This window comes from Tinamus guttatus, unplaced genomic scaffold (genome assembly GCF_059628265.1).
Source record: "Tinamus guttatus ecotype Peru unplaced genomic scaffold, ASM5962826v1 Tinamus_guttatus_pri_ptg000716l, whole genome shotgun sequence".
Taxonomy (NCBI): Eukaryota; Metazoa; Chordata; class Aves; order Tinamiformes; family Tinamidae; genus Tinamus; species Tinamus guttatus.
The window spans coordinates 53,570-184,531 of NW_028289250.1; the positions used below are offsets into that span (position 1 = coordinate 53,570).

Genomic DNA, 130,962 nt, shown 5'->3' on the forward strand with positions numbered 1-130,962 from the left:
AAACAGTCTGTAGGTTTTGTGAGAAAACATCAGAAGTCTACTACCTCTGAGTAGTAGAAGCAGCACTTCCTTTGAGAGGCACCTCAGAGAAGCACTTCCTCTGAGAAAGGACAAGTGCTGCTAGCACAGTAATGTCGCCCATTGCACAAGCTGGTGCAGAGGGACATCTGCCTGTTCAAGTTCTACACATAAAACAAGGTAATATCTGATCATGCACAAATGTGTTTAGACCACTCTGGTTGCAACAGGAATTTGAATTAACTCTTTTCCTTTCAATAATGCTTATTCTCAGGTGTTGGCTCCTTGATTTTCCATGACTCAAACAGTGTAGTAATTGTTAGTAGTATCTAGAAAGACAAATTATTATTTTCTCTATAACAGTTAAAATCCCTACACTATAATGATTTCCAGAACCACTGAGGTAGGTACAGTATTTATTCAATAAACATGTATTCAATAAATATTTATGTACATACAATATCTCCTTGATATTTATTCAACAGAAAAATAGATTTAAAATACTTGAGTAAAAATAGGGGAAAAAAGAATATGGAAATTAACAGGAATAGAAAACTGCACATGATCAGGCAATGGTAATTAATTAGTCCTTCTTTCAACAACAGTAGTTTTCTGCCTGTGATAATAAAGACTCAATCTCTGTCATTCAAACTGAAATGAAAAGAATGTACAACCACAAACTCTTAAATAATTTATGCTGAGAAAGACCCCATATAGAAAAACTCTTTAGGATTAACTATATTTCTTTAATTTCAGTTATTACTCAAAACCTGAACAATGCTCATCTATCTGACATAGCTGATATTTCTGTTAGGTCCCATGTCATTTACACGTGCCAACCTTATGATCTAGAGAAGCCATCTGTACATAGGCTTCCTTTATGCTGGAGTTAAATCATTTTCTGGATAGCTTCTTAATTTCTCGGCTAATAATAGCCAATTGCCCTAACTCATGTTACAGTATCATTTTAAAGGTTTTGTTTTTTTGTTTTTGTTGTTGTTTGAGCACTAACCTTCTTAAGTCTTCTTGGATAGCGGGGGCATAAATAACTGGTCCTGCCCCTATTCCCAGGATTTCTGGAGCTTACAGACAGTGTAGGCAGCTGCCTGCAGAAGCCACATTCCATGTGAGGCAAAGACCAGAGCAGTGACAACTAAATATGAAGGACAATACAACCTGAGCAATGGTAGCTGTCAAGAAGAGCAGAAATATTCAAGCTGTTGTAGAGCAGACAGGAATCATTTTACTCGTGCACACACGATGTAGTGTTTTTTTGTTGTTGTTTCCTGAGTCCTTCTGTCAGAGGAAGTGTAGGAGCTCTGAAGCATCCGGCTTCTTGCTGCATTTGCCACCTTTTCACTGAACAAATTTCTTTTTAATAATACATGCTGTTAATTAGACCTGTGAAAGAAAGAGCGTCCATGAAATTAATACCTATTTTTATTACTGCTTATTTTGACCACCATCACCACATGTCTGGCTCAGAAATAATGAAGATCAAATTGTGCATCATCTGTGAATATAGTTCAAGTGGAATAAAGGTCATGTTTTCAAACAGTTAAAGCAGTGTATTGTATGCTCCAAACTTTCAGTTTGAAAACTGAACCAGCTGCTGAAGCCAGAGCTTTAAAGGTCAAAATAATTGTGAAAGGTACATGCAATAGTGAACTTTTTAGACAATGTAGCTCTAAATCAGTATTAAGGAATGATGAACAAATGGATGACTTGTCAGTGCTGTTCTGACCTAACACAGATAGTAGCTAAGGCACTCAGTAGATGGGGTACTTTCAGAAGTAGACTCTATTTCTGTCTAGTCCTAAGTGCCTTAATGGGATTCTGGTGCACAGCTATCTAAAGATGAAAATAATTAATACAGCTGCCTGTTCCAAAAACCAAGTCAGATCTGTCAAAGCACTAAATTCATCCACTGAAGATAAAGTTAATTAATGCTTCTGAAAAGAATTCTAGGGACTCCAAGAGGCCTTTCTTCCATCAACCTTTGAACACAAAATGTCCAATCTGTTTATTTCAATAGAAAAGAGAGAGGGAAGATCTTGAACAGCTCCTTCTTGAAGCTCCTTCACAAAATGATTTTTTTAGAAAAGCTTACTAAGCAGAATAACCGTTTTAACCATGCCTCTCTCCCTTAGGAGAAAGAGAAATGCTGTATTGAATAAAATATTTCACTCTACCTCAAAGATGTCATGGAAATAAATCCTAATTGCTTTTCAGTTGAGTTATCAAGCTCCACTAGGGATCACAAACCAATAAAACTTCCTGTAAAATTTTGTATGAATTGGATGATTTCCACATGAAATGCATTTTTACCAGGCTAGCCAGATGAAATACATGATCATTCTTTATTCTTTTCTATCTTCTAGCCTAAGAAATAAAAATTCCTAAGGGATTACTGTTGATTTAGATGGAATCAGGCTAGCATGTTACTTGTGAACAAGAAGATTTCAGTGTGAGTTACAAGGAAAGCTTTGATATTCTTTGTATATGCTTATGCTTATGATAGTTACAAAGATGTAACTAGTAAGTCCCTACAATAAATTTCCATTTGACTGAAAAGAGGATATTTACAAGTTTTTATAGTTGCAAATACTGATTCAGGAGCCTAGTAGGTGATGTGTATTTGTTGAACTAAGCTAACGTTTTCCTGGTCCTATCTTTTAAGAGGGTCTTCTGTTTGAACAAACAAAATTCCTTCTAATATGTAAGAGGAACATGGTGAGACTTAGTAAAGAGCAGTTAGCAGTCTCTGTGGGTCCTTACAAGGCAACGTAAGTTTTATGCCAAGATTGTCTTCACCATGCATATGGTTCTACAGTTAACTATCTTGATGTTAACTATATATAGTTATAGTATACTTAGTTACCTAGCTTGCTTCAGAGAATTACAATCTCTATGAAGTAGCTTATAATTGATGCATTCTATTATTCAATCATATTTGGTAGTAGATGGTTGAATGTGACACATTTGCACTGGATATGTTCTAACTTGCCTAAGTTTTTCACTTTGTTAACAATGCAATATCTTTGATCCTCTATATCTACCTCAGATTTGTCTACAGAAATTCTAACTTTAGTGTTCAGTCACTGATAATTGAAGCAGTGCTGTTAAGCTGCCTAGTGTGGCAGTTTAATAGTACTGCTTCTATTGTTAGTGACTGTTAATATGTTGTGTTATACAGCTCAGGGTTAAATTCTGCATGTGTTTTGTTATATACTTGCTTACTTTGCTAAATACTTTTCTAGTTTTGGTCTTGCTCTCATCATAAACGTGCTGTCATTTTCATAAATTTTGGTGGTATTAACCTGCCTTTTTGTAAGAATTGATTTCAGAAAGAAACTTGCTATTTTTACTGATTTTTCTTATTAGGTAGCTTTATGTATCTGTTTATGGTGAGTTTTCCCTCTGCTAGGAAATGGAAAGGGATGGCTTTCCTCCTAACAGTAATTTTGCCAACTTTCCAAAATAAGCGTATCGTAAGAATGTCATTGATAGTCTATTAACAGAAATTACATTAGTATGAGTCACATAAGAAAAAAATAGTTCCTAAATGTCTAGAATAATTCCTGAAATTCTTCAATAAGACTATTTCTCTCTTATGAGTGTATTTACATTTATAATTTTTTTGAATTAGTAGGCTTAAAAAGTTTTTTTAAAAAGCTAATCCAGGATCTTGGTGCTTGTTAATGCTGTTAATGCTGCTTTTTCAATAAGACATCAGAAACAAGCAAAGTTTCAGAGATTTGGAAGAAAGACACTATTATGCAAATGTTTAAAAAGTGTAAATAGAAATTATCTACTTATTGCTAGGTCTGTCAGCCTGATTTTTTTTTCTAAAGAAAAGCAATGGAATGAACAGTTTAAGCTGGACTCAGTGCATGAAAAATTAAAGGTCAGCAGTTAGGTAATGCTAAACAATACAGCCATAAAAAAAAAAAAAAGGAAAATCACAAGTTTTAATATACTGATGTATCAATACATACTTATACTGCCGGTGGCAGTTTAATATAATTCAGTTCTGGTGAGTTATTTGGTTAGACTATATTAGAATACTAAAAAGTCAACAGAGAAAACATTAATTAAAATTGACTGACTTACTGTTATATTCTTGAGGTCTGTTGCTGGAAAGAGGTATTTAACAATCTCATACAGAGTCTGGATCTTGGTCTTAAAATTAACAAGTATCTGTGAATTGGTATAAAACATATTATCATAAACATATCAATGTATTATCATAAGTTATGCAAATGAAATGAATGGTGCAGTGAATCACCAATTATGAGTGAGCTAGACTCTATCTGAAAACTTGCTTGCAAGTTTAAAACATTTATTTAGTGAAGTCAAATGAAATTTCATCTATCTGAGAATAAAGTATATAACCCATACTAATAGACATGGTAATTCTAAGAAATGATTTGGGATTTATAGAGGATAATCAGCTTAATATGAAATTTCAAAACAACACTGTCACCAGCAGAGCTGCCATGCTGTGTTAGAGTAATTAACAACTGCAAGGTTGGTCTTATGGTGACTTCTGCTGTTAAAAATACATGAAAGCTCAGCTAATATGAGGATAATCTGTTAACAGTAAATAATCAGAAAAGAGGCAAAGAAAGGAGATGATAGGCTTGACTTGCCCAAACAAACAAACAAAAAACCAGGCTGTTTGTGCTAGTCAAGAGTTGTGTTAAAGTTGTAGTGGATTAACTGAATGAGACCAGCAACGCTGAAAACTAGCCCTAGTTGGACAAGATGTCATGCTGTAGGTATAGCCCTTTCCTTGGTCATCTTCAGGAAGCTCTAAAAATATTTGGTGATGGGCATGGTGAAAGAGAAAGCCAACATTTCTCTAGGGGGATCTCAAAAGACTATCCTTTACTTCAGCAAGTCTGTCCCCTCTTTCTGACCATCCTTCATCCATGTGTCACTCCAGGAAAGTCTGTTACTATCACCTGTGGGTCAATGCAGATCCCAGCCACCACACTTGTGAGGCCTCTTGGCCACCTCCTCTCCCTCTCAGCATGTGGGTACATCCCACTGTCCCTGCTGGCATCACCTGGATGTGGTGGCCTCTTTGGGAAGCTCTGCCTACACTGGCATTGGCCCACACAGGCAGGAACATGATGGATGCAGTCTAGAGCATGCCAGCCTGGAAAGTGAGCCAGTGAGGAGGACAGCTGTGATGGCCACATGCCAACACCTGGCTGGGCCTCTAGAATCTTATAGACAGAAGGCAATTGGCCTTCTCCTTACTGCAGCTTCTCCTATTTCACTTGTGGATTTGTTTAATTCAAAGAAAAGTCAATGGTGCATTCTGAACTATGGTTTACTGAACTATTTCTGAAACTATTTCAAACCTTCTTCGCTTTTGAGTCCATGTTTTCATCAATAATTGCTCCAGAAGCCTCTTTCAGATGGTTCCAAAAGAATGGGATAGAACTAAAATGGTTATATTGTATATCTATTTAGCAATGGTGTGACTGCTGTACAGATGCTGTATCGTTTCAAGGAGTCACTGTTCAAGAATGAATGACTTAGTGCTTCATAGATGAAAACTTACATGCAGATGATTAAAGGACTGGAAAACAAGCATTTTCTTGAAGGCTTAAAAAGAGATGGAATTAAGATGTATAGGGTCATCACAGAACAAATTCACCTGTCTGTGTTTGGTAATAATACTTTACAAGTACTTCTGGCAACAGATTCGGGCAGTAGATCAAGGTATTTCAAAATTGGGTGACTGGGTTGAAGGAGAAGTTAGGCGTATTCAGAAATGTACATGTTTCATCTTATAGAAGTAACATTAGACTGTGGCTTTCTCAACTATGTGTGTATGAAATTCTGAACAAGGCTTTCAGTGTGTCTTAACTTGTGGTGTCCAGTGAGCAAGCATACTGTGTAATGACAGAACCAAACAGAAAGTACTTCAGTGTTTAATTTATGTCCCACAGATTTGTAGCACAAATTTTGTCTTGATGCCTACAGTTGTATGCTAATACCTTGTGCTTATGCAGTACCTCACAGTGAAAGAGTTGATTTATGCCCCGTTTAGACCCCTTAAACCCTCCTCTGAAAGTAGTAGTTGAGTGTTTGGTGTAATCAATTGAATGACTCATTTGGCAAAAACCATCCACTAGCACAATAGTCATCATTCTGAAGTCAAGCAGACTAATTCAGTAAATTATACCTTCATTTTAAGTATACTTGGTAATCGTTCTTGTCATTGCAGGTCACACCAATTTAGATGGCTAAATTCTATTTTCAATAATTCTTTTAACTCAATCCTCAAAAGAATTTAAGCATCTAACAATCATTAATGTAACAGGGATATAATATGGTAATTATTGACATGTTAGTAAAAGAATTACATATCTATTACATATTATATCACTGCTAAAAATGGGTCTTAGTTATCTAAATCATTTAGACAACACCAAGTGATACAAATCTTGATCTTCAATTCTGTTCTGTTGCAGGCTGAATCCAGTGGATTACCCATGGTGTAAAACAGAATTGGATAACATCCCAGACTGAGCCATTCTTCACTTTCTTGGTCATGTATGACATTACAGAGTACTCTGTAAAATGGCTATTTCTACTATTTTTTATTTTTATTTCAAAGATAAGTATACAGACTGTCTTTGCAAAGAGGTTTCTTGATCAAATCCTGCTTAGCCTGAACACTGATAAACATAAGCAGAAGAGTAGTCTTAATAAAATATTCAGAACTGATTGATTTAGTATTAGTAATTCATATTTTACTTTTAATAATTAGAATAGATTGGGATTGTTTTATTTTGTGAAAATCACACCAAAATACACAAACATACTATAAGGAAGAGTTAATTAATTGCAACAAAAATTATCACATATCTTAAGAGGAGCAAATATCCAACACTGTATTCTAATGGAAGATATACTTCTATTTCTGGGGGGGGGGGGGAAGCCAAAATGACATATAAGAGAAAAGGAAATGCAAATTAGAAATATAATTTGTCAATCATATTTGGCTAAGCAAAACTCTGGTAGGTGTCCATGTCAGGAATAATCTATAACCCAAACAATTCGATAATCTCAGTCTGAATTTCCTTTGCTTTGAAAATCCTAGGTCAGGAATACTAAGTAAAGCTGAATCACATTTTTCCATTTTTTTTTTCAACAAAAAAAAAATCACAATCACTGCAGCATAGAAAAAAATATAGGAAAGTTAATAATGTAGGTTTTTTTCTAAGCAAATCATTTTAAATTGGTTCTTTAAAGGATGTCCCGGTTGTAATTTGCTTTTTGCTTTTAACAGATGTATATATAGTAATGCAACATTTTCTACCACTTTTTCCAGCTATCAAACTATATAATAAATCATTTCAGATTTATCTGATTTTGTTCCATTGTTCAGATTTAAATTTGAGTGAGAATTTTTTCTGTTCTTCTTTTTCCTCTTTTTAATATCCTCTAATTTTTCATTCCTTTTTTAAAGAAGAAACTTTTTGCCTAAAAAAGGCAGTTTTTTTTTCTGTTCTCTTTTTCAAAAGCTAAGCATTTTCTTTTTCCTTTCTTTTCTTTTTTAATTTTTTATTTTTTTTATAGAAGACAAAGAAGGGAGCAACTCCTTCACATTTAAATCCAGGTGTGTGAATTTAGAATCTAGTTGCTCGTAGTTATTCCTGCATCTCCAACTAGGGTTTCATAATTGCAGTCATTTTACTATTTTTCATCATGAATCCAAGAGCAAGTAAATTTTTTACATAATAACATTTTTTGCATAAGCATTAACAATTTCTACAATAATGGTAGATTGTCAGTAATCTGTCTGTCAACCTGTAGAAAAGCTTAAAACTCTTTAAGCTTGTCAGCCTTATTTACTGAGACTTGGCATGTTTCAGGACACTATTGCCTAAGAAATGGTTTTGTCTGATGCCATGTAGAGTCATATTTTATAGTTATCTGTAAGAAAGCAATGTTTATAATCAAAGCTTTAGGACATCAGTAAAATATAATTTTCCTTACATATATATATATACTATATATATATGTATATTGTATATTACTATATCTAGGAATTAAAACTCCTTGTAAGTTACTAGTTGGTCTTCTCAGTCCTACTTCTGACTAACAAAACAGCAAAGGGTAAACTGAAGCCCTTATTCAGTAGATTTGCATTATGAGTATACAGTATACTATCACAAAAAAATAAGCAGCAGATGTACACTTTCTACAAATGCTGTCATTGATATCCATCCACATTAGGTTCAACATTTAAAAATATATTGACTCAGGATAATAAACAAAAAGAAATGAGTAAGAAAGTGCTGGCACCATGAATTGAGTTGGTAGAGTGATCACAAACATTTTCAGAGTGAACAGCATTGCCAAAAGAGAAACAATTTAATCAGCTGTCTTAAATCTTCAAGTCTTATATTGTCACTTTGAAGGTGGTATAATGGGTCTATTTCACTGATAGCCCTTCACCAGAGGGCTCTGATAAGGCAATTATTCACACACCAGAGATAATAAATTGTTATTCAGGCAAAGCTCCATATAATCACGCTGCATGCAGGAACTCGTCATGTTCAGATAACTTGACAATATCTCTTCCATAGATTCTCTGAGTTTCAAATAGAATTTAGGAATCATAATTTATAGGGAGACCCTTCAACTCATTAAACCCATTTTGGCATATGTGATATGGTTAATAACTAAAAGAGGACTGAGACTGACAGTTCCTTTACTACATAATTTTTAAGGCTTCAGAAATGTCTTGCATTCTACTCCAGCATGATACCAAAGTTGTACAAAAAAAAGAGTATTGGTGATGATTCAGTTTATCATCAAAAAGTCATTTTGTTTCATTGATAAATTTATGTTATCATTTATAATAAAACACTTTTTATTCAAAGTGTTTTGACCTACTTGATGAAGCAGACAGGGTCTGTACAACACTTTGATAGAACAGAGTTCTACATATGTCAGGACTATAATTACTGAAATCATGGTAATATTTGTGAAATTTGACTGCAATGTTATTATTTGTAAGGAATTCACAGGTAAAACTGTATGAAATACATATCCCTTCTTAGACTACAGGCTGTGTATGATTCTTTTTCAGAATGCTTGAAGTGAATAACCTCAAATGGGAGCCCTCAAACACACAGCTTGGAGATATCTTTAATCACATGAAGAGATTTTGCTATGATCATTAGATATGCTATGTCTTTCTTTTTTCTCATTCCCTTTCTCTTTACACATAACCTGCTTTGACTGGAAGTTGCTGAAAAATACTCATGAATTGGATTTATAGTCTGGCAAGCTCCAATGCAGCATCAGTATTAAGTCTACATAAGTCTACATATTAAGTCTGAAAGCATGTTGCTGGATCCATCTTTTTTTCCCTTGCCTAAAGAACATTAAGGCAAAGTCAGTATCGTCAATGAGATTTACTGTAACATTTTTGTTGGTTTATTGACTTCAGAAAGTCGACAGTTCAGTTTATGATATATGAATTATAAACCTTATTCAGAGACGCGCAAGTGCTAAGATATGATCTTTTATAAATGGTTTTCTACAAATAAAATATTCTTACACAGTAACTTTGAGGGATGTGAGAGAGCTCTTTTGAGCTTATATTAAGGGCCAGAAAAAGACTTCAGCTGAATGACCCTTTCCTATAGCCCTATTACCATGCACAAATTGTTTTGAAAATGATTTAAAAGTGAAATGGTGGACTGGGAACGTGAATTAATAATATCTTGAAAGCTTAATGCTCAGTAAGAAACCAGACTCTATGGTGAAATAGAAAAAGCTAACAGCGCAGTGAATGTAAGTATAACACACAGTCTTCCAAATGCAAAAAAACTGCCAAACCGTCGTAATCTATACCACATTTATCCGTACCACTAAAATTAGGAAATTTGAGACATTACCAAGCTTAGCCTGAATACACATTCAAACTGAATTGTACTAGGTTAAAATTCCTATACAGTTTTACACACCTTACAATATACAATACAGTTTGCAAGAATAATTTGGTAAATTAATAAATTTCAATGTAAATGGAAGAAAGCTGCAAATATACTCACATTGCTTATGTCAATTTACACGTGTCAGTGTACAGAAAAGATTGATCCTTCAGCAAGTGAAAAACAGCTATTCCGAAATGTTTGCTTTTACAGAAACAAAATTTATACTGTTGACTAGAAATTTCTTGTTACACACAAAATTGCATTTATCTTTCTCATCTTCATTGTTGTCCGTATGCAATGTCACTAGCCCTACATTTTCTGTTGTATTTGTAAATCTTAATAATAAATTGACATTTTTTCCATGCTATTCTGAACAATTGTAAAAGAATGTGTACTCAAAATTTGTACTTAATTGATCAAAATTCATAATATAAATAATTAAATTTTAATTGGTTCTTTCAATAGTCCATTTCTGAAATTTGTTACAGATAATCAGTCGCTATACTAATGTAGCTCTGTAATAATTAACATTCAAATTTCTGGCACTAATCACCGGAATCATGGCTCACTTCCTAGTATTTAGGGCAACCCTTGGAAATAATGTGATAAAGCACTCAAGAGTATTCAACCAATTAGAGTGCTCGGATGAGTGATCTTTCTAAGCCATCTGATTTTAAAGTAGGTGCCACACACTGTGGAATATTGTCTCTGCAAAATTTCCTAAAAGACTGTTCTCTTAAATGATTGGGGTAGAAAAGAAAACTGCAATCAGAACATATAGTTCTGAAATGAAATTCTGCTGATCAGTTAAAGAAAATAGATGCAATATTAAAAAAAATAGGAAAAGATATAGAAATGTGTGGGAGGGAAGGTGTAGTTCTAGCTGTGCATTTTTCTTTTCATTCTAATTGCCTGTTTGGCTAAATGCTTACAACCATGTAATGTGTAGATACTATGATCAGCTTTTGATTGCTAAGAGTTTTTTGTAGAAGCATTAAAGAGATTCAGAATTTTCTGAATTTCACATTCTTCAGAAAATATGTTATGAAAGGTTCACATTTCACTAAAAAAATCACAAAGGATTAGGAAAAAAATATCAGCATGCTCACAAAATATAAACATAGCTGAAATTTCCTGTTAGTTCACAAATTTCATAAAACGCATTGGGGTGTTTTTAGAGTATTTACTGCTTTTTTTTTTTTTCCAAAATTCTGCTATTTAGAAGCCTTGCGATTAAGTAGAATCTGAAAATAATGACTTGTTTATTCATGGAAAGATTTTTCCAAATGTGGCTACATGAGTGTCTATACCGATTTATAGATTTGCTCTTTCTGAAGCATTAACTGTCCTGGCCCAGGAGTCAGATAGTAAGATATCTCACCGTTTCACCTATCTTATAATCTATTAATCAAACAGAATTTGCTGGAAACACTAGAGAAAAAATGTTATTTTAGATTTTTATTTTATTTTATGTACTTGGAAATCATTAACCTGCAGTTGAGTAGAGGAAAATTATACCTGTGCTACAGAGTAGAGGAAAATTATACCTATGCTACACAGTAGCAGGAACTCTCTTAATCTAGATGTCAAAACCCATTTATTTATGCCTATGCTTTCTAGTTTTACTTAAAAAGCGTGATTCGTATGTAATTATGAACAGTTCTTTTTTTAATCATAAAAAGTCAAAAGTGCTTTTTAATGGGAACATTTTATGTGTGCAAAAATAATGATTCCTAAGTGATTTGCTAATTTGTTCTAATACTTCCTATTTCTTCCTGATAAGGTTTAAGATTTTTGAAACTTTATTCCCTTTTTCTTTTAAAGGATTTGGATATCTTAGGGTAAAAAGTAGAAATGCACCAAGGCAGGGGTGATTTTTCTTTATATTTACATGGTCCTGAGCTTCTAAACTACATCCCAGTTATAACATGAATTGATGGCTAAATTCATCTTACTGCTTCCACAATCATTCCATTTTTCCAGAATCAGATGCATTTCCAGGCTTCATCCAGGGTTGGAGCAAGATGTGGATATCATCAAGTCCTGCCATCACTCACAACCACTGTTTCCATACAAAGCAAACACAACTGGTGACACCAGAGAGGGGAACCCCTGCAGCACATATTGAAAACTAAACATATCGTATACATCTGCCTGTGAAGGGTTTCCTATTCCTCTGTGTTGAGTAGAAATCTAATTCTTGGAAGGCAGAAAAGAAGTCTGAACTGTCTCAACACATGCTGAGGAAACTTTGTAATGAACTTTGTAATACTGCAGTGTATAGAAAGCCTTCAATTTACTTAATTTTCAACAATCAGTATGTGGGTTTGTTTGTTTTGAATCTTTTAATTCTAGGGGGTGGCATCTCCTCTGACCAACAGTGTTCCTCTCAGTCTTTCTGTCCCTTCTTAGTCCCCTTTTTTCTGTCTGAATGTCAGAGATGCTCTGTGGGTCACACAAACACTATTGTAGACAGAGTGTTAATATATTAAATTTTAAAACTCATACATTATCAAAAGCAATTTCAGGCACAAATCTAAGTACTGGTAGCATTCACCATGATTATTTTGCTCACATTTAAATTAAAATCACTTTCTTCTGTAAACGAATGGATAAGAGAAGACGGATTGTAGGAAATGATTGTAAGGAGCTATGATGTGAGCTGTCTGCATGATGTATTATGTGGCTGTTTCTATAGATCCTGCCCTTTCAAAGATAAACTTAGTGATATGTTCGCAAATGACAGTGATATGTTTGCTTTCCTGAGCTTACCATATTCTTTCTATGCTTCTATCCAGTTCTTCAGACCGAAGCAGTTTATATGAAGTTATATGAGTCTTCCTCAGTTTCTAACAGTATTTTGATTAATTTTTGTCCCTGGTGTGTGCTTGTGCAAAAGAGAAACATATGGATCCGTGTTCCTATTTTAATCATCCCAATCAATTCATCTCTTTGATCAACATCACAAATCACAGTAAATTGCATTTTCTACACCAAATAAGTGGAGGAGGTGCTGTAGATCGATATCCAAATGGCAGATAAGGGATCCAGAGCAAAGATCAAAGAGGAGAATGTTGCTTCTGACTTGTCAATAGTCTTGTGCTGCTCCTACTCTTTTATGTCTTTGGCTAATGAGGCTCCTGAAAACAGGCTGGCTCAGTGAGCTCCTATAGGAAAATTCATATCTTTTTGATCTACATCAGGCTGATCTGCTGGCCATTGAGAAAGCCATCTTGTAACGCTTTTACTGGTCCTGTTTTCTGATTCAGTCACAAAATAGCAAAAAATGCATCTGTGCAGGAAGCATCTGGAAACATTATCATCATTGTGCTTTGGACCACAGAACTTCATTTCTCCTCCCATTAAGTGCTCACACAACTTCCTTTATCACCATGCCAAAGGACTTAGTATAGACATCCTCCCAATCTAACGCTAGCCCCTCTAGTGAGGCAGGAAAGTGACAGTATCAACTTCATAGATGAGAAAGTGAGTATATAAAGCTTAAGATCAGCACTGACCTGCTTTTTGCTTGTTTGTCTCACTGAAGAATGCTCTGCCATGCAGGGATCCCACATCAGCACTCTAACCATTCACATATCAGCTTCCTACCACAAGACTGTCAAATAGTAAGTAGGCCTTTTTTGGGCTGCTTTTGAAAACTAAATACAAGGCTTTCTTTTTCAGATCATTTGCTTCGAAAGCACTGGAAGCTTCTTTTTTTTTCCTGGTGAGTTTTTATTATTATTCCATGATTTTATTGCTTTGGCATTATGTTTTTTTCCTCAGTAATTCTGTGCCTTCTTTCTCTTTTGCACATTTTAAAATTTACAGACACAGATAGTCCACTCATACATGTAAAGTTAAGCATATGAAAGAGCCTACCTATATAAAATAAAGCATAGGCATAACTGTTTCCAGAATCATGACTTCAGGTTTCTTGAAATACAGCCCTTCAAATACAGAGAGGGCATGGCTGTGGATCCTGCTCACCAGCTATACAAGTCAGTGCATTAGAGTCACTGGATGCTCCTTTTTTCCCCTTTAAAATGGCTCCACAATCTCTTTGGATGACTTATACCTCTCTTTGGTAAAAGAGAAAAGCAGACATTTCTTACCCTGTGTTTCTCAAATTGAGATTGGACAGCAGGTACCCTGGGAGAACTAGGATCCAGATGGTTATTTTTGTTGTAGTCATCAAGGTACAAGGTAAGATTTGTTGGTGACTCTCAGAGTTATTCTCCTTTTCTTGGGGTACTCAGCTGAAAATGAATGGCAAAGTAGTAGCTTGGCTCGGTGTTGTATGGTTCATGCAACAATTTTTCATTTTATGAAGTTAGAAGGAATTAAGCTAAAAGGAAGACAGGAAAAAAAAAAGTGTGATATGTTTTTTATTATCCCATTTCTATCCCTTGAGCTCTGGTCTTACATGGGATCTGCTGACCCATGAGAATGCCCTTGCCTGGTTAGCACTGATGGAGGGAGGGACACTTTTACTAGGATTTGTAGTGACATCTCGTACTTGCAGTACAATATATCCCATTGGGTTTTATATTTGCTAATGACTAAGGAGCAAATACTTGTGAAGATGAAATACAATCACTCTCATCACCCTTTACTGAGCCTATTTCCATTTTTCAACAAGCGCTTCATAAGCCCTTGGTACAGAAACAGCTCTGTTTGTCGGAGGTGCTTGTTCCCCAAGCTCCTGGGACAGTGCCCAGTAGCAATCACAGCAATGTTATTGCAGTTCCTTCCTGTCCCTTTGATGTTGCATTTGTTTTTTAAATTCCTGCTGCTTTCACTCATTTTCCTCAGTCTGCTTTTTGGCTTTCTTTCTGAAAGTATTAGAGCTCTCTTAGGCACCAGGAGGGCAGCATGTTTCTCCCACCTCACTGTTTCATTAATTCGTACTGTTAAAGCCTCATAGATTTATTACCATCAACAACAACCAGATGCACAGCAAAGACTACATCAAATGGAGCATAGCAAATATAACACTTAGAAAAATTCAGCTTGAATAGTGAAGAAAGTGAATATTGTTTATTTTCCAGCTGCTCTCTCCTTACTGGTCAAATTGCTGTAGGAGTTGAAGGAACGTAGCCCCCAAGAGGACATAGCACCATCCAGGACCAAGCCATTCTGTGATTAAATGTCTAATACGTTGCAGCAAATAGTCAAGGAATTTAACTATTAGGAGAACTGAGGAGACTATATTCAGTTTCATGGTCCAAGAAGATCCAGATTCAGATGGTAAAACTTATATCACTAAATTTAGATGGGTTGTCTAAAGTGGTATTTTGTGTTAGAAGAGTTAGAAGGTATTTTGTGTTAGAAGGTATTTTTGTGTCTGAAGAGCTCTATGTAGTCACAAAGACTTGTTTTTTTACCTTTTTTTTTTTCTGTAAAGTTGGCAGAGCCCCTACAGCTCTGTGCAGAGTTATTAATAGCATTATCACATCAGGCAGGAATTGACATTCACTCTGTGTATGAAGAGAGGACAACCTACCACAAGAAAATATTGAATTTAATACTTTTCTCCTAAAGATAGCATGGCTAAAAAGTAGCAAAGCACATATTTGCAGCATGCCTGGAGGACTTATTCTGAACATTTAAGGATCATTATTTTGCCTTTTCCTTTTTTTTTTTTTTTGCCTTATCCATAACTTCTATGAGTCCTGTTTTTTTTTCATAACCTGGCATAGGAGAGCTCAGTATTCACAATCAAATAGAAATTCTTTGCAAACTGATCATGAGATTACAGGAGAACTGTAGATGATGTGGATTAATGGGCCAAACACAGCTCTCGATCTTGATCTTAGGAGTATTTGGTGAATAGCTTCCCTTTCTTGTTTGTAGAATGGAAACAGCAATCTTTTCCCAACATCACATCCTGGGAAGGATTAAGGTCACTAGTCTACTTCAATGAGGTCTAGTAGGAGGAAGATTAAAGTTCATTTTAGGAAAGATGGGACAAAATTTGCTCTTACTTAGGCCCTATGTGTGTATGTGGAAATGCGAGGGTGAAGCAGATTTCTCTGCTGTCCCTTTCTATTCAGGCTGTGCCAGTCATCACAGCAACGGAGCACTTTCCCAACTTAAGACTAAGCAAAGAGGAATATCAGCTGTTATGTGAAATTTCCTCTCTATTCCTTTTCCACAGAGAAAAGTTTTGTGAATACTCTGGGAGAGAGTTGATGTGAATGCTCTGGGAGAGAGTTGTGATATTCACATAAACAAAGGTAAATGCATATGTAAAAAAAAATAAAATCAGACATGCTTATTTACTGTTGGGAAAGAAAAGGACAAAGAAATGTGCTTTATAATTGGACTAGAAAGGCTTTTGCTTTGTTGACATTCTGTTCTTTCTGACAGATTTTCAAACTCCCATCTCCAGTTCTTATTCACTACAAACTTTCAGAAATTAATACTGAGGTCTAGATGAAGCAAGGCTGACAATATGGACTTGTAAGTGGAAAGTATCACTAGTATGTACTGAAGAGAAAAAAATTAATGGGAAGGACACCTTCCAACCAAAATTTACAATGAAATTGTCTATATTGTTTTTGGTAAAGTACAAACTGTAAACAATAGTCCATGGGATGGGAGCACTCTGAAGGATCATTTCTTTTTGGGGGCCATTCACAGTAAAACAGATATGAACCCAGATAGCTGCATTACTAGCTCTTCATTCCAGTATTCAGACTTGCATATCCTCAGGTCCCAACCTTCAGCTGATGCAAAATACCACAGCGTGCTCTGTTTAAATGGCCCTGTGAATCCATTAGCAGGCACGTGGCCTCTTGGGCACTAGCAGAAACTTTGTGAGTGCAAAAGCTGACATTGAACTGTAAGAAGGTGACACACAAGCCTGGCAAATGCCCACTGGTACATCAAACCTACGTGGACTCCCTAAACTAAGTGACAGATCTCTACCAGGAGTCCTAGATATTCAAATGGGATCTAGGCTATCATCTAATTATATTGAAATTGCATCATCTTTACCAGTCAGAAAGTAGGGATGCTGCAGAAGCAAAATGGTTTCTGAAATAGACCTTTCTCCAGTTATATGCTCTGCGGCCTGTCTGGTTTCAGTAAACATACTAACCTCAGACTTGGTAAGTGGTGAGTACCAGACTTAGTAATTGCAGCTCTTTTTCAGTAAGCCAAGTATAAATGTGCACAGCTGTCTGCCCTGGCTGTTCCTCTACACTGAATTTTCAAGCTTTCTGTCAGCAGCGAAGCTTGGTTCCAGCTTCATGCGAGGAAAAAAAAATCAAGTAATACAATGCATTTATTTGCAAGTGTGATCAAGAAATATCTCAAGTTTGTATAACTTAAGTCATTTTATACATTTCCCTCTCATTTTTCCTTCTCATTAGCAAAATTGTACTTATTGTATGTAGATCATGTTATTCTCTTAAACTGAATTTTCCCAATTCTTTCCTCCGTATTTACTTATTTGCAAACTCCATTTCTGATTCCAACATGATAATTCTATAGCAAATCCCAGCTGAGCTTTGAGTGGATAAGAAATGGCCTACTTAACAAGCCCTAACAGGGCCTACTTAACAGTAAAATCATTCCAAGCCACAGTTTTACTTTCTATACATGTTTTATAAAGGAACCATATCCAATAGCCCTTGGCTTCACTACCAGCATTTTCCAATATTCCCTTACATCTGGGCTTACCTTCAGCTCACAGCAAATTGATAGATGGGGCAGAGCCTAAGAGCTTTGGTAATTGAAAGCTTCCCTGCCATTTTCTGTGCACACAAGCGGAGTATCTTGTGCTGCAGAGATTCTCACAGATGACATTCTAGCTGCCAGCAGCACAGGAAAAGTCAGACACATTTCCTTGCAATAAGTTCCAAAATAGCAGGCAGTCTAAAAAACTCTAAAAGATGCTGTTGAGGAGGACTGTCACTGACAAGGTCAACCTTGGTCATACTCCCGGGAAAGGGAGTACATCAGTAAAACAGAAATGGTCTAAAATGCAGCACATCTTGTAACATGCAGAGATCTCGCTGTGCTTTCAGACACGGAAGTATATTGACTGAGTGCCTTGTCGAGCCCCAAATAACTAAATTTCATCTTCATTTACCCTACTGAAAAGCAGAAGGGCATTTCATGAGTGACTTCTAGACTGAACTTGTGTAACAACTTAATCCAAGATGCTTATTTACCAAAGACTGTTAAAAGAAATGGCCTACCTGGTTGCTTGACTCAATTTTTCATCAAGATATTTCCTCAGAAAGCCTGAAGGCATTGAGTATCCATGCATGCACAGTATCATTGGTATTACCTTCTCCCACAGCCAGTGATCCTGTGTGCCTCTTAGAGATTCCTTCTTTGTGTACTACTATGACAAACAGAACAGAAATCATATTCGTAGTTCTCTTCCTATTGAAAATATCACAAATACCGTGCTAACAGAGAAAAGACTTTATTGTATTTTCTTAAAAGTTTATAATCTAGAAGAGCCTTTATTGGGTCATGTCCTTCTCCACCTGGTGATTTATATGAAAAAGTCATGTTTTCATACTGCTACCTTTACATTCTAAAATGTCCTGTGAATCCTATCCCAAATTGCCAGAGTGTAAGTGCTGGGTAAATTCTATTAAACTGTCTTCTTTTATTTATTTATTTAATTAATTTCTATTATTACAATTCAGATCAAACCGTGACTAGGATTTTTTTTAAAAATGAGCAATTTAGAGTAACCAATTTAAGATGTTTTTAAAAGGGCTACTTCCAGAAAGTCAAGAGCTGATCATTTTTCTGCCCTGCCTTTCTCTAAAAATCAAGAGGCTTTCGAATGTCTTGGGTAGTTATACAAAAACAACAAATCATTTCTGAAAAGTGATTTTTTTAATGTTGAAAACCTTGTCTACCTGCCTCTGATAACATACAAGTCATGAGAACAGTCTGGATCTTGTAAATAACAGTTGGTCAGTGTAAAAGAGGCCCTATGGTTTAAGATGCTTTGATGTTATTTCATTTTACACCCTTTGATTTGATTCAGAGAGTAATGCTTAGGAATTCTTTGTAGTGTTCCTTAGCATGATTAAATTTCCAGATGCTTTTCCTCCAGTATAATTCTGATTTTATGTAGAGAACAGACCTTTTTGGTTAAAGGGTGCCATTTTTAAACATTCATTTTTTAAACATTCATTTTTTAAATGCAGTTGCTTTTCAAGTTGTGGTATGTTGCCTTCTGAATTATGACAGGCATTAAAATGCTCTTAAAAACAATTCTACCATTCTTCTCAAAAAGATTCAGTTTCCTTTTGTTTATTGTATCTAAGGTAGTTTTCAGGATAATATTGGCTGCATAACATTTATTCAATTATTAGGCTTCAAACAGGTTTCACAAAGAAGTAGCTGATCTTAAAAAGCTAGCTTTAGATATGCCAACTGTAGTGTTGTCCACTGCTTGTTTACTGTGCTGTCTCTCTTACTTTTTAGACAAACGTTCATTGACTAGACATTGTGATCTATGGAATGGAAGAAAAATCAGCCGTTGGTCAGATATTGATTTCATATAGATATGAATTTCCTAGTAATGAATAATTATCTTTTAGTTTATAAAATGTGTTCACACCTAGATGACCATTTTATGACTACAGATTGCATTAAATGAAATGGATTTTCTCAGGATTTACACTAGGATACCTGAGATTAGATTCTAGCAATTACTCCAAAAAGAGACAGAGAAATTTGGTTCATTACATTTTAGGCCCTCGTAGTGGTGTTTCCTGAACAACGAGTGTGTGTGCACAATTCTCTAGATAGTATTATTGTAGTCAATAGTAGTATCAACTGCAGTATTGTATTCTGTCTGTTAGACAGTGCAATATTCAATAACTGACACAATGGCAAGCTCTTTGCGGTTATTATGTAGTGCTGTAGATGTCTGTTGTGCCTTAGAAATAAAGTCCAATTCTTGTTTAAAAGGAATGACAGGTTAATTTAAACGAAGAGTAACAGAAGAAGATAAAAAATACAGGAAGATACTGGAGGAGATGGGGGACTAAAAATGAAATAACGTGGCTGCCTGGCTGCAACTTCAAAAATACTTTATCTTGTTTAAATAAATACGTTTGACTAAAATCTTTAAAATATTAAAGACTAGTCCAGAAGTCTATTCAAGGAAGCAGGTCTTGAGAGGTACGTAAGAGGTACTGTTCCTACAGAAATAGTACTTGCTAATGCTCAGCTAATCAAATCATTGTGCCTGGCTGAGTAACAAATTTACAGGTCTTCTTATAATTTGAATTGATATACTCAAATGGTTATGTTATCAACTGCACAAATAGGGAAACCATGTTATTTTATTCCCCTCTAGATGAACTATAAATTTAGAATGAGGACTAGAACATTGGAGCCAGCCCCATGCTGGTGTGCTTAGCACTGCTGTTCCGGCTGTCACTGCTTGGCAGCAGCCCTTGAACACGACTGCTGTTACACTCTCACTTCAGGAATTTGGCTGCATTTAAAAATGACAGGTAGCTGAAGTAAAGTACCATTGCTTTTTCTTGTCATCTAAGCAGATTGCATTTTCCAGTCTTTCCAAAGGAGTCATTAAGTTGGAGGTCTGTAAGATTAGAAGAGGCAAGAACACAAACAAAAGGCTGAGTAAGTCCAAATGGAGCCATACTGTGAACAAAAAAAAATATATTTTTAGCCTAGTGTTTGTAAATTACCTGCCCTACACCTGCTGTCTGGTTTTTGGCCTGCTGCAACCTCTCAAAGCAGCAGTGATGCTGTTGGACTAGAGTGTGGCATACGCCGCTGTTTCTCACTTTGGCATTTCCTCACAAAATGGCTGGGGAAAAGTAAATGGAAACAATGCACATCTTGCATACTCCAACAACAGCACTCAAGAAAACGAATTAAATTGGGAAAATGCAAGTTATATAACAACAGTGAAATTTTGTGCTAATTTTACTAATTTACTGGATATAGTAACCTACACAGTCACAGAGTTTTCAAAAGAAATTTAAACGGTCCCTGACTAGGAAAATTTGAGAAGCACTGTTAAGTGATCAGCTGCATATATTACTAATAAGTCAATATATTATACTGTTTTTTGAGGGAAAAAAAAAATTACAGACCTGATCTCCAAGTGTTTAGATCAGGATTTTTTTTTCATTTCTTAAAGACTAACAGCTCAACTGTTATAGGAAAATCTGCCAGAGAAACTGTCTTTTCATTTCATGAGAATATTTTAGAAGTCATAAAATTGCCACTAAGCTTCCACTCTCCTACAGAAAAATTAAATTGAAGAAAATGATAATTTTATTGCAGCTTTGACAAAAGCTTGCTTCACATTGGTTTCCTGGCAATTATTCTCAGTCAAAGCAAAAAGCCAGGAAAAAAAAAGTTATCTTTGTTGAAGACTAGTGAATATAAAACACCACTGGCCTAAGATTAGATGGAGGATAATCGCCATTAAAGTATATGCTATACATCTGATAATGTCGTCTCCTTCTACCTTTCTTGATCCATTTCTGTGAGGTTTCAAGGGATTAAATTTGCTGAAAATATTATCTCCCAAGTAGCTAGATAATACATTTCTGTTACACATACAAGCTTCTCACAAGGACAGATCTGTGCCCATTTACAGAATTTACTGTTGGCTTGCCAGCCCGGGAATTTGACAGTTGTTAAACATGATCTGGATGGACTGATGGATTTTGTTTCCATAACTTTCACCAGAAGGATATTTTCAAATAGAAAGCACTACTATTAAACTATGCAAATTTATGGTGTCCAAGAAGGACACTAACCAGCTCAGTGTGTTTATATCATATACAAATGATAATACAACATCTTTTTTTCAACTATACAGACAAGTTCATCACATACTGCCAAAAGCAATCAGTTAAGAAAATTATCCAGGAAGTGCCTGAAAAGCCCTTCTGGAATAGACTGAAGAATCCCTTGTAATCTTTTTCTAGACCATTTGTTGTAATTTTATGATATGCTCCAATCATTTTTTTGGTAAGTTCTTTAAACACATTAAGTTATTTCAAAGTATTACTAGAAAGTTTACCAGGTTAAGAGTAAAGTTCAGGTTTCTGTTTACTACTGGTTTGAAAAGGAATACCACAAAAGGATATGTTACAAAATACTGGGGGCATCATTCACAAGCCACATTTAAACATTTCTGAACTCTTTATCTTTGGTATTCTTTGATACATTTGCTATGTTATTACTTACCTAACTATCCTCTCTGACTGTGCACAACTTTCACAATAAAAAGCTTCAGTTTACAAACAGCGAAGAGGAAACAGCTAGTACCAAGCAGAAAATGCTGTTGCCTGTGTACAGATACAAGCATCAGTAGACAGATGTTCTCCAAACGTTTGCATTTTTTGTAAGCAATGAATAATCAACAGTGTTGAACCGAATCATCAGATTATTTGCTCTATGTCTGATCTGTTCCAAGTAGTCCTGGTGGAGCTCAGTGCCTAGAGACGGAGTGCTCTGCTTCCATCTCTTGGTGAACAGGAGGAAGAGCAGCCAGTTGGGATTTTTTGCCTCTGAATACTTTGCTTACCCAAATGTTAAGTGAACACATGCTTCGAAGGGAGGGGAGAGCTGTTCTATGATAATCAAGAGAGTCAGGATATAGAGATTCATTCACCCAAGCTTTTCTCCCAGACTGTTCACACTGCTGCTCTGAGACTCGCCATAACCACAGGCACATGTGAAGAGGGGAGGTTGTGAAGCCAATCCTCCCCTAGTTAAAAAAAAAAAAAAAAAAAAAAAAAAAAAAGAGGAAAAAGACTTCCTTTGCAAAGGATTCTGTTCCAAGTTACTATCAGAGACTGCTTTCTAGCTATTAAAATACATATGACTTTGGGAGGATTCTGCAATATGAAATGACAAAGAGGAAAACAAGGACATAGAAATTCTTTTTCCAGGGCATGGCATTGGCTGCTGGAGTCAGCAAGAGTGGTAGCTGAGAAAGGTACAGAGCTGAATCACTGCTGTTGGGCTGAGGGTTGCAACTTCAAGTCATGACTACACAACATTTCCCTGCTGTCCAGAAACAAGACTAGGGACTGTATCTCAGGACTGAGGTAATATACTAACTATTGACACCAGACTTTACTGACAAATTGCCTATCAGATGTTCAGACTGGTAGGTTCTAAGCTGAATTAATAAACTACTGCAAAATTTTGTGAGGATGGAGGAGAAAGTCACGTCAGCCATAGCACAAGAAGCCATTCACCCGACTCCTTGAGTTGTACAGTAAAATCTCTGAGGCTGAGGCCTAAAAAAAGTGTGTCATGTAACACAGAGCACAGAAGATAGAGAGGGTATGATCTGTTGATCAGAGGAAGTAAATGTCAGCACCTCCTGCTGAGTCCAGTTATTCCACTGCCTCATGAGGCCAAGAGGGGTATGAGAGACTGTTTCCTTGCACAATCTGGCAATGCTGGCCTCAGCACATCTTTCTTTCTCCCTCAAGTAGTTATTAACATATCTTAGGAGTTCTCCCACACTTTCACCACTTTGCTGCCATTTAAGTTTCATAGACCCGACATAACAGGTACTGCATTACAACTACGTGAGTTTCAAAAGCTACAAGTTGAGCAACTTTGTAAAATATGTTACCCTTTATTTCCTACACTTTATTTCCAGATATAATTGCTATAGCATTTCATTTTTTTTCCATTGAAAACATTCTCCTTGACTATCTCAGAACCTAGGTGAGCACTCACGTACTTTTCTGACCCCAGTTCTGCCTGCTGCTGACAACTCCAGCTTAAGGAATATCTATATTATAAACATTTTGTAACACGAAATGGGAGTAGTCCAGAGGTGTCACAAAACCTAGAGAGTGTAGGACTCATATTTCTATCCTATGAATAAAGAGATCGATTTGAAAATGAAAAAGAGAAAAAAAAATAGTTATGTTTCCTGAAACCTTTCTTGAAAAGCCAGACACTGTAGGAAGGTAGAGTGATTCTAGCTGTTTTTTTTTTGTCCAAAGTCACTACCATAGGAGAATTAAAGGTTATATAGGTGAGCAAGCTAAGTGAAAATCAGTATTTCATGAGTTGCACCTAAAATTTGATCTTGATTGTCTGTTAACTTATTAAGCTCTTCACGTCCTGACTATCATCCAATACAAGCAGACATATTCAAAATATCACATATTTCCCACCATTCAAATGTCTTAGTCTTTTTTGCCTACCAGCCTTAAAAACCTACTGACTTCTCTGCCAGTTCTTCCTGTTCACTGTTAGTTATAGCCCAGAAGTGTTTCAGTGCAGGGTGCTCAAACCACTAAGTTACTCGGACAAACCACCATCTCACCCTGAGGTGCAATTAAACCTTTCAAAATCCCACCACTCTAGCTGTTATAGTGGAAGAAAAGTTTGCAATAACTTGATAAAATATATTTACCTCTAGGAATAATGCTAGCAGTCTTTGTCTAGCTTTTTACAGAACATATTTGGTGAAATGGTAAAACGAAAATACCAGTTTAGTACCGAGCTGCAGGGTAACTCAAGTTAAGAGGAAGCCATATTAAACACCAGAGCTATGGTTCAGAGTCTGGTGCCTTCAGTTTAATGCTAGAGACATTTTTCTTCACATCTCAGTAAATAGACTTTTGTTTTTTGGTGGCTGTGGTACATAATACCAGCCTTTGAAATGCTGATTGCTCAGCCAAAGTTAACAGAAACAGCTGCAAAACAAGATGTCATTATCTCTGGGTCTTGCTCTGAGTGAGCTACAAGTGTGCTACCATCTGCAAAGAGCAGTTCTTTAATAAGGGGACTTCTGAAACCTTTGTTTCTGCATATAAACAAGACAAATTACAAATGTTGCCTGGGGAAATCTGAAACCTGACTCTCAGACTGTGAATTTACTTGACCTATTGCTACTGCAAATATAAAATCTCAGTAATAATGAGATTCTGTGGTTCTACTCACCTTTTGCAAGCCCAAAAGATGGTCCATGTTTTCATCCAAATAGCAAACTCAAGAGGATCACTTCTTCAACTTACTCGTGCCAAAAAGGATCAGTTAGCGTAAAAAAAAAAAGAAAAAAAAAAGAAAAGAATCTTTTAGGTAGCAGCATAAAAAGGTATATTTCATTCTTTAAACTCTTCCTAATAGTGTCAAATAGCCCTAGATCCTATTATAATTAAAAATACTGTCATGGTTTTATAAGAACCACAGTATTGCACAGGCATTAACAAGAAAAACTCAAACCAGTGTTTTCCTTGAAGCAGATATAAATATACAGTCACATCTGTAATTATAGCAGACTTTCCTAATCCATTGCTTAGTTGATGGTACAAATGTTGCTGTACATGGTACGTTTGGTACATTTTGTTGCTACATGGCTGCTTTCAGAGAAAAAAAGAATTATATAATCAATATTTCAGTCCCATTTTAAATAATTACTTCTGTACTACATTAAAACAATGTTGTAGAAACAGCAGATCATGACTTTCTGATCAACTGCATGACATTGACTACTGATTTGTTATAATAATAGCCTTTTTTAAAATAAGTATGGGCAAAAACTACTATTAATAGAGTGTAATCGCAAAGGCATACTGACAATAATAAATTCTAAATATCTTTCTTTCTACAGAAAGAAAGGTAAAATGGGAAACAGGTTATCCAGTCAACTTCACTCCAATCATTTAGACTAAATATTGGAAAATAAGGAACCTAGCTGAATGCTCATTAAAGTCAATGGGAATCCTGACTTTAGGAGCATTAAATGGTAGATAAGACAATTTTATTAGATTTATATGGAATCTCTGCAACAAAAAAGTTTCTCAGTTCCATTGTGTTCTGTTTTTTTTTTGTAAATTGTTTCATAATACTCTGTCCCATCCACTCCTTTTTTCCCCAAGTCTCAATGATAATTCATTGGAGAAAAAAAAAAAAAAGACGGATTATGAATTTAGGTCTTAAAAAAAAGCAAAAGATTAAAGACTAATGGGAAATTGTTTGCGATAAGATATGCAAAGAAGTATGGAACAAGAGAATGAATAGAAAAAAAAATATTGGACACAAATGCAGAGGTCTAAAGTAGGCAGAAGGATTAGGAACAGTGGTCTGAGCAGAATAATTGAACAGTTATTGAAAGAAACTGAATTTATAATCAAGAGCTCAAAGAACAATGAGGAGTGGTTTAAGTGCAGGAAACTAGTAAATATGAATGGCTGGGTTTGTTCAGAGCTGTGGTAAACATTAAGAAAGTCATAGAAAGCTGAAGGCCTTTACTCATTTCAACATATTACACACAATGTTTTCTAGCTTATAAAAGCATTTACTATGATTTTTTTTCTTCTGAAATGTAGATAAAGAAAAAATCTTTTCATTTTGACCCATTATCCCTTCTAGGCAGAATATCCATATATACTATCTATGGATTTACTAAAGCTTTAGGAGAGGAGAATTGCATAAACGGTTTTCACAGCTTTTCTCAGTGCAAAACTCTCTTCCTAATTTTATACATGTACTGCAGACTTAATGGTCTGAGGGTAAGCTCAAAAAAGAGCTTAATTCTAATGGGGTTTTAGAATATTTCCTAAACAAGGAGGCCTTTGAATAGAACTGACACTCCTTAAAGCTGTAGGAAGGTAACTAGACAGTTTTTACTGTTTATAAACTGATAACCTAAAGAATAATAAGATATTTGCTTTATTAAAACATCACCACTTTGCACACTCTGTTAGAAACTCAAAATGGATAAAGCATGCAATTCTGCCTTGTTGTCCTTCATCATTCACTTTTAATCCTTCTGTCGCACAGTATCTAATTAAAGATTTTTTTTATCCATTTAAAATTTGCAAAAATACATACAAAGCTCAAAACCCTGCTTTGGCAGACTACAAAATTACCTTTCACTAGTCAAGGAATTCCCCAGAAACAGGAAAGAACAAAGAACATAAAAACATTATCTGCTGTTCATTGTATCCAGCGCACAGCCTGTCAAATGGCCATCAGCATGGGAGTAGCAGGAAAATAGCACGTATTTCTCTGCTCTAGGTAACACATTCATCAATGAATTCTCGGATTGCCTTTACTATTTACTTTTATTTACATTTGGTTTGGACTTTTTTGATAGCAAAGCATGATCTTTTCAGAGTGTCTCTTATGGGTCTATACTCCTAGAGGACAAAAAAATCTAATACCCACATTTGTCACATTCTTAAAAGAAGGGATATCCTACTTCAGTCCAGGGTATGGACTGCATAAAGGTAAAACTTTTTGTGAACAACGAAGCTGAGTCTGAGGCATATTCAATACTGCTATCACTTGCAAAAATATTTTTTATCATTTTAATATTCTTCCGAACTCTCCTTTCAAAGGAAAATGGGAGCCAAATTTCAATAGGCTTTCACGTTGACATCCACTCAGAAAGATGTGTAACTCTGAATTACACTTACCTTTTTATTTGGGTATGTAACTAAAAATGGCCCGATTTTCTGAGGGCAAGACTGTGCGTGTAGGTAGTATTTTTTATTAGAAGATATTTGGAATAAACAACTTTTCAAGGCCCTCAAGCTTTTCAAGTCCTGAACAGAAGGCTAAGCATCAAGTTAAACAGCAGTTGCTCTTAGTTTAATTATATTAATTAGTTGGACAATTCAAGAGAAGAGGCCCATGGAGCAGGGGTGAGGTGGGTGTCAGGGAAGAGATATGGGAAGACAAAGAGTCCAAGTTAAATTTTTGTGTGTGTAAAATTTAAGGGTTACCTTGGATAGGGATGTGCTATAAGTGTATTTGTTTAGCCTGTAACTTTCAGTATCAAGCAGAGTTATGACTTTCAGTTCTCCGTGAACTGATCTCTCCTCCATGAATATCAAGCCTGAAGAAAACAGAAACTGTGGTTTTGTGAAGAGTGCCTTTCAGGGAGGTTAACATTGACCTTGGTTCTTATGGCTAGAAGTTAGAAGCATTTCTCTCAGACGCAATAAATAAATAAATAAATAAGTTATACAGTTGCTTACCACCATACAGTTAAATTGTGTGCCTTGAAGATAGATTCATGGGAGCTGAGATCTTTCAGATGTTGCTATGCTTTTACAGGTGTCCTGCGGGGTAGGGTAGCCCTTCTAGGAATCTTTTAATACCTACTAACTTCTGTGTATTTTTGGTCTCAAATTTTGCAGCACTTTTGGGTCTATATGAGGACCAGGATATACAGAAGTCTGGATCAACTTTGTGAACAGGATGAATATGGAGTTCCGGCAGGGCACAGTACCATCCTTTATCCTGCCCTCTGCCTTTTTGTACCATCTTGCCAGACTGTTTTGGCTGAGTGATAAATGCAGCAATGTGTTCTCTCTTGAGTTATTAACATTTCTGGATTTGTGGCATGATTTGACAGGATCCAGATGCCAAATACGTATTTTTCCAGTGCTGCTGCCTTGAGGCGTATCAGGCTCCAGACATTTTTAGGTGCAGTAGGCAAGCTAAGCAAAGTTTCCTCTTGAGCCAACATTTGGAAACTGGAATTCGGAAAGCTGGGAGAAAGACAGCTGACAAGATCTGGCAGGATTCAGGATTCAAAGAGAGATTTTTCAGAGCACGCTGCTCTCGATTTTTGAGGTCATGACTGGCAGATCCGTGACGGTTTTTTATTTAGACATGGAGCTTCAGGTGCCAGCCACCAAAAAAAAGTTTCTTGGGCTCTAAATCCTTGGATGCCGGTCACGTGCAGCGAGGAAAAGGAAGAACTGGGTGGTGTTGTATATACTTATCCCTTATTCTGCGTGGACACAGCTATGCGGGGCGTTGTGAAACCCCCACCGCGCGAGGGGGCCCCGGGGGGGGTCTCCCCCTCCCGAGGACCCCGCGGGGCCCGCGCGCGTCCCCGGCGGCCCGAGCCCCGCGGAGCATCCGCGGGCGCGGGAGCCGCTGCCGGGCGCTCCGCGGGCGGCCGCGCCGCTCCGTGACTCACCCGGCGGGCCGAGCGCGGGAACTCCCGCAGCCGCCGGGCGCCGGAGCCAGAGCGCATGTGCGCTCCGTGCCTCGCCTCTGCTCCGCTCGCCTCGCCTCTGCTCTCCTCGCCTCTCCACGCCTCGCATCCCTCCCTCGCTCCCTCCCTCGCTGCCTCCCTCGCTGCCTCCCTCTCCCCGCCGCCTGGGTGCTGAAGTTGGGCGGATGGCAGCCGAGCAGCTCGGCTAGGGACGAGCCGCACGAGCCTTGCCGCGGGATCGCGCCGCGCACGAGCACACGCAGACGGGCGGTGGTGGGTAAGGCAGCCCGCTTTTATTTTAAGCCCGAACCTCGCTGAACGGCATCAAAATGTCTGCTTTACACCGATGCATGGAGTAGGGGGGGGAAAAAAAAACGGGAGGGGATGAGGGGAGGAAGAGGAAGAGGAGGGAGAATGGATGGAGGGTGGCGGAGAGTGCGGATGAAGATGCACTCGCCGGAGAGGCTGCGCGTGTGTGTGTCGGTGTGTCAGTGTGTGTGTCAGTGTGTCAGTGTGTGTGTGTCAGTGTGTGTGTCAGTGTGTCTGCGTGTGCAACAACGGGCGGCCGCGGCGGCCCCGACTGCGGCGCCGAGGCTGCAAGGTGGAGCGTGTGCGAATCGGTGTGCGCGCGTGTGTGTGCGCGCGTGTGTGTGCGCGCGTGTGTGTGCGCGCGTGTGTGTGCGCGCGTGTGTGTGCGCGCCCCGCGCTCCTCGCTGCGCGCCCGCGGAGCACAAAGGGCTGGCAGAGGTGCCCGGCCCCGCTGCGGGCGCTGGGCGCTGCCCAGCCCGGGGGCCGCGGGAGGCCCGGCCGCCCCCGGGGGAGCCGAGGGGCGCGGGCTGGCGGGGGGACAGTCGCCTGCTTGCCGGCAGGGCAGGGCTCCTCCTGCCGCTCCTGTCGACCGTCCTCCTCTTTGCCCCCTCATAACGCCGGGCCACTGGCGGCGGGTGTTGTTATTATTGTTATAATGCTTTTAGGCGGAAGGTGAGGGCGGGCAAGCGAGTCCTTGCTCGCAGATGAAGAGTTGCCTTCCCTTCTGCCTTCCCCCTTGTCCAGGCGCCCGGGCCGGGCCCCTCTGCGGCAGCATCCTCCGCTCCCCTGCCAGCTTCCCGTCGCTTCCCTGGAAATGTCGGCGGGATGCGGGCGGGGAGGAGGGCGGCGGCGGGAGCAGGTGCCGGCGGGCGGCGGCTGCTCCCGGCCCGGCCCGGCCCGGCGCGACCCGCTTCCCTCGGCGCCAGCAGCCGGGGGCTTCCCCGGGGGCTCCCTGGGAAACCCCGGCTCCTGCCGCGTGGGAGCCGCAGCCCTTCCCGGCCCCTGCCGCCCGCGGCACTTTGCCAGTGGGTCTTCACCTCTCCACGGGATAAAATCCACTGGCAGCCAGGGGAGGCAGCGGCTGCCTGGATTGCTTAGCTGTCAACTTATTTTCAATCCCATATTGCACCATTTGCTCTGTGCTGCACTACATCTTCTGGTTTATTTATAAGGAAGCCTTCCCTGCAGCATCAGGCTTAGAGCTGGCAGAGGTGACAGCTCAGATTTTCAGGATTTGGTTTCCAGTATTTGGTTCTCGTATCTGGGTTTTCACCAACATGTGTCACAGGTTTGCAGCCAGATGCTTTTGCAAAATGGATGAAATCTCAGATAGGCTGCTAGGTAATTGTAAATTACATGTCATCTGGCAACAGTATTGTGGGTAACAGGTGATAAATAGTTTTCTACAAATGTAATATACATGCAGCACAAATCTGTGGAGTATTATAAAGATAGTTAATTCTTATTCACATCACTGAATGTTAGTGTCATCATCCTTACATAAATCACTTGGGACTTTGCTATGGCAAAAGCCATTTAGGCAAGCAAATTATTTAACCTTTATAAAGAAACAGTGTTATACACTGTTATCACTGTCAGATTGTTTTTAATTTAATTCCAAATTCAAAATAAGCAAAGGCCTCCTAAAAAGATTCACCTGCCCCATCCCTAAAAGTTTACAGCTTTGGAAGTGAAGGCCACGATAAACACAAATATTTAGCTCTCTAAAATCTGTGAGTTAGGTATTTAAATGCCTTTATCAATCAGGGCCTAAGATCTTTCTAAGTAGACAAAATAGAAATGTAATTTGATTTAAAACGTAAGATCAAAAGAATTGTTCAGTTCAATATCCCGTCTCTGGCCATAGTCGTTAACAGATGCTGAGGGGTAAAAATACATAAGAAATGGTATTTGTATACAGTGACCTTTCCTGGCATATACTTTCAAGTTCCAACAATCAGGAGTACAGGGATTCCTTAAACTGGGGGTTGCCTCCAGACCATCATATTTAATAAGCTACTGTATTTCTTTACTCCCTTTTCTTACATCGATTAATACTTTGATCTCAACATCATTTGGTGGCAGTGAGTGCCAAAATTTAATTATGAGTGGTGTGAAAAAGTATTTCCTTTTGTTTGCTATGAACCTACTGCCTCATAATTTCATTCAGTGCTCCTCAGCTTTTGTATGCGACAAGGAGTGCATACTGTGTTTGCACAAGGTGCTAGCCTGGCAGCACCATCCTCTCACACCAGGGCAGGCAGTTCAAGTTTATTATATCTAACATTGTGCTGGAAGGTCTGTAGAAGCCAATGCCCTCAGTCTATATGTTGAAAATTCTAGATACTAATAGTGGGTAGGAGAGCTATTATACAACATGGACCCTTGTTCACAAATAATTGCTCTGAACCCATGAACTCATTTCACAAAGGCTACTGAAGAGCTATCTGGTGAAAATTAACTCCCTGCACTATTGATCTGAATCAATCTGACTGACAGCCTAGTGAAAAATTCCCTATCCTAATCCACTTCTCTACTATTCTGAAAAGAAGATGAAAGGTCTTATTCTTGAACTGCAGATTTTCATTTTAAAGAACCATATTAAATATACTGCAAGTATAGAAAAGTTAGAAGTATATTAGAAGTATATTAAAAAATAGAAGGGTATTATAAAAATAGAGGTATACAAAATATAAGCATCTATCTATGAACATTACACATCTAGCGTCAGTTCTAGTTGCTCTGTGTTAGGGTTCATTTCAAGGAACATGCATGCTCACATGCATGTGCATAGTTTTGAAAGCCAAGTGTAAATCTCCCACAAAATCTAAACTATTTTGAAGGACTTGTGATTCAAATTCTCCCCAACAGTAGTGTTGAGATGGAATCATGCTTGAGGAGCACAAGTACAGGCTGAGATCGCAGAAGTCTTCCCTCTCTCATCATTAGCCCTGCTTTAACTTCCTCATAAGAATAGTAAAGGGAAAAGAGACAGAGATGTATAAACACATGGTCGGGACCCCAAAATGCAGAAGTTCTCATAGCTGAAAACCGTCAGCAGACACAGCTTGGAAGAACACAGGCATCTGCAGCAAAAAGTCAACAAATGGAGAATGGTAGAAACTCAACAGAGTTTCACAAAAAAAAAAATCCTTAGAAAATAAACAGATTACATTAAAAAAACCCTCAAATGCTGCAGTTTTCATGCCCAAAAAGATGAAAAGGAGATTGAGTGGCATCATTTTTAAGACAGGAGAGAAAGGATGTTAGTTAGTTTCAGAATTAAGCCTCTCAAAGTAAACATGAGAATGGCTTACCACCTACAAATGACATTATATATATATATAAATATGTATAAACATTTTTTAAATGAAAATACATTAGCTTGAATACATTCTATAAATCTAGCACCTTTTAAAACAATTTGGACTTTTTCTCCTCCTCCAATGAGTGAATGAAACTGCTTTTTCCCTTGTTTGCTTCATCTCTTCCTTTAAATATGAAATATATGGACATTCTTGGGAATATTCTGAAAGTGTGCTAAATGAAACAATATTAGCTCTTTTGACTTATGTTCACTAAAGTTATGTTACAACTTTCTCGATGATGAGTTCATAGGTAAGGTAGGGACATATTTTGCCCTCGTACCAAGGAACTCAACCTCAACCATTTTTAATGAAGAATATATCCTCTCCTTACTTGCAGTACTTATTATGTGAATACAAAATGAGTTTTCTATGAACTTACAAGTTCATATGCTAATTAGGTTGTGTTCAAAATGGTTAAAAACTAAATCTTTCAAGAAATTTAGCATTTCTATTGACTCTTGTTTGACTTGAATAGTCTTAAAAATGAAATAGCACAGTCGATCTTTCCATATTTTTAATTAATTAAAAGCCTGTGCACAGGGTATATAAAAAAAGAATTTATTAAATTGTAATTAAACTCATCTATGCATGGTTATAGCTAATGGCTCTAACAGCACAGGCTGTAAATAGATTTGTGCCGGTAAGTTTGATGACTCTTGGGAGGGGTCCTGAAGCCTCCAAGGGAACTCAGCCCGTATCAGCTCTGGGAGAGCTGGCTGCAGCAAGTCTGCGATATGGGGGGCTGGATGCCTGTGTCACCCTGCTTCAGTGGCTGGTTAACTGGTTCAGAAATCTTCTTTCTGCAGATATTTTATGCCTCTACCTTAAGCAAGACAGTTTCCCCTGGCACTGCTGCTGTCTCTAATGTGCACAAAGAAAGCATCCATGCGGTGTGAGTGAGGCAGAAACTGACGGGAGTATTTAAAGCACAAAAACACATGAACTATTCTGCCTGCCCAGGCACCATGTAGTGTGGGTTTCGGGTATATAAGTCCTCTAAACCAAAGCAGGGGCTAGATTCACTAGTGTGCTTTAGCTGCTTTGTGCTGTTCTGGTGTTGCAGACCAGATGCAAACCCAATTTAAATGGCTGCGTGCTTTGAACAATTTGTGCTGTTCTGACATCCTGATAAAACTGTGCTTAAAATAAATTTTAAAAAAGAGTAAAACAATGTAGTGCAAACCGATTTAAGACTGATTGTATCAAATCTTCATTTAAGTTTTGAGTGACATCCTTGTCTTTGGGTTCCTTGTTTGTAAAACATGAATTAAATGCTTCATATCCTTCATACAGTCAGAATTTTCATATATTGCTTTGTAATCAAATGTCAGTAAGCTGATAGAAATCAGTGAATTTCTAGACAACATGAACACTGGGAATTACAGATAGGGATGTGGAATAGAAATAAATAAGTAATGAATTTTTATGGGGCTCCTCCTTAAGCCAGGTGTTACAAGTTACAGATTGCAGTTAAAGACACTCAGACATCTTAAACACTATGTCTGCACTGGGTAATCCAGCTCCATGCAGAAATACCCAAATATCTAGCCTAATTCTGTTAGTGAGAAAGAGAGTAAATTAGTGAGTACTGCAAGCCAAACAGCTTCTGCTACTGAAGCAGCTTCATGTAAAGCTAGCTTGGATATTTTCTGCAGCGATGACAGCCCTGTGCCTACTGAAAGATGAGACAGAAATCACAAGCTGGACCACTCTGTAGTCCTAACTCACAGAATCACAGAATGGTTGAGGTTGGAAGGGACCTCTAGAGATCATCTAGTCCAACCCCTCTGCTTAAGCAGTTCACCTCAAGCACGTTGCATAAGGTTGCATCCAAGCAGGTTTTGAAAACCGCCAGAGAAGGAGACTCCACAACCTCTCTGGGGAAATATTTGTACTGCCCAGTAGAGAATATATTAGAGAAACAGCTGCCTTTAAAGTGATACTGTTACTCTATGTTTGCTCACTGTTATAAAATTCAACCGAATACGCCAACTTTCTCTGTAATTTAAGTGCAAATTAAGCAAGACTTGCTCTTACAAGACTTACTTGGTTTTAGGAAGGTTGAATATGGTTTAAACTGTTTTGTTGTGTTATACTTTTCTATTCTGTGGTATGCTATTATATTATGAAATCATTGTCTTTGGTGGAAATAATGATAATAATAAAAATGAAGTACAGGACAGAAGGAGTTTGGTCAGTCCCACCCTGTAAATAGCTCTAGAAAAGATTATGTCTTCTTTCTTTATCATCAACTCATGTCAGTTACAGTAAAATAATACTATAAGTTCAAAGATAAAGCAATTAACCCACAGGAATCATGAAGACTGTCACACTGTCCTTAGCACTTTTATACCTAACACTTAACACTTTCATACCTATTGCAGTTCAGAGAGCTTTCAAATGAAATATTTCAAAACCCAAGGCACCCAAAGGCGCTATCTGTTCTACAATACCCAGACACACAGCACCTCAAGTCAAGGACCTGAAGAGAGTTCTTATGTTTCTTGCAGTATCATTGGCTAGTATCATCATACACATAGTGATCTCCTAAAAGCCTAAGAAATTGTTCCTAGCATGGTTACTACTTATCATTTATGTGATGAAAGGAACTTTCTAAAATCAGGAATTTCTTATCTGATCCACATTATTACAAAAGCATTGCAGGCAGGATGCAAGATCTGATAGCCACATTACACGAGACCTTCAAGTGGTGTAGATGTTGCTTTGTCAGTTGTTTGAGTCAGATGAAAATCAAGAACAGTGAGTAATAACTTCCTTTACAAGTAGCCCTACTTTAATTAATGTAGGTGGGAGGTGTGCTCCTAATTACTCTGTGTCCGAAAGGTGTCTGTATTTAATACTAAAATGTTAGTCAGATACTTTCAAAGCTTTCACAATGGGCTTGAGAACAGAGGAGTGAGATGTGCAATCTACTTTGTATCATTCAAATAAAATGGTTTAAACATAAAACCACAAACGATTTTCATGCTTAACTCTAAGCTAGTTTGTTGGAATTCAGTTGTCATAATGATCTGATAGTCTAACTGATACAGTTTGATGTGTCTGATAATCTGGTAACAGAAATCTAATTTTTACATTTTTTCATGTGTTCAAAAATTTTACAAGTACTCACAATGTAAAAACCAAATCAAACCAAATAAGATAGAGTCTTAGCTCCTTGATAAACATCATGTGGACCAGAATACACAAAAATGTTTTCAAATGTTTGATCATCTTATGTGTAAACCGAGTCACAGAGACACTATAAAAAGACAAGGATGTGTTCTGTGTGCTGAGGATCTTGATAAGGGTAGGGGAAACACCTGCACCTGCAGAAATTTCTGAAATGCAGCTATGAAATAAGCTATGAAAATGACAGCTTAGAACTGACAACTAATGTACAACTGGGCATTGGTCAGTGATTCAGTATACAACAATTTACTGTACAGAAATCTATTTATAGGATTTTTCCTGAAGACTGTCTCAAAACATATACCTGCACTGCAAGTAACAGTGTACTGGAGGGATGTCTGACCTGGGCTGAGTACTGGAAGCAATCTAGTTAAAGCAGCACTGAACCGTGTGCAAGGGGGTGACCCTATTTTACCTCTGCTGTCTGTATGACATCTTGCATCCTATATGGAATTCCCAGGAAATCAAGTCACTCCTCAGCTTTTTTTTTTTTTTTTTTTTTAAGTTATATGACTTCTGAGAGCATTTACAATGAGATATATTTCATACACCTTCCACCATTGTCTTAGGTTTTCTTAAGGCCTTTTCAATTTATCAATATCCTTCTTATCTGAAGACATCAGAACTGCATTTCAACAACAGTCATTAAAAATACAAAAGTAGCATAACTTTTATATTTCTGCTTTAAAATTTCTGTTTTATATACCCAAGGCAGCACACTTCTTTTGACTGCAAGATTGCACTGAGGGCTTTTATTTGCCATGACTCTTAGGTCTTTTTAGATTCTCAGGTTGTGTTCCTGAAAATGCTAACAAAATGCTGGCCTACATATCGAATTGTTAGAATAGTCCCCGGCCTGGCTGGGAATTTAGCCTAGTCCAGGGACTATTACCAATAACCTGTTTCTATGAGTTTGCCCTGTTATGCAGATCAGATGAAACTAATTATATTAAATATATATATTAAATATAGCTAAACTGGCTAGTTGGCCTCAGAGCCAAGCCACAGAATTCCCTGGTTTACATATACACATACATCTTTTCCAAAGATACAGCTTCCAGCTTTTGGCTTTGGCTTGCATTCTTTCTTCCTAGACATATGATTTTAGATTTAACCAAATTCATGTAAAACCAAATCCAAAGCAAATCCATATTTCCCGTGCCTTATTTTATAGTGGATCCACATCACCTTAAGTAAGTCAGTGATTTTTTCCATTTAGCTTATATTATTCCCTCCATATTTTCCTTCTTCAAACATTAGTATTTGAAACATTAGTGCAAACAACCTGCATTTAGTGATTTTTATAGTTTTTTTCTGTGTAGTTTCTTTATTCACCCATAGTAGAGCAGAACGTTACCAAATTGTCTAGAAGACAATTCCTGCACACATTCCTGTACAACTCAATTAGAAACCTGCTTAATAATTAGTTCCCACTTGTATGCTGACAGCCCAAGCAAATACATGGTAGTTTACTCCTTAGTGAAAAGACAATTACTTCACATCTCTTTAATGATGGAGGGGAAAGGTCTTTTTGAATGCAAGCAAATACGATTTGAAAAACTTTAATGTAAGAAAACTAAATTTATCCAGAAGTGTACTGTATTACAGACTCATCTATAGCAGGAATTCAGTTGGTTTAAGGTTCATAATGGTTCATAAGAGTCCAAATAATTCAATTGATATTAAAGTATATAGTATTTTTCCATTAACTCTAAAGGACCTTTATGGCAGAAACTATTCTTACATGCAATATTAGTCATCATTTATATTTCAAACATGTAGACTATCAAGATCTCTATTTACATTCTGATAAGCAAAAACTGTATTTCTGGACAGCAGCAAAGTAGCTGGATGCCAGAGGCACCCTAAACTCATTTAACTGCACCCAGCTCTGTGAGATACTAATGGCAACACCTAAAGACAGGATTTTATATTTTAAAACCAAGCTCAGTAACATTCATACAGCAGGCTTGCTTGCTTTCTATGTTTAACCCCAAGCTATCTAGGTGAGAGACTGTTTTAAATTGCACTACAGTATTATCCTCTAAGGTACAGAGTGTATTCAGCAGGGTGCCAAGCAAATCAGCTGCTATCGAAGCAGTCTGGCAGAATGCCCTCAGCAGCCCTCTGCTCTGGGCTGCTTTTCATTATTATGGCCAATTCCAGCAGGGGGTCTAGGAGTAGTTTTAGGAACATGGGAAAATAAGAACGTGCATGGGTAGGAACATCATGGCTAATTGAATCCCAATCCCCTGCTGCTTCTAGCAGCCAGGTCTTACCTTTTCTTCCTTTTCTGTACCAAGTTAATATTAAAAGCAAGTAACTTTTTTGCCTCTGTTCTTATTCAAAGGCTGTTCCATAGCTCCTGTTCTTTCTTCCAGGCACATTTATTCAAAGAAAGCTTCTTCTCAGTTTGTTCCTGTGCAATCATCCATCTTAAATCAGTCTTTTCCTCTTCCATTTGTCCACCTGACACACTCACCTCCCTCGCCTTTAAATATTCATCATAATATGCACCTCAGATCAAACAGAACTCGGAAGATGGAGGTAACCCTCAGAAAGCAAAATCTTCGTCTCTTGTGAAGAAAGAGGGCCTAAACGCCATGGCAACAGCACTCCTCCTGATCATGAAAACCCTCCTCAAACCCTTTCTCTTCCTAACGTAGGTCGCGCAGCTCTCTATAGTGGGAATGTAATAGGTTGTGTGGCTATTGCATGAATGTTTTGCTCACTCCTACTTATGTAAGGGGAATCCCATTCTAAGGAGTTTTCAAAGGCGAGCGAACACCTAAAGAAATCTCAAGAGTGTGCTGCCTGATTTTCAGTGCTATGACTCAGTGCAATTTGTACTGTGAAGAGTGGCACCAAACCACGTGAACAAGTGCCTAGTTGCCAGGAGAAGGTCGAGATCACCAGTTACTTTTTCTGTCCCATGTTAAACAATCTGAAACAAAAAGAAAGATGTCACAAAAAACATTAGAAAAGACACAAAATAACATTAACTTCTTTATGCAATTTCCCTACCTTGAACTAAAAATAAGAATTTTCTAAATATTAAAATGAAAATATGCAAAATATAAAAGAAAAAAGTGAGAGAATGTAGATAAAATACAGGAAAATGCATTTTCAATCAGACTAATCGTCATTAATAGCAGAAGTTCTGGTATAATGGAATTCTCTATTACACTCAGATAAAATGTCTCCTTCAGCAAACTCTTCTCCCTCATGCACATCTCAATCTTGACCTCTTGTAGAACTAGATAAATAAACAAAACATGAAGCTGGACACATAGATATTGGCCTAGAAGAATAGAGTTTCAACAATTCTGTGGTGTAAATGCTTTGGTTCACCTTCATGGGATTGCACAGGACAAAAAGAAATGTTTTCCATTTTGATTTGCTGCTACATGAGTCTCCTTCAAAGGGAAAGTCAAATCACAAGAGAAAATAAAACACTTGTCAAGCAAATTAAAAATGTGGTCCATCTGCATGAATTGGCAGATGACTATCCTTAGAGTTCAGTTCTGCTTTGGTATTGCTGACCTACTTGCAGACGTGAACATGAACAGATTATGCTGCTCTTTGAGGGCTTCATTCTCATCTCTTAAAAAGTGTTCTTTACATCCATGTAAAGAAGACATTCCAACTGACAATAATTACCACATAGCTGTTATTCTGCTTGCCATTCTGCTTTTTCTAGCCATGACTATGCACAGCCCTATCTCAGGGCAGGGAGCACAGCAGGAAATAAAATTTGACTGGGCCCAAACTTACAGTTTATGAACAATGATGAAACATCTGATATGATTAGCAGGCAGCAACTCTCCTAGAAAATGCAATTATAGTGTGACCTCAATTTATTTTTTATATTTAAAAGAGCATATGCTACAAATACACATAAAACCATATTTAGAAACTATATAAATTTAACTTTCAAAGTGTTTCAGATTTCATATGCTTTGTCACTGCTTCTAAGTGATGTGTAATGGAAATACAAAGGTCAGCACTATTAGCACATTCAAAACACTTCCATCCACATCTCTGTCCTAATATTTGCATGGATGATTTATGAGAGGGCAAGATGTGTCCTAAGTGTTGTCTACGAGCACCAGAAAAGAATTTCCTGAACAAAAAAAGCAGCTCCACCAAGAATCAATTCAGCTGTGCATATACCCTGTTTGTTAAGGCTGCTCTGGAGCTCACCTTTCCCAGACTTTCACATTACAAACCTGTGGGGACAATACTGCATTGGTCTGGATGCCGGTGGAGGAGCACTTCTGTGTGTCCAGTGGTTGTTTAATCCCCATCCCACCCAATCCTGAGCACCTGAACCTACCTGGCTCTCATGCTATGATGCTGCCACGCAGAGACATCCCTGTGTTGTTCACAAGACAGCAAGGTGGACCATGAAATGTGTGGGAGCCAGACACACTTACAGCCCTCTGGAACCTGGGCTTCTTTTCTCTTGTAAGCAAAACTTCTTAAGGGCAGAATCAAGGTTTCTGCAATGCATATTTGTTCCTGCTAAGACTCTAAACAAATCTGCAGCTCCCCAGAATTGAATTTTAAGACTCGGATTTAGACAGAATACTGTTGGCAAGAATATCTAATCTTTGTCAGTTTGTCTCCAGAAATCGCTAGAAAATACCAGGAATTGGTCATAGCACATTTATAGTGATGATGCTGCAAGTTAGAGGGAAGCCAGAGAAACAGATTCGAGGAGTTTTGAGAATTTAGAATACCTCAGAGAAGTGCCCATAAATTGTTTCCAAAATATTAATGAGAAATGGATGGTTAGAAGTAGATCCATAGTGGTATAGAGATTCAGTGTCCAGAGATGGTTTCTGACAATAGGAGCAGACATGTACTTTCTTAAAGTGCTTGGCACTGCTGCCTTCTGAAAGGCAGAATTGAGAATATTCCCTACAAAAAAACCATAGTACTTGTTCACAAGTTTTGCCAGTGAGGAAAAGTGTCAGTCCAAATTAATTTGGATTGACATTTAATTAATTTAATTTAATTAATTGAAAGGCAAAATATTTTCCAATATTCCAACGAGATGGAACAATGAGCATGAACACAGACCTCCACCCAAGCACAAAAATTTGCAAAATCTTACTTTATGAACAAGCATGCAGTCAGTCTGACCAGTTCTTTCCACAACACTATCAAAACTTTCCTTGCAGGAGGAAATGTTTGAGTCAGCTCTGCAAAGAAAATAAGTTTATCTCATTCATTAAGAGGGCTGAATCTTCTGTTAAATAGCAAAATATTCTTTCTTTGCCTTCCACACAGCCATTCCACATGATCTTAAGAACTTTCTATGGCACAGTCATTTATACTCAGTGTAAGACTTTTGTCTCTGTCTCTCTGACTGTTTCTCTGCTTTCACCACAAGGCAAGAACTGCTGAACTTGGGGAGCAAGAAAACTACAGGGAAGTCTACAGGGAACTGCAAAAGCTGTATGCACCTCAGAACTGAATATCCCCATTTTCCAATAAAAGAAACAACTCTGTAAGGGCAGGAAGAGTAACAATCACAGACTGAGAGAACACTGAAATTTTAAGGGGGCATTCAAAGTCCAGGAAGGACTAATATAGCAGGTATTGAGACTACAATGGTAGACAACAATGAAGGGTAAGTGAAAATATGAGTTTGAATGTTAATATGTTAGTTAGTGAAGAAAAAACCAATTAAATAGCCAAAGTAATAAAATTTGGAGGTATGGAATAGGAAGAACCCCGAGAGCAAGAAACTAAAATGTAAATGTGTGAGAGAGCTGGGCAGAGGGAGGCTTTTTGCAATGGAAATGCAAAGGAGAAATGGATATTAGAGCTGAGAAAAATGAATAACAGTATTGTGCAACAGACTATGATAAGTAAAAAACAGTGGAATTGTTGATGGCTGAAGCCTAAGAGGTTGAGAATGAAGCGATTGGAAAAATTATGATATATAAATATCATGTCATATAGATATATAAATACCAGCATAGCTATTACTATCACTGGTAAACACAAAGTGATTGGCCATTTCAGCAACATTTAAATACATGTTTGGGGGTGAAATCTATTTCTCCAGATTTTTTAGGATGGATGAATGACTAATCTTTTTTTTTGGAGGAAAACATGGGTTTTTTTAGAAAAAAAAAGAAGCAAAATCTTTTAATTAAAAATTTCACTTAATTGAAAAATTTCTCACAACTCCAGTTTACATGCAGCCTTCCAGAATTAGATATTTGTGCATAGGGTCAATTAGTCTAGCAAAGAAATAATCAAGGGAGTGTTTATCTACTCCCGCTGGGATGGCTGTAGCCGCTGGCTACACTTAGATCCTGATGTGCCACAGGGATTAGGCATCCAAACTAGTGCTTAGTTAGATCTTTGTCCTCTCTATCCAAGAACACAAATATCCCGCTCCCCACTCATTTTTTAGGTACCTAAATGTCTTCAGTAAGTCTCCCAAGTGCCTGTTATTCTTGTGGATGTGCCTGGAACTGCTTCCAACTAAGTCACCACGAGCTCTCATCAGGACATTTTCTTCTGCCTGAGATCCCTGAGGATCTCCATCCAGGAGACATGCTAAGAGTGCGCGTCTCGTTTCCTGAAATAGCTGAGCTCATCACAAAGCACAAAAGCCAAATGAACTGTCACAGGAAAAGAAGGAGGCAGGTCATAAATTAAATTCTGTGGTTATTTAATCTCTCCTTATCTCACCAAAGCTGCTGCCATTTTTCTCCACTTTTCTTTCACAAAACGATGGAAGAGCTACAGCTCTGACCCAGCTGTGTGAAACCTGGGTTCCATGCTGCATTAATCTTAGTGAGTTCAGAACTACTTCTTCCACTCACAGGAAGCCTGCCCTAATCATCAGTCTTGAGTTCAAAAGATATTGAAGGGGAGAAATGCCCTCCACTCTTCCTCCTGATGTTATGCTGCTTTGCAGAATCCCTACCAAATACATAAATAGCCATTAGCCAGAGAGGCAGCAAACTGCCCAACATTACACCTGGGAACATCAACCTCTTGGTTTCTGCCCCAGTCTAAGCACTGAAGCCAGAATGGACACCATATTATTTAATCATGGGGATATCAAATAAAAACAAGAAAGCCCATCCACCACTTCTTTTTTCAAAGAATATCCTAGTGCTTTAAGTGCTTTCAAAGGAGTGATTCAGAATCTCTCCTGAATCCAGGAAAGGGGTCATGGCTGAAAATCTCAGTTATTCTGCAGTTCAGGTTGAGTTATTCTGCAGCTCAGGTTGAGTTCCTCAGTCCCCAAAAGCAGGAGAGCATAAGGCACTCCCTGTGGACACCACTCTACTCCTAGCATGGTTGTAAAGCGGCTTAAGCCAATCTAAGTCAGAACTGCTGCACCTCTCCATGCTCCATGTGTAAGCACTGGCAGTGAATCAGTTCAGAGAGCTAACCAGCCCTCCAAATTAGCTGGCTAGGTAATCTTTTTTTTTTTTTTTTTCAGAGTGACTGGTCCTGCCAAATCAGCTACTTGATTTGGGTTTCCATGTGGTTGAAACTCATCACCATGAATCAGAAGTGTCAGGAGACCAGCAGTTCAGATCTAAGTTGACCTAAACTTAGCTAAACTAAACTCTCTGGCCTCCCGGGGTTCATTCTGAGGTGTCTAATGCTGCCTAGATACTTTACACATGGCTGTGCCTTTCTGGGAGGCGGTCACCAGCAACAAAGTGCTCGTCGTATCTTTGCAGCCTGAATTCTCAGGCTTTATATTTGCCGTCCAGCTGAGCTACGCCAGCTGTTGGGAACCTAGTACTCCCCATAATGCACGAAAAGCAAATGGTATTGGCTTGACTTTCTCATTTCCTCATCTTGTAAATAATGTCCATGTAAACTGCATGATTTTTTTTCCTCCTGGAGCTTTAGTTTTATTTGGCCCCAGTTCTAACTTTCAGGGCTCTGCTTCTGCTAAATTTCTTTAGTTATCTCAGAAAAAATACATAATAATGTGCAATATAGCTAACACATAACAAATAACTGAATCAAAATATCCATAGAAATTTTAGAGCTAAAAAGGAGTTGTTCGGCTTATGAACTGCTGTTCAAATAAATAAAAATGGTACTTACAGAGCAGATTAAAAACAACAATTTTATGTCCTGAGAAAAAAACCTAAACTTTATAATACATATAACTTACATAAAATATATATGTATATATAGTACATATAACTTTATCTTTGATTAGAAGTTCTGCAGTGAGATGGTTAACCTAAATCTTTAAGTAGAAAATTCATTTCTCTCTATCCCTCATTTCTTCCTTTTTTTTTAAAAAAAAATTCTATTTACCGTTGTCTTTTGATACTTCATCTCAGTAAAGGTTTTCCCAAATCTGGATAGAAAGGACACTGAAGGCAAAGCATCCAATCTGGACATAGACAAGTTCTTCCAAGATTTGTCAGATAATTTCTAAGTTCTTGCTCTCTGAAGAGTCCATTTGTTTTTAGCCTTTTGAATGACATAGAGACACCAGGCAAAACTGAGTTTATTTCCTAGGGCTGAATGCAGAAACTCCACTTAACATTTCAGAAATCTCTGTCTGCCCCTGCTCTACGCACATGTGGAAGAAGCAAGTGGCTCTATATTGTCCTACTTGGAAAAAAATATTAATGAGACATTAATTACATATGGGAGCTCAAAACTATTGTTTAAAAGTGACCATACAGATTAAACAAATAATGTACAACAACATTTGTATTTTCAGCAAGGTCTTCCTTAATACAGACAGGTCTACTTTACCTATTATAGCCCTGCTTAGTAGCTTAGAGAAATAGAAGATTTTTAAAGCTCAAGTTTTTCTCTGGATATCCACATTTCTTATATATCCCTAATTAGCATCTTGCTTCAATGTCTCACAATCTTATAATTCTATATACTTAACAATAATATAGGGCTGGAAATTAAATTTGAGTAAGATTTTTTTTAATCAGAAAACATAGTTCCATCTTAAGCTAGTTTTTGTGCAAATTATTTAGCGGTCATCAAAAAACTCTTAAATCCTAGCTGGACCGTCTGATCAAAAAGAAAACTCTCCTTTTTTTCACCTAACCACATGCTTTTCTGTCTGGATTTAGAAAGCAAGGGCTAAACCCAAGCAGACAGAAAAGAAACTCAAACCTGAGTCTCTAGCATCCCCTACCTTTATATCCACTAACAGTGAGACTACTGATTGCAGGATAGAAAGTACCTTTCACGTTGATGGGACCTACACATGAATGAGAAGCCTAGAGAAGCCTTGATTCAAAACTGGAGAGACATTAAAATCATCAATATGCTTGATGAAATGGGAAAATAACTTTTTGCATGAAAAAGTGAAATGCAACAATTCACACCCTACAGTGTTTTAACTCTTATTAAGTTAACTCTGTGACTTTAGACAGTAACCCGCAAATGAGGACACTGAGCCAGGCTTCTTCAATTTTAGGGTGGCCCTCAGCTGTGGGACCATCTTTCCTCTCTAGTTTGTTGAATATCTCTGATCAGTTATGTATGGTAGCTGACATGCTCTAAAGGAATTTCCTTTATTAATTATTTCTTAAAGCAATTGCAGAAAGCTTAATGGCAATGGTCTTTTGTACAATATAAACTCTTACTTTTAAAAGGTCCCTGGTTCATCTACAGACACACCACTGTCAGATGTGAATCATGCCAGGATTTAGTGCTGCTTTCTATGCAAAGTTGAACACACTGAAAAAGTGTCCTCGTCTCCATCAACATACTTTCTAAGGAAAACAGTAAGTTTGTGTTGCTTTTTTCTTGAAAGGAGCATCTTGCTTGTGCACTGTTAGGTTAAAGATATGAGAAAGCAGTGATGAACACTGAAAGAGAGACGAAATAAAAATACAGTGTGGTCTCTTAGAGAAAGACTAACAAATGTTGAGTAACTTTTTATAGTGTCCGATGAAGGTGACACAAATGCACAAAAACTATAATAAATGAATAAATGGGGAAGGTGCATTCCTATCCATTGCTTCAGTATCTTTTATGTTAAATGAAATACCATTAAATTGGGAGCCATGATAAAAGCATATCACCAGAACACAAAGTTTGCCTGTTCTTTAAATCATATAAGCTAGGAATAATCAGGCCAAGTGCTATGAAAGCTCCTTGATCCAGCAAGATACAGAAAACAATTCATATATTTTATTATGAGCCAAGCCCCCAGGATCTTTTCAATCAGGCTTGATTTTGGAAATATCATAATGTAATTTGTGGCAAAATTAGAGCAAATAATAGCATGTTTTGAACATAGCCAGTTCAACCCCATCATACCATAGCAATACCATTAGAAGCAAACCAACTTTCTTGTGCTGTCTCTCTATTAAATTATATTCCAGAGTGATAGCATTCTTACCAGAAAAAAAGAAAAAAAAAATCCAAGCACATTTTAAAATGATTAACTGTTTACATATTATTTCGTTTTCTTAATCTATTGCAGATTCTGATTTCCTTTGGTCTGTGTCTTGGATGCCACAACTAAAAAGCAATATATTGGCCAAATATGAGAAAAACAGCCTCTGTATCTGAAGGAAGTTCAGCCTATTCCTGGATTAGCATAATGGTCATTTGTAGCTGTAAAACTGCTACATGTTAGCATGAAATGGAAGACCTTGAATCTCTCATATAATTCTGGTGACAGAATCTGACTTGATGCTAAGAAACAGTGTTATTCTCTTGATTAGCCTCCATAAATTCACTTGAGCTAATGGACTTTCAAGAGCTAAACTACTAGAAAAAAATAGATTATTCCTAACATCTCTGGTCAGTCAATTAAAAACTACATGGCTTCTGAACATCACTGATTCAAATAGTCTTCTGACATGATGCTAAAGCATGAGCTATCTTTCTGGAGAAAAGAAGGCTGAGAGGGGATTTGATTAACATGTTCAAGTATCTGAGGGGTGATTGTAGGGAGGATGGGGCCAGGCTCTTCTCTGTGGTGGCCCGTGACAGAACAAGGCGTAATGGATATAAGATGAAACACAGGAAGTTCCACCTCCATGTGAGGAAGAACTTCTTTCCTGTGAGGGTGACAGAGCCCTGGAACAGGCTGCCCAGAGAGGTTGTGGAGGCTCCTTCTCTGGAGATCTTCCACACCCACCTGGATGCCACCCTGTGCCACGTGCTCTGGGTGTCCCTGCTGGAGCAGGGGGTTGGACTAGATGGTCTCTAGAGGTCCCTTCCAACCTCTAGATATTCTGTGATTCTGTGGTCTTTCTTTGTGCCAGGTAGAATCAAGATGCCACTAGAGCCCCACAGAAGATCTCTCTGTGTTTGAAGCATAAACACTAAATAGCAGTGAAGAATTGTGAGGAAGCATGGAGTACAGGGAAAAGGAAGCAGAAAAAAGCTGAGACTAATCTGCCTTTGAGAAGGAAAACAGTGTGAACCCCTGAAAACATGTGCATAATAGCATGTGTCACCCATTTCAACAAGGAATTAGCTGTAAACTGTCCTCTTCATCTGACCCAGAAGTAATCATAAATCATTTTGGAAACACCATGTATCCAAACTATTGCTTGGCTTTTGATAGAAGCAGTCACTTTGCTTCTGCGTGTTCTAGAACAATTTGACATCTCAACTATCAATATCAAGCTTCTTTTCTATCAAGCAAATAAAGCACAAATCTGAGTCCTATATCATTCCCTCATTTACTCATAATGAGTAAAAAAGCAAGGATGTCCATTCCAAGCTAAAAACTTTGTACTGCCTCACATTCCTCCTACTTTCAAAAAAATAAAATAAATCTAAATACCTATATTTAATATCAAGTGCATAAGATTTTAACTAGGGGAAATCTTGAAATCCAAGAACCTTGTTCCAAGAATCCTTCTTTCCTTTGTCATAGACTTCCTGTATGACTCTGAAAACTAGTCCTGCCACCCCTTAAAAAAAAACCTTTCATACTCACACTTACATGAATATGACCAATATTAGGAAACCAAAACTCTTCTTGCTTTCTGTGTTATTAGGAAAGTTGATTCTTATCTCAGGTGTTTTGAAGCTGATTAAACTTCTGTGCAGGTGCAAATGACAAGATGTAGTGCAGGAATGTGCTTTCTTACAAAATAAACAGTGGTTTTACAATAGCTTAAATGGAGCTAATTCAGAATTGTACTTAGGCAGCTTTATTGTTTCACTGGTTAAAGTGACGACTCTTTGAGATACACTACAGCTTCTCTTTAAATTATTCCTCTGCTCCATCGGCTCATGTAAAGCTCTCCACTAACTTACTTTCTCATTTTAAGGCACAATTTTATATAGCTTTCCCAGTGTAACATTAACGGAATGAATATTGATGTAGATATATCTATGATTCAACACTCATAGAAGGCAGCTATACAAATAGCAGGTATCTGTCTCATGAAATAAGTACTACTGAAATCTTTTAAACTTGGAGGCAGAGCTTTTCAGGAAGCAGTCACTGTGTATCACTCAGTTTTGCCATCCTCACCCATTCAGTGATCCAAAGATAATCCTTCTAGACAGATCGTGCACTGCAATGTAATCGGGACTAATAATCTTCAGCATACTTGATCATGGTCTCTCCTCTGGCCTCTGTTGGCATGGACATGAGTGACTATGTGACATTTTATTATTCCTGAATAGGACAACTTGGTTTACGCAGATTTATCCTTACTTGGGAGGAAAAAAAAAAAAAAAAAAAGCACAATCTTATAGTCCATTTGCCAAGATCACTGGAAAATGATTCTCATCATAATCTTAGCATGTAAAGCAATGCTAGTAATAACCCTTTATGCCAGTTTTGGAATAATTTAAATTTATTTTCTCTGATAAATAAACATAAGCACATAAACAGTCCAGCTAGTTCTAAATAACTGTTGATTTATTGTCAACCACTAAATATTGTGCCTTTCAGCCTCTCTTATCAGTAAAGACTAAGTAAACTTCTTGAGTAAGTCTGATCTTATGCAAGAGCAAGTAGCAATATGCTAGTCAAATATATTTTTCCCGTTCATATGTGATTTATCTCTTTAAAAATTAAAGTAGAAATCAGCACTAATGTCTGCACTTGCTAGTCTGTTGTGGACAGGCTCCACAAGACACGCAGACTCCACAAGACAGTCTGGTCAGAAAGAAATGATGATCTTGTTTCTTCCGGTTTTCCGAGTCGTCTGACAGATTTTAAGTCAAATTTGTCATTGTAAAAAACAAACAACTGTGCCACTCTAGGCAGTATCTAATACCTAGGTAATACCTAGAGTGTAAATGCTCTGGCTCCTCTTCCACATTGTGTCCACAAGATTCTACTCCTCTAGGCTAAATAATCTTCTTGTCTACTTGTGTATCCAAAAGGGGATGAACTAAAGAGTATACTTATGCTAGACATCTGCAATGGAGAAAGTTAAATAATCATGATGTCTAAATATTCTTTTTTTCTTGTCATTGTCAGACACTTAGAGTAAAGCTGCCTTGTTTCCTAGCTACTATGTTTTTGCTTTAGAGAAAGAGTACAATGCAGTGCCTTTTTATGTTCTGCTTGCCAGGCATATATAAGTGTTTTATTATGTAGAAAAGCTTTGGTAACCTAAAAACCTTTTGTTTGTAATATTTATTTTAAGTTAAATGCCTAACTTGCTATGAGACAACACTGATTTCTGCTGTAAAATAACCAGGTATACCTCACCGAATAAGTAGCGATCAGTTAGAACCAAATTTATGGTACTTGTTCATAAGCCAACATGGTTTGAGCACAAAATGCACTCTGAATGCATTCTCTAAATATTGGTTTGCTTTTTTGCAACCAACTATTTACAAATTCTATAACTTGAGCTCTGATTCCTCCTCTCAATTGTTTTCCCTTTTTTTAATCATGCCACAGCAGTTTTCCCTATTCATGTGGAAATACTCAGGGTTTTTTTTCAGCAAAACTGCTTGAAAACAAGATAAATTGGATTCCAGAGGAGAATACAACTTTTAAATCTAGAAAATTAGTTGTTTATAGGCAAATGGAAAATTGATACTATCGTAAAAGTATTGCATTCTGCTTTTAATTTACTTTCCAGGAAATTTAATTTCTAGGAATTGATTCACGTGAAGTCCTGAACAGCTCCAATTTAAAAATGAAAACAGAGACACTTTTCCTATGCCATGACCATCTTTAACATTTTTAAAAATGTTTCTGTCTTAGACTAGTAGAAAAAGTATCTAAAACATGAAAGTCTGTCTTGTAAAAAAAGATGAGATTATTTGATCATTAACTGAAACAATAATTTTTAGAATCCTTTTCCAGTATAAGCTGATTAATTTCAAACCAAAGGTTTCTTTAAATGAAAAAGGGGCTTCCATTTAAAAGTAAACAGGAAAAAACAGAAAGAAAGAAAAGAAAAAAAAAAGCAAGATGAGTTGGCAAGTTCCAGACTTTCTTTAAAAGAGAAAAAATTAAGAGGATATCCGTCAAAAACAATCCTTTCACAAGTCAATATTGGTTTTGACGAACATAGACGTTTCTAAATTTTAATTGAAAAATCCATGAGCAATCCTACTCTAGACTGACATAAGAACTGGCTAGTAGTTGAACACTTTGCAAAAGAAATATGATATGATATTTGCACAACCCAAGGAAGCAAAGCAAGTTGAGAAGTGACAGCATAAAATTAAGGTGATGTTATATAAGTCAGCTTCGTTCTCAGAAAAATCTCTTAGTGTGTATAAAGTGTTACTGATTCTGTTTGCTGTGACAGCAAGGGGAACTAGCATGGCCAAACTGGGATTGCTTCATGCTCTGACTGTTGAAAGCATCTGCACTTATTAATTACTTTTCGACACGTAGCAGTAGTATCTCAACTTGATCAATACCAGTGGTTAAAAAGTTGAAATTTCACAGGGAAATGGGATTCGCCATTTTTCTCATTTTAATGAGGAAAAAAATCCATTCAAGATTTCCCTTTCCTCCATGGAATAGTCTTAATGAAGAAGGTGAATGCTTACTAAACAGTTTATTTTATGCTACTTGCAAGGCTATAGAAAAGTGTCTAGTTACACACATAGAGCTTCACATTCCTATTGTAATATCCTAACAGAATAACTGCTTTGTCAATTAAAAGCTAACCCCGCTTTTAAAGAATACCACATTCTAGGCCAAATTTTCAGGAAAAAAAAAAGAAATGTGTGCGGCGAGTTTTCTTTGGTGTTGCAGCACCTCCCATCAATTGCTGCTGCTGCTAGGGCAGCTGTCTCCCTAGAAGAAGAGAAAGCAAAGTGCACAGGGACAGCAACACGTTTTGCAGCAGGAACTGTACCAGGAGAGGTGGAAAATGTGCAGCCGTAAGAGCAGTAGCAAAGGTACAAGTAAGGAACACGTGGGAAATTTTGTACTCCCAGAGAGGAGATGAGATGCTGGAGATATTTCAAAAGCTTTTTACTCCATCAAATCAAAATTTATTTTTCTAGCTAAGCACAACAGGACCATAGTCATTACAATCTTCCTGTGCAATTTGCAATTCCAGCTTTCTACTCACAGACTTTTTGGGGGTAGGGATAATTAATCTTTTCCTCATGCACTTGAGAATGCATTGGGATATTCTCCAAGTCTCTTTTTTAGCAGACACCTTTGGTCCCCAGGAGGGATTTATTCACTACTACAAATCATTCAGTTTTAGCATGCAAATCAATATGTTTCAAGAGAGCCTGAATAAATTACTTTGGGAACCTCAGTGAATAATTCTTCTTTAAAAAGAAACCAAATTCTCCTTAGGAAGGAATGAATTACATAAAATTCTGAAGCAAAATTGGCAGAATGTACAGAGCCCCCACTAAAACAGATCTCGTTCCAATGTGAATTTTAGGGGCCTATTAAAAAGATGGAGAATTCTCAGGGTTTTTTTTATGGTGGCAGATTTTCTTCTTTCTTCTGTAATAGCAAAAATGTCTCCTCTGCACAGGTCTCGCTGACATTATAGATCTGGATTTACCAAGAGGACAATAGATCACTGTGTCAGCTTTAGCAGGTAAATGAGTCCACTGGATGTTACTATATCCCTTTCCTGACTTGAGGACAGAAAGGGGACATGAATGTCAGCATTACAGAAATACTCATAACACCCATATAATGACTAAATCTCCTTGTCTTATCTTATTTCTAAGAATGCCAGTGAGAAAGGGGAGAAGAGGAAGAAAGAATACAGGGGAATGTAATAACTATAAATGGCTTGACCCATTTTGATATATTTCAAGTATACCAATGCCTATTAAAAGGCTATATGAAACAGAGACTTCAGAATTAAAACTACTGAATGAGAAGTAGATAGGCACAGAGGAAAAGTCTTTAGAACTGCACGAGTGCCATTTCTGAGTAGCTGACATTACTGATCTATGCAAGAAAATCCATCAGTGATGTGAGTAGGAAAGGATTCATTCCAACAGAATTTTTCTTCTGTATTAACTTGAACTTGCAGAAATTAAAAGCTGATACAATTGCCAGTAGAGTTTTTCAGACCCCTTTTTCATCTCTAAGACAGAAATTAACTTGAGTCAAAAGGATATTCTCCACCCAAAGAAAGTCTTTGTTCATAAAATATTTTTGTTCATCTCAAATTGTTGAAAGCACTCTGCAAAGTTTCTGAATTTTGATACAGAAACACCGAAACGTTATTTGTACAACTCTGATCAGAATAGTTCAGGCATGCTTTGCTGAATAGCACCTTTCTATTGCATCAAGATCCTCTCTTCCCAGACAATATTTCTGACGATGCACTTGCAGTAATGGGACTTGTATTATCTGATTTAGGCAGTGGCGAAAATGGTGCATCACAGGAGATAAGTCTAGCAAACGCTCCCCAGGATTTAGGAAATTTGTGAATCATGGCATTAGTGACAAAAACAATCTCATATTGAATTTAACAAAACTAAGAAGGGGATAGGATTCCCCCAAACAAAAACTGAGAATGCAGCCAGCAAAGTCTTTCCTTCAGCACCACCATACCCTTAATGGAAACCTTTAATGATCCAAAACACCGTTTTCCAGCAGTCACAAGGAAATTCTGACTAGTTCATGGCAGAATCAGATTGAATATTGCTCAGCAAATTTTCAGCAAGACACAACTCTATTTCTGCAGAATCCTTTCAGATGCAATTTTTAAACTATATAACTTGAAAATACCTCTAAAAAGGTTTTTACTACATACTATCAACATCAGTGTTTAATACATATTTATTTTGCTTGGCGTTATTATGTTTATCTGTCCGTGAAGATATATAGTGGTCGTTGTGAATATTATTAAGCAATTCCTAGGTGTTTCAGGATAGTGCAGATTATTTGGAAGTCTTGTGCATAAGATTATAGGATACCTGAAAAATTCATGAGAGACTGAAGAATTAGTACAGAACAGACAGCTACATCACCTACACAATTTCTCATAAGTCATTTTTTGTTCAGCTGAAATAGTTTTCATATTGGTATACAGAGTACCAGAGGAGTACTCAATTTCTGAGTTGAATTACTTTCATTGACTACATTCGAATTATCTGGAAGGAATAATTAACTTGAATAAATTGCCTGGAAACATTTCTTTAACCACTCCCTGTTTGTGTCTCATTAAAAATAGTCTTTACATGATAGGGAAGGATGGCAGATGTATTTACATACAAATACAAAAAAAAAAAAAAATTCTCTCCCTCATGTTGCCATGTTCCTACTGCAGTAACAATTGTTTATGGAGTTATCTCCGTTATTAGACCGTACTGGAGGAGCCAGACTGCATCTTTACGGGGACTAAAGAGGGAGCTCTCTGGAGCAGGGACCATTCAACAAGCTTGGCAGAGGTTGTGCAATGAAGAACGGGTGAGGCAGACCACAGCGGGGAAGCCAGCCTGGTCCTAGGGCAGCCAGGGTAGTAATGGAAACTCTTACCGTAAATGCAGTGGAAAAAAAGTGAATCATCCTGCAATGAGAGCTGAAATTCTGGGAATGTGGAAGGCTAATGGAGAATTTTCAGACCTTCTTTTGTGCCATCAGGAATTGGTGCTACCTGAAAATAGCACCCCACTAAAGGATGGCTAAAAATAAATGGAAAAGATATCACTTGTGCCCCCACAATACCCTGTGTGGAAAAAGAGATAGGTCTAATATCTGCATATCTTTTCTACTTGTGAAAAATAGGGAGATGTCCTCCCTCCAAAAGAGACTTTAAGTGGAATACTCCAAAGATCTCTGCCCCACGTCCTCTGAGGGTTTTGCATCTTCCTTCCACACTAGCCTACAGCTGCTTCCACATATGTGAGCTCTTCTCTGCAGCACATGGCAGTTATTTCAGCCAGTTGTCTCCTAATGAAATTGCATAACTCCTGCAAGCTTTTATATTCTCATTGTCTGTATTATGGAAGGAAGTCTCTTCAAGAGATGTTTATTATAAGTAGCAAAGAATGGCAGACTGGCATTAGGCATGCTGACTTGTGTCAAAATTGCTGGGAATAAATGCTGAGTTTTGCTTTTTCAGTCTTGCGTTCACTGAATATGCCAGAACTTTGCAAGAGTCATGAGTCAAATATAAAACATAACATGAAAGCATCACTTAGCTCAAGCACTCTTGAAACAAAGCAGTGGCCTCTTTTATAGAGAAATATTGTGTTTAATGTCCCTCTGTGAAGCCTCCATTATTACTTAGTGCAGCACTTAGTAGCACAGTATTCGGGTATCAACAAGGGGAGGAGCACAGCAGATCTCTGAGGCTGCACAGATATGAAACTTATCATTTGCCTCAAAGAATCGACTTATTTATTTAGCTGTAGAAAGTGTAATGTTGTATTTTTCTCAGTGAGAGTTACAATGTCCGAAGAATCACTGATCCACATTACGCAACCCCAAAATCATCCATAGCATCCATGTAAGCTTAAGTCTAATACTTAAAACAAGGATATGTTTGCAATGAATAAAATTAAATCCTTGAAGTTTTCTGTGTTTATGTGTTTTTAAAATATGTGTCCCCAAAATCTTTTTTACCCAAGCAGGTTTTAAAAGTAAGAATGTTTTAGAGATGCTTCCCTTCTCCAAAGTGAGAGCTTTATTCTCACTTTGCTTCAAATGGGAGAGGTTTTTATGACTTGGTTCAATGGTCAAAGCATAATACAACCACTGAATGCTTTTGAAAGTCCTACCATACAGAACATGCTGTATTTTTCAGGAAAAAAAAAAAAAAAAAAACATGTCCTGGTCTATAACAAGCTTTGTTTGCTACTATCATTGGCCCTAATTTCTATCTCAGAAATGGTTTCATTATTCTTTTATTGTAAAGGATTTTGGAAGGAAAGGTACTATAAATAGCTCATATAGAGATGTTAAAGTAGTATGACATTTCTAATAACATATAAGTGCTATAGAAAGCCATATTCTGGAGGCAAATCTATACCCATCTCAACAGAATCAAGTGAGCCCATCAAAAACAGGCATAGAAAGTTTGAGCTGAAATGAGAGTTGAATAAGACCCTTCAGCCTCCTTTTTGAAAGGATATTTTACTTCTGTGAGACTGAAAGCAAAAAGTCTAAAAACATCCTATTTCTAGCAGTCATTGCCTTTTTCAAAATAAGACCAAAGTAGTTTCTAATACTTCCTGCTTAGCCTTCTGTCAAGTTTTGTGGCTTTAATCACATTTTCCAGTTTTACTCTAGAACTTTTTCCTTTCCATCAAGCATGAGATGAAGCTGCATAAATAGTGGGACTGCTGGCTATGTAAAATTAAACCATGGTGACCTCAGACCATTCTTTGCTCCATAAAGATGAGCTGGACAATAAGGACAGTTCTCCTTCCACACACTTCCTCAACACAAACAGCACCTCACAATGGCTCTGTACCTTTAACTTGAAGGCTGAAGATAACTACAAGAAAAACTTGCATGGACCCTAGCTATGGTTGGAGAACAGGAATTGATCATTCAGTTTTGAGACTGTTGTGGACTATTCTAAGCTACACTGCTCAAAGCTTTTCATATTCATCTGGTTTATGACGTTTTGTTTTCAATTCTTAAGCAGATGATGCTTGTGAGACCATAGTGTGTCAGCCTGCCTGTCTGCCCTTCTCCACTAAGTTTGTGCATGTCAGTTGTTTTCAACTAAATGACAAGTTTTAAGGACTATCTCAAAAACAGTTCATAAAAAGTAAATGAAAGAAAGGAAGAAAGAGCAGCCAAGTGAAGGAGAGAGGTCCTCTTCTGGAGAGAAGATTGGTCTATAAGCTTAGCTCTTACTTAGCAACACAGAATACCTACAAATCCCCCAGCTGCTGGAAAAGATGCCATGATGGCTCTCTGAGGAGATTCATAGATATCACAAGACAAAAACCCTCAGGAAATCAGAATTTTTTAGTTCAGGTGGTCACATAGTTGTTTAACTTGTGTAAATACAGAATATCACAGTTACTCAGAGAGAACCTAGGTGGGGAGTATCAGTAAAATTTGGCCCTCATACATGCAGAGTTTGCTTTCAGGCTTCCCTCATTTGCCGTCCTCTTACGGGTGCCATGGTAAGGTCTTCCTTTTGAAAAGGGTTGGTGATGAAAATTAATGCACAAGTCGCTACACTGCTTAATGGCTAGGAGAGGAGAGGTTGGCAGAAAAGTGAACCTGCGGATAGTTGGCTGGACCAGCTGTGCTGAATCTATAGTGCTTTGTAATCTACTTAATGCTATTGTTTAATACATGGTTGACAGGCTGCCCAAAGCTCTTGTACATGTCTTTTAGAATATTAAAACACTATTTTGTTTTCTTATCAATATAAACATATTTTTCTAAAATTCAGCAATTCAACTACCTAATCATATTTCACTATCAAGAAGGAAATATACCTCTTTATACAAAGCTTTGTGATTTCTTTAATGCTATGAAGTACTAGATAAAAGGATGCTGATGAACTGCCCTTATGAAAACAATATTGTGTGAGGTGGTAAATAAGAACATTAAACAGACTGCACAGTTTTTATAGGGAGAGGGGTGATATACCAGACATTCATGTCAAGATTCATTTAGTAGTGTGTGAAGATGCCAAGAAGTTTCATTTACTGATCTTTAGGACTCTATTTATCAAAGTTAAATCACTTCACCCTATATCACTGCATACTCAAATGGAAGAATTACTTTACCACCTTGCTGTACAGTAATGTAGCTCATGATTGTAAATTTGTGCTAATACTCAAGATACGATTAGCAAGCTGGTAAACATACATATCTAACTAGATGCGGCACATTCACATTAAAGTTTGCATGTATTCAGAGATTGCAAAGGTTTCAAGTTTTCCTAGCATCTTTCTAGTCTTTTGACTTTGGGCATTAGATTCTTTGATACTAGTATAATAAATAGATGTGGATTATGATAAGTTATTAAATTTTTATCACAGCTGAGTAGTTTCAAGTTCCACCCTTTAAACTTTAGAAAACAGAGGTGTTAAAAACAGACCTTGTATATAATATTTTTTGTACTTTCCTTATAAGTGGCCTCCAGAAGATTTCTCTGCCTTTGGATACACTTTGCTTTTTCTGATAGCAAATAATTTGCAAATTATTGTTCCTTCTTAAGCTTTGAAAAATATGTAGTAGCACCACAGCCTCCCCTAAGCACGTACTGGTGCAAGTCTAGCATTGTAACACCATATAACTTCTGGAATACTACTTGCTTTTGTTCTATAGCTTCCAAATTCAAATATCCTTTTCTGGAAGGACAAAAGGTTGGATTCTTTCTATTCAGATTTGTATTAAGTATTTACATAAATGTTCAAAGAGTAAACTCACATCCTTGACAGGGGAAATATAGGAAGAAAAACTGTGGGTTGTTTTTTTTTAATTCTGTAAGAAAATAAAAATCTTCCATAGTGCAATAGCTATAAGATTCTGCAGGAAGGCATATTTTATTCTTTTCTGTTAGTGAATATCTTTTTCTGTTAGTAAAAGAAAAAAAAAGCTTTCTTTTTTGCTATGAAAAAATGTATTGACTGTATTTTTTAAGCTGACAGATTAAAAATTGATTGTGGGAAGAGAAAATTTGGGGGAAGAAATCATAATTGTTTTTGTTTTCATTCACCATATTGTCATATATTGCCCCCATCACGTGATATGATAATTATCTTTAGAGATTCGTACTAATTTGAAAATGTCTCAAACTTTATACCTTAGTGTGATATTTTGGCAATCTCTGTGAATTTACAGATATCAGTTTGGTTGTTAGGGTCTGTTAGACATCTACAGCTGACTTTTGTTGTATCCTTGCATCCTACCTCTAGGATGCTCAAGAGAAACAGTTGTGACAGGAATGGCCACCAGCTAATATGATAAAGTACCAGCGACCACATGGATTGTGGAAGTGAACTGTGAGGAAGTCCAGAGAAACCAAAATTTTCAGAAGAGTTAACAAACATCAAGTTAATGAGGACTCAGGCAGCTGAGGCAGATGCTCGAGAGGAGGAGGTAAGCAAAGAAGGCTGCATTTCCCTGCATGGGAAGCCTTCCAACAAGAAAAGAGATAGAGCAAGGTCAAGGAAGAAGAAAAAAAACCTACTTCTTTTTTGCAGAAAGGACTAAGTTCTACAAATCTCCTGAAACGACGAAGGGATTTACCTGGAAATCTGTTTTGGGGTTTCTTTTTTCCCCCCCGCTGCCCCTCATGCCAAACCTCTCTTTATTTCCTATGCTATCTAGTGACTCTGAGGTATGAATTGTAGTGAGCCTTGCTGCAGCAAGGTCAGACTAGCACACACACATCTGTCTGCTGTATCTATTGCTCTGCAGGTTACCAGCTTCACATCGGAGCTGTCAAGACATCTCAGGCAGTGGAAGCCGGTGTCCTTGGGAGTAGAAAGGAAAGGAGGTTGTTAAAAGTTAACTAATACACTGGAGCAATTCAGGAGCAGGCAGATGGTCCAACGAAACTTCTATACTGCTATGTGCAGCCTACATCACTGCACTGGTTTATTACCAGTGAAAGCAACTGAAAGACCGAAAAACATAGTGTCATCATTGTATCATTGTAAAAAAAAAAAAAAAAAAAGTGTTTTTTTTTTTTTTTTTTTTTTTTTGCCTGCTGTCAGGAAATCGTGGAAGAAAATAGGGGCTTGCCTCAAATTTTCATGAGATCTAGGCAGGATTTTTATATTACTGATCAAAGTAAATGTTGCTGCAGAAATGTTTATTTTGTTAAGGTATACCTACATATTCCTTCAAAGTCCCTAGGAACAGAAAGCCTTGTGTCTCTTTTTCTATAACTGACCAGCCTCAAAAGGTCTCCCACTGAAGGCTGTCAGGATACATAACTTGTCATCGCTCAGATATCTGCTCTAATCCTCAGTTCAAAATGAACCTAAACTAAATTTTAGTCAGTGAAAGCCATATCTTCTATCTTCAGTATTTGTTTGCTCTTCTAGTGTCTTCCCAATATTCTCACCTCTCCTTTTTATTTCATCCCTGTTTTTCCTGTAGTGTCTGTTTGCTCATGAATAGCAGAAAGGGAGAAAAGAGCCCTCTGCAGCTACTCCTCATGGTTTTCCTGTGTTTGCAGCTGTGATCAGTAGCTCCTACATCCTCTGCACTGTTGAAGTCCCAGCTAGTGCTCAAAAACAGCAAAGGGTGAGGAGCTTGGGGAGTAGAGGGGGAGTGAACAAATCGCATGGATCTGAAGAAGCCTTGATGCAGCGTGTGGCTACAGCCCTCACTGCATCTTTGCCAGCTTCATAAACCATTCTGTTAATAAATAAAGGAACCATTTTCATTTTATAAGTGTGTAATCCTTTCATGTTACACAGCATGTAGGACATAAAACTTGGTAGCAGCAGATGGTAAAGTGAGAGTCACTACAAGGGAAGTGTGACTAACAGGAAGAAAAAGCGGCATCTAAAACAGAGCAAACAAGCACCTGGAAAGAGTCAGACCAGTGGCAATGTGGGATTTCAAGACAAGAAACCTTCTCCAAGCATGCAAGCAATAGCTGTTTCTGTAAAGAGCTGGTCATGAGAGATGAAGATGAGAAAATGAAGGCAAAGCTTTGTAACTATCTCTGTGAGGAGAATAAAGGGGGAGATGTGAAGAAACTACAGCATCACTGACAAACATAATGCCTGAAACACAGAAATAGGTCATAATGAAAAGCAGAAAAAAAGAGAGGTTTTGTTTTGTTTTATTTATTTATATATTTTTGCCTAGTATGTAGAAGAACAGAGAGAATAGACACACATCTCAAGATCCTCCTGTTGGAGGATACCTCATAAGTCAGTCATAAGCACAGTGAACTTAAAATCAGCAAAATAATCAATTTTCCACTTACTTCAAAGGGCCTTTATAATGGAAGGCTGCTTCTGTCTGAGCAAGGTGCAAATTCAAGAAACATAAAATGTCTCAAAAGTAGAGGATGCATGCCTACATTTTACAGTGAATAATGTAGATTCTGTCACTTCAGAAAGTAGAATTATGTGAAAGGTGCTTTTGGAAAATCCCTTTTTACACCAGAACCATTTTCCTAATGCCTCCTTTGCTTTTCAGTCTGCAATAGCATGTGCACACTAAATAAGAATTGTGTGCATTTCTCTGATTAAATGCTGTAGTCATTTATGCAAATTTGCTGCCATTTCCGAAGCTGGAAATTTGCCAGTGATGTCTTACGTGCAGTGAAAGTACTTCACAAACATTAAAGCTTGTTCGGAAACTTGCATTGTGCATGCAAATATCTTCCCCTTATGTTAACTACAAAGTCTTGTACTGCCCTTATTCCTGTGATTTTCCTTAAATTTCTGCTGAAATTGCCGGGAATCTGCTCAGTTCACAAGATCATAGTTCAAAACAGGATTTGACTTTTCAAGCAGAAAACTGGCTTTGAACACAGAAAAGCTTATTTAGAAGCTACAATACTGACAACTGCAGTAAAGCTTTCTGTGTTGTTCTCAAGAGTTCTAAAGGGTTCCCTCTTTATGAGGAATGTCATGGACTTTAACAAACACTTCTTTGATTTGCCAGCAATATATCAGGTTCAGTATTTCCCGCTTCCCAGAAAAATATTTTTTCAGCTATCATCTCCACTGTAGTGGCATCGTGTATCTAAGTCAGCTTCAACCATGCTAGCTACAACCAATAAACAGATAGCTGTAGCAAAAGATGGGATTTCCAGATGTTTCTCAAAAACATAGAAATAAAAATAGAATGATTGAAAAAGATAAAAGGTTTCCTGATGAGTTTTAAATTTTGCTTTTTATAAAATGTTCCTGAAGGCTGCAGAGTGCTCTTAATCATAATTTTAGTTCAGCTCCTTAAGAATCTCATGCAGAAAACACAAACTTTTCGATAATACATTACTGTCAGGCTTAATGTTTTATTAGTCAACAGTAATGTCTGATTTAGAAGTACGAATTCATATCTATTTGATAATGTAGACTTAAGCAGGGTTTCCTAAGGATGCTCAGTTCACCATAAAATAATTTCCTACATTCTTTATGAGCACAAAGGCCGTTTGGCAAAGTCGAGAAAGGAATATTGTACACAAGGTTTCTGTAATGTTCTGTTACGTTTTCAAGTTACATGAACATTCACAGGGCAGTGTTCTGCTCTAATAAAACACTGTCCGAATGCTTTCTGCTAACTGGTAGTGTTTGTTCTGAAAGGCTTTAGAAAGAGTCAAAAGTGTAGATTAAAAGACTAGACAAAAGAAAGGTATATGTTCAGAAGAGGCTCTTTTCTGAGTTGCAGTAACTAATAGAAGAGCAAGAGGTTTTGCTGTAGATGCTCAAGTCTCCAATTCCCAAAAAGAAAAATTTAGCATGTACAATAACCTCTTCTCTGACCCCAAAAGTATTTGAACGATAAAATTGCAGAGGTTACTACCAATAGGTCTGCCTTCTGTAGAAGAAGAATGATGGAATGGAGGCATTGGGGTGTCTTAAATGCTTCAAGCTATTTAATAGAGAAATAAATTGCTTCCATGGTATGATTCTGCCAACATGCTAATCAGAGCAGGACCATCAGAGTTAAAAGCAATGGCTCAAACAGCTTGATGTATGCATCTAGGCTTTTAAAATTAAAAGCCTTAATATACGCATGCCTTTTTTTTGGCTGAATTCAGAGACTGCCCTGGATTGGACAGTCCATCAATATGAGGTATTCATGCAATATGAAACAGCTTCTGCTTTGATTTTAGTTCAGGTATTCAGAGCATCTTAGTTGTCTTAAAAATCTATTAAAAACTTAATTAAGTAAAACTGTTAAAATTTGGAGTTATAATTCAAATACCAGGATGATTACTATTAACCAGAATGTTTTTTAAAAATGTCTTTTGCACTGATCTTTCCTTCCAAAACTCACATTCTTAACAATGAAAATATTTCAGATTTTAATTGATTAAAATTTTCCATACTATGTTTCCATGCTATATTTAAAGCAATTAAGGCAAATTAAGTTATATTGTTACCAATAGTTTATAATTGTTCTGCAAAAGAACAGATAGTTGAAAAAAAGTAAATGGAGCCATTACGAGAGAAAAGGTTGCTCGCCTAATTACACGTATGGTAGACTCACTCCTCTCTATTTTTTATAGGAATTTATTTTTGAAATACTGAATGACCATCATGACCATCATAAGAGAGAATACCCATGTCAAGGTTTCTCTTGTGCAAACAGACTAGTATGAATGTCACTGAGGCTGCGCCTTGAATACTGTGTTCAGTTTTGGGTCCCTCACTAGAAGAAGGATATGGAGGCACGGGAGCACGTCTAAAGAAGGGCAATGAAGCTGGTGAAGGGGCTGGAGCAGAGACGTTATGGTATGCGCCTGAGGGAGCTGGGATTATTTAGTCTGGAGAAGAGGAGTCTCACGGGAGACCGTATCGCTCTACAACTACCTGAAAGGAGGCTGTAGTGAGGCAGCGGTCTCTTCTCCAGAGTAACTACCTGTAGAATAAGAGGAAATGGTCTCAAGCTGAGCCAGGGGAAGGTTCAGGTTAGACATTAGGAAAAAAATCTGCATGGGAAGAGTGATGATGCATTGGAACAGGCTGCCCAGGGAAGTGGTGGAGTCACCATCCCTCAAAAAACGTGTAGATTAGACACTTAGGGACATGGCTTAACAGGCATGGTGATGAGGACCTTATGGTTGAACTCGATGATCTTGAAGGTATTTTCCAGCCATAATGATTCTATGATTTAATGTATCTAGTGAATGCCAGTTAAGACAGAGAAACATGAAGTAAGGTTATGAGAGACTTGGGGCTGGTATAAATTCATATAAACTTTCAGTTTATGTTAGCTTCCCAATTGTGGCTTTGGTCCTTTATTGGTAATGTTAAGGGAAGCAAAATAATGCAGAAGAGCTGATGTGCTAGGTCACCCAAATAAAGTATTTTAAGAAATGATTTATTGCCTGCAGAGTAAATCACCCTTGATATACTTATGTCTGACTGCTCCTTTCTGATGCAAGGTGATTTTCCCTCCTACTGCAGATGTTTGAAAAAAAGGCAGATTGCTTTAACTGATTCTGCTTCCATTCTGTTCTGAAAGCTAAGCCTTTATGTACTCTAGCTGCAATGAAAGACATAATGCCACTTGCCTTCTGTACCAAAAAAAAAAAAAAAAGAAAAAGGTAAAAGAAAAAGAAAAAAAAAAAGTATATATTTCTCTGCATCCTCTTACATGATAGCTTTCTTTCAAAACAGAGGTTTGGTAGTAACTCCAGAAGATGCAGTAAAAACTTCTGGACCCCTAATGGAGCTTCAAGATGCTTCTCTGATTTCCTAGTGCCTGAGCTGCTCTAGAAAATGCCCTCTCAGTTCTGAGAGGAGAGCAGAAATGCTTACATGAGAGTCTTGGGGAGGGCAAAGTTCCAGAACTAGCAGGGGTCATTACCAAAAGTCCAGATAATCCAGATAGAAGTCCAGTGAGTTATGTAACACCCTTGAGGCCAGTTAAACTATAAAAATAAAAAAAGATCTTGCTTCATCAGAGGAGGCATCAGAAGGTTCCTATCATCTGAAGTATGTTTTGTACCATCTCCAGCAGCCTGGGAAATTCTGGAGTAAAGCTTTTAAAATGGTAGCATAAGTCCTGTTGGGTGCGGAATAACAAGGAGGTGTAACAGCTTAGAAATTACCTTATTTTCTTCTAGAGGCATTGTGTAGATTTTGAGATGTCCATAGTCAGTATTCAGTAGGGCTGCCCAAATATAAGTGACATAAACCAAATGTTACTTCCATCAGTCATCCCTTCCTGCTATCTCTTCCCAATATAATCCTCTGTGCACAAGGGGATTTCTCTGATAATTACTCCTGAGTACCCAGTGGAATAAATGGTAATTACACTGACTAAACATAGAAAGAAAATCCTCTGTAAGTTCCACAACTGATAGTAAGCCTTGCTTCAAATTTCTAAGGGCTTTTCAGTTTTCATACTCCTATAGTATTACAAGATTGAAAATACACACAGAGAAGTATGGACTTTCTTGCTTTCCTGCTTTGCAGCTTCTATGAACTCCTTGTCTCTCAGCAAGTATAATAAACAATTCCTGTATCTACCCAGGGTCTCCTTTCCTTAGCTGCAGAGTGAGACAGCAGATGTTCTGCAAGTTGAAATCCTTTCATGATTACAGGGCTGTGATACCTACCCACCCCCAAGAGAATGAGTCAGTCAAGCAAAATAGAATATTATTATTTCCTACCAGCACAAATGGAAATCATAACATTGTTAATAAACCATGCCACCAGATGAAGGGAAAGAACCAGATGCAAAAGGATCACAAATCTGGGGTGTGATTGTCTGAGACATCATCTGGAATACCAAGGATATTACTTCTGTTGGACTGAGACCCACTCCTTCACCACCCAGTATTACTGCCAACCTAAAGGATCTCAGGAGGAATGAAAACGTGCAAAATGCTAAAGGGCAAACTCAGAACTTGGCAATAGTATATGCAGTTTGTACTATTGTCAATGTCGGTTCACAGTATTCTACTCCACTGTTTATGTACGAACTCCTACACTTAGTTCCAACAAAATATCAGGCTGACTTGCTGAATTAAAGACACTGAATACAAATCCTCTGCTTACAGTTCAGACCCTAAATACAACCAAAAGTTAATATAATGCTGTTCTTGCAACCTAAATAATCCTGTGGAATCAGTAAGAGTTTTGCATGGACAATGTCCAATAACTGCAAATGCAACATGAAACATGATATCCAACAAAAGTAAGCATGGAACTAAATTTACCACCCACCTACCCACTCTTCTTCATCCTCAGGAAACATATTTCCTTATCGTAGAAGCTCTCCAGTAAAATTGTTAGAAAAGAAAAGGGCTAAGAACTTTGACTTCAGCCAGCAGTTGTGAAAAAGCAAATGAGTGAACATTGCTCTTGCATTTACTGAAAACAGCATCTCATTTACTGTATTTTAAGCCTTGCATTTTTTTTGAGTAGGTTACCAGTCATGCCAAACTAGATAAAAGTTTGCATTGTCAGCTACTACTCGATTCAGACTGAACACCAGCTTCAATTGTAAAACACAAATACACAGAATTCGTATAGCCTATAGAGATTATACAGAACTCTGTCCCACTGCGCCAATAAGGTCTTTGTTCACTATTTTGGCAAGATATAGTTTCACTACCAAGCATGTACAGTCTATCCATAATATCAGCTCAATTCAAAGCATAAACACCTATAGAGCTGTTCTAATACCTCCATTAGCCAAAATTAGCATTAGGAGTAGGATACAAAATATCCCTGGAAATAAGTACACAGCTTTATTTTTTTTCTCACAATCAGATATAGCCCAGATAAATATAACTACAACTGCAATTGCTATTTTTTTCCCCTTCTCCAACAAATGTGTTGTCGGTAAAGGGATGGGCAGCAACTGAAAAAGGTTATCCTTGATCTCTCTTCTCCTGCCTGTGTATTTGTGCTACTGTCCTGCTTCCTCTCTCGCTCTGGCCCAAGTGTTCCAGGACGAAGTAGGCTAACACTTGAACCCAGTTAAAATCAATTTATTTTTTTAATCCTCTGGATTCGTTTTAAGTGATGTCGGTTCTCTTATCCAATTTACCAAGTATCTGCACACACAGGAGCAGAGACAGGGCAGTGCAGGTGAGAGAATGAGTGACTGTCCACTCTGGGGGAAGAAAACACGAAGAATTATTTCCTTCAGGTCCAGTGACAGTTTATACTGTCTTATAGCTACTGTGAGACCACGGCATCAATGGTTTTCAATATATCTGTATGTATGGCCATTACTGTGCCACTTGCTTTTACAGTATAACAGATCCTAGCCATTTTTAATAATGCTAATAGTATATTTTAGAGATGTAGCTAATATAGTATATATGAAATGTACGGTTTCAGGTACACTGGTGAAACACATAGGTTGTTTTCATTTTGTAAAATTCAACTGGCAGTATCCTGAAAGACTAGGACTGTGGTTCCACAAAACATGTAAATACGAGCAACCTCTCTGATTTCTGAGATGATTTAATTCTGTGGTTATGTACAAATGTTTCTAGATTCTCTGTGTTATAAGTAGCAACCTTCTCTGTGATGATAGCTGGCTTTGGTTCCTTTATCCATGGTCATTGCTCTTGCTGAAGCAAATCCCATTCACAGCATGACGCAGGTGTCTATGAAAAAACTTAACGGCATCAAGCACAGTCAGCAAAATTCAGGCCTGTAATTCATAGAAAGTGACTCCACACTGTCAACTTTGAGCTGCATATTGTGCTGCAGTGTCTTTCCTTTCCTTCCTATCTCTTGCAAAAATAAGGACACTCCTTCAATTATGTCAAAGTTTCTGTTGTTATGTGTTTATAGTTCATAGAAAAAATAAGATTTTTTATTAAAAAAAATCATTTTTTGATCTTCCAGAGTTCAACAAGTATAAACCATAAAAAGTTATACCAGCATTAGCAGGTGCCCTCATCATCGTTAGTTAACTTCTGAAAGTTAACTCCTGAATCTGAGTGGTAGAAGCGGTGAGGTTTGATTCCACTTAAATCCAGATGATTTCACTTAAAACCACCTTAAAATGGCAGTCTGTTGTTTAACCTGATCAAACACTTCAAAAATTATTTGACTCTGTTCAGTGATTATGTTCACAGAAGAAACCAGAAAAGTCTGCTAGCTACACAAGAAGCTGCAAAGACCACTGACCCTGAGATGTGCAGCATGAGTTGGAGAGCTGAAGCTTATTATTCTTGTTATATGTGGTTGTACGTAAGCTATGTATGAAGATAACGTTACAGGAAAAGAGGTTCAGAAGTTTTAAAGGTCATGCAAATCCAGACTTGCATGGTTGCAGCCTGAGTGCATCCATCATCAAAGCATCTGTGTATTTAGTATCTGAGTTGCAACTGCACCACAGCCTGCCTTTCCCCAGCGCTCCTGGCTGCAACACAGTGCCCAGAAGGGTGCAAAGCAGCATGCATGCTGCTCACTCCAGGCCCTTTTCTACTCACTTCTCCTTAAAACTGGGCTGTTCTCCATAATAAGCCATTGAGACATTTTTTCCAAGGCAAAAGAACTAAATTCACCCTAATTTACATATGCTTGTAATAACCGTTACTCTGGGAAGCTAAAAGTTTTTGCTCAAATGAGAGTGCACCGTTAAAAGAATCCTGACTTCTAAATCCTCCTAAATAATTTAGCAATGAGTGTTTTAACTTCTTTTGGAAACCTTAAGTAATGCATAGAATATTACTTTCAGCTGCATATTTTAAGTTCAAAAAAAAAAAAAAAAAAGAAAAGAAAAGTTGGCCTAATAAAACCTATGAAAGACTGGCAATGAGTAAAAGAAAATTTTCCATGGCCAGAAGATAGTCCTGAAGTTGAAAAAACATTTGGAATTACTTATTTATTGATACATGATTTATGCTATTTATGACATTTATGATAAACTTGGCTCATTATTAGCATACAGCAATTATTGGCCCTCACTGTTATATCACTTATTTTAGGTTCATTGTTCCAGCATTGACCAGTGAAGTCACTACTTACTTAGAGCAAAAAGATTATTTTCCAGCACATACTTAAAGTGAATAACTTGCTATATTTTTAGCACAATTGAAAAGCTGTGATGGTCATATGGTAATCAACAATTCAGCCTCTACCAAGCGCTACACAAGCTGTGTAGCTTGATGTTCAGAAGTGATAAGAATAGCTGTGATTCTAAGGCACTGGGGCATAAAGTCATCACTAAAATGTGGTCTTCCAGAAACTGTTTTGATCACAGTAGAACAAGAACACTTATTTAGGCAGCACAGTCGCTGGTCATGTGCTTTTGTTGCCACAAGCTGGAAGAATCAGTAGCATTAGAGATTACTATAGAACTGTGAATGTACTTTATGACTGTCTGTAGTAATTCGGTGCATCTTTTATGTCTGTGTTCTTAGAGCCGCTTGGGCACTGAAGTAGCTGAAATGAGAAAAAGGCAGCAGTCACAAAACGAAGGAACATCAGCTGTGTCTCAAGCACCTGGAAACCAAAGGCCCAACAACACATGTTGCTTTTGTTGGTGCTGTTGCTGCAGCTGCTCATGGTATGTCATGTAGTCTGTTTGCTTCCATATCCAATGCAGGTACACAATAAAATGGAAAGGGCCAGTGACTCGGGAAATGCAAACTTCAGGGCAAGGATTCCTTGTGAGAGGGACATTTCAGAAAAAATAAAAAGTGATTAAACATTCCATGGTTGAATTTGCCGTGTTGTGAGGTGTAACAAAAAGTAATTGTAAACTCAAGCTATATTTACACTATTCAAATCATAACTAAATTATAAAATCTCATTCATAAAAGCAATACATGTGGGTGACAGACTTGATATTGAATGCTTTATATTTTGCATTCAAAATATTTTTCCTGCCTTTTTTTTTTTCATTGCTGTTCCCCATTCCATCCCCATTCAGGATGGAGTGAGGGAAATGGTCATAAATGTGATTATATGGTCACCTGTTTGATTACTTAGTGGCTAAGTAAGATACATGCTGCAAATCTGAGATCATAAGCATTAAATTCCACATCATTTTTTAACTGAGAAAGCATAATTTTTGTGGGGAAAAAAAAAAGACTAAAGAACTGAGGCTGCTTGTCTCTCCCTAAATGAAGAGTTGACTTGGAATATTTAAATCACTCTCAGTAATGGCTTTAAATTCTCATTGTCCTGAGAGACAGCAGGTCTTTGCTTCTTTTTTTAATGAACACAATTAGTGCTGAAACATAAAGTAGTTGACATGGAGTACTGTTCAAAGCCTCTGAGTCCAGTTACATGGACAGTGTGATCTTTCTGGAGTGACCACTCCTGCATGCACGTGCATTACTTTCACTTGTATCAGCCATTTGGCCCCAGTCTAAAACTGGATGCTGTTTGTCCCCAATATATCTAGAAATACACACCAGCATCAATGCACCAAACACCAGAAGGAATATCTTTTTCCATGATTCTGCCTTGCCACATCCTGGAGGCAGAATCAGTACCAAGGTGGACCTGCCAGCTGTGTTGTTTTCAACTCCACATGAAGGCAGACGGTGTTTGGAATAAGGTTAAGTGAGTTGTCATGATTCCACACAGATACACTGAAAATGGGTGAAAGTGTCTTAAATGGAAAGAAAAGAGTGTTTTTGTTTGTTTGTTTGTTTTCATTTTGTTTTGGTTTCTTTGTTTGCTTGCCACTGCTCTCTTCTGCTTTGTGACAAGGGCATGAAGTAAGAGCACTATCCTGTTACATACCAAAGGTCCTTTTAGCTCTGTATCCTAGCTCTGGATGTGACCTGTAGCAGACACTACAAGGAAAGAGTAAATTAAATAGACATCTATATCCTAGTTCTTCTGCCAGCAATACTTCTCGCAGTTGACAGCCATCTGCAGCTTAGGAATCTCCTCACTCAAAGATTATATCTATGTGCTTCATAGCCCTTGAGGGATTCATATCTTTGACCATTTTTTGATGTGACTTCCTGAACTCCCCTAAACTTTTAGCATCTAGTTTCCTATAGCAATAAATTCTACAACATAATTGCGCACTCTGTGAAATATGACTCCCTTTTATTTGTTTTAAACAACTATCTGATAATTTCATTTGATGCTTTTCAGCTTTTATGATTGTGAGGAACAGCAAATAACTGTTCCAAGAGTGAAAAGGTTTTTATAAAGGTATGCTCCTTTATGGCCCTTACGCCCACTTGAGCATATAAAGGTATGCTCGTATGCCCCTTCAACTATGCTTGCTTCCATAGTCTTATCTACTTAACTACTCTGTTATACATAAACTGATCCACACTACTCTTCTTCTGTCAACTTCCTTGTATTAATCTATTTTCCTTACTTATACTCCAATCTGAGATGTTCAACTAAACTGTTATGGTAGTCAAGAAATGGGTTCAACATGGACTTATACAGTGGCATAGCAATGTTTGCTGTTTGCTGTTGATTTTTTAACAATTTCTAGCATTCTGCTTGCATTTTAACCATATCTCAGATGATATTTTCATATACATCATGACTACAAAATCTCTTTATTGAATGGAAATAAAACCCATTATTGTGCACAAATAGCTAGGGTTGCATCCTGGAACATTAATGCCCATAAGATTTTATTTTTTAAGCATGCCATAGCTCAAGAATACTTATTTGACAATTATACTTTGTTTTGAAACTTTAAAGAACTTCGTGCTCCTTGGAGTGCCTCCACAGTGATATGCAATACTATTTAATACTTGTACTACCTAGACCTAATTTAATATTAGTAATTTGAGCATATATGAGTAATTATTGCTTTAAAATGTAGGATGCCCCTTCAGCTGCTTTAGTAATTGTTTTTCACTGCTTATAGCCTGGTACTGGTGTTTGAGCAGGGTGTGGGTTGTGAGGATCTTTTTTTTTTTGATTAAGTAGATTAGACTGAGCATGGAGAAATTGCATTCATTTAATAGTTTTATCAATTAAGTCAGAAACCTGGGTGAAAGGGGATAGTGACAACACTTGCATTTTCTAAAATCAAAAAATAGATGAACAGATTATTTAATAAGCCTCTGAGCTGTGTCTTTTTTGACAGGATAAAGGAGAGATGGAACAAAACTTTGAAAAAGTCAATATGAAACCTTTCAGAATCTGAATTCATTTATAATTTGTTCTGATGCCAGATTTGTCTGGTAAATTTCAGCTGTCTAGGTAAATACAAATTATTGCTCTTGCCTTAATTGTTCACACTAAAAAAAAAAAAAATTAAATATACATAATAAATTTACCAGGTACTCATTATAGGTGATTCTATTCAGGCAATTCTCTAAGGCAATGTAATAGGAAGGCATAACAGATAACCATACTGACTCCTCTGTCATTAGAATAATTATATTTCTTCCTTAGTTTCATAGGTTTTTGTGATGAAACGGCATAAATTTCCCAGAAGAACCTCTCTGGAAATGTTGCTGACTTCATTATTGTGAGGATAAGGCTTTAACAATCAGTATTAAGATTAGCGGACTTTTTTTTTAACGTTGTTCCACCAGCCTGTGTGATTGCAGACAATTCTTTTGTCACTAACTTCTCAGTGCCCCAGCTTCCTCACTATTCACACAAAAAGAGAATTAAAAACACCCACATCTTGCTTATCTTGGGGGATGGGATTATGTAGCTTTTAATAGAAGATGTCACTCTGTTTGGAGAGTTAGTTCATTTGTTCATACCATCAAACAACACACTACAACTCTAAAAATATCTTTTGTGAATCCTATGATGTTTGTTTTCTTTTGTCCCACCCTTTCTTAAATCAGAATAGGCATTAATTCTTCTGTTTGCATAACAGGCAAATATTCACACCTTTGTTTGTGGAAATAGTACCTTAGAATCATAATGCTTAAGGTTGGAAGGGACCTCTAGAGGTCATCTAGTCCAACCCCCCTGCACACACAGGGTCCCCTAGAAGGTGTGGCACAGGACTGCGTCCAAGCAAGTTTTGAAGATCTCCAGAGAAGGAGACTCCACAACTTCTCTTGGCAATCTGTTCCAGTGCTCTGCCAACCTCACTGTTAAGAAATTTTTCCTTAGGTTCCTTTAATGCTTCAGTTTATGGCCATTTCCTCTAGTTCTATCAGTGACCACCACTGAAAAGAGGCCAGCACTATCCTGCTCACTGCCTCCCTTGAGGTACTTATATACACTGATAAAGTCTCTTCTCAGACTGAACAGGCCGAGCTCTTTCAGTCTTTCCTCATAGGGCAGATGTTCCAGGTCCCTGATCATCCTCGTAGCCTTGGGCTAGACTCTCTTGAGGAGCTCCACATCCCTCTTGTACTGTGTAGCCCAGTAGTCCAGAACTGGACACAATACTCCAGATGTGGCCTCACCAGGGCTGAGTAGAGGGGCAGGATCATCTCCATTGACCTACTGGAGACGCTCTTCTTAATGCACTACAGGATCCCATTGGCCTTCTTGGCTACAAGGGCACACTGCTGCCTCATGGTCAACTTGTCGTCCACCAAGTCCCTCTCTGGAGAACTGCTCTCCAGAAGGTCGGTCCCCAGCCTGCACTGGAGTCTGGGGTTTTTCCTCCCCAGGTGCAGGACCTTGTACTTGTCTTTGTTGAATTTCATAAGATTTCTCTCTGCCCAGTTGCCCAGTGTGTCCAGGTCCCTCTGGATGGCAGCGCAGCCCTCTCAGGTATCAGCTCCTCCTCCCAGTTTGGTATCATCAGCAAACTTGCTGAGGCAGCACTCCATCCTTTCATCTAGGTCATTGATGAATAATTGAAAAGGACTGGACCAAGGACTGACCCCTGGGGGACACCACTAGCTACAGGCCTCCAACTAGACTCTGCGCCACTGATCACCACCCTCTCCAGCCAATTCCTAATCCACCTCACTCTCCATTCATCTATCCTACACTTCCGGAGCTTGCCGAGGAAGATGTTATGAGAGACGATGTCAAAAGCCTTGGTGAAGTCGAGATAGACGACATCCACTGCTCCCCCCTAATCTATCCAGCTAGTCATTCCATCATAGAAGGCTATCAGGTTAGTCAAGCATAATTTCCCCTTGGTGAAATTGGGGGAAATTGGGGATTTCCCCTTGGTGGCTGACTACACTTGAACACCTTCTTGTCCTCCATGTGCCTGGAGACAACAGCCAGTATGAGCCGTTCCATCACTTTTCCGGGGACAGAGGTGAGGCTGACTGGCCTGTAGTTGCCTGGGTCCTCCTTCTTGCCTTTTTTGAAGACCAGCATGACATTGGCTTTCTTCCAGTCCTCTGGCATCTCCCCCATTCTCCAGGATCTTTCAAAGATGATGGAGAGCGGCTTAGCTATGACATCTGCCAGCTCACGCAGCATTCTGGGGTGCATCCCATCAGGGCCCATGGATTTGTGGGTATCGAGTTTCCTTAGGTGCTCTCTGACCCAATCTTCCTCTACCCAGGGCAAGTCTTCTCTCTCCAGGCTTCTTCTCTTGTCGCTAGGGCCTGGGACTCTAAAGGACTGGCCTTGGTAAACACCAAAGCAAAGAAGGCATTCAGCAACTCTGCTTTTCTGTTTTTTTTCATAACCAGGGTACCCACATCATTCAGCAGCGGACCCACATTTTCTCTGATCTTCCTTTTGCTGCTAATGTATTAGAAGAAGTTTTTCTTGTTATTTTTAACATACCTTGCCAGATTGCATTCCAAACGCGCCTTAGCTTTCCTTGTCGCATCTCTGCATTCCCTGACAATGTTCATGTATTTCTCCCAGGGGGCCTGTCCTTTCTTCCACATTCTGTATACTGCCTTCTTCTGCTTGAGCATTGCCACAAGCTCCCTGCTCATCCACGCAGGTCTCTTGCCCCCTCTGCCTGACTTCTTACACACAGGGATGCACTGTTGCTGGGTGTGGAGGAAGCGCCGCTTTAAAACTAACCAGCTCTCTTGGGCCCTCCTATCTTCTAGAGCTCCAGCCCATGGGATTCTTCCGAGGAGGTCTCTGAGGAGGCTTAAGTTGGCCCTCATGAAGTCCATGGTTGCAAGGCTACTTACAGCCCTGCCTCCTCATTGGATCCTGAACACCACCAACTCGTGATCACTGCACATCTCCTACAAGTCCCTCTCTATCTGATAGCACGAGGTCCAGTAGCCCACCTCTCCTTGTCGGCTCCTCCACAACCTGCGTCAAAATGTTATCATCAATGCACTGCAGGAACCTCCAGGACTGTTTGTGCCTGGGTGTGTTGTCCTTCCAGTTGATGTCAGGGTAGTTGAAGTCCCCCGTGAGAACCAGGGCCTGTGACCGTGAGGCAACATCCGTCTGACTATAGAAGGCCTCATCAACCTCCTCATCCTGCTCAGATGGCCTGTAGCAGACACCCACCACAGTGTCTCCCACATTAGCCTGCCCTTTAACCCTTACCCACCAGCTCTCACCTTGCTCATCATCCACCCCCAGGTTGAGCTCCATGCATTCCAGTTGCTCTCTCACGTAAAGAACAACTCCACCACCTCGCCTTCCCAGCCTGTCCTTCCTAAAGAGCACATAGCCTTCTACAGAAGCACTCCAGTCATGTGAGCTGTCCCACCATGTCTCTGTGATTCCAATGAGATCACGACGCTGGGACTGCACACATCTCCAGTTCATCCTGCTTATTCCCCATGATTTGCGCATTGGTGTACAGGTATTTCAGCGAAGTAATCGAGCCTGCAGGTTTCCCAGGCGGCGTAAAAGAGGACCCTCTATAATCATATCCTATCCTCACTTCCCCACTACCATACTCCCGCTGGATGCCATCTGACTTTGGCTGTGTGGTACTGATTGCCCTGTCTGTGTGGCACTCCCTTTCCCCCTTCTTGCTTAGTTTAAAGCCCTCCTAACCAGGTTGGCCAGCCTTTTGGCAGAGACGTGTGCCCCTCTTGCTGAGGTGGTTCCCATCATTCCCCACTAGCTGGTGGTCATAAAACAGAGCCCCATTGTCACAGAAGCCGAAACCCTGTTGCTACGACCAGTGGCGCAGCCAGTTTTTAATGTGCGATATCCACCTTTTCCTCCTTCAATTCATTCCCCTCATTGGTAAGGTAGAGGAGAACACTACCTGGGCTCCCATACCTTTGATGGCCATCCCTAGGACTCTGAAATCTTGCTTGATGTCCCTCGGTTTCCCCATGGCATCATTAGTGAAACAGTAACAGGGGATATTAGTGAGACTCCTGGACAAGCCTTGGGAGCCTCTCTGTAACACCCCTTATTTGAGCCCCTGGCAAGCAGCAGACCTCTCTGGATAAGGGGTCTGGTCTACATATCGATGCCTCCGTGCCCTGCAGCAGGGAGTCACCAATGATGATCACCTGCCGCTTCTTCCAGGTGCTCATTTTCTCCTTAGGGGGAGCAGCCTCAGGGCATGGACCTGACTGCCTCTCTGTAGACAGCCCCCTAGATAGGCCTTGGTTCATGACCTCATCTATCTGATCCCCAAGTTCCAGGGCCTTGTACCTGTTGGATGTGTTCGCTGGTGGAGGTGAGGTGGGCCATGGAAGGGTTCTCCTGCCATCTCGAATAGGGACTTGTTTCCATTGTTGATCGTCCCTTGATACTGTTAATTCTGTCCCCTCTGCCCTATGGCAAGAGGGTACTGGATTTACAGACTGAATTGGGGGGTTCTCTGGGCGGCTTTCCTGGGAAGACTGCAATACACACCAAATGAAACACTGTCTTTTGTCTCTTGCTTCTCCAGGCGGAGAGTAATTCCATGGCACTAAATGCAGCTCTCTTGCCAAGTCCCCTTGACTAATAGAAATTTGTTAACAGCAACAGGTGGGATCTAAAAATTATTCAGTACAACCTAGTAAAAAGATTTTTTTCCTCTAATAGTTCTCCCTGAAAAGTAAAAAAAAAAAAAAAAAAGAAAAGAAAAACCAAACAAAACAAAAAATTGAAACATTTTTCCACTAACATTGATGATTTTAAGGATCATTAACTACTCAACATACAAGAACAAAGCAAAGCTGATTACCAAGGTTTGCTCAAATTGAAAGAAGTGGAGAATAAGGTTCCTCCTTAAGTTGGCCATTTGTTTTGTAATAAGTATGTCCAGGATGTTGTCTATCCAGCTTAGGCCCTGCAATGGTGTCTGAGCCTCAGTAGGCAAGGAAGTGTTTTAGTGGAGAAAAGTGTTTCTGAACACAAGGAAAGCTAATGTGCCCAGGGAAAGCTAATGTGCCTGCTTCAGAGGTGGATAAGCTCTCCTTTCAGAGGTCTTCTCCTTTCTCCCTGTTGACCAGGTATAGACCTTAGGTGCTTACTTCAGGAAGACTGCTTCACTGACTCATCTAGCGCTTAGTCCCAAGGCAGGTGCCTAAGGTGCCAGACTAAATTTCATCCCACATCTTCCATAGAGTACAGAAGAAAGGACCTTCTCACTAGATTTAATTTAGATCATCTGAGTAGCCTGAGAATTGCAAAGCTTTCAGTAGGTTTCCCAGTGTGATAGTCTTTATTTCCCCTCAATGCCTCCAGAGAGCTGCGCTATTAGCATTTAGTGCCGTGGAATTACTCTCTGCCTGGAGAAGCAAGAGACAAAAGACAATGTTTCACAGACTAAGGGGACAAGCCCCACCACCTTATTTAACAATCCATTAGTTCAGTTCCTTTGCAGACATGGATCCAGTCATTCTCTGGCATATTAATGCAAATATTTCTAGATCAGATTTTTTAAAAATATATACATATGTATATGTCCTCAACTCTAACATGGAGAAGTTGGCTATTCTGCTCCTTTTTTTTTTAACTTTTATGTCTCTCACTCAGAGAAGAAATAGGATCTTTTCATCCTCTCTTGCCCTCATAAGATGCCCTGGGACAATCTAATGTCTGTTAATCCCTCTTCTCTTACTACAAACAGCAGGCTCAGAAGACATCAAATAATTATCTATCTGCCCTGTAAGAGATCTTAGCTGCACAAGAATCTGGGAAACTTGAAAAGTCTTCGTGGGATAAGTTAAGCTGAACCTAAAACTTTACTTTGCTCTGCAACTTGGTTCACGTGCCCAAGCTAGAAGGTCTTTTCCTCAAAGGGCACCATTAAATCAGCTGCTGAAGACTCCCCAAGAATTCCTGTACTGCAGAAGAGGTCCAGCAGCTCCAAGCCGTAGCTTGTGCAAAAGCTATGCCTTCCATTTGATTTGACGTGACCCTGCTATGACTAGTTTCCCACACCCAAGAGATCCCAGGGAAGATAGGGTGTTTGCCAGCTTGGCACTAAACAAGAGCTGCTGTTGGCAAGAAACCTCTCCTCTCTAGTTCTTATAACTTGCCTAGGACTGCTGTGAGTGAAGTCTGAAACTTCTTCCTGCTGACCTTGTTACACAAATATTTGTCTTTATTAAAGGGGACATTTTCCTTGCATGGGGTTAGCAGTTGGATGGGGCTATAAAAAGATATTCCTTTCCCTTGTGCCGTTAATAAGAGATGACAGATTTGGGCCTAAAAAGCGATTTAAAATTATGTTAATATTTTTCCTCTTATGGTGCTCAGTGTTTTCCTCATCCCAACATAGCTATAGAGATAGCATCACAAGGGTTAATTTTTTCAAGACAGGAGAGAATGTAAATTTTATGAAGCTGGATTAGCAGCTGGCTGAAATATCTGAATTAGATATAAATTTGAAAATGTGGAGCATGATGCTCTAAATAAATCTTTTGTTTTCTTTTTCTTTTTTTTTTCTCTTTGCTCCTCTCTAATACTTTGAGATAAATTGTTTTCTAACAAATACAGCATTAGTTTGCCATGGAAAAAAAAAGTTTGTCTAATCTTTGCATGTCTCTAGCCAAGGTAACTCCTAGGGGGTTATAGCCACGGCTGCTTTATCTTATTTAACTATGGTAGAAAGTTTGGAGAAGGGGGTAATAAGGGATGGAAACAAAGAACAACTTAATGTAATAAATTACAGCCACATGTTCTGAAATATGTGGAAAACAAAATCCATATTCTGTTTCCCATGTCTGTCCACAGCAAAGTATTTACACAAGGACTAGAGGTAGTCTTGTATAAAAAGCCTCACCAAAGCTCCAGGATATCTGCAAAACTTTCTGCAGGCAGAAAAAAAAAATCTTTATCTTTTAAACAAGAAGTACTCAAGTACTCATTGTGAAAACTTTTTTCTTCTTTTCTTTTTTTTTTTCTAGCTAGCACAGGACTTCATACCTCTGTAGGGCAGTATCATTTGCTATGCCCCAGGTAATCAGAGTGTGTTTATCAGCACTGCTGCTTCCTTGGGAAAGCAGTTCCACTGCTTGCCAAGTAAAATTTAAAGTTAGATAAAATTATCTACATGACCTGTAACACATGCTGCAAAAAGTGGTATTCCAGAGACTCTCTCTTCAGATCATCTTGTCTCTGAGCCCACTAATTCTGCATGCTAAGGCCATGAGCAAAAGCTCCCCGGCAAACGTTCTTTTGCTCACTGCAATGCACCATGGGGCGAGTTTGGGACAGATACTTAAATACTTTGTCCCAAAAACAGGCTTCTCAAGGTTCCCTGAGCTACTTAAAATAAGAAATTTAAATTCTCGGAATTTGGAAAAGGAAGCAGAAGACACTCTAAAAATAAAAAGCTTGTCAAGTATTTTTTTTCATACTTTGCTAAATTATGTTACCATTATGTTTACTTACTAAATAATACTCAAGGAAAGCACTTCTTTTCCCTTTAAAGCAAAGGAAGGGAACAATCTTGGAAATGAAAAAAAAAATCAGAGGGAAGAAGCCTGCCTCTCCTAAGGAGAATTATATTTAGTGGACTCACTCTACTTCATAATGCAGACAGGGCAAGGCATTTTACTGGAGTTTTATGGATGTTTCGTTCTTCAGGGCTAGATGGGGACAGGTGGCTCTGCATGCTTGTTTACACAACTCTCCTGGGGCTTCACAGGCTGACTTGACAACCTCTGGGCTTCAGCCCTTCTGTGACACTGTGCCAGATTGTCAATTTTAGCCTAATAATTGCTGGAAGTTTGCCCTCTCCTTGAGCTAGAACACAAATACATCTCAGATACGATTCTAAATAAGTTGTCAGGACTTCAGAGGTGGCAAGTAAAGGCAGGTTTGACCACCTCCTGCACTTCCCTATGAAGCAGGTATGAAATTCTGTCATTTTAAAGAAAGGAGGATATTTCTTCCACATAAATGATGCCACAAGGTGCAGAGATATGACATGAAGGCATACTAATTAAACGCAATGAGCTACTCCTCTGCAAATTTCCCTGCAGCTGTTTCTGAGGAATAACATGTGAGTGAAGAAAGTAAAAATGCCACCAATAAGCCAAAAGAACTAGAGAAATCAAATGTGCAAAAACAGTTCAATGTAAAATGAACTGAAGGAACTTTAGCTAAAATTAACCTGTTATATTTCATGAGAGCCTGCCATGGTCACTGTGCAGCCTGACTCTAAAATAAGCAAGTATATCTGATCTCCCCTAGCCAAAAGCAGCCAAACAAACTCTATTTCCAGCCTCACTCCCCCATCTCTTTTTTTCCTATCCTCCTCTTACCTTCTTCACAACCTCATATCACCTACCACCAAAGTGGTAGGTACCCCTGCACAGGATGTTGCACACACCTGGACCAGGTGTCGTGAGCCATTGCCTTATACAGCAGGAGCAGGTTTCCATGAGCCATTTACCACACACAAGCTACTTCAGTGTAGGCTATTGTCTTGTGAACATTAAAAGAAAATCAGTATTATACACTCCTCTAGGGAAAAGCAAAATGCTACATACTGCACATATTCTGGCAAGTTTCTGCAAAGGGGTAGTCACTAAGGTACTACTGACCTACAGCAAAATTGAGAAGGAGATACAAAAGCTTTATGGGCCAGTGCAGCATACTACGCAGATGTTCAGCATAGAAAATACTTAAAATTATTTTTTCAGCCAAGAACTCTGGTTTGAAAAACAAACAAACAAACAACAACAAAAAAGGCAAACAAAAAAACCCTTTTAGCATTATATGAATCTATCTCCATATAAACTAAGTGTTTATATATTCAGAGGAATGAGGTAAACCTCTTTCTCCCACAACAAAATAGAAGCCTAATGTGAAGAATAGAGTAGCGTCTTATAATGTATCTAGTTGGCTAACTTAGGTTATGTGCGACGCGTATATTCATCATTAACACAACAAAAAGCACTGGGCTCACAGGCCAAGCTTTACTGGTATTAGGACTTGATCCCTAGTATTTTATACTTTGAAAGTTCATTTAATTTTGAGCAACAGATGGAGGCTCATGAATTCACTGACATTTTACCCATCAGTGATAACAAAAGCGTGTTAGTGCATAGATAGAGTGTAAAAATGGTGTATTAGCAAATGTTTGATAAAGGTTTCTGAAGTTTCGCAAATCAAATGCATAGATTCTTATGTGTCTAATACAGCTAGGATAAGAAAACATCATCAGTTTAAAAGAAGAATCTAACTGCAGAAAATAGACCTATTGCAAGCAAAAAAGTCTGCAGGGAAAATTAGAATGCAAAGAAAGATCAGGACCACAATCCTCCTAAATTGGAGAATAAATACATGCTCAGAGGGGATTTGGGCTTACACAAGCCTCATTCTAATTCAGCCACACATAAGATGCTGACAGTAGCTCCTTAGAAGAAGATAGCAAGCTAAATCTAGTTAACTTGAGAAAATGATCTTGATTCTGTGCTGGTATAGCACGCAGGGAGTATTCAGGGACAGCTGCTCCTGGGGAGAACAGAGGGAGAGAATGCATTGCAGAATCCCCTCCACAAGGTAAAGCAGCTTGATAACTCCTTAGGGCAGCGGAGGAGATGATTGATTGCTTCAGGGCATCAGCATCTTGGCTCCCCCTCGCTACTCACTGCCTTTTCCTACCTGCCTATTCCAAAGCGTTATTCAGCTTGATGCCTGCAGAACAGTGGCTGAAGAAAGATTTGTCATGTCATGACAGATTTTCTGGCACTAGCACACAGCTTGGCTTTTGTGGTGGGAAAGAAAAAAAAAAAAAAAAAGGAAAAAAGAATGCTGAGGATGTCTGAGTCCAGTTTACACTACCAGTTCAGTGAGTTTCAGCTTCTAGGAGCTTTGAGCCTATGACAGCTCCCCAGATAGGGTTCAGGGTTTGTTTGTTTGTTTGTTTGTTTGTTTCTTATTCCGACTTTGGTAGTTACGTATTTACTGAGACTCATTAACTTAAAAGTGTGTAGAGAAATACAAAAATTAAAAGTGATTAAGAGTTCAAAACAAGTCTAGATCAAATAAAAGCAGAAGCTCATGTTGATAGAAGGTATCATTTTAAAGGAACAAAGACAGGTTTGCAAATCCTCAGAATTTTGTTCATTATGGAGTATAAGACTTTAATACTCAACAGCCAAAAGCAAACAAAAATCTTGTCCAAATTGAACCCACTGGCTACAACTATACTAGTAAACTACATGAATTCAGGGTACAGTGTGGGCTCCGACAAGCATCCATACTGTTGAGGTTAGCTGTGTTAACTCCTTGGCAGGGTTTTAGCAAGTGCCAAAGCACAGAGTCTCAGGCAATGACCTGTCACAGACACAGAAACCCTGTTTTGGAGATGGGCTTTATGGACTTTAGCTGTGCTGTGCCAGTTAGCCTGAGGGCCAGAGAACTCTCCTGGACCGTTTCACTTGCAGGAATAAATATAGCCTATAATTCCAAACTGAAAGGGAAAAAAAATAGGCTGCTTAAGTCTGTTAGTAGCAAAATTTCCAACTTACAAAGGTTTATGTTTTTAACCATCATTTCAAATCGGTTTAAAATGTCAGTTAAAACAGGAATAAATGTCTAGAGTTTTCAAGATAAAAAAATGAGAGAATGTATCATGGAAACGAGTCTGCACTCCCATTAGATATCACTTATAAGATGGAGATCCTCTCACTAGAAAAGTGGGTCAGATATTCATTATGCAAGGCAGGACGGCAAAGGAGATGAGAATCTTGCCTAGTCATCCTCAGTAATTCCCTAGCACAAACATTTATCTAGACGGCAACTCTGGCTCCAGCAAAGGGCCTGATTCAGGGCCTGATGATGTTGCCCAATGCTCTGTACCCGCTATGGAGAACAGTGGATCTCTTCAACTCCTTCTGATATCCACGGTGGAAGAGCTCGCCAGGTCAGGGCCTTGTCTTGCAGAAAATTTTAAAAAGAGCAGTTAACCTCCATCCAAACAGAGGCCTGCCTGTAATATATACAAGGGCAGGACTCGATCCAGTTCAAGCAGACAGGTGCCAGAGGAAGATGCCCCATCTCATGTGACTGTAATATTGGTAAATGCGCACTGTTTTTGTTCATGCTAATTACATGGTAGGAATTATACTCTGCAAAAATGAAAACATCTCTTTAACTGAAGAACTCTATAATGTTTTATGAAAAAAGAAGTGTAAATTTAGTATAAATGTTGCCTTCGGTCTCTTCTCACTAGAAAACAAGTAATAGGAGGGCCATTCCACTTGATTTCAATTCTTTATTTGTGCTGCTACTTCCATCTTTGAAAACCAGTGTAATCAACAACACAAGGAAACAAAGACTGAATCTATTTATCAGAATAAACTGAGATTATTAGGCTTGCTTACCAGAGGGTTGGAGAGCTTTTATTCATCCATTCACAATCTCAAGCATGCTAGACAACTACCATTTTTAACTGCATCAAATGCATGAAGAAATTACTTTCACAATACCCACAGGAGAAAGAACACTGCAAGTTGCCTAGGAATTAGAAGATTTCATTGTACAAGACAAAATACAATGATAATATTATTCTGAAGGAAGGAATGAAGCTGATAGCTAGATTAGTGACCCATTGAGTGACCTGAGAAATATGCCCTTGAGTTGAATTGCAGAAATTAGCCCTGCAATAACAAAACAAAGATAGAATAATTCCATTAGTAGTTAGTGGTAGGTGAACCTACTCAAATTGCTTAGCTGTAGAGAAAGGACATTCTAACATCTGAGTACAAAATCTTAAAAAATTGTCCTAGAGAAGTCTCAAAGTTTTCAAAACATTCAATAGCTTCTGGTGTAACAGAAGTAATATGGCTTCTTTGAAGCTGAATCCAGCAGAAAATCCATTTTCTTAAATCACAAATCTGGGAAAGGATAAAATATGTCCATGAAAAAAAAGACAGTTTAGGAAAGTCAGTTGCTTTAAATCACTATCTCTTTCCTCTCTTTGCACAGTTGCAACTTTTGTTCAATGATAGTCTGAGTTCAAGGGAAGTATTCTCCTTTATTTCAAAAGTTCAAATACAGTGCAAGTAGTTTCCATGTGCTTTTCAGTACCTGCTGAACTGTAATATCTGTAGCTAGAGAGAATAAATCAGACACACAAGAGCAGAGGAGGAAAGCATTTTCAGCAAGGCTGCTCCTTCTGAAAAGCAGGCCACTGAAAGGACCCGTCCGCTTTCACATACCCTTAAGCCTACATTTCTGTCATTGTTCTTAAAAGCATTTCACTCCTTCACTCAGGAAAAATAAGTCATTCTGAAGTTTAAATATTTTCATAAGTATTTCTGAAGTTTAAATAAAAAATATTTTAAATATTGTTTAAAATATCCCCCAAATCTATAATTCAATTGTAGTCTTTCTTTAAATGTGATCTTTATAAATGTGCTCAGCTTGCCAAGACTAAAGTTATATCTAAAGTATCTGCAAATAGATTGTGGTTATATTTTTGGGTGTCTTAGAAGAATGTCCCCCTTTGTCAGTGGGTTTCTAGCAGGTTGGTTTCTCCGCTAACAGTCAGCTTCTAGGCTTGTCATATAAGCAGAATTACTAGAGAAGTAGCATCAATGATCAAACCACAAACAGCAGTCTGGGATGAAACCTGTATTGACACACAGAGTTTTGATTTTACAGAACATTTTCTTTCAAATGCTTCATAGAGTCTAAAAGGAAAATGAAGATTTGGGGCAAATTTTAATGTATGTTGTAATACCAAATTTATACTGACCTCCTCTGCTCTTACAGAAAATCCAGCAGCAGGATGTAGCTCATAGCTTTTAAAAGGCACTGTCAGAGTGCCCTATGAACTGAAAAGCTTTCCAAATTTTAGATCTATTCCATTTTAAACTGTCAAGTATACAGTAAAAGGAGTAGCATACTGTAGATTTGCTTAAAACCTTTAGGTACTTGCTTTACTGAACACCTTGCTCTATGACTTACTTTAGCTCATCATTCATATTTTAATAAAGATCATCTGCCTTTACAGTGGTATGCGGAATGCAGTTTAATGACCTTATAAAGCGACCTTACTTAAACTCCAAAATCTTGGCCAAGGCTTCCCATTAACAAAGAAATGATTATATTGTTAAGTGCTAGATCACCTGGGTTCAATTCTGCTTTTACTCAAGTGGAGGAGTAGCACAACATAAGTAATACGAGAAGAAAGCTAAATGTCTAACTGACACGACCTTAATAGGCTGAGATGCTCCAGATATCTTAAACTTTAGTTAAGATCTATCTCCTTTTTCTTGTATTGTTCCTAGTTAAATTTGTAATGACTTTGACCAATTACACTGAGCTCAGTACAGTATTAAGAAAGCAGAACTGTTACAAAAACAATATGAAATTCAGTCTGCTCTTCCTCACCTTCAAAGTGTGCCAGAAACATCCAATCTCAAATTAAGCTGAGAAGTTTCTTATTTTTCAGGAGGACGTTCACGATTCTGAACCATAAGGGAATTGTCTTATCATAAGCCTTTATATAAAAACAAACCTGTGTTCAGATTTTCAAGACAGAACCTTGTTCGTTTGTAGTATTTTTAAATGCATTTTTTTCTGAACTTTCAAATTTCTTACAAATTTCTCTATTTTCCGAGTTCCAAACACTTTACAGACATTTTGTTAACTCCTCTCTTTTAGTAATCTCAAGCCTGACTTAGGAAAGCAAGCATATTTCCAAAAAAATCCAAGAAATAAATGCAATTTTGTTATGTCTCAAGTTTTTCTGCACAGTTCTGAGTATAAAAGTGATTCCAAATGAATGCTGAAATTGTTAAATATTTGCAGGGCTCTAACAGATGAGGTTCTAAGAAACTTCAGGTATGAAATTAAGAGTATTAGCTACAGGATTTTCTGATGAATCATTTTACTATTAAAAAAATTCTTTCCTTGTAATCAGCAAGCTTACTAGGAAAAAAATTATTATGCCAAAATGTATTATGCCAAAAGAGGTTTTTTTATGAAGTTAATCACTTAAATAAAATTAATGTGTAACACAAATATATTATTTGATTATATTCACTAGATTTAAAATTAATTATAAAAGACTAGAAAGAATACTAGCATTCCTAACAATGAGTAACCAAAATTCCTGCTTATTTTATTTTATAATTTGAGGAGGTTTTTTTTTTTTAAGCATCAAAATAAAACATGAAATTTCATAAACCTGAAATTTTCAGAAACACTGCTTTGGAAAAAAAAAATGTAGGGTTTTAAATCCAATAAAGAATTAAATTATTTTTAACTGTTAAATTTGCATAGGACACAACTATGTTTCAGTCAGCTATATTGTCTATAACACCACAGTGGAAAGACCTGTGAAACAGCTTCTATATACATTCTGGGACAGCAAAAGTCAGACCAGAAAATTTCCACCTTGAGCTCCCCATTGGCCCACAGGATTTATGGTATGCAGAAAGGTGCATATGGGAGCCAGAAGTCTGCCTGCATTTACTATTACTGGATCTTGAGCAGACACTAAGCTTTTCAGTTGAAAGCACATTCTCTGCACAAACAAATGCCCAGCCGTCTGTTACATACTGTTTCTCAGCTGTATGCTCTTCAAACAAAGAGATGGGAAAAGGAAAAAATCTGGAGTATACCAAACTATAGCATAGCAAACTGAATCAAGGGGGAAAATACCACCAAGGAAAATTGGGAAAAAAATAAAAAAATAAAGAAATAGAGTGTGTTTTAGCCATTGGAAGAGGCCAACCATATGTTTTTATCATTTGCTTAATTTTTATTTTACCTTCGTGATCTCTGAGAAGATAAAAAAGGTGAATTATTAGTGTGGGTTGTATGGTTACGGAACAAAAATGTAAGCTGAACTCAAGAGCTGGGAGGTATGTGACTGCACATTCCTTCCCTGCTTTGAGCCTCTGAAATATTGGAGGCTTTTTTAACAGTTTTTAATATGTGTAGTCTTTTTATATGTTTAATTCATGCATTAAATACTTGCCTGAATTAAAAACAAAACAAAACAAACAAACACAACAAAGTAATTCTGGCACTCAGGAAACTTAGCACCACAGGTACCTGGACTTTTTGAAACAAGTTTATAGTTTCAGTGGACACTGCCAAGTAGACTGATTATAGCCTTATGGTAATTGTTGGCTTCTCCCTAGCCAGCTGCTTTCCTATGTCAGTCTACTGAATGCAAATCTGCATCACTTAGGTTCAAGTATGAGGTAATCTATTTCCTCAGAAAAGGACAGAATTATCTTGCACCAAAAATCAAATTTGCATTCAATATAAATTTTTATATTTTATATTTCTTCATGGAATTCAGTTAAGATCTGAAAATCTTATCTCATTAAAGAACTGGGATTGGTATTAATTAAAAAAAAACTTCATATGTTTTTGATCTTAGTTTCTTAGCTTTAGCCTATCCACTAGGCCTCTGTACAAAAGATGCAAGCATACCATGCCATTTGTATATCTTTAATTTCAAGGAACTTCAATTTTCTCTGTTACTCTGACACAAAATTATCACATTCAGCTGATTCAGGTCAGACTGGATTCTGACAACTTTAAGTGTTTTCCAAGGTTCTTGACTAACAGACCACTGTCTTGCTCTATTTAGCAGGTGGAAGACCTAGGCTTAGATCTCATCTTTGTCTCAGAGTATTCAAAATCATGTTCCCCTCTGTTCAGGAAAATCATATAATCTGATCATATATTCTTGTTTTTGTGCTTTCCTGTCAATGATGTATAATATATTTCTCATTTAAAATACATTAAGTGTTCTTCACGCCAAGATTTGGCATTAATTAAGAGCCTCTAGTTTCTGCTTTGTATAATGAGTATTCAATTATTTTTACCACATGGAACAGCATCAGCAGAGCAGCTTGAAAGCCATCTACCCACAACAAACTTGTGGTAAGACTGTTTCAACTTCCAAATGAGGACAGTTGCCTACTGGTTTAAAGGAGGACTTCTCTTCCTCTAAAATATCCTGAAAAAAAAAAAAAAGTATTTCCAACAGAATTTACTTGGCAAATTCAACTAAGTTTGTCAGCATTTTCAGGTTCAAGGCCATATTATCTAATCTGTGAGTGGGATTTTAAAGTCACAACTTTTTCCTTTCTGCTTTGAATCTTTGGAAAAGAAAAAAACCTCCACTTAAGCTACATCTGATAAATTATTTAAGTTATGGCAATCCTGTGTCCTGCTTATGCACGACATTGGATTCAGTCATCAAACCGACTCTCCTTGATTTTTAGATATGACCTAAAAATATTCTACCTGTTGATCTGATGACAATTACACTTCCTAGGAATAAGTTAGGGCATACAGTAGTCCAAGCCAGATATGCATGATAAAAACATGTCAGAACATTTCTCACCCAGAAGTTCTTACCTGTACAGTGATTTGAATCCAAAGAACCAAATTCTGTCTCTAGATTGTATGTGTGCAATGGACTTTAGGTGACCTTCAGATGGAAATACAAGGAAGTCATTGTGCTGCAGTGCTGGCTAGAAGGATCATAATCCTACTGTGTTACATAAACAGATTTAGAGAAAAATATAATAATTGCTCTGAAGAGCCTACCATCTAAAAACTCCAGAAATGAGGTTGGAACATAACAAAGATCTGAATGGCAACCCAGTGGCCTACTGACACAGTATCCCAATTTGATTTCTACTCCCTATCTTCATGACAGCACAACAAAAAGCTCTAGGGGAACAGGCTTTAACTGACATATTATCTTCAATGCCAGATATAATTACCAAACACTGTGATGATATGCTGGTGATGCACATAACTGAGAAAAAAAAATGGAATAAAATGAAATAAAATAAAATAAAACAACAACAACAAAAAACCCTGACAACAGTAAGTAGTAACTGGTGGTAGCCCTGTATGGATAGAATATGAGTCTTATTGCCTGATCCAGTGGCACAGTTTTCTTGTCATAGTTATGTTCAGTAAAAGTAATTTCATGTATTCACCAGATTTAAACTCCTGGTACATGAGAATCTGATCCCTGGGAAACAATAAAGCATATTCCTGTCCTGGGTATACAGAGAATGAAGTCCCAGCTCAAAGTGATTTTCAGTTTCCTTTTGGCAATAGAAGATAAAAGTGTAGCAGTAGGGATGCTAGGTAACTTTCCAAACAGCTAAAAACAACGGCTGATATACCTTGAGGGGTATTCTTTGAGACTTCTGCTCTTAAATGACTCTTAAATAACTCTTTCCATGATTTTACCTAGTTAGCTTGACCTTTTTGCCTTATCATGCAGCAGTGGCTGTAATACTGACTTAGCAAAATGGTAACTCAGCAGAACAGCTATTTAGTTGCTGAGTGTGAATATTAACAGCTGAAGAATTGTAGCTAAATAAATAAAAGCTGCTCTTCTGAATCCCAGTGGTTCCTCCAAAAACACACCAGCAAGGAACCTGTACTAGTTTAATTTTATATATAGTTGGCTTTTTAAAATCTGCATACTTCTTCTATCAGTCCCTGGTCATAAGAATTTTTACTTTATAGTTCCCAAAGTTCCAAACAGAAAGATAATTAGTCTCAATAATAGTTGCTGCTGTAATTAAAATAGCTATTGTTTTTGTTGAAGTCAGGAACCAAAGATATATTTGAAATCCACATCAAGGTCAAGCCTCTTGGGCTTACTGAAATACTTTTTATCATATTCTCCAGAGCAATTAAATTGGTTTAAAAATGAACAGCGAAAACCTTCTAGAGGGACATAAACACAACCTACTGCTTGTGCTTTCTGTTTAAGCTCTGCCTTTAGACACCCCAAACTCACCCTTTCAGGGTATGATCAGCTGTGTTTTCCTCATGGATATTCCACATTTCAGAAATTTTAAAGATGTAATTTACATCAGCTATCTCTCTAAAACAACTCACTTTCATTTATTCTTTTTTTTTTGATAAGGCAAACCAGCAATTTCCTCATCTTAGAGGCTCAAACAAGTAAGATTATTTACCTGATTTTTATCCTGCTACTTCTCTCTGGTTAGTTCTATACCATACAGCATAATTTTTCTGACATAAACTAGTTTCCGACATGTATCGAGGACATTAACTGAAGAAATGCAAGATGCTTTTGCCACTATGGACAGCTTGAATTCCACTAAGAAATGTGAACTGAGAGGGTATTTTTAACTGAAGATCACAACACAGCAAATAACAATGAAGTATTGTCATTTTGATGTAAAAGGTAGCAATCTGTTACAATAATCAGAGTTATTTAAAGGTGCTTTCAAATTAGCTTTGCAGTCACAAATGTGTAAATATTTAATTTTATTTCTAAGTGAACATGAACCATTTCCCTGAGTAAAAACAGAACCATGTCTAAATTGAATGTACTTCTTTATAAAAATGATGGTTTCCTACACAGGAAAAACACATCAAAAGTAATGTATCCGATGGAACTCCAGTCTTTGACAGATATAGATAAATAAAAGTTGAAATGTACTGCTATTGTTTGTCACTGGAAATATAATGCTGAATTTAGGCCAAGATGTGTTATAAATTTAGCACAGCTCTGACTACAATACCTGAACTTGAGAAATCATTCCAACCAAGTAAAACTCTTCTTTAGTCTTCTGTCTTTTGCAAAGCTGACTTTCAGCCATCCAACTCAAACTATGAATGATTAAACAAAGGAATTAGGGCCATTATCACACTGGTATATACAGCAGAGAATTGTATACTGCATTCAGAGACCACTGTCACAACCTTCTGCCATAACGCAGTCTTGCAAAAAAATCAAAATGCTCAGGCCCGCTCTCCTGGTTTGATAGAAAAAGTGAAACAAAGTCATCAAGGCTTTCTTATTTTTCTTATTTCTTTTACTTGTCATTCAGTACTTGAATTCCATCTTCATCAGTCAATACTGTTTTTTCTAAGCTTAGAAGAGCAAAACAAACAATATTTGACCTCAACAAGACATCATATTAAACAGTGTGGTTTATTTGCTCTCGGACAAGTCTACTTCCAATGAGGAAGCACCCAAAAGCACCCACAGTGCAGTAGAATTCTACTGCTCCAGTTAATCACCTCGGCACAGCATAGCTGCTGCTCATGCAGCAGGGAAGCCAGGCGGTGTCATGCCCTGGAGGAAGGAAAACAGGAAGCTGTTTTTTGCTTCCATTCTGTTACTCTTCCATGGAGCAAAAGGACATTAATCTCTGTATCCAGCAGAGGACATGGATGCTGTCCTGCGTAAGGACTGCAGAGCAGGGAGGAAGAGAAGCGCGGTGTATCCTGCTTCTCGTTCACCCCAGCTTTGCACTCCAACCAATTGCAAAGTGACCCTGAGGAGTTACATGTGTGGACTTAAAGATTACAAGACTGAATGTGGATGGTCCCTACTTTTCTTTTCTCCTTCTATATACGGAACTCCCATTGGTTTTGGTGGGCGCTCCCTCCATAGCCTGACAAGCAAGAGGCCAAAGGAGGCGGAAAGGCTTTTTACCTGCCAATCCCAGAGTTCAGGATGTGTTGTTTCTCCTGCAGCAGTTGATGGCACCCTAACACCTTAGCAGCACTGGAGCTGCTTTCCTACGCTGTAACAGGGGAAGCAGGACCAAGGGCCTGAACTAAGGTCTTGGCAGGTAAGTCAAGCAGCAACCAGTATCAAACAGCTTTGTTTGAGAGTGTATGTCTTTGTAATGTTTAAGTCTGAATATGTGCTCTGCTTTACTTGGGAGCTTAAATTGTCAATTTTCAAAAGTGTATTTGAGATCACCTATTAACTCTGCCAAACACATGACAAAAATGTCAGTAGAATGCCAGTAAAACTCATAAATGGAGAAGGGCTAGAAAGAAAAGTGTTTTTTGTGTTAACAGTGTCTCAACCCTGGGATTTCTTTTCAGAGCTAAGAGGAAGGCACTCAGATTAGTGAGAAAGCGAAAAACTTTACGTTATCAGTATGTTTTTATATATCTCCATCAACATTTGACGAATACTTAATATTCAAAATATAAGCTTTATTGAAAGTGGTGGAGGGAGATTTTTTTTAAATGTTCCACTTCTTAAGCTTATTTACTGTAACCGAGCTTCCTATACAAATCTGTAGGTGGTATGATGTGTGCTGGATTTCGGTAGTTATCAGGAATGGTGTTTCTGTAAATGTTTTTGCTGCTAATATCGTGTTCTAGTGCACTCATACTGAGCCCACTGAGACAAAGCTACCAGTGAAGGAAATACAATTAAAAAGGCATTTACAGAAAAATAACTGATGCTCATTACCAGCTGAAATCTGATTAAAAAGGCATTTACAGAAAAATAACTTATAGCTGAAAAGAAAAGCAAAAAAATAGATCCTTACATAAAGGAAGTCCTTCTTTTCCTTGGTTCTGGTAATATGAGGGTAATGGAACTATTTCTGTTGAAAAGCCAGAAAAAAATAATTTATTGGAATGAAAAAAATCAAATTTGGGCTGAAGGAGGAAATGGTACAGAGCTGCAACATGCTAAGTTTTTATCCCAGACATGTACTGTGATCATACCTGGGAGAGTTAAAGAATATAGTATTCCTAAAAGAATGAAATAAAAAATCCAAAACTGGTGGTACATCAAACATCCTCAATGTCTATTTCAGATATTCAGATATTCTTCTCCTATATATTCTTATTAAGATTATTCTCAGTTTGCTAAGGGAAATCACTCCAAAATTGACATCTAACATTTTATCAGTCTTTAAGTGGATAAACTATGAATTGTAAAAAATTATATATACTTACCGTATCGGCAAATATTCAGGAAAATTAAAGGAAAAACTGTTATCAAAATTTTATCTTCAAATGGCAGGTCTAATTTTTAGAGAAAATAATAAAAAAGGACACTTTACATACTTTACATACATACTTTTATAAAAGTTTATATTACTGTAGCTGTTGTTTGAAATTAACTTCCTCTAGACAAAATAAAGTGTTGTACTACATTGCAGCCTCACTGTTAGGAATGAAGATAGAGGAGACAATGCAGGAAGGCCAACACACACAACCAAAATGGAGAGTATCCAAGTCATAGAAGAATGGTAAGTTTCTCAAATTGTCTTCTAGAAATATGTTTTCAATTTGCCTATAATTAATGTCGATTCACCTTGGTTTTAGGTTTCTGGGATGGTGTTTTAATGACTTTTCCTTCTGAAATTTCTATATAAGAGGAAGAAAATCTGGCCTAGTAAAAAAAAATGTCAATGGGGACATTCCTGAACCAGGTTAACTTACATCAGGTTTTTTTGTGTGTAGAAAGAATAGTGGGGAGTGATGGAAGTTGTATGAGTGTTTTCATAAATCTATGGGCCTCAATTGTAAGTTTCTGCTAACTCTGAAATCGCTTTCTTCTGCTTATCCAGACAAGAAGTACAAATGACTTGGTTAAATGTGCACATCACAGTCAGATTTTTAATATGACTACTCTTTGTAAAATAGCTTGGACTATGGTTTTGGCTAAATCAGCCAAGGAAGTGCATGCCTTGAAAGATCAGCTTACACATGTTTAAAGTCCGGGCTTCTCTTTCTCTCTAACCGCATCCTACATAATCTATGATTCTTCTATAATCCAATGCAGAGACTAAGCACCTGAAGTTCGCCCACAGAGAAATTTATCTTTTTTCATACACTGTTAGTGATAGTTAACATCCATGACGTAAGGTTAGCCCTTCTGAGGTCCTCTTTAAGAATCTAACTCTTCTTTTATTCACTTGGGAACAAGGAATATTTAGACCCTACTCCACAATTGTCTGGGTTTTTAGACCTGGGCTTGGGTTAAGTGTTCAGGCTGGCTTTCCTGTTCATTGTAATCAAGACTTTCAACAAGGAGTGATTTTCCTTCTATATCCTAATATCAAGATGAGCTGGAGAGAAATGAGGCTTTGTTTATCAAATTTCAGATTCTGTACCTGATTCTCTCTTTAAAAACATCTATGTAATATAGAACTACTTTTTTTATAAATCTCCTCAGGAAATTAGTATTTAGGGAATACAAGCAGGAAATTAGTTTTCAGTGAATTGGTATATCTTACAGTTTTCGAACATTTTAATAGATGAAACTCTGTTCAAATGGCCTCATCCTGTATCATTTTCACCCACATTTTACTGTATTTAAAAGAACCTCCCCAGGCCACCAGGAAGCACGATTTGCTTATCAGCTCTATCCACTTCTAGCAGGTTCTTTTCAATCTGCCCAGAGAGACAGATGTTCAAATATGCCTGCTCATTTTTTTTGGTTCAGATTATAATTATTTTACTCAGGATAATATAAATGTTAAACACTTTCTCAGTTATTTTGATCTACCAAAGTGCTGTCACAAGTATCGTCTTGTCATTCACTCTGCTTGTAGAGTAGAAGTTGACAAATGGTCTTGAAGACAAATAACATGGCCAAGTGTGACTTGTTGTACAAAATGATTACACAGAATTTTTTAACCAAAGCTAGTAAAGCTTTGTGTTGGATCCTATCAGGAAGGAGAGGAAGAGCATGCATTTTAAAGTTTGAAACCATATTTAATTATTGCTAAATAAGTTGGAGTATCACATTCCCAATCTATTCATTCGTACATTAATGCATTAGTGAAGCAAGGTATTCTTCTGGTCATCTATCCAGTGCATCCACTGTTACAAGCCAAGAATAGCTTCCTTCAGAAAATGGGAATGGGGACCTTTTTCCCCAACCCTTATCCTTTCAGTTTTGCCAGCAGCATCTACTGCATCTAGGGCCAACAGATCATCATTCAGGTCAATAGCCCCCAACAGAGAGAAGCTTAGCAACCCTTAGGTACCAGCACAGAGAATATGCTAATTTAAAAGCTCTCTGAATTAGTATTTTGTTTGGCCTCATTAGTATGCTCTTGGCTGCCAAGAGCCTTTTTGTTTTTCTTGTCCTTGCTGAACCAAATCATGTGGCAGCCAGTGATTGGCCAAACAACATCAGAAGCGAGCAGTGACATTAGGTGTCATCTAAACTTGTCATGAGAGAGAATCTTTTGTTGGCTTCCCAAAATCTCATCTCTTTTAACTGCAGAAGCTGTAAGTAAGTTCTCTTGGATTTTTCTGAGTCAGGTGGCTAACAATACTAGTAGAAATTTGTAGAAAGACAAGGGTGTGTCTCTCAGCATTAAACACATTTAGTGGGTTCTTGGAATAATGAATGCACAAGTAAAGAATGAACAAAATTCTCCTGTCACTGCTGAAGCTGCATTGCTTCCTATTTTCACTCTGGACTAAAGTGCAAATGAAAGGAGAATTTTTGGCCAAATGTATGAAAACACTGTTATAAAAATAGAAGCATATTTGTAATAATACTTTGCTTTTGCAGCCAAAACCCTACTGCAGATGAAATTTTGTCTTGGGCTCAGAATTTTGACAAGATGATGAAAACACCAGCTGGGAGGAACCTTTTTAGAGAGTTTCTTCGAACAGAGTACAGTGAAGAGAACCTGCTCTTTTGGCTTGCATGTGAAGATTTAAAGAAGGAACAAAACAAGAAAGTTATTGAAGAAAAAGCAAGACTTATATATGAAGATTACATTTCTATACTTTCACCAAAAGAGGTAAAACTGGAAATATTACAGTTTCATTTTCTGTTGTTTCCGAGCACGAATGTCATAAATGGATTTCCAGATGGGAGACATAAGGTCTGCCTGATGTATCAGATGAGAGCAATTCTTCATATGGAAGGTTAAACTGAGGCAGAGAGGACAGAGAAAGAGTTGATGCTGGTGCTAAGCCATTTAGCTTCACTGGCCCTAACTCCTTAAGTGCTGTGTAAGAGAGATTAAAGAGAATCTCCAGAATCAGAAGGAATGGGAATGGGCATACTTCTTTAGTACTGGAGCATGCCTATCAGGACAGGCAGTAAGGGATTGAAATGGGAGAAATTCTGAAATGATCTTTACTGGAGTGAATAAAAAACATTACCTATGAAATCACGTTCTGGAACAGACAGAAGGATCTTTCTTCAGCCATGCCAAGTACTTTTGGATGCTCTTTCTTGTCTCCATGCATTACATCACACTTTCTACTCAATGGCATTATGCTAATTTATGCTCACTGCAGATCTGGCCCTCTGCAGTTTAACGTGGCACTGCTTTTTGTAGTAGTGTTCAAATTCATTCACAAGAATGAATCCAAAGGCAATATATAACTTCATTATCTTCTTTAGTGCCGCTGATTTGGAGATAACTGCTAATATAGCAATCTAATAATGTATATTTCATACTTTAATATGTATATATAGTGTCCTAATTGCTCAGACCCCTTTCTAACCCAGCATGAAGTAATTAAAATTATAACACTACAAAAATCTTGTTTGGCTTAGTGTTTGACAAAACTGCTCACAAACTTATTGCGCTAGACCTGTGTGATTGGCTGGAGTCCATTTAGTGCCCCCTGCCCCTAGTGGAAATCTGAGGCAAACAAGAACTGTTCACAAGCCTTTCCATGAGCACATGAGCTGAGAAGTTCTTGTTCAACCCAGCACCCCATTCCATATGCTATCTTTTGGCATAAGAGCTGAAAAATTTGGCATTGCCTGTTCAGTGGCGAAGTTACCAAGGCAGAAGGCCTTAATGTATCAACCAGATACCTCATATACTTATGTTTACCAACCAGATATCTTTAATAATTGCACCTCACTTTGCCAGCTTGTTATACTGAGTCACTGAAAGACCACAGCCTGAATTAATAAATCTATAATTAATTATTTTTGCATCTGTAATTGCAATTGACTTTGACTATATTAATTGACAAAAAGAAAAATCCTTATGCTTTTGCCATTTTTTTGATAATAAAAGCTAAATCAGTTAGCTGCATAAACTGGTTTTGTTAAGATGGGTATTTGTGCATGTGTATATGTGGAAGGGGGTCAGAGGCAGGAATTGGCTAAATCTCAGTGTATCATTTTTATCCTACATATACACATTGGTCTGGAGTTGAAATCTATTCAAATAAATTCCTAAGACACAGAGCTGCACCACTGGTTCTCAGAACCACCAGAACGTGAAACCTCTGCATGCCGTTGTGTCTAGAAGCCGTTAGCTTTTGGCAGCCGTGCAGTCTAGTGGGCTCACTCAGTTATGCCACCTATACAATGGAATCAATCAGAAAAATGAGTGGGTTGAAAAATAGCCCAGAAAAAAGAAAAAAAAAAAAAAAAGAAAGCCACTTTCAGATGGATCAATTCCTGAATCCAGTTAGCTGTAGGGCTGCACAGACAGCTGTGAGAGGAGGGGAGACTGCGCTGGTGGGAGCGCGTGTCTGGGGAAGCAGCGGAGGCCGCTCAGGCCGCTGGCGCGGTGCCGCTGCCAGCCACAGGCCCCGGCTCGTGGGGTGCCGCACGCGGCCAGGGCAGTCAGCATTCAGGTGAGGAGCGTGCACCGTGCCGACACAACGTGATCCTGCAGGGCCAGCCTGATGCCGGGAGAGGCAGAGTTTGCTGGCATCAGCAGGCTGCCTGTGTTTGTAGTTAGCTGGCATCATCACTGTGTCTTGTGGCTGATAACTAAGGAGCAGCAAGGAACAAGCTTGCTTGCTGTGACAGCAACGTACACAGATACACCACAAAAACAAATAGACAAAAAAGCTACATTCTATATTTGGTACTGAAGATATAATGAAAATGTATGCAATACTGTACCATGCTACTGTATTTCAAAGACTTTGTTTCACCACATATACAAACACAAAAGCTCACACTTCCCTACACGTTCTGAATTTTCATTATTTATTCATCTCTGCTAGCACCCTCCACATACCGAGGTATCTTGCTATGTGGAGTTTTCCAGGAGTGAACACAGTCCTTCAGGCAAAATAACTGCTCATTTATACAGTTGCAGATTTATGCAGCCAGCTTGTAACCTGTTTTAAATGACCATATCATAACTTGTCCGTGCTAGCCATTGTGTTTGGCACTAAATTCAGTATTTTATCCTTTCTATCCTAGCTGAGTAACCCCTTGCTGGCCCCAGCAGGCTTCCCCTTTTTTACTGACATTCTGCTTAATTTAGAAGGTATTAATTTTAACATTTTAAGAGCATTTTGTGGATAAGCTGTACACTGAAACTTCCAAGTGATATCCTAAAGTAACCTGTGCATTCATCCCAAGCATAATATGCCCTTTTCTGCCTAGGTACAAGAGTTCATTACTGATGAAAATAAAATGAAAAACTAAGGTGGACTTTTTCACAGTTGCTACCAACTTCAATATGAACACATGATATCCTGAAAGAATAAATTACCATATGCTAAAAAGTTTTAAAGGAAAGAACAGATTGAGGCACGTACTATTATTGGGGATGTTAGCACAAAACCAGAAAATTTTAGGTAATTTGTGACTGACAAGTACTGTGCCTGAAAGAAAATGAAAAAATATATGTATGACAACAAATTGAGAATGAGGAATAGAAAACATTGAAAAAATAGCTGCAAGTGACCAGAAAAAAAATGACCTTGTTGAATGAAATTGATACAAAATTCCCACAGGAGAATTATTTAAATGGTATGTGTGTAAAAACGGCAAAACATTTTATGGTAAAATAACATATTTAGGGAAATTCAGGATACCTCAGAGCTTTACTTATATGCACTGTACTTATGCTTTTTTATACACATTTCATCTGAGAGAGTTTAGGATGAATGCAGTGACAAGGCTGAAACCAAATCAGAGGTGATGGCTCAGCCTGTAATTTCGCATATGGTGGCCCTGAAAGAAGCACAGAAGGTAACATGAACAAGAAGCTGATAATCTCGTCATTTTCTGTGGAACCTCATAAGATATATATCTGCATGCAGCCTTTCCAATGTTACTGCTTAATATTAGTCTGTTCTCATCTTCTTCAGGTTAGTCTTGATTCCCGGGTGAGAGAAGTGATCAACAGAAACTTGTTGGATCCCAGTCCTCATATGTACGAAGATGCCCAGCTCCAGATATACACCCTCATGCACAGAGACTCTTTTCCAAGGTTTTTGAACTCTCAGATTTACAAGTCTCTTGTTGAAAACATTACAGGCTCTACTTCTGAAACTTAGTTTTAATTTTTGAATAAAATAACTTGTTTGGGGCTTTTTTGGGTGGGTGGGGTGGAAGAAAAGTAGTTCAATAACATCTGGAGCTGAGTTCCTGGAGAACTACAGTTTAGCACTACTCAGGCTACTGTGAAGAAAACAAACACATATTATGGTCTCTGTCTACGTTTTTACCAAGGTCCTCCTTGCTTGAGATGCCTGGGGAGGGGAACAATGGATTTGACAAAATACATTTGTTTCACACTCCTTTCACCCAACTACAGTCAAAATTGCAATGATGTATTTGTAGTTTTATGAACAGTCTCCTTGTGTATTCTCACACTGCATGTGCAAGGTAAAACGGCTTCACTTACCACGTAGTTGTTGCAATATTTAATCCAATAACATAAATTATATCTGTATTTAAGAACTTTTTTTGTGCAATACAGTCTTATGGTACATACAACTGCAGCAAACCAGAAAGAGGCTTGCATTTTTTAACATCACTAACTGAAAAAGCCAATTTTTAAGGTGTAGCATTATTCGACATGCTCTACTGAGTACAATACACTGACTTTTTGAAGCCAATATTTCTGTACAGAAAGAAAAAAAAAGAGCTATTTATCATTGTTTATTTAAAATAAATCAAGTGAGGGATTCCTCTGGTTGCTCACTGCCAAAACTGTGGCATTTTCATTAGAGAGTTTGCAATGTCAAGAAAGAAAAAAAGAAAAAAAAAAAAAAGCACAAACCACTTAAAGGGATTAGTGGATTAGTGACACAATCTATGCGCTGATATTGTTTAATTGTTAAAAGAACAAAGATTTTCAATGTACATTTCTGATGTCAGATACTGTAACTGATTTATTAAAGACTGGCTATCCAGTTCTAACACTGTTGTATAATGTTATGTACTTCAGAAAAAAAAACACACAAAAACACTCAAAAAAAGCTTGATAATTTAGTTTTTGAATAAAGAAGTTTAATAAAGATTGCCTACATGTAGCATTTTAGAGCATTTTAGAACATTTTGATGAATTGCATCTGTCCTGTAAGAGTCTCTTCTTTCTGAAAACTAAATCCAGTAAAATATGTTTTTAAACAAAGTAAAGTTTTACGAGGTGGCGGGTCAGTGAACACTCACCTCTGCTTCTAGCCTCATTGATTCCTTGAATAACTCCTTGAAAAAGGGGGGTTTGGAGAGTAATATTAAACCAAACTTCAAGGGCTCCTGAACCTACAGTCCTTACCCAAGCAAAATGCCTACAGCAACTTTCCTGGGTAAAGAATCCTGTACTGAGCCCTTAGTCAGAGCTAAGGCAGCACATCCTCAAATCACTTTGCTGCCATGGTGTTTTTAATAGGTGTTTGCTTGGCCTTTTTATCAAAATATGTCCAATTTTAGAATGCATTTTGATGTTTAAAGAGACAGTAACTTGGAACTTAAAAAAAAAAAATCATTCCTATCAAATACAAGAAAAATGTGTGTTAGCATCCCTCACAGGCTGTTAAAGATATACCATGAAATGGCTTTGAATACAAGTTAAATATATATATGTATGTATGTATGTATATATATTTAATACTGATAACTCTGGTCTTACACTAAGGCTCAAGAGGCAAGGTTCTTCGCACTTACATATGGAGTAAATATGGCATGGTCCCACTGTTATTGGTGGGGTTGAACAGTTTTGAAAATATGTTACTGGGGGGAATCTAGCCCCATCATATTTGGCGCCAACCAGCAAGTTACTCCTTGCAAGCAGTCTCTGCCAGCTCCCGTGAAGTCCCTGGTACTGAGACTGCTTTGCCTCTATACAGTAACTGGCAGGATGTAGGTCTTAGTTTATTTTCTGGGGCTTATTTTTTTCCTTTATTTTACTACCTCTCATTTTTTTAATTTATTGAACATGCTTCAAATAGCAGGTCTGGGGAATTTTTTTAATCATTCTTTTTACTTGAAACCTGTGTGCTTTTTTTGGATATATATGAACAATTTAAAAAACTCTTTCTTAAACTCATTTGGTTTTGTAATTTATATAGAATTCAGGAGATGATTAAAAGGGCTATTCTCTATTCCCTATGCAAATATTTTAACTGTTGTAGTGTTTGACAAAATGGGATCTAAAAAAATCTGCAAAGTGGAAAACAATTCTGTTTACAGTGGCGTTGCTGACTATCCTACCATATTCAGCACTTTTAAATATTGTTATTTATGAAAATGTAGTTTAAAATGCAAGACAATATTTATAATTGTTTCTTTTAATAAATACCTGTTTTGTCTGAAAATGTTATTGTGTTATGACAACTTTATTCATGTTGGTTAGCTATTTACCACTATGAATAAAATATTTAACTATTATACTGATAGAATAATAGCTATGATGTTTACAAACCTTGAGAAAAGGAGGGAAAATTCAGTGAGAAAGGACTGCCTCCTTCTACTGTGAAATACTGTTAGAATAACAAATTTGAAGATGCTTTTTATCTTAATTGGAATTTAACTATGATCTGACATGTCTAGTATTTGATTACAATTACATTTACTGTGGTAAACATATACAACACCAGATATGTATATATTTACATTATGTAATTTCAAGTTTGTTGCTGTTGGAGGCACAAAACATTTGATTCACACATCTAAACAATGTGTAAGAGGCAAAACTGCATGCATAAATCTTTACAAATGTAGACTTAAATATTGTTGACTCTATATTCGATGATGACCTGCTAGTTATGAGCTATCTTTATAAGATATTTCAGATAGATACAAACTCTTATCAACACAGACAAGTCATCCATTCAGGGAAATTATTAAAAGTAAATGTATCAGCCCTAGAATACTATCTTGATTTCTTTCTATCATGATATTCCAAAAACTGTACTTGGAAACTGTTACATCATTTTGACAATTATTACACCAGTCCTCAGTGTAATACTGCAATGAAATCACGTTCAGAATTTCTTGTCTTAAATTCTCTACCTGGAGAGATTTATAAATTAAACGTAACTTTTATGAAGTTTTTTCTCAGAGCAAATGCTCATATTGAAATGATTCATATGCATTTCATCTATTAGGTTGGGTTTCCCAAAAGTTTTATAAATAAATGGATATAGTCCAAATGGACAACAAATCAGACCATAACATGATCTCATTGCCTATCATACACTTCTTTAAACACCAAATGTAAAACAGTCAAGATATTAAACTGATTTACTGTGCATGCAGTGTACAATACACTTCTTTGAAAAACTGCCTAAATACACTTATTCTATAGCTTGGAATAAAATAAGTATGCATTTAACTTGTATTTCAGTTTTTCATGAGAATGCATATAATAAGTACACTACAGAAAGTGACTTATGTTTTTGTTATTTCATTATTCTTGTCCAGTGTTTTTTTTCCAGTGACACATAAGATTTACATGTCAATAAGGCCTAATCCACAAGCAAGCAGAGCACTTGGGAATACAAAGACCTTTTGGTTTCAAAGGATCTGAATATATATTTTATTAAGCATGTGTTCAATTCAGCGGTGCACAGCCAATGTGCAAATAAATAAACTAACAGTAGTTTGGGAAATTCAGTATAAAACAAAACTGCAGGTAACATGGAGAATATTTAAATGTGAATAAAGGCATATATGGTAAGAAGAAAAAAAGGAAAAAGAAAAAAAAAAAAAAAGGCTGAGCAGCAGAAGTGACTGGAGTGCAGATCCTGGAACTTGTACCCACATGGACCGGTGAAGAGAGCCCAGTACTGCGCAAATGTGGTTCTGCTGCTTCCAGGTGCACAGGTCACACACTGCTCGCTTGAGCAATTCACACAAACTATTCATAGGAAAACAGGGTTAACAGAAATCATGCTGAAACTAATAATAGTTGTGTTCTAACTCAGAAGCATGCAGAAGGGTCTGCTAGGTTGCGCTCACAAAATACATTTAAGCTAAATAATTTAAACTGCCACATGATGCCAAACTTTCTCCCCTTTGAGTCAAATGTGAACACAAGGTGTGCTTGCCTGTGAAATGAGCATCTAAAAAGGATGTGAAGCTCGTTCTGTGAGAGCAGCTTGTGGGATTGACCATGCTGTGAGTCCTAGCAACTTCTGCAATTTCTGCATAGTGAGTGCCTGTAAAAGCTATTTAGGATATGTATTCCACATATGTATTCCACACTGATTCAAAACCAAACAAGCCAAAAGCAAAAAGTCTCTAAATTTCAGTCACTCCCTATACCACAAGCAATAAAGTTCAACCTGCCAGTATTTGCGGGTAAATATCCAACTAACTAATAAAATATCCAGCAATGGTCTGACTCCCTACCGAATCCAACAAGGCAAAAAACTCAGGCTGCATGTACACAGACAGCTGCAATATCTGTTCTGAGTTGGTTGAAAGCATGGCTGACTATCGTCCTCAAACAAGGCTTTTCTCAACCCCAAATGTCATCATTTTTTTGTACACATACAAGAGCAGGGCTTTATAGCCTCCTAGGACCTGCAGTGACAGTGCTCTCACCCCATTCACCCATAGCCTGAGTACGTTTGCAGCGACAAAATTTTAATTTCTTTCACATGTGTCCTGAATATTTCTGGCAGCAGAAGTGATGTCTGTGGGATGAAAGAACATGGCAATAACGATGCCAAAAATCAGCTGCCATTAGCACCATCTGCATTTTGGGGAGATAAAAACATTAACTATATGCCAAGGGCCAGATTTTGCCCCTTCTGTTAACCATAAAGAATTAGTCTGTATAAACCCATCCTTCCAGTTTAAGACAGGCACAATTCACATGATTCAAAGGCTGACAGTCAGTGTAAATTCAATTTTCTTCCTACAGGTATACTACATTATCCACCATACTTTAGTGATCTTCATGGACGGATTGGTAGCAGTGAGTTGGAGGAAAGCTTCCAGGGAATAAGATTACATAAACACTGCTCTAGGAATCAATGCCAGACTAGCTCCAATAAATAAATAAAAAACAAAACTCCACATAGACCTGTAAGTGTAATTTTATTTTACTGTTACAGTGTTTCTTTGTCAGTGAATCTTGCCCAAAGTGGTGCACTTGCAGTGCTTGTAATCAAACATTCATTTTAATATTCAATACTTCAAATAATATATTCTCATGTTGAACATAACCATTAAGTTTTGTTCTATTTTGGAAACCCAAAGGTTTGATTTCTAATTACTTGAGCAGCCTAGAGGTATAAGCAAGACCTGACTTTTGACATGCCACTTATGAAACAGACAATTTCCTAATTTAATACATGAGCAAAGTTACTGTTATTCCATCAGTGTTAATTTAGCTGTAGAGTATTATCTGGTCCTGTTAAGAAAGGAGGAACGGCCAGCCTCCCTCTGATTCCTTGGGTGACTGTAATACAAAACATTGTTTAATACAATTTTATGGATAGCTGTACATTCTTATAACAAAGTATATTTTTAAACTATGTTTTGAGTTCAGCCAAGAACCTTACTATTGAGGCTATCTAAAAGAAAGCCAGTAGGCCAAGCTGTCTGGATACCAGAAGTGGTTTGTCAAGAACATCTCACTGAATTATCACACCACCTTTATTAAATAAATAGCTCAACCTTTCTTTCATTGCGGCTTAAAATTTTGACAAATTCCTGAAATTTTCATACTTCAAAAATAGCCTATTTCTTTTTCTCAAAATTTTCTCAATTTTTTCCCCCCATGTTTCCTATGCAGAATGAATATGCACATACACTTCCACAAGAATTTGCAACTTCCACAGGAATAAGGAAATTAACAGTTAAAATCTCAGCACCCATGGTGTGGGAGGGCGGGGGGGTTCTTTTACCAGGAAGTCTTTTTTAAACCTCTGATATTGCATAAAGGAAATGAAGGATCTCGTAACGGCTTATTTATTTATTTATTGTCTCCCCAGTGGTTACAAAACAAACAAAAAAACAAACAAACAAAAAAAACGTTTTTTTGACGGGTGGCGCTGCCCTACGCAGGAGGGCAGGCACAGCGCAAGGGACGGGCACGTCGCCCAGGCCCCGCCCCGACTCCCCTCACGCACAGCGCTACCCGCGCCCGTCCCGCCCCCTCGTTCCCGCCCCATGGCCTCCGGCCAATCAGGGCACCGCCCGCCCCCTGGCCGCCAACCGCGGCGCCCGCGTCAGCCGAACCCCTTCGTTTGTTTCCGGAAGGGGCCGGTGAAGTCCCGATCCCTTCCGAAAAGGGCGCCGAGCCCCTTCGGCAGCTTCCGTAGGCGCAGTGGAGGGCGGCGAGCGCCCTCGGCTCTCTCCGGCGCGGCGGCGGAGGCCGGCGCGGCGGGCCCGGGTGCCGCATGCGGCTGCTCTCGCGGGCTCTGCGCGTGGCACAGGGGTGCCGGGTGGGCACTCTGCCCCCGCGAGGCCACCGCGCAGCGCCGGCGGCACCACGGCCATGGCGGCCGCCTCCGCGGCGCCCGCTCAGCGCCGGGCCTCGCCTGGACGAGCTGTTGGCCGCGCCGTCCGTGCGGCGCCTCCTGGAGGAGAGGGCGCGGGGCGGCGCCGGGGCGGGGCCCGAGCTGGCGGCGCGGATCCGACGGCTACACGACAAGGAGCAAGAGCTGCGCGACACGCAGGAGCTGGCGCGGCAAGGTAAGGTAAGGTAAGGTGAGCCGAGCCGAGCCGAGCCGAGCCGAGCCGGCCCCGCGTGGCTTCAGCGGGGCGGGACGGAAGGCCCGGAGAGCCCGCGCTGGCACGGGGCCTCCTCGAGCTGGGTGGGCGGGAGCGAGGGGGGGACGATTTGCATAGGTCGCCGTGATTGGAGGAGAGCCCCGGGGGAGGGGCGTGGGCGGCCACGTGGCGCCGCGCACGTGTGCGCGCACCTGCAGCGCCGCTGCGCGTGCGCGGAACGGGGACGTTACCGTTGAAATGACGGTTAACGGTAGGGGGCTTTATACAGGCCCGGAGAGGCTTCGGCGGCTACCCCGGAAATACGTGGTTTTGTTCCCGTTGCTTCTTAGGGAGATAAGAAAAGCTAAGAAAATTCAGGGCAGTTTCCCTTTATATTCTACGGCAAAGGCAAGAAAACCTCATGAGCTGGGGAAAAGATGAAAATAAATGTGGACTAGTGTGAGCGGATAAGAGTCATCTACAGACAGAAGAAATGTTATGAAGGCAAAGGGAAACTACTGCCATTTGAAGGAAGAGTAGAATCAGTGTTGCTTTTGCATAAAACTGAGATAATCCTATTGGGATATAAAACTTTTTTTTTTTGATACTTTTTGGCTGCAGATATTTTCTTTACTCACTGCTCTGAAGAAAGACCGCTATACCTGCTTATTCATTTAAGAAGCCATAACGTCTATCTAATATTTATGCTGCATACCAAGGTTTAACCTTGTATTGTGATGCTAGCAGTGTGCTTCTAGCACACAGTGAACATTTTTTTTCCTTACATCACACTGCATTTTGAAAGTGACTAGAAATCAAAATGTGGTAAAACAACACAGACCAGTAAACATTCCCTAGAACATTAAATAATCGTTAAATCATTGCTTATTGGTTCCTTAAATATTGGTTAAATAAAGCAGCATTAACAGTGGTTGGTGATTCAGAAGTCAATCAGTGTGGAAGAGAGAGGAGGGAAAAAAAAAAAAAACCCACTAATCAGTGACCTGAAATAGGGCAATGTCAATGGAGGTTCTCCTTTTTCTTCACCTTTTCAGAACTTGCTGAAGTGGCTAGCGCTACCTGATTTAGAAGTGGTTACAAGTGCTTGGACAACAGTAACTTTGAGCACTTCTGTAGCTTATCCTTTAAAATATATTTAATGTGCTAACTGATTTTAAGTTTATGTTTGCACTTTAAAATGGGCAAGTGCAGTTAAATAGATTATGTCTTAAAAGATACAGCACAGGTGTATTGTTTGACTGTATTGAATTTGTCATTCCTTAATTTTTGTCCTTTTTGCTACAAGCCCTATGTTAATGACTAGCCCTTAATAGATCACTAATTATTCTTAAAATATACGCAGGGTTACAGATAGCCAAATCTCCATGCTTAAAGTGTTACGACTACTGAACTGTACACGCACATACCGTTATATTTTCAGCTTCCTTCTTCTGGAGTTAGTTGAAAAAAAATGATTAATTCAGCAGTGTTAAACCTGATCTATAAAGTCTAAGTTTCCTTTAAAATTGTTGCTGCCTGTTTCAGCAGCTGCAGTGCTGAAAAGGTATGTGGCTACCCTGAGGCTAAACCACCAGTCTCAGCCAAGCTCATGTAGAAGCTTGCTCCCTGGCTGGCTGTGCAATAGTGTCATTTTATTAGTGACATTTTCTAATTGTGGAGGTTACTCTTTCTTCTGGGAAAGTGAGCTGAATCAGTGCAGATAGGAGAGTGCTTAAGCTGATGCTGTAACTGAGGAATCTATGTGAATCTACAACCTCAGTATAAGGATTTTGTTTATTTAATGCTTTACAAGGCCATGAAATGGCCAGAAAAAAAAAGGGAGGGGAAGGGTTTAATGTATTAAATGTATTAAAATTGTAGCACAGAAAAACAGCTGTAATCATAAAGTGTTAAAGTTGATCAGTCAAGTAACGCTTCAAAAATATCAAATTCCTCTTATTATGCAAATGTTTTTTCACGCCTTTGTTTTCAGTGATGAGATGCATTAGAAGTTTTGCAGCTGTTCTGGCTTAACTTGACAGAAATAAAAACAGTCTTTTTAATGAAAAGCATCAGTTATGGGACTTCTGTGCTCTTTAAACCTTTGATATTCCTACCATATTGGGCAACAGAAGGTAACTTTGTAGAATCAGAGCATGGCTGAGGTGGGAAGGGAGATATGAACATTCTGCAATTCCCCTGCTCAGAGCAGTGCCAGCCGGAGCAGGTTACTCAGCACTGTGTCCAGTCAGATTTTCAGTATCTCTGAAGTTGGCTGAAGTTGAATATCTCCATAACTGCTCTAAGTAACCTGTACCACTGTTCAAATATCTTCACAGTAAAAAAACCTTTGGTTTTCCTTATATTTAATGGGAATTTCCTATACTCAGGCATCCCATGTCTGTTACTTGAACAACATCAGAAAACACTCTTAACAAAAATTGTTCTTCTTTACAGATCATTTTTTTTTTTATCCCTCACAGATTTAGTGTGTTTTTTTATTTGGTGAGTAGTTTGCTCAGACAATATTTTTCAGAAGATTTTCTGAGAGTGACAATGATTTTAAGTCTGATGATTAACCATGCTGTATTATTTTAGATGAAAATGAAGATTTGCGAAAGCTTGCTGAACGGGAAGTCATTTCCTGTCAAGAAGAGATAGCTGAACTGAAACACCAGGTTAGAGTCCTTTGAAAAGCCTTTGATGCCCTTTCATTCTTAAATATGAAATGCCAAGGTGTTCTCTCATCAAAATAAGATATATGCGATTGTGTATGTAAACCTCTTTTCCCTTTCCTCTCCCTCCCAACTGTAGTATCAACCACTGCCCATTTTTTAAGGAAAATGAAAAATGCAGACTCAATACATAGATAGTCTGTGAATGCCTACTTGTATCTGAAACTCTTTGAATCAATAAAACTTGGTGGGTAAGTTCTGTAGTTTGTTTTGTATTAGTGTATGTGGATGTCTACTGCTCAGCTTTGGTAACATTGAATTTGTATAGTATCACACATAAACAGGTTTTGAAAATGACTTTTTAAAACTATGTATCCAGTTTCAGACCTTCTATTTTATTTAGGCTCTACATAGTATCTATGGTATGTTGTGTCAAAATATTTCTCTGCACATAAACACCTTATTACAAGACTTCCAATTTTGCTGTTGGTGAAGAAGCCCATATTTTCATATTCTTTATTCATTCAACAGTGGTACAACAGTAATTTTATAATCATTTTTGTTAATATTTATAGAAAAAAGGATGTAGCAAAAGGGGAAAGAGAAATCTACAAAAAGATTTCACCTAAAGCTAGTAGATGGACATTTACAAATCATCCTGTAACCAATAGCCTGTAACATTTATTATACATTTTTGGGGTTCTAATACTCTGGTAGATCTTTCAGTTCTTCAGATCAATATAGGGGCACCTCTCTTTTAAAAAGAAAATAATTACAGCTGAATTCTTGTTGAAGGAATATAATCCTGAATATGCATATATACCGTCTTCATTCCTGAGCTGAGATTGGATTAAAAAGGAATCTGTTGTGAAGAGAGACATTCTTTTTTTTTTTTTTTTTTTTTTTGCAAGCATCAGTGTGTATTCTATGGTGTACAACATGGTACAGTTGTACAGTGCTCCTGTTCTGTAGAGTTTTATAGGTCTTGAATAAAAACTTCCATCAATGTGAAAAGAGACAGGGAGCAGATTCCCTCCTCCCTCTTCCTGACCAGGTATTAATGCAACGGGCATCAGAAGGCCCTGGGAACCCAGTTCTCTGGAAAATCAATGAGATACTGCAGAATGCCACATAGAATGATTGCAGACTTGGATGAGATTTCATCTTGCATGGCTTTTCATCTGAGTGGTGGATTGTGATATCCAATTGAAAGCTTAGATGCATATTTTTGTATTCACAGATAGTGTTGCTTTTGATTCCTTCGGAAGAAACAGACAACAGTGATCTTGTCATGGAAGTAACTGCTGGAGTTGGAGGACAGGAAGCCATGTTGTTCACTTCAGAGATATTTAATATGTATCAACGATATGCTGCCTATAGAAAGTGGAGATTTGAAATACTAGAATACTTTCCCAGTGAACTAGGTCAGTAGTGAAAATACTTAATATTTGTGATTTTAATCTCAGTCATTTAACTCATGACGCTTGTGTTTGCTGTCTACAGGAGACTTTTTCATTGATCTGTTTAAGAATCAAAGATTATTTTAATTTATGAACACAATTTTCTGCAGTTTTTGTATTTGAGAATGGAATTTCACTTGAAAAGTACTGCTAAGTACTAAAATACAAAAAAAAAGTTTTGTAGGAAAGTAGAAATGAAACTGGATCGAGCAAGTGAGACAAATATGTTTTAGCTTTATTTTCTTATAATAACAGGTTAGATATGTTGGTCTGTTTAGTTACTTGATAACTTACGGATCACTTTGGTGGCAGGCTGAATATTTGTCCTATTATGACTTTCTTGGCAGAGACAGGAAAATTGTATAATCAAAACTATTCTCAGAGCAGATTTTTTTTTTCATTCTCTGCTCTTCCTTCCTTGCACCTGTCTGAACATTTTTACCATATTTTCTTATACATTTTCTGATGTCCTTTCACTTAGACTGTCAAAGATGATCCTTTTTATGCCTGAGATAGCTTTTCGCCTGATTAATGAGGCAAATCATGAGCCCTAGAGCTAGCATAAGATGAGCCGCGACCTGTGGCTGGTGAAAAATAGGGTCTTTATGTGATGAAGCACTGTTGAGTTAGTTTACTGCATCTCATGAAACTGTATCATTACAAAGGAGAGGCTTGGAAGTTTTACATAACAGGTGAAAGTCTGATAGTGGCACATATCAATTCTAGCTTGATCAAGCTAGCTGGAAACATTGTTTCACAAATTTTAGGCTGCCCTCCTGTCCTTGTGTTCTTCTGACTCCTTTGCATTTGCGCTTGTGATTGCGTGACTGCTCAGAGTCTTTCAGGAAGTTAGTCTGACTAGAAAACAGGGCATAAAAATGTGATTAGTTTTCAGGTGATCCAGCACAAGGGAGGAGGAGAAATGCTCATGAGGGGCAGGAGAAGATGAAATGAATGGCTGCTAGTGTATGGCCGTGAGAAAACCAGGATCTCCTGTTCTAGCAGCAAGAACCTTTGATCATCTAAAGCCAACTGTGAGAGTTCATCCAAGTCATGGCAGTGAAGATAAGGTGACAGGGATTGCAACTTCAAACTGAGAAATTGAATATTAAGCTGTTATTAAGAGTCTGGACTTGCAGAATCTGTCTGTGTTAACACATCTGCATACTTGCTGATATCCATGCTGTGTCATCAGTAAAGCTGACACATTTTTCTAAGCTATATTTTCCTGTGGAGGAATACACATATTATAAGAAGTTAGGAAAATTTAACTGCATTTGCTTTTTTTTTTTCTTCTTCTTTATATTGATGGATTATTCAGTTTTAATTAGTGCTTATGCCTTGGTTCTTAATACTCTTAATGGATAGATATAACTGAAATGTAGTTTGAATTCACCTAAGTGGTAAGGTGAGAAGTTTAAAAAACTGCTTATTAATTCAGCTGCAGAAAGATTTTAGTAAGCTTGGAGACATAGGAAACACATGGCATTAGGCATTATCTGTTTGCCTTTGTCATTGACTTAATAGTACTTTCAAACATTTTGAATCTCTTCTATTTCTCTTCTGTAGAAATTCACACAAAAGAAATATCCACAACTCTACTAAAAAACCTTCTGTTGTCATTGAATTATATGTCCACTTCTAGTGAGGATCTTTCAGTCTCATGCCTTAAGACCTTTCTAGACATAGTACAGCTTTTGATTCATTGTTACATATTGAAGATGAGGATAATGTTCAAAAAATGGTATGGATGGGGCAGTACAATAGGATATCAGAACTTGGGAACTTAAAAATTTAAGTACAGGCTTGATTTACTCTCTGTTTTCATACATCCTAAAAAAGGATGCCTGTTGCATATACAGATACACTTTTTTCAAGCCAACTGGCTTACTTTTCAGTGATTTTAAATTTAAGATAAAGTTACTGATTTTAATTTAATATGGATTTCACTTACATTTCTGGTTTATTAAAACACATAATAGAATCTAATAAAAAAGTTATATATGCAAGTCTGTAAACTTTGTTTAAACAGTAGCCTTCTTTAGATTTCTTCTTAGTAGGTAACTTCAGTTCAACTTTTTTGAATCAGAGGTCTCTCTTTCACCATTTCAAAATCTCCTTCTAGAGAAGTTGCTATTATTTCGATTAATACACTTTTAAATTTTGTGAATTGAGTTTACTCTTATCTATGTAGACTTGTTATCACCAGTAAGCTCTTTTTATGGTCAAGAGGTCATTTAAGTAAACTGTTTGCGCAGTTTACGTGAAGATAGAGACATGACGAAGTTACAGCACAGCTCAGTGTTGAAAGGGGAAAGTCTTGTTTATCCTTATTTATGACTAGGCAAACATGTGCAGAAACTGAGCCTTTTTAGCCTTTAAGCCTGTGTTAACCTTTTAGCAAATTGCATTAACATACTAAGGTTAGATAAGTGTAAACAGATTATGAAGAAGAGGCTGAGTCCTCTCCTTTCGACATGTGTCAACATGTGGAAAGGGAAGGAGTGCTACCCTTTCCAGCAAAGTTTAGATGAGCTGAACCTGGCCATCACATACAACTGCACCTTCCAGAGCACAGCTTCTCAGTCAGCCTCAGGGCAGTTTCAGCTTCCCCAGTTGCCAGCCTCTTGTTCCTTTCAGCTCTAGTGATTTTGACACCATAGTGCTAATGGATCAATCCGCTGATTTGGCCTGAAATCTATTGGATAGTTTTAAGTCATATATGACTTAATTTGCAATTCTGTAGTTGCAAGGGAAAGGGTGTGGTGTTTCAATATGCTTTTGGTGAAAGCTCATTCTTAGATGAACAGTGAACCCCACACCCTCCGATGCGTTTTATAGATTAGAGTAATACTTTAACCTAGTTAGCATCCTGTCATATTTTCCTTTTGAAACTCTTGCTTTCTGAGTCAGTACATATCTATTGTAAACTTTTGTCTTGCTGTTTGCTTGCCTGTGTAATGAAATGGAAAGTTTAGGAAGCTACGATGTCAATATAGAGGCAAGTAAAGGCATCTCTACCCTTTGTGTACCTCCTACAGTGCATTTTCTAATATTATTCAATTGCATGTCTACATATTATCAGGAATTGTGGGACTGGGAATAAGCTGAGAGGTAGGGGGACTGTAGGAAGCACTGCTACTTAAAACGGTTTTCCAGAGTGAACCGTAATGTCCAAAGTGACTTTCCTGTGTTTAGGAAAAACTGAGTTAAGGATATCTGCTGTTAATGGAGGCTATTGTGTCCCATCCACACGTATTTTTTTATATTTTTATGAACTGCATGAGCAAAATCATGGCCCTACATTAAAATGTCAGCTCCTACACTTCATAGATCTCCAGAATTAAACTAAAAGCTGAACAGGAGCATGTGCAGACCAAATGGATGTTAAGCAAAGCTGTAAATAAGAAGCAGATATAGGGAATTAGAAATAAGGATCAATTTGGTCACTTAAATGACATTATTGCTTTACCCCAAAGAATATCTTTTTGCAAAGTAAAGATCTAAGATGCACATTAAACACAAATCTACATCACTATTTATGTTCTACTTCCAGCCTTATGGTGGTATGCAGAGCCACTTGTTTCTGTCTCTGTAAACTGTCACATAAAAAAAAATGAGAGTGCAAATTCACACCTTGATCTGTGCACATCAGCTTTTCAGGATAGAAGAAAATATTTTCTTTGAAAGAGGCAAAGATATGCTTGGCAACATCCAAAGAGATCTGTTTGACAGGCTAATGATGTGTAAAAACCTTTTGGTAAAAGGGTAGTGTAAAATGTTGCAGTTTGAAAGCTGTAGTGGTGGTGGGAAGGAGGAGATATCAAATACTGTGTTATTTATACGCCCGACTCTGGCAGGATCGGATTCACAGTCTGTGTACCATAGGTCTGATCACCTTCGCAGGAGCGAATCAAATTCCCAAATACTGTGATCAACTATAAGCTCGACTTTAGCAGTATCGGATTCACGAACAGTCCGTCAACTGTAGGTCCGATCGCCCCCCCCAAACAAGTAGCCAAGTTCACAAACAATAGGATTTATTCAAATGCAACATTTACAAAGCAGGTTTCCGATGTCAGTACAGAAAATTCTCTACTATAGTGTGGGGTTTTTAGCTACCTCTGATGTACAAATGTGCAATCATCACTCACCCCAGAAGATAGGAGAGGGCTCTCAGTCTCCAGTCTTCTCAGCCAGTGTCCCAATCCAAGAGAAGGAAAGGGAGATAAATCCGTCAACTGATCCTGGAATTGTGATGGATTCTTCCCTCTCACTTCTTAGTCTCCTCAGGGGGCATTCCAATCCGAGGGGAGGAAAGGGGGTTCAGTCGACGGACTGAACCCAGTTACAAAGGCTTCTTCCCTCCCTCCTTTTCATCCCTAGTTCACCTTTTGTACTTTTCTTTACATTCAAGTGGAGCTTGAGTGATTAGAGTCATACCTAATATTGTTATTGATTGGGGAAAAAGCTTCTTGCTTTCATTTAAAGGTACAGTCAATCGAAAATCTAGAGCGCATGCTCCGTGAGGAGTGGTGTTACCTTGGAGGTGGGTTACTTTTGGGATGGAGGTGTCTTTTGACGTTATAATAAGCAAAGTTCAAGCAAAGTTCATCCAAGGGAGTGATTTGCCACCCTTGCTGGCTCAGCACCGCACATGTTATCGTATATCTCCCATTGGACAGCTGCTGTGCAGCTCATGAGCGGCCCAGCACAGGGAGTGCAACAGAGTTTGGCCGCGATGCCTTCGCTCTGCTCCATCCGCTGTTACTGCCCTTTACAGCTGCGAGGAGGGCGGCTTGTGTTGCCCAGGGAAGTGTGGAGGAGCTGAGTCCGTGTGCGTACCAACCATCCTGGAAGTGGCAACTGTGTATCACCCCAAGCAAGCTTCTGTAATGCCAAAAGTTCTTTTAGGCCCTAGTTATTCTCTAAGGTCCTCATTCTTCAGGCCATTCTTCCACAGTTTGTGTCTGTTTTATTGGACTACTGCATTTCATACTAATGTGGAAATTACCATATATGCTGGTAAATGTATCTCTGAAACAGTATGGCCTAGTTATATGTCTTTTCAACCAATTTCTTGGACATTTCATGATAAGTACCACTGACACACATATAATCACTACAACTTCAAATTCTCTCAAGCAAGTGACAGATTTGGCTGCAGCTCAGGAGACAGACCATACCATGGTATATATGTCAGTGCCAGGATAAGTGTGAGAGAAAAGGCAGAGCATTAGCTGTTGCTATGAACTGTTTATTACATAATGAATACTTGTCAGTAGTGCTATAGCATTGTGGACATTGACATTATTTTTTCTCTGACATTGCCTGCACATGCTCGGGTGCAGAGGTTGCTTATTATGGGTTCTTTTAGTACTTGCTTTTATATGTAAAGGAGTAATTATGTTTCAATACTAACAGTGTAGTCAACTACATAAATTATTTTAGGTTGTATAAGAATCCTTTTGTTCATTGGAATGGTGTTTGTATAATATTAGAAAGATTTTACAGTAGTTCTCAGAATGAAATTTAATTATTTAAAACGCAGATATTGGCAGATATTCTTACTTGTTAAAATACCTGCTTTGTGGTCATACTTATTCTACATGTGATACATTAATCTTGCAGAATTAATAGTAGACAATGTCTGTAAATTAAATCACTAAAGCATTAGGAATGTTGAACATTGCTTTTGAATCAAAGCAGTAAAGATTTGTACAAGTAGGAACCAAATATAAAAAATCACAAGATCAAAAATGAGATGAAAGAGAAAGGAAGTAAAAAAAATAGAGGCTGTTTTCCAGAAGCTTGACTTTAAAATAAATTTTAGTAAAGTTGTGGAGAATATTAAGTTTAAGTAGAACAAAAACATATGCAAATTTGCTCAGTAGAGGTGAAAAATCTGACCTGCATCCTGACTGATGATTTTCTTCTGCTCTGGTGGCTTTTTCAAATTCTGTATTGTCTTCACTTTAATTTTTAAAAGTTGCTATCTTGTCCCTATGGTATAAGGTTGTTGATGCAGCGATTCTTTACTTAGTCTGTAGACAGCCTAAACAGGATTTCAGAGAAATATGTGCCTCCAGTTTTCCTAGCTGTATGTTGCAAGACTTCAATGGCAATATTCTCTCACTGTTTCATCTCCTTGATTGTTCTCATGGGGCACCATGCACTGTACTGAGAACTGGATCAAGGAACTGATAAAGAGCAAGGGAAGAGCAAAGATGAGGGGAGAATGGGGAAAAACAAGTATAAATAATAGTCATCTTTAAGTTAAAATTTTTGAATGTTCTGATCTTTTGAAAGGTCTTAATGTTACCAAGTATGGTCCTTTCCTGAACAACAGTAAAATGATGATACAGTTTTTGACTGGTGACAGTTTTTGAAAGGTGACTTTCAAATTTTGATCTTTATGCAAACTTCCTACTGGTGCTAGTGAGAGTTCTATTAGTGCTGGATGATTGTAAGTTTATGCACATAATTTCATGGTTCATAAACAATCTTTTTATGTATATAGATAAGTTAAATTTGCCTCCATTAAATTAATTTGACAGCCCATTATTTGAGAAACTGTATGTCTGTTTTTGTTTAGAGTTTGCTTCCATTTTGCCTATAATTCTGACTAAGCATTTAAATGGCAAATTTCTTGTTTTATTTAAAAAGCAAATGACAGTGACGTCTACATAGAATGTTAGAATTATAGTAGGATAGCACCAACAGTTTTTTACAACTTTACATCTGTTTTCTTTTGTATTTAAGGTGGCCTAAGACATGCAGTTGCCAGTATAGCTGGTCTTGATGCGTACAAATGCATGAAATTTGAAGGAGGAGTGCATCGTGTTCAGCGGGTGCCAAAGACAGAAAAGCAAGGACGCATTCACACCAGCACAATGACTGTCGCAATATTACCCCAACCCACTGAGGTATTAGTATAATTGATTTACCATGGATAAAAACGTCACTGGCAATGAACTTAAAACTTAGATACCTTAAAATTGCCCTGTGAGTTGGCATGCATGTTTTATGAAAAACTCCAGATTTTAGAGTAGCAAAGACTGAATTGGTGTAGACCTCATAGATTTGGCTTAGAAATCTATGCTTTTCCCCATTTTTATAGTATCCACATTTTACTCTTCTAAAATGTATTTTCTTACTGCATTTGCTTCATTACCAATGACATCATAGCTTTGGGTTTGTTGTTGATGTTTTGTCTCTTGTTGAGAACTGATGAGTGCATTATTCCTTCCTCTGCTTCCCGAGTTGTCTCCAGTCTTTCCACCCAGAAAATGTTGCTTCTTTCCAGAGTCCAGAATATGTTCCATTTTAGCTAAAACTCATCTGGCAAGTTCAAATATTAGTTAACTCTGCTGTGAGGAAGTGCAGAACTTTCAGAAGAGAGGAAAGATGGACATTAAGGGATGGCTATGCCATAAACTACTCTCTGACTTCCCTGCTTCCACTCTGTTTTGTTCCAGTCTGCTTACAAAGATGTGTTGTATTTGTTAAAAGTGGGTCTGAACTACCACTAATATTTTTTTCTAAAAAAAAGAGTTTATGGAAAAAAAAAGTTGAATATATAGGCTTAATAAAATAAAGCCAGTATGCATATTTGAAAGAAAGAACATAGATGTGTTCTTTTTTCTTTTGTCTCCCACAACAGATGAGGCTGAAAATTAATCCAAAAGATCTACGAATAGACACTAAACGAGCTAGCGGAGCTGGTGGCCAGCATGTCAATACCACCGACAGCGCTGTACGGATAGTTCATATTCCAACAGGTAGATTAATTCTTTCCTTTAACACACGATCGTCATTTTAGAACTACTGTCATAATTGCAATGCAGTACCAATTTTGCTTACTAAGAAATCTAAAATCTACAAACATGGCCTCAATTTGCACCAGAGGAGGTTCAAGTTAGACATTAGGAAGAATTTCTTCATGGAAAGAGTGGCAAAGCATTGGAACAGGCTGTCCAGGGAAGTGAGGGAATCATCATCCCTGGCAGCGTTCAGTAAACATGTAGATGAGGTGCTTAGGAACACGGTTTAGCAGGTATAGTGTTGAGGGGCTTATGGTTGGACTCGATCTCAGAGGTCTTTTCCAACCATAACGATTCTATGATCTTTGTATGTTTCTGACTTCCTGAATTTCATTGTAAGAATTACCAAACAAAATTATCTATCTGCAAAGGGCCTGATGAAACAGCAGTTCACTTGAGCTGTATATAAAACAATTGATAGTGTCTATATCTCCATGACACAAAATTACCAAAAATTTTACAAAAATTATCTAGTTCTTTTTCTCTTAAGTGTATGACTAATTTAACCGAACGTCAGAAATCAAGACTGAAAAGTTCTAGGACAGCTACCAAGTATAGAATAATTTCCAAATCTTTCTTTTAAAATTTATCTTTTTTTAACCTTTATAATACTTTAGAAAACAACAGATTATGTGTTTAGCTGCAGGTGAGACTATCAAGATAATAGTGCATCCTATTCATTATGAACCAAAATCCCAAAAATAATTATTGCTACAAATAAAATGGCTAAAATAACCTCCCCGCCCTCCCCCCCCCCCAAAAAAAAAACGGATGTCTGGAGCTTTCTGTTTTCTAGAAAACAACTGTTTTATACAACTAATTTATTTTCCAACCTGGATGACAGTAGAAATGATCATTTTTGCACATACAAAAAAGTAATAGTATTCTAATTTTTTTTAGTGTTTTGTGCTCACCCCTTTTTTGTAACTGTGATTACTACCTACTTCAGCAGAAAAGCTGTTCATTTTCATTATACTCTAAAAGCATCCAAATAATTTCTATGAAAAAGCTGCACTTAAGCTTTAAAAAGTGGAAAAAGAATTGAAGAAATAGAGTAGGTTAGGATCTGATTACCTGACTTCTCTTGAATAGTCTGTGAAGGAAAGATTGCTCTATTTCCTTCTTAAACTGTTCTTTTAGGTGCTATCTACTCCAGAGTCTCTTCTGCATTGCAACTTCTATTTGTCTTCTGGCTTCTTTCCCATACATTGCAGATGTAGTTAGGAGGCCCATTCCCAGAACTCAGAGAAAATATAGGTGGTATAAGATAAAGCCTCAGATTAGAGCCATTGTATATTTTATTGACATTTTTAAACTTCTTTCAGAGCAATCCACAACAGCTACCTTGACTTTCATTGCTTTTTATGTCATCTTTTTCTCTACCACAAATATTAGCCTTTAGGACCTCAAGGTAATCTTGAGTCCTTTTTACCTCCACATATCCAGATTTTTACCATCCATTACTTCATATTTGTAGAATACAGTAATATATTCTACACTTGTTACATCACCTCAATAAAATAGAAAGTAAACAGTAGAATTGACAGAATTCTGTTTAAAATATTAAAATAGTAGTAGAAATCTTCATGCAAAGATTTTGTGTTTATGCATTTGGAATGATTCACAGAACTTTTTACCCTAAATCTCTTGACATTTTCCTATTCTTTCTTTGCTGTTCATCTTCAGTTCTATACAACTGTGCTCTTACTTCCTCTATTTCTCTCGTATTAACTCTGTTCACAGGCCTTTATTTTGACAGAAAGACTTGTCTGTAAACAACTATTTCATACACACATATTATGTTAACTTACCTAAGTATGCTGTAAGCTTACCAGAGTTACTTACGGTAAATCCAAATGGCTGTTTACTCTGTACTATCTTTTTGCTGTATTTCTTTTCCATCTCGTTTTCTTAGTTCTTTTTGGTTTAAGTTTTTGGCAGGGAGAATGTATACCTTTTCTGAAGAACATGTTGCCAATTTTTGTATAGTCTGATCATATTACATATACTTATTGCCCAGTGCATAATATTGCTTCTTAACTCCTAATTTTACTTGAATTGTGATTGAAAATTATTGACGTTAAAATATTATTCTGTCAGAAGACACAGTTAGATCACCTCATGTAGATTTTACTTTGTTGTTACATATCCAATTAGATTCTTTTTTTTATGGCTTACAAGAGCTGTACAACTCAACACTCACCTGTCCTCCAAGCTCTACTGTGAGATATAAATAACCTGAGACTTTTACATTCTCAGTCTCCAAAATATTTGTTGAAGAAAGAAGCTGTTTATTTTAATCTTTAATAAAAATTTTACAGAATTTGTGAAACCCTTTTTGTATGTGTTACTATTAAGTGTTAAGTCTCGTGATTTTTTTTTTTTGCAGGAATCGTATCTGAATGTCAACAAGAAAGGTCTCAAATAAGAAACAAAGAAAAGGCTATGCAAATGCTTTCTGCCAAACTATACAATCTCAAAATGGAAGAAGAAAACAAAAAGCGGAACAGTGTCCGAAAGATTCAGGTAAGTTTCACCTTGCAAAGACATAACTCTGTATGTGTGTATGTGTAAGAGGTAACTCTTGTTTTATTGCAAGTGGGAAATGGAACTGTAGTGGAACAGGAGAGCAAAAAGGACTTGTATGAGACAAAGAAATAAAAATTACATTCTAGGTCAGCAACATAGATCAGCAGAAGAGAAATTCTAGCAGCCTAGTGAAACAAACTGGATTGGAGCATGAATAACCAGAACAGTATTAGAGAAAGATGTAGTAAAACTGGTCTTTTAGATACTTAACCACAATTACTGTAATTAGTGAGCTGGTCTTAGTATTTTGTATATTTATGAAAGGAAGAGAAGGATTTATATTCAGATGCTTAAGCCATACTTCATTCTTTGTATAAAAAGAATGTGATCATGAACCACTTCTTTTTGTTTGATAGATTGGGACTAAAGGAAGATCAGAGAAGATCAGAACATACAACTTTCCGCAGGACCGGATTACTGACCACAGGATAAGCAGATCTGTGCATCATATTGAATGCTTCATGTTAGGGGAAGACATGCTAGATGAAATGATACAATCCCTGAGAGAATATGCTGATTATGAATCTTTAATGGAAATTATTTCAGAAAGTGAAAAAATAAATCCAACCTGAACATTGCTCATTGTCAGACCATATTGCAACAGATACCGGCATTTGTGTGCCAAAGAGCTTGTTGGAGCACTATCCAGAAGATGGAACTGCTTTTCAGATCATGAAAGGCAACATAACTTGTTTCCTCCTAATCGATAAACAGTTTTTTTACTTGCTGAGTAAAAGACTTTATATGAGACATTATTGCTGCAGGAATACACTTAAAAAGTAAATGTGACTGGTCCAGAAGTGCTTGCCGTTTTTACTTTCTCCGTGGAGAAGATACTGATACACCACTCTCAAAAGGTAGGCAGAAAAAAAGTGAGCTATTTCTGGTCCCAGTTTTCATTCAAACGGTAGTTTGGGCAGCAGTAGCTTGCCTGAGTTAACAAAAAAAAAAAGTGTTGTTTTGTTAAGAGTCATTGGAGGATCACGATGTATGAGTGACTCTGCTACAGATCCAGAGATTTCACAAAGCAGATTTGTTAGGACCGCTTATGCACTGCATGGGAGAGAGAGTTCTCCAAAGTGCATCTCCTTCATGGCCCTATGGCACTTATTAAAAACAGAAAGAATGCTTCAGGAATATCCCCTTTTCCAATGAAAGCTAATGAAGCTAAGAGACAAGTTACATGAATTACGTTGGAAAATAATATTTTTGTTCTTGAATCAAAAATGAAATTAAACATTAAGATGATGTTTGGCTGTCTTGAAGGCTGATAAGATTCCAGTCTCCATTTGGCTTCAGTTTTTCAATTTCTGTTTACATTTTTGATTTGCTCTCCAGTTTATTCATTTTCTAAAGATAACATGATACGAGTGGCATCTTGCTGTAGTGAATTCTTTTCTTCTATTTAATACCATCTTAAATCAATTGATTTAAAAGTTAAAGAAAGCAAAGCTTTTGTGTTTCTAATCTACTGATATATGTGTATATCAGTGGATAAATAAGAATTTTAACTTTTATATTAGACTGTTTTACAACCACAATATAGGTAATAGTGAAAACCCTGCAGCCTCCATGCCACCTTATCCCATCATGCATTGTATATATGCATACACATAATATATTTTAAGTAGAAATATCAATAAATACTCAGAAGCAAAGGAAGAACTTTACCAGAAATAGCATTTACTTTTGAATTTATCTTTAATTAAAACCCATAGGAAAATTAGAGTAAACAAAGTAAAGCAACAGGGTGTGCTACAGGTGGCAATATGCTTATAGAATAGCATCATTATAAAAACCCTGTATAAAATACAGTAAGGAGTGCAAATACAAAAGTGATTATTATCAAGTTCGTATTTATCTTCTTTTAGATGTATTTAGTCTATATCTGGAAAAAATGCCCGTGGGAAAAAAAAATCTATAGAATCACTTATTACTCTTATCAGCTTTGTTTTCTAGGAAATACTACGTAGTAACTATAATTAAGTTCCAAATCTTTACATTAAAGATTTAGGAGTGTTTATATGCATAAAATGAGATATAGGTATTTCCTGTTGGTGTTGTATAGGTTCCTGTATAGGTGTTCCTGTTGGAGACCTGAGGCATACATTTACTAACGGGTTTATATACACAGCTGTCACACAAGGAAATAAAAATAAATGCTGATGCATTTTGTATAAAATAATTAGATATTCATTAAGCAGAAGCTAGGACAGAAGGTTTCATCTCTGCCAGACCAGTGTTGTAACCAGAAAACATTAGAGCACTTCTTACACTCTTCTTGACTTTACTAATAACCAATTTATCTTATACTAGTTGATAGAAGGAGGATGAGATGTCTTCATTTCAACTTTAGCTCTATATTCCCCCCAGCAAATAAGGGATATCACCAATATCTATTGCATAGAATTCAGTAGTGTCTCTGTCTTCTATTCTTGTTTGTCCCTTGAACAAACACGAGGTGCCACATCACATAGCAAGCGAGCAATGTGAGAAAAGCCAGGCACCGCCAGGTGATTCTGGCAGGAGGCTGACAGAGGAATCCCAAACCTCCCTTGTGACAGTGGTATATAGACCCTCATCTCATGTATATCAGATGGACTTCTTTCCTGTAAGATGTCCTGTGCATCCAGCCCTTGGACCTTACAGTCAGCAGTACCTCCTGGCAAGCTTTACTGCTTAAGGATTTGAAGTCTCTTTTTTGCTCTATATTCATCCTAGTGAAAGATTTGTTTTCTCATGAGCCTGTGGCTTGAGAAGTCAGGGTACCTTTCTGAACTGCGAGAAGAAGGTATATTTAGGTGTGCTGGGACACCCCCACTTGCATTTGGTTTGCTTAGCTTCCAGAAGAATTGCCCCCTTGATTTGCCAAGCGTTAATGCTGATTATACTTAAATAAGCGCGAATTCAGAAGTTTCCTCTGCCCTGGCACCCTTGCCCACCGATAAACTTGCATCTTCGTGGGCCATTTCCGAACCGAGGCCGAGCACTTGGCGGGCCAGGCGCAGCTGCGGGAACGCGCCACGGCGCACGTTGTCCCGCGGAGCTTTGTGAAACAGCGGGGCGCGCCCTGGGGCGGCGCCCGCGAGGGGGCAGCGCGATTCCTGGCTCCGCTCTCTGGGGGCCGCGGGCTCCGCTCCCGGTCTCTGCGCGGGGCGCTGGCGGCGCGGGGCGCGCAGGCGCCGCCCCCGCGCTCTCCCGCGCTCCGCCCCCCTCGCGGCGCGCGCGCGCCACGGCCGCGGCCACTCGCCTCGCTCCTCGGCGCCCGAGGAGGGAAAACGCGAGCGGCGCCGGCGCCGCCCGCCGCGCCGCGGATTGGCCCCCGCCTCCTGCCCGCCTCCCATTGGCCGCGCCGCCCCGCCGCCGGCTCCCCATTGGCCGCCGCGATTTTGGATACCAAATTCAAAGTTTTTTAAAAGCACCCGGCGAGGGCGGCCGCGCACTCGCTCACTGCCCGCCGGCGCGGCCGCTACAGGCATGCAGGTGAGAGCGCGGCCGCGCTGCAGCGGGCCGGGCCGAATCGGGCCGGACCAGGCGGAGCTGCCTCGGACCGGGATGAATCGGGTCTGGTCTGGTCGGGTCGGGTTGGCCTGGGCTGAACCGGGTTGTGCTGAGCCGACTTGGGGCGGGCAGAGAGGTCCATACGCTGCAGGCTCCCCCAGGGCGGCGGGGATGCGGAGGCTGCGCGGGACTCCGGGTAGCGGCCGCTGTTGGGGCCGACGGGAGGCGAACGGCTCGGCGGGAGGCGCCGGGCGGCCCCGCTCTGCGCGGCCCCTGCTCCGCGCAGCCCGGCGGGCAGCGATCCCGCTGGCGGGACGCGCATGGGGGCAGCGCGGGGCGCCCCGGGGAGCCGCCGCGGCTTGGGGCTCCCGCGCCGCCGCCAGCCCCCAGCGCGGGCCGCGCTGCCGGGGCCGGGGGTGGCCGATGCGGCGGGCGGGGCGCGCAGCGCGGCGCAGCTCCGCGCGCTCTCCCGCCCGCCGGGCCGCGCCGGGGGGGCGGCCTCCCCCCGGCGCGCGCCCGCCCGCCCGCCCGCGCCACCATCTTGGGGGGAAAGCCCGAAGCGCGGGACAGGCGGGGAGCAGCCCCGGGGCCGCCTGTGTGAAGGCCGGGCCCCCCGCCCTGCGCCTCTACCTGCCTCGGCCGCCGGCCCGCGCGGGCGCGGGAGCAGCGCGGGGAGGGCGCTGGGCGGGCTGGGGCTCCCGCTCTGCCGGCGGCGCCTCGGGAACCCGGGAGAGCCGTGGAGGGGGGGGTTAACCGATTGATTCCTGATACCGGGCGGTTGAGACCAGCAGCCCCCGAGCACTAGGAGGGAAATGGGGAAAAGGCGCCTTAGGGAGGGCTCCCCTCTCTGCCCCGCGTCTCGCCCACAGAGCACAAAAAGCTACGTGTATTTTTCACCACGATTCCCTCCAGTATCGGTCAGAAGGGACTTTTCCTCCGGAACAGGCTTGAAATCCCTCCATTTCTTTTCTCTCTCTCTTTTTTTTCTCCTTTTTTTTTCTCCAATATTATTGAAACGTTAAGTCATCTGAAATATTTGCTCAAACGTGGAAGCTATTTTTTTGCATTCAGATTGCAAAAGCATGTTGAGCATTATATTTTTCTTTACATTTAATACAACAGAGGCGGCTTCCTCCTTCCCTTGAGCGCTTCCCCATCCCCCACAATTGCTAATATAGATAGCCCCGCGCTTGGGGGGAGGGGAGAGAAATTGGTCAAGAAAAGCTGTTTCTCCGTATCTGTCAGTGCCAGGGCCTGTTTCTCCCACCCTTGCAAAAGCATGCTCATGTTACCATGTTCCACCTTAATCATTGCTCAGTGGTCCCTACCTCCTCTGGTAATTTAGGTGTACAAATGAGCACGCTGGCAATACCCTTGCATTGCCCCCCTCCCTGCTGTGCTGCAAGATATCTGGCTGCATCAGTGCCTCTTGCAGGCATTGCACGTGTCCTGAGCATATTGCTTGCATTTAGGACAAGAAATAGTCGATGGGGTGTCTCAAAGTAATTTGTTCTATTTAGCGGAATAGAAACAATGTAGGTGATCCAGTCGTTTTTTTTCCGCCAGGCTGTATGTAGCATAAAACAGCCTATTCCGAGAGAGTCTCCTGTACATATAGTGTTGGCTACTCACATTCTTACTTGTTTGATTTAGGCGCTAGAGGGTCAGTTAGAGAAAAACTTAAAATTTATACTTATTGGTACGAATGAAGAAAGATACCAACATTTCTTTAAAAGAAATAAAGATTTGTGATGCAATTTATGTAGCCTTGTATTAACGCTGCTGCTGTTGTTGTTGCAGGATATGAACAAAGTAATGAAAGCAAACCTCGACCGCTCCTTCAAAATGAAATATGATTTTAATTGCACCTCACTTCATACTGGCTTCACACTGTCAAAATCTACTGTGGAAAAAAGAAGCCTGGGAAACTCCTGCCCCTTGAGCTATGAAGAGGGGTTTTGTAAAGACTGTGCCAAAGAGCATCAAAAAGTTTCTGCTAGTGAATCATACCACACAGTCCCCAGAAATTTAGATCTTGAAGATGAAGGAAAGCCTGTACATAACAAGGAAAACAAACAAGTAACCCAGAGACTTGATGAAGGTATCTATGAAATGGAGGCACTGGATAGTAGTAAGTTTAATGATGACAGTGGTTACTCCTCTATGTTAAGCAACCAGTACAGCGATCCAGCGGAACATGAGGACAGCATACCCTTGGCTGGCAATCTCTGTGGCACACCAAAGCACTGTCTTATGAAGAACCAAAGCCAAGTACCGTTCTCAAAGACTTTGTTGCCAGTAATCCATTATGAAAAAATGATTTGCTCAACTTTGAAAAAAAATGGTAAAAGAAATCTCAGGTCTCGAACTGCAATAGACAAGATTGTTTTTAGGGGAAAGTTTGAACTTCATAACCTAATTGGAAAGAAAATGGGGTTAGACAGAATAGATATTCTTGCTGAACTCTTCCAAAAGAACCTGAAGCACGTTTTAGCAAGCATCTTAAGGCATCTTGATGAAATGGATTTAATAAAGTGAGTATATTGATCTTCTAGGTATTTTATTGGGAAAGCAAACAACCTAATCAGATGGCTTAAGAATATTTTAAATATGAGGCTTGTAACATTTTCTCAATGTATATTATTATATTATCACCTACCCACAAAATTGTTTCTGTTGCTGAATAATACTCTTTTTTACCCTCTCCTGGAAGACAACTGACCCTTCTGTATTTTCATTACAGTGTTGCCAAAGTCAGCACAACGTGGAAGAAGATTCTACATGATGACAAACGGGCTTTCCAAAAATATAATGAAGCTGTGAGAAACATTTCTGTAAGTTTTTGCACTTGGTGATATTTTTAGCATAAATCAGTGGTGTTTTTCTGTTATTTCATGATTTCATGATTATTTGTAGCCTTAAGCAATCACAAAGGAGACCTTTGGTTGCAAGCAGTTTCACTGGAGTGTTTGAATATATCCTATTAGGATGCCCTGTCTTAAGCATTTCAAATCACTAAGTCTTTAGTGCCTCAGCTATTTTGAAGTCTCGGGATAGTTTCTGAAAAGGTTACCCAAGGAGATGGGTAGCCTTTCCCTTCCACATGTCCTGTATTACAAAGGAGATGGAGCACCAGCTCCAGCACTGCCTCCTGGATAAGCTAAGATACCTCTCAGATATGACCCGCTTCTTCAGCATGGCCACACATCCAGAACGGAGAAAGTATATGAGAAACTAACCAGACAACAGCAGGATTTGGATCTTGTGCCTTCCGGCAGCGGTTTCTGAAGTACAATGTCAGCTACAGATAATTGAAAAGCCTTTGCAAATAAGCCCCTCCTAATGACCAGCATATTTCTTGTATAGAAGGAGATCCAGCTACCCTAGCATTACACTTACCAAGGCAGGACTCTTCTGAGACACTAGGAGTGTTTTTTTGTTTGTTTTGTTCTTGTAATGGAAAGACAATGAAACCAACAGAATGCTGCCAGAACGGGGTCACTAACTCAGCTTTACATAGTTCTTTATGATCCTAATCTGTATGAAACAGCTAGACTCCACTGATATGAGCATTCATTCTGTTAGGTTTGATTCTTTTCTGCATTGTACATTGTTTAGCTTGGAAAATCAGAGAGAAGGGAGGAATTGACTCCTCAGAAGGAAAAGGTGTAAGCATTCATCTTCATCATGAAGAAACAGTTTTTGCTTTGCACTTCAAAACGCTGCAGTGACTCAATTGGATGTTTTGTCTGAACGATTTTGATGTGTTAATGTGAAAGCAAATTTCAGTGCATAATAGAAGATAATTAGTTTTCATGGTCTGAACCAGAGGTTCTCTCTATACATTTACAGTAGTAGTTGCTGAGTAAACTGAGGTTAAATTGGTAGCATACTACCTGCTGTGGCACTTAATTACTAGAAACCCCCTAGCCAGAGGAGGAATTAAAGATATTTTTTTAGTTCATACTAGATAAAAAGTAATTTCATATTCTATAAGCAGGTAGCTGATCTGACTTTATGCTTTTCTTTCTGTTAGGATGGCAGCAAAACATCAGAGCATGCTGGAACAAGGGAATATGTTATCTACCGAACAGCTTTAGCTACTGTTCAGAAAGCTACCCAACCAAACTTTGGTAAAAAAGGCAACAGATCCAAAACATCTAAGAATCACAGCAGGCTTATTGAGTTTTCTGAGGTAACTGTTGTTTTCATTCATCTTTAGCTTGCATGTCAGATGCGTGATCAGTTTGTAAAAGATATTTCTAAAAGTAGTATGTTCTGCTTCAAGCATTTAAAATCTTAAATCAGGATGGCTATCATTTTTCTCTTATTGAGCCAGTTTTAAGAAACTGTCTCTAACTATATTAATACTCTCCTACATCTTCCTGCACCGAGTGCTCGAGTACTGTCAGGATGGCTTTGTGACTTTTTTTTGTGTTTTTTTTTTTTTTTTTTGTTCAATACTTTTGTTTAATACTGTTTGTTTTGCTTCAATACTGATAATCAATTTCTGCTTTCAAAAAAGGATAAAAACCAGTTAGTTTTGAAAACTGAAATATTTTCCTTGTGGCAAGACTGACAGTCAGTTGAAAGCCATGGTTAATAAGCATGGGATATTCAGAAAATATTGGCGGTAATTTAAGTAGAGTCTATTTATTTATTTGTGAAAAGAGCTAACTAAATCTTTGTCTTTGGATGATGTTTGGAGAATTCAGTGGTTAGATTTGGGTTGCAGTTCTTACTGCTTAGTGTTTAGTTTGTCTCTCCAGTTGTCTATCCAATCTACAAGCATTAAGAATTTTAAATTGATTACTAATAATCCAATTGAAAATATCTGTGGTTATCGATTCTTGTTCAATCTCGATCAGAATTTGATAAAAGCAGTTACACAAAAGGTGTAATCTCCTCTTCTAGAGGAGGAGAAAAGTAAACTATGCAGTGTGTTCCGTGGAATGTTTTGGAAGTGCGTTTGTTTTCCACCCATGACTTTATCTATTCTTTTCCAATAGACTGCCAAGACCTTGAAAAACTGCGAAAGCCTTAAAGCCTGCCATCGCTGCGGCTCACCTGCAAAGTACGACTCCTATCTACACAGAGCCACGTGCAGCCGTGAAAGCTGTGGCTTTGACTTTTGCACAAAGTGCATGTGCAGCTACCACAGCTCCAGTGACTGTATGAGTGGCAAACCATTGAAACCAAGCTCTAAGCTCGGGCCACTTCCCGGGACTAGGAAAAGCAAACAGAACCTACGGCGATTGTGATCCATCCTAATACAGGTTGATAGACAAGCCATAAATCTTCTTTCAGATCTAGAAGATACTCAAGAGGAAAAACAAATATGGCAATGTTTCCTGCTATTTTATATTCAACCTCTGCCCCAGCCTCCCTCCAAAAATAGAAATATAAAAATATCCACTTTATAAAAGAAAACTAGCAGAAGCGGAAAGCATAAATTATAGTTAAAATGTTAGCTCTTGTTCTAAAAGTCTTTAAAAACTTTTATAGTGAAAATTTAAAGTGAAGCAGGTGAGATCCATTTTAACATAAAATTGTGTAGGGACTCTAGATTTTATTATTTTTGAGGCTTTGCCTTAATTTTAAAATGTGAAAGTTCAGAATACTATTTTATCTGATTATTTGCCTTATTTGAATCTTGTTGCTGTGCCTTCATTCTTCCTTCATTAAGAAGCCACTGTGAACTTATTCTTTCCAAGGAAAACAAAAAAAAAAAGAAAGGATAAGAAAAAGAAGAGAAAAAATACCTTGGATATACTGCCAAAAATACTTAGGCTTGCTATTTTTTTTTCTGAATTATATTTTAACTATTTGTATATATCTGTAAATACAACTTTAAATATTTTCACGTTTGTGTTGTAAATGTCAAAATAAATTACTGTTTTCAACAGATTAAGTTCAGACTTTGTTTTTAATTTTAAAAGTTCATTCTTTAAACTTATTTTTCCACTAGGTGAGTCTTAAAAATGTTGACTAACAGAGACTGATTTTGGTTTTTTTTGTGTAAATCCATTGTCATGCTGTGACCCTGCAGCTTATCTAAAGGCTCTTAACAGTAAATTTTTATAGCCACTGAACAAGTACATTCGGTGGGAAATTTTTTATGGACTGAATTTATGTTGTTGTACAGCCAAATCACTAACAGTAAATTTCTATGTGGTATTCCCTGGCAAAGCAGGGCACGTTTTCAAGGAAAGTGCGATTGTGTTGTCAAAAATGACTTTTTCTTTTTTTTAAAAAAAGCAATTTTTGTTGCTTGCTTCAGGAGTAAGTAGATAACAGACTGAGAAGGCAGCCTCATAGGTCCTACTTGAGTAGGCCCTGCTTCTGTAAGCTTCTTGGAAAGCAGGATCAAATGCTGCACTACATCTTTTTCTGCACTTGTTAATTTTTAATTCATGACCCTGGTGGTAGAAACATTTGCATAAAAACATATTTAAGTCCACCTAGGGGAAGCACTCACTCAAAACCCAATTGTGAAAGCTAACTTTTCCATCCTGTTGCATATGATTTTATTCATTAGACCTCAGAAATGTCACTAACCTGTCCCATGTTATAGGCCAAAACTGGTGGGCTTTTTTTGAGGATAATAGTCTTCAGCTGTTGGATATTGTTCTGCAGTACCTTTTGTGAGAAGAAAAATAGTCAGCAGTCAGGGCCACATAGAGCACATGGCCCAGGGTCACATCCAGGTGGGTTTTGAAGATCTTCAGAAAAGGAGACTCCCCAACCTCTCTGGGCAGCTTGTTCTAGGGCTCTGGCACCCTCCCAGGAAAGAAGTTCTTAAATAGAGGTGGAACTTCCTGTGATTTAGTTTATACTCATTGCCCCTTGTCGGGTCACTGGCCACCAGTGAGAAGAGGTTGGCCCCATCCTGTTTACATTCTCCCCTCAGGTATTTGTACATGTTGATCAGATCCCCTCTCAGCATTCTCTAGGCTAAACAGGCCCAGCTCATTTAGTCTTTCCTCATAAGATAGATGCTCCAGTCCCTTAATCATCTTTGTGGCTCTATGCTGGACCCTCTCCAGAAGCTCGATGTCCTTGTACTGGGGAGACCAGAACTGCATGCAGTACTCCAGGTATGGCCTCACCAGAGCTGAGTAGAGGGGCAGGATCACCTCCCTTGAGCTGATGGCAGCACTCTTCCTGATGCAGGTCAGAATCCCATTGGCCTTCTTGGCCACGAGGGCACATTGCTGACTCATGGTTAACTTGTCAACCAGGAATCCCAAATCCCTCTCTGTAGAGCTGCTTTCTAGCAGGTCAGCTCCTAATGGGTACTGGTGCTTGGGGTTATTTCTTCCCAGGTGCAGGACCCTGCACTTGTCTTTGTTGAACCTTGTGAGGTTCCTCTCTGCCCAACTCTCCATCCTGTCTAGGTCTCACTGAATGGCAGTGCAGCCCTTGGGAGTGTTGGCCACTCCTCCCAGCTTGGCATCATCAGCAAACTTGCTGAGGGTGCACTCTGTGCCCTCGTCCAAGTCATTGATGAACAAGGTGAACAGCACTGGGCCCAGTACTGACGGCTGGGCAGCACACTGGTCACAGGCCTCCAACTAGATTCGGCCCCATTTATCACCACCCTTGAATTAAACTTTCTGTGCCTATTTTGGAGAGGCTGAGTGAGCTGGGCCTGTTCATGCTCAAGGATAGAAGACTGAGAAGGGATCTTATCAGTGTATACACATATTTACCTCCTGAGGTGACTTTCTGAAATCAACAGTGTCACAAAATGTCAATATTTTGCAGGTCTTCTCTCTTGCACTTATGTCCTTTTGAAAAAACTTGTTTAGTTACTACCCAAACAGCTTAAAGAGATGCTCATACCTTTTTGAAAAATATTGTAATTTATAACAATCTCAGCTGTCCCACCTTGGCAACCAGAAAAGCTGGGCACAAGTGTCGGATGGTGATGATTAATTTGATGATGTAATCACCTGTAAAAACAAGAGCAGACACAGGTCTGTCAGGTCAGACACAGGCACTCAGCAGTGTAATTTACACTCTAGTATCTTTTTGTACTGTGAGGGCTAGGAGACGTGCAAGAATCCAAACAGGAAAAAGCAAAATCAAAATCATGCCTTGAGCTATGCAACATATGGCACTTTAGCATAGTACATAATCCGAGTTTTGTTTTATTTTTCTAAAGAGGTTTATATCTGACACATCAGCAAAGAATCAGTATATATCAAGTTATATTGTCACTAGTTGAGGGCTCCATTGCAAAGAATCTATATCCTAAAAAGTCAG

General features: G+C 38.4%; 3 protein-coding genes across 5 annotated transcripts; all 3 read left to right on the plus strand.

Moving 5' to 3' along the window:
* The first annotated feature begins 29,125 nt into the window (after positions 1-29,125).
* Positions 29,126-101,314, plus strand: RGS17 (regulator of G protein signaling 17). 3 transcript variants are annotated; one of them, XM_088537063.1, is made up of 5 exons: positions 29,126-29,236; positions 68,207-68,352; positions 91,949-92,038; positions 94,321-94,555; positions 97,842-101,314. In XM_088537063.1, exons 2-5 carry the CDS (start codon positions 68,234-68,236, stop codon positions 98,028-98,030), a joined length of 633 nt encoding a protein of 210 aa, XP_088393189.1. In that variant the 5' UTR covers positions 29,126-29,236; positions 68,207-68,233; the 3' UTR covers positions 98,031-101,314. The 3 variants fall into 3 exon arrangements, with proteins under 3 accessions (XP_088393189.1, XP_088393191.1, XP_088393190.1); XM_088537065.1 differs by having other exon boundaries at positions 91,961-92,038; XM_088537064.1 differs by lacking the exon at positions 29,126-29,236 and adding an exon at positions 30,450-30,479.
* Positions 101,315-104,309: 2,995 nt separating this feature from the next.
* Positions 104,310-119,770, plus strand: MTRF1L (mitochondrial translation release factor 1 like). Its single transcript, XM_088537062.1, has 7 exons — positions 104,310-104,628; positions 107,245-107,324; positions 108,562-108,745; positions 115,544-115,707; positions 116,445-116,562; positions 118,994-119,130; positions 119,550-119,770. The coding sequence occupies exons 1-7, from the start codon at positions 104,334-104,336 to the stop codon at positions 119,763-119,765; spliced, it is 1,194 nt and encodes a 397-aa protein (XP_088393188.1). The 5' UTR covers positions 104,310-104,333; the 3' UTR covers positions 119,766-119,770.
* Positions 119,771-122,658: 2,888 nt separating this feature from the next.
* Positions 122,659-127,990, plus strand: FBXO5 (F-box protein 5). The gene is made up of 5 exons (XM_088537061.1): positions 122,659-122,676; positions 124,495-125,228; positions 125,438-125,528; positions 126,731-126,889; positions 127,704-127,990. Exons 1-5 carry the CDS (start codon positions 122,671-122,673, stop codon positions 127,953-127,955), a joined length of 1,242 nt encoding a protein of 413 aa, XP_088393187.1. The 5' UTR covers positions 122,659-122,670; the 3' UTR covers positions 127,956-127,990.
* The last annotated feature ends 2,972 nt before the right edge of the window (positions 127,991-130,962 follow it).

What these genes read in the sequence shown, in the direction of transcription:
- RGS17 (XM_088537063.1), top strand. Translation starts at nt 68,234, where the DNA reads ATGAGAAAAAGGCAGCAGTCACAAAACGAAGGAACATCAGCTGTGTCT. An exon ending in TGTTGCTGCAGCTGCTCATG is followed by an intron (nt 68,353 to 91,948) that starts GTATGTCATGTA and finishes ACTACATTGCAG; the next exon opens with CCTCACTGTTAGGAATGAAG. An exon ending in ATCCAAGTCATAGAAGAATG is followed by an intron (nt 92,039 to 94,320) that starts GTAAGTTTCTCA and finishes TTGCTTTTGCAG; the next exon opens with CCAAAACCCTACTGCAGATG.
- MTRF1L (XM_088537062.1), top strand. Translation starts at nt 104,334, where the DNA reads ATGCGGCTGCTCTCGCGGGCTCTGCGCGTGGCACAGGGGTGCCGGGTG. An exon ending in GCAGGAGCTGGCGCGGCAAG is followed by an intron (nt 104,629 to 107,244) that starts GTAAGGTAAGGT and finishes GTATTATTTTAG; the next exon opens with ATGAAAATGAAGATTTGCGA. An exon ending in ATACTTTCCCAGTGAACTAG is followed by an intron (nt 108,746 to 115,543) that starts GTCAGTAGTGAA and finishes TTTGTATTTAAG; the next exon opens with GTGGCCTAAGACATGCAGTT.
- FBXO5 (XM_088537061.1), top strand. An exon ending in GATGAAATGGATTTAATAAA is followed by an intron (nt 125,229 to 125,437) that starts GTGAGTATATTG and finishes TTTTCATTACAG; the next exon opens with TGTTGCCAAAGTCAGCACAA. An exon ending in AAGCTGTGAGAAACATTTCT is followed by an intron (nt 125,529 to 126,730) that starts GTAAGTTTTTGC and finishes TCTTTCTGTTAG; the next exon opens with GATGGCAGCAAAACATCAGA.